Below are 130,961 nucleotides of genomic sequence, written 5' to 3'. Positions count from 1 at the left end.
TGCAGAGGACCGCCTTCGGGTGAATTTCGTTCACAACACCCTCACCTTTAGCACCCCGAACCGGGACCGCGCCATCACTTACACGAAGCTACAGGAAATCATCCTGGGTCCGACAAGCTACCCAGTTGCCACCTATTTGGCCCCACCAGGCGCGTACGTCCGAGGTATCATTCACCACCAATACGTGGATGAGACCCAGGAGGAAATTATGGAGTACTTGATACCCCAGAATCCAGAACACTGCATTCTCTACGCCCGCCGTTTAGGCAAGACCCAATCTATTGTCATCACTTTCCCAGGTACAAAGGTCCCCCGCCAAGTCTCCTACGCAGGCAGTGCTGTGCGCTGCTACATCTTCAAGAACAAAGTGGAAGCCTGCCTTAACTGTCGCAAAACGGGACACCGAGAGGACGTTTGCCCGTCTCCCAAGCTCTCCAAGTGTCCTCACTGCGGAGTTTACGACCCTGACGAGGCCCATGAATGCACCCCCACTTGTGTAGTTTGTTCTGGTCCTCATCAGACTGGTTTCTCCAAGTGTAAACGCCGCTACAAAATGCCTGCTGCCGTACTGAAACGCCAGCTACAAGCTGACTCAGACAGTGCCTCCACCTCCCATCGTTCCCGATCGCGGACCCGTCGCCAAGGGGCTGAGAACACCTCGACCAAAATGGACTCCAACCGCTCCTCCTCCTCTTACCGGCGCTCCAGCCGGAATCGCTCCCGCTCCTTCCCACCCCTGGACTCCAAGTCGACTCCTCACCGAGAGCCCTCCACGAAAAACCAGGTGAGCTGGGCAGATGCGGCTTCTCACACTCAGCAATCTCAGTCTCGTGATTCAGAGCTGCAAGCTCTGCGCGACGAGATAACAACCCTTAAAGCTGGCAATCATAGACTCCAACAAGAGAACGCTTCTTTAAAGCGTCCATCCTTTACACCCGATCCACCACCTCAAACAAATGCCACTCTACCACTTCAACCTGTTCCTACCATCTCACCTCAGGCGCCATCATCTAAACCCCCGCAACCCAAAGATACTACCTCTAGCCCTCCCTCTAAGCGGAAAGCTACCTCCCGCTCAGAACGCTACGTTAATTTTGCCGACCTCGAGGAATTTGAGGCTCGCCTAGAGGAAAAATTACAGGCTAAAATTGATGCTAAGCTCGAAGCGAAATTTGCTGAGTTCTCCCAACAAATCCAACAGCAAATGCTCCAGTTCCAACAACAAATGCAGCAGCAAATTCAACAACTTAACACCCTCATGCAACATATACAAACACGCGTCACAGGCCTTGAAGCTAGGGGAGACGCAGCGGCCGCCCTCCACAAGACGCGCGTTAAACCATACGGTCGCTTGCCGCACGCTCCCGCCACCCAACCCATCTTAGCTTCACCCACACTTCACCATGGCGCCCCGCCACCTACTTAATGTGTGGCAATGGAACTGCAGGGGGTTTCGCCGCAAGCGAGGCAACCTGCAGCTGTATGTCCAAAATTCTGACATCCCCCCTGATATCATCGCCCTTCAGAAAACTCATGGCCCAGTGAAACTACCTGGCTATAAACCATACTCCCCCCTAGATGCATGTCACCACTCCCGACACCGCTATTTTGGTTCAACTTAACCTGACGGCCGTCCAACACTCCTTAGACGACGTGTGCGTAGACTGCGTCTTGCTCGAACTCCTCCCTCGTAAAAGGGGCGACCAAAGCCGCTTCATTCTTACCCTTTATAGCTCTCCAAAAGACAGAAGACGCGACTTCACCACCCTTCTTTCCCGGGTCAACAGGCTCGCGCACCATTCCGGTCTCCTCATTGTAGGAGATTTCAATGCCCACCACCCCGCTTGAGGTTACCGCACCGCCAACCGAAAGGGTAACGCTCTGTGGTTGCGAGCACAGGAACTGGGCTTCACCCTGGTTACTGACCCTCCCACTCCCACCCGCGTAGGAAACAGCGTGTCTGTTTACACTTCACCTGATCTTACATTCTGCAAAAACGTACGGTTCGATCAGTGGCTCAACACTGGGAATACCCTCGGCAGCGACCACTGTCTCCTCGCGACCACCCTCAGCATGTCCCCGTTCCGCCGGAGAGGTCGCCCGACCCTAATCACGAATTGGGACAAGTTTCGTTCCCTACGTGCTCAGAACGTCCCTACCCGGATTAATAACCTGGACGAGTGGATATCTAAACTGCAGGCAGATGTCTCTGCTACTACTCAAGAATCACCTATCACGGCTGATCAATCCAATACAGACAGCCGTCTCCTCCACCTATGGCAGGCCCGCGAAAGCCTGCAAAACCGTTGGAAAAAACAGCGCCACAATAGAACGCTTCGGCGTAGAGTAGCTCAGATAGACAAACAGATTGAGGCTCACACTATCGCACTGACTACCCAGCAATGGGGTCAAGTTTGTGACAACATGCGTGGACAGCTCGGGCTAACTCGCACCTGGCACCTTCTCCGTTACCTTTTAGACCCAGACGGTTGCAAAACGTCCCAACGAGACAGCATTTCCCGCATAGTCCATCAACACCCCGGCTCAGACCAGGATCTTCTCGATGAACTTCGTGTACGCTATCTCAATACTACTTCCCCGGACCCTCTCCCCCCCTACATGGGCGGTGCCAACCCTGCCCTCGATCAGGAGATTTCGGAAGCTGAGGTAAGATTCGCTCTCACTCAGCTCCGTCCTAACTCTGCCCCGGGACCGGACGGCATTTCCAACAAAACTCTCCGTAATTTAGATGACCCGTCTATTGAGGCCCTCACTGGCTTTATGAATGATTGCTGGAGAGAGGGTAAAATCCCCACAGCATGGAAACATGCACGCGTGACTTTCATACCGAAGCCAGGCAAACAACTAGCTCTCGAAAACCTCCGCCCTATCTCCCTCACTTCCTGTGCTGGGAAACTGATGGAGCACGTCATTATCAACCGTCTCAATAATTACGTTGAAGATAACCATCTCCTACCTCGCACCATGATTGGCTTCCGCTCAAATCTCTCTACGCAAGACATTATGCTCCAGCTCTCACGAGAGATACTGTGCCCCTCAGCCAGAGCGGGCACAAAGGCTATTCTAGGGCTTGATTTAACTAAAGCATTTGACAGCGTCTCGCACGGAGCTATTCTCACTAACCTCTCCCTACTAAATCCTGGTCACCGTACCTACCAGTGTATACGTACTTTCCTCTCTAGTCGTACAGCTGAACTTAGCTTTGGCTCTCTCCTCTCAAACCCTATAAACCTCGGTAGCAATGGCACTCCCCAGGGATCCGTTCTGTCCCCCTTTCTTTTCAATGTCGCCTTGCTCACGCTACCTTCTAAATTAGACTCTATCCCCCGGCTATCCCATACCTTATACGCAGACGAAATTACCCTCTGGGTTTCAACAGGCAACGATGCTGAGGTTGAATCCGCACTTCAACAAGCGGTCGATGTCATAGAGCGCCATGTAGCCGCAGCCGACCTCTCGTGCTCCCCTCAGAAGTCCGAGCTGCTGCTCATTCGAGGTCAACCCGGCCTCCACGGCCATCCTCCCATCTGCATTACTGCTAGTGGTCAGCCCATACGCGAAGTATCCACCATTAGGCTATTGGGGCTCCTCATCCAGAGCATGCGGAAAAACACCGACACTCTAGCTAGACTTACAGTCTCTGTATCGCAGACCATTCGTCTAATTCGTCGCATTGCTAATAAACATAGAGGTATGCGAGAGGCTGACCTCCGACGTCTTGTTCAGGCGTTTGTTATCAGTCGCCTCACATATACCCTCCCCTACCTCTACCTTAGCTGCCAGGAACAGGACCGCGTTGACTGCCTTATTCGACAGGCATACAAGGCGGCTCTTCATCTCCCCCACCGGACCCCCACGTATAAACTACTGGCATTAGGGGTCTACAACACTGTGGCGGAGCTCTCGGAAGCTCATCTCACTTCTCAGTACGAGCGTCTCACTCACACCTCCACGGGACGTCACATACTCGACAAGCTTGGAATGCGCTTCGAAACAACCACACCCGACAGGGTCAAGCTTCCACACCATATCCGCAGTAACCATATCGTTACCCCTCTTCCTAAAAATATGCACCCAGAGTATCATGTCGCTCGCCGCAAGCACAGGGCTAAGTCTCTGCACAAAAAGTAATTAACAGATCGGACAGCATTCTATGTCGACGCCGCCGAATACCCCGACCGCGAAGCTTTTTCGCTCGCGGTTGTAAACCACTGCGGACGGCCGCTAGTTGCGTGCTCCATTCCCGTCAGATCGCCTGAGGAGGCCGAGGAGGCGGCCATAGCCTTGGCGATGGTCTCCACCTCTGCAGAGACCATCTTCAGCGACTCTAAATCTGCGATTCGTAATTTCGCCAAAGGCCGGGTCTCCCCTGTTACCCTCTCTCTCCTCCACTCCACCAAACTTCAATTCCCCCCGATCCAATTGATCTGGGTCCCTGCGCACTCATCGCATCCAGGGAACGAGGCGGCGCACAATTATGCCCGAGGATTCGACGACCGGGATGTGGTGTCGCCCGTCCTGCGGACGGCGAGGGATCGTATGGTTACATTTAATGACATAACCATGCACTACCGCTTAGGTAGACTTCTATATCCACCCGCACACAGTTCTCTCACCAAACCCCAAGAAGTTGCATGGAGGCAACTCCAAACGAATACCTTCCCCAACCCCGCGATATATGCCCGCATATACCCTGGGGTCTACTCCCCTTCCTGTCAACTGTGTGGCCAACATGCCACTCTATTCCACATACTCTGGGCTTGCCCTCGGGACTCCCCCCCTCGAGGCTTGCAGCTCTCGAATCCAGACCAGTGGGAGGCCGCATTCCTCAGTTCCGACTCGGACACACAGATACGGGTTGTGACAAGAGCCCTAGAAGTCGCCGAACGCCACAGGCTCATGGCCACTTGATGGGGCTGTATGTAACCCCACACTGTCAGATACATTTGTCGACGGACATAAAGTTTATCCTCCTCCTCCAGTTTTTGTACGCCTCCAGGGACGCCTGGACTGGAGTGCTGTTTACGTGCCTCGTCACGGCCTGTTGAACCGCCTCTACCGATCCTTGATGTTCCCCTTGAGCGTCGATTTGATTCTCAGGAATAGAAAAAAGTCTGGCGGGGCCAAGTCGGGGCTGTAGGGGGCCTGAGGCAGTTTTGCCGCCTTGTGCTGGGCAAAAAATCAGGGTCCTCTTTCACATGATCAAGAAGGTCTTGGAAGATCACTTTCCGGTTGGCCTTTTGCTCCTCTGACAACACAGCCCGGCAAAAACTTCGCGCACACTGTCCTCGTGGCTAAGTTTTCGGTCACGATCTCAAAAAACTTGAGTTTGAGGAAAGCTCAAGTCATCAGCAATCATTCTGATACTGATCCTACAATCACTGTTTAGCAAATGTATCACTCGGTACACATTTTCGTTGCTCTTGCTGGCCGTAGGGCATCCAGAGAGGTCGTCGTCTTACAATCTTTACTGACCTTCTCGGAACCGCTTGTCCACTCAAAAAACACCTCATCTACCCATGGCAGCGTCACCGTAGGCCTCCTTAATAATGTCGCCAGTCTCTTTGCCCGTTTTACTAAGATTTACACAAAATTTGATCGCGTATCGCTGACCCAGTAAACGCTCCATGAGTCTGCGTGACGAGGCGTTTCGACAGGGGTTCACAGTACAAGCGACCTGCTCTCTTCAGCCGCCGACAGCCGACTGCCGATTTTCCCCAGCATTCCCAATATCCCCCTTCAACGATCCTGTACGCACAGACCGCCTCTTGTCCGCCCGTTCGCTCAGGAAAAAACCAGTCCTACTACCTTCAGAACAGACCCTGTACAACTATCCAAACATAACATAAACGCTTTGGATGCCTTGATTCGCAATGCATTCAAGGTAGGACTTAATCTTCCCCTCAACACACCCACAGACAGATTACTAGGCCTGGGCCTCCACAACACGATCGGGGAACTGGTGGAGGCCCACCGACAGGCCCAATACATCAGGCTCACACAAACCTCCACAGGTCGGTATATCCTGGACTCCCTCGGAATCAGAATACCGGCCAACGACCCAACCCACCTCGCCATCCCACGACCCCTTCACCGGGAGCTCCTCATCGGGCCGGCACCGAGGAATATGCACCCGTCCCACCATGAGCAGCGCCGCAGAGCCCGTGCGAAGGCACTCCATCGAGCGTACGGCTCCGAGCCGGACGCCGTATGGGCGGACGCTGCCTGCACGGGTGATGAAGCAACAGGAGTTGTGGTAGACTCCTCTTCATCCACCCTCCTCACACTACCTCTCCCTCGAGACACGTGCCCAGAGGCTGCAGAGGAAGCCGCCATTGCACTTGCCATCACTCGCACGGAAGCCCGGTATATTTTAAGTGACTCTAAATCTGCGATTTTAAATTTTGCTCGAGGCCAAGTACATGTCCCTGCTTTTGACATACTGGACTCGCCCGTTGCACACCCGCCCCGCCAAGTGGAGCTGATGTGGCTGCCTGCGCACTTCGGGAATCCCGGAAACGAGGCTGCCAACCTTTTAACCCGAGGTTCTTTAAACAGGGCTCAGGTGGCCTCGGATCGGGGGTTCACGAAGGAGCGCATGCACTTATTCAGCGAGCTGACGCAGGCATACAGAGCCGCACGCCAGCTCTACCCCCCGCCCCACTCCTCCCTAGATAACAAACACGCAACACTCTGGCGCAGACTACAGACACACTCTCTCCTCACCCCTTAACCTAGCCCACTATAATCCCTCCTTCCGCACTCCGGCATGCGCCCTATGTCCAGAACCCTTCGCCTCTTCCCTCCACATCCTTTCCCTCTGCCCGGCGGGCCCTTTTCCGCGGGACCTAGAGAGCCTCAAGACCTGGGAGGACTGGGAGACCCTGCTGCGCTCGGAGGACCCGGCCGTGTAGCCATCGCCACCGGCCGTGCTGCCAGTTTTATGGACCTTAGGAACATAAACACTTGAGTGCATTGGGGTCGTGCGGGGACCCTGGGGCGTGCCCAGAATTATTCTTGAAATAAAGTTTTCTCTCTCCTCTATCAAATGTTGTTCTTTTCTTCCCTGAGTCAAGCACCACAGATGACAGGAGCTTGCATATCTCAGCGCAAGAGCTGTCTTTTTTAAGTTTCGCGCCCCCCTGCTGGAACAACTGCATCCAGTGCCGCCTTTATTCTTGTCGCACGAGGACTGGAGTGGCCTTCCCCGAAACATCACAGCTACGACAAGCCAATCTTAGTTTTTACCGCTTTCAAGTGAGAATTTTGTTCTACTATTACTTATCAAGAGATTTTTTTGTTGCGGAAGGAACACAACGCTAGAATTGAATTCGTTTGTGAGGAAAGGAAATGGCGCAGTATCTGTCTCACATATCTCAGCGGACACCTGAACCGCGCTGTAAGGGAAGGGAGGAAGGTGGGAGTGAAAGAAGAAAGAGACAAAGAGGTGCCGTAGTGGAGGTCTCCGGAATAATTTCGACCACCTGGGGATCTTTATCGTGCACTGACATCGCACAGCACACGGGCGCCTCTTGCGTTTCGCCTCCATCGAAACACGGCCGCCGCGGTTTGCGGAGCCCCGGAGAGCCCCAACAGCGCATGCACGAGGAGCGAGTGTGAGACAGTTACTGCGTAATTTCCGTTCCTCAATTACAATTTTCATTTTCTTCATTACGGCCCCTCTTTCTCTTTCGTCTTTCAGTCCCACTTCCTCCCTTCCTTTACATACGAATGACGGGTGTCCATCGTGATATCTGAGACAGTTACTGCGTAATGTCCTTTCTTCAAATACAATTTTCATTTGCTTCATTACGGCCACTCTTTATCTTTCTTCTTGCACTGCCCCTTCCTGTACGGTGCGGTTCAGGTGTCCACCGAGATGACAGAGAATTGGTGCACCATTTCCTTTCCTCAAAAAGTGTTGCGTTCAAAGGGCAAGGCATAGCATTACTTAGTAATTAGTACTTAAATACGTGTATCGTCATGCAGTGGTGACGCCACCAGTGGCACAGAGGCATCAAAGTGGTGCGGAAAACGCCTTCGCCTCTACGCACTTTAGGCAGTCAAAATGTCCCCTGACATTCCGCTGCCACTGCGATTGCCGCATCGTTGCTTCCGCAATTCTACTTGGGATGGCCATTTGTCAAACCACAGCCAATTTTTTGTTCGCTTTGTAAAACACATCCCTTATGTAGTGCCCCATAATGGGGGAGGATTAAGGTAATAAGCAGCACTAAACTGCACTTTGCAGAATCGTGGCTTAATTTACACAATTTTTTACACCGCACTTTTCTTTCGCTTCAGAAAGGAGGAAATAAAATTGGCGGGGCTTAGCTTTGGTTAAGCCTGGCAGGTTGTGAAATCAAAAGCGCAGCGCCTGCAACCGAAGGAACGCAGTGCGCCGCGTCTACAGGTCACGCGTGGCTACCTGCCGCCGCTGCGCGATGAAAGCGTCTTGGAACGCAATGCGCCGCGTTTACAGGTCACGCGTGGCTACCGGCCGCCGCTGCGCGGCGACTCATAGCGTCTTCGGTAATTTTTTTATATTTTGTTTTTGTGGTTGTTGCGACTGAGAGAGACAAATCGTTGCAGCCTTGTATGTGCATGTCGGACGACATGGCTTGGCAGAAACGCGCAGCGTGGTTACGCCGGGACGACTGTGACGTGTTGTTGTTGTTGTGACTGAGAGAAGAATGGAAAGGAAATTGCACGGGCCTGCCAACTGGCTCCAGCCGAGCCACCACCGCTGCCACGTGCAGATAGAGGAGAGTTAAAAGATCAGAGGAAAGAGAAAAAGGAAAGAAAAGATTGGTTTGGTTTATTCGGGTTTAACGTCCCAAAGCGACTCAGGCTATGAGAGACGCCGTAGTGAAGGGCTCCGGAAATTTCGACCACCTGGGGTTCTTTAACGTGCACTGACATCGCACAGAGCACAAGCCTCTAGAATTTCGCCTCCATCGAAATTCAGCCGCTGCGGCCGAGTTCGATCAACAACGCGCGTCGCATCAACAGCTGCGTCCGCTGGAGCGGACGCTGCTGATAAAAACAGATAAGCGGCCGAAGCCGCGCTCGCCGAAGCGAGGACAGATACCAGCCGGGTCGGAGCCCGATATATCTCTGTCTGGCGTGACGTAATCATAGCGAGCGCCTCCTCGCGGCAGCGGCGCGCAGCTGCTGCTCGACGCACCGTGGTTACGCTGGGACGACCGAGACGAGACGAGTTGGGGCTCTGTCTCTCTCCGTCTGGCTTCACGTCACAGCGGAGGTCATGCTAAAGGTCAAACGTGGTTACACCGCCGGGTCGACGCTGAACGGCTCAAGCTGCGAGCAGTATTGCTTTCGCAATAATAGTGCGCCGGTCCGACGCGCTGATCAGACACGTGAGACAGACAGAAGCAGGCTGAGTGGATGCGTTTATTGTCGGCGACACCCGCAAAAAAGCACATACTATGACATTTCTTTCAGCCAGTCATCAAGTTCTTGGCGTAATCGACGGTTTTAATCAGGTAACGGACGTCCTTGGGCAGGTCATCGGCGGCACATTTCTGTAGAGACAAGAGCGGCAAATACGAAGAGGACTGGTATGAGTCAGGAGTCATCATACATGCCGCGCTTCCGGCTTTTCGGCCTTGGCTATACAAGTTAGAGCGAGTATTAAACTTCGAAATGTAGAGAAATATTTTGCTTTCTGGCGGCTGCCTGGCTTTGCAAAACAACCACTAGCGCTGCAAGCTGCTGTGGCAAGTAGCAATATTAGACAGCACCAGCTCTGTAAGATATTTTTCTTACTTTCGAGGACAATACATTACACATGTACCCTTAAATAAAAAGAGCAAAGACTCTCTATGCATGCACGCGCTCTCTATCTCCGCCTTTCTCCCCGCAACGTTATCGCTGCGCTGTGCTTTCTCGTAACCAAGTGAACAACCTGGCGATTGATCTCTGTCAGGTAAGATGGCCTCTACCTTCTTTTTCGCCATCATCTCTGAAGCAAATGCGAAAGCTACGGAGGTTTAGACGCAAGCGCATCGTTTTCTTAGGTTTCAATAGCCAAGGCCACGCAAGGTCTGCACACCGTCTGAAGAATTCCAATGGGGAATGGGACACGGTTATCATATCAGCCGATGGGAGGCGGCGGAGCAGGAATGAAGAAAGATGCAGGACAAGGCAGAATAGCGCGAGATACACAGGGACAAGAAAGTGGACGAGACACACACAGCGCTGTGTGTGTCTCGTACACTTTCTTGTCTCTGTGTAGCTCGCGCTGTTCTGCCTTGTGATCACCAACTAGCCCGCAATGTGTTATTTAAGGCTGTATGTGACAGACGGTAACGACTCGACCCGTCTAGAGCACGTCAGTGCTGTCACAACCACGACGTTCGGAGTCCTAAGCAGATCAATCAGCTGCCCTCGTTGCTAGTCACTGAACGGTACAAAACAACACATCAATCATTCATCAAAAAATATTCTTTCTAAAAGCATCCGTCTCAACTGCAGCTCAGTATCGGCTCTGAAATTCTTCTATGCAAACCACAACCCAGAAACACACCACAAGCAGTTCTTCCAACAGCGCATCTATAAACTATACGTCACAGCATACCGCTTTCATTAAGAAAATAATTAGGGCAACTCTCCTGTGCAAATTTTTAACAAACCGCTCGAGCTCATATTGGTGATCCGCCAAATCGTACATAATTAACAACCTACGATTTGCATCAACTTTAAAAGCACACAGTGTACTCCCTTTAAGGACAGTGCTGTATTATCCACTGTCAAGTGACTTGACCAAGCCTGTGTTCCAGGCCGCCAGGTTTAGAGGAAAATGAAGTAGGCATCATGCAAATCCAAGTCAATGTGTTCTTCACTCGGTACACAGAGGCGCCAGCACAGGGTGCAATGTAACCCTCCGAGGCGCTAATAGCATTTAAGAAGGGCACTCGGCTCCTTGCCCGATTTTCACAGAAGTCAGGAAATAAGCGACAGCGCTGCTTCCCGCTCCCAGCTTTGTCGGTGGCCTGCAGTTCTTCTCAGCGCTTATGTTCAAAGCAGTTAACCAACCAGCCCCAGCTTTATCTTCAGTCCTTACTCTCCCGAAGGGGCCATACAATACGGTAACACGAGTACGGTCGCAGAAAGATAATCATTCGGACCAACAGCGGCTTTTCCCGGCATAATGACAGCAGATGCAGTCTATCGCAATGTCACGTTAGGTATCTCCGCTGGGCCGCAGCGTTACATCTTGAGCGAATTCGGTCCCGGGAAGTATCTTCCGAGTTTGAACCTCAAGGGGATGGAACCCAGGTAATCCAGCCAGTATAAACCACTCAAGCAATAAAGCAAGCAATCATGCAAGCAGTCTGCGGCCAATATAATGGTGAGAAGAAGCTTGAATATCAGGATCGCTCCTCACGCGCGTTGACGCCCTCAAAACGACTAAATCCTCCAGTGGTAAAGGGTGTTATATCGATGACATTTGTTCATTCAAGCTTAACGTGTTGAATGCGAAACGTACGCCAGCAGTGCGTCATCATCATCAACGCCATCAGCGGGACTAGGCCTACTGCAGCGCAAATGCCTCTCCTATATCTCTACAATTAAACCTGTCCTTCCCTAGCTGCGGCCACCGTAAACCCACAATCTCATTCGACCCCCTAACTTGCTATCGCCCACTGCTGCGCTTGCCTTCTCTTAGAATCCAGTCAGTTATGCTTGAGGACCATCGCCTCTCTTCCCCTCACATTACATGCCCTGCCCAAGCCCATTTCTTCCTCTTGATTTCGACTAGGATGTCATTAACCCGCATTCATATACTTATCCACGCAATGTCAGCGAATCGCAGATTACTAAGGCATTCTCTATAATCTCTAATCCCCGACTGTTCCCAATCCAGGCCTTAGAATACCTCTGTAAGGAGGCGGTGTATAGCATTGGCAAGACAGTGTCTCCCTGCCTGACACCCTTCCTAATTTAGAATTTTATGGCTGACTTTATAGAGGACTATGGTGGCTCTGGCGCCGTTGTCACCCAGGATACAAAATGCAGTGTTAGAAGCCGAGGAATGTACGTTTTCTCCGCCGACTAGTGCTATGTGTATCTTTAGTTCACGTTCGGCCTAGGCATTCAGATGGCGCCCGGGCCGATACGCGCGGCTTCTTTTCTCTAAGAAGCGTGCAGAAGGACTGTCTTCGGAATTTGTTTCAAAAGCTCTCTTAACATATTTCTCGGTTGCTAACACAGGACAAATATTGCTCTTCGCTCCTAAAGTGCTCACTTCCATTCATGCATCTTATGCCTGCTTCTTCAAATTGCAGCAGCTGCGATGTTCTGGATTTTTACGTAATGTTATTTGTGCATAGCAATGTGGTGAGAGCCATATGTTTGCCGTCAGGAAATGTTGCTTGGCTTTAATGGGCTCCAATGCACTTGTTTGACTGTTGTCTCAATTCAAGGGGAGCACACACTGGCACTTGTAGAGAAAATCACTGCCTCCACTTTCTGAGGAATGGCATCCTCCCATGGAGACATTAGTTTTTTCAGCTCTTAATATGACTGTTGAAACATTGCGCAAGCGTTCACGTTACGGAATAGCCACCGTCTTCATGCTGAGTGTCAAAACAAAGGATGTCTCCCGAAATGATCCCAGTAAGGTTTTAAGCATGCAATTTCGTCCTACCAAGTGGCTTAATTTAGAAAAAACTTCTAGCAAGGCCATGTGGGAAAACACTTTTACTCGAAATGATGTAGATCCGGTCCCGAACTACGCGGACCATTTATTCACGGTGGTCAGTAAAGGTGTGAAGCCAGTTTGTGAGAAACCCATTTAATTGCAGACACAAACAGTAATTTAGCAATTTATTGCTGTCCTTATTACCGTATTGGTTATTCTGATCAATGTGTTAAACCAGGTACAAAAAATATTTATACTTTTATTTTCAAAAATGTATTAAGTGTGCATTTGACACTAGCTGCCGTAATTTTGAGTTTATTCACCGTAAGACAAACGGCTTTTCCAGTTATTTACCGAAGCACTTGATCTCTGCGGTGCACTGAATATTAACGAGACTATGAATATTAACGAGACTATGAGTATAATAGTGCAGTGACAAAAAAAACAATTGCGTACATAAAGGCATCTTTTGTGGAGTGTGAGGTTTGAACGGCCCGAAGTGACAGAGACTATGAAGGGCGACTTAGTAGAGAGCTCTAGCTAAATTTAGACCACCTGGGGTTTTTTAGTAAAATTGCGCTGACACCACACAGCGCAAGGGCGTTTTTTGTATTTTGCCTCATTGAAATACATGCGCAGTGGCCGGGATCAAACCCGTGACCATGCGGTCGGCAGCCGAACGCCGTAGCCACTTATGCACCACGGAACCTGTACGTATACGCATTATTTGCGACGAAAATAGCAATACGAAAAACTACTGTGCGATTGTAATTACCTTGGTTCATTGCAAAGCTACATATTTAAGAAATTAGTCACGAAGTTTCAATAAAAACTGTAGTTCAGCTAAGAGGACAATTTCGTTCGGTTTATGTGGCTTAACGTCCCAAAGAGACTTAGGCTACGAAGGATGCTGTAGCGGAAGTCCCCGAATAACTTTTAGCACGTGGGGCTCTTTAACGTGCATTGACATCGGACAGTGCACGGGCATCTCGTATTTCGCATGCATCGAAGAGCGACCGCCGCGGGGGCTAAATTCGCAATTGTAAGACAAAACAGAAAAAAGTGAGTTTTGAACAAACGCCAAAAAACATTGGGAGCAAATACGGATGTCATAAAGCCATATCACAAAGGGCTGAAATCCACCACATTTTAATGTGAGCTAATTCTTAGTGGCGCCTGTCGTAGTTTGAGCTCTTGCGGTAGCTAGCTTTTTCTTGACGAGTTTTTTGCAGCGTTGGTAGATTGATGCTGAGAGTTTTTTTCTAAATGTTCAATATTAAGATGAGAAAAGGCGACGATGATGATGATAAGATGATATTTCAATGCGCTACAGGTGCCATGTCAGACAGGCTTTAAATGAGTAAAGACCAGATTTGATTCCATTGCGCTTGAGGACGTCTACCGTGCGTTTATTACCATTGTTGAAATTACACATGCCACCATACAAACCAAACTTCAGTGTTGGTAGCATTCATAACCTTCAAAACGTCTACAGTCGCGTTTGTGCGCCTTTTATACATTAAATACAAGCAAGAATAGAGATAGATGATAATAAGAAATTTTTATTGACAAAGTGAACAACGAGCAAAAAGTACTTATTGATACCGAGAAAATTTATAATTATTTTTCTGTAAAACTTATACCTTTTGGTTTCGCTAGGTGAGCAGGTGGTTAGAAGTTTGGTTGCACCTTTTGAACGGTTTAAACTAAACACATAATCTGTGTGCAAAGTGACCTCAAACATTCATTCCTTTGTGGCAAAAGTGCGTTTCTGGTTCATCAAGTCAGTGTGTGTATATCATAATGATGACGAGAAAACGGCGGGACTAGAATAACTGCGTTGTTTATGTGGTAGTTTTGCGAATTCTGAAGCCCTCCCAGCTGTTTTTTGACACAATCGCACAATATTTTGAAGCTACAGATATCGCCAAAGATGCAGTGAAAAAGGGCAAATGTGCGCTTAAAATTTCGGTGGAAGCATGCGGTGCAAACCTACTTCTTTATGGATTGTTTCTCGCTTGTTCACTCAACTCGATTGTTCATTCGATGGTTACTAGATTGTTAGCTCTAAACGCAGCTGATATCTCACTTGGGGTATGATAATCATCAACCTGATTACGGCTACTGAAAGACAATATCCTTGCAATTAACCCAATGTTGTGCCATCTTATTCTCGCAGCATTACCATTCGCGACCACCCGGTTTACATTGTACCACTCCTTGCTACAATTCCCGTCGTTTCTTATCTGTTTGGATCTTTGTTTCAACTAGGAAATCATTAACTAGTGTTTGTTCCCTGCATCACTCTGATCTCCGCTTTTTCATACATTGCAGTGCTGTCGAGCGTTCTATTAGTTACCAATTTTCTACCCCTCATATGAGTAGCGGCACGATAGAACTCTTATATTCCTTCCTGGAGTAATACTGCAAATGTGCTAGTCATAACCTGACAGTGCCTGCAAAATGCACCTCACCCTATTCTGACTCCCGTAGTTGTTAGTCGATAGCGTAAAGGTCCCGTTTCGCACAAAACGCGGCGTATTCGGCGTGAGCTAAAATCTTCTTTGCTTTACGAGATATTGTGGCCGGGAAGCCCCCGCGGTGTGATCTACAAAGCTGTTTCAACAGATGGCACGAGAGCAGTATAAAGTCTTCGTTTGATTTCTTAGTGCGGAAGCTGCAAAGTGTAGTTACTTTTTTGGGAAAAAATTGTGTCATTCTGAACAAAGGACAGTGTACATGTCTGTGATAATAATGAAGCTAATAACCCGTGTTGGCACAGCTTAAGTGTCCTCATTTTTTTTCATTCTCTTGGTCTGGGTCAGAGGTTACCATCTGCACCACGTAGATGTTTTCGGTAACAGTGTCCTACTGCCTAGCGTAAACGTTGGTGCCCCTCCTAGACTAATGAATATTACTTTATTCATAACATTTTCGTCCCGCCTGTCTGGTTTGCCTGTGTAGATTCTTGATAATATGTTGCAGTTCACCCAAAGAAATACTTGCAAGATGATTTCATCAGGGAATTGGACAATAATAAAATTATTGTCAACAAATTTTTATCCCGAACTTTCACCAATTCACTTCTCTATACACGTCATGTAAGCACGCGCTGAGTAATACTGCACAAATTGTGCCGACCTGCCTGAAATCCTCCCTTTTTGGGATTTTATAGTATTGCCTTACAAAAGAATATGTGCAGCCGCTGTAAGCATTTTCGCTGCGTATATATAAATGTCTCTTTTGGATCCTAATTCCGCAGTGCTTGCATGACTTTCCAGCTTTCGACTGAGTAAGACACTTTCCCATACACATGAAGGCTAGTTGTATCATTGGTATACTCTTCACATTTCTCTGCGACCTGAAGGATGGTTTAAGAATGGTCGCTCGTATAGTAGAGATTTCAAAAGTGGGCCTGCTCTTTTGGCTAAAGTCTAAAGGTCGTCTAATTCTGCTATCAATTATTTTAGTAAACAGCTTTTAGGCAACGGCCAGTAACCTGATCAGCCTGTGGTTTCCCAAGTCCTTGGAGTCCCGCATTTTATGGATTAAGGGGATTGTACCATTCCTCAAAAATTCGGGAATGCTCGAGTTTGCTAAGCATTGCTTATACAGAGTGGCAATTTCTCTAGCTGTATCTCCCCGCCGTCCTACGACAGATCTGCATTTGCTTGATGCTCATCAGCCACTTTCCCTCTTTGCAGTAATTAAGAGGTTGTTTTTCCTTTCTCTTAAGCTGCCGGCGGGATGTACATTCATCCAGGTCAGTGCCTGCTTGACTATCGCTATGATTATTTCTGCTGTTGTATAAATTTATGCAGAATTCGCAGCTAGTCTAATTCTCATGTTATTATTAGTATTGACATTCCCATTCTTATTTCAATGTGTATATTAAATTTTTGTCTATTCCTTGTTTCCCTCCAACCCGCGTCTTTCGGGCTGCTGACCCGAAAGACGCGGGTTCGATCCCGGCCGCGGCGGTTGAATTTCTTCGGAGGAGAAATGCTAGAGGCCCGTGTACTGTGCGATGTCAGTGCACGTTAAAGAACCTCAGGTGGTTGAAATTTCCGGAGCCCTTCACTACGGCGTCTCTCATAGCCTTAGTCGCTTTGGGACGTTAAACGCCATAAACCATAAACCAACCTGTTCCTTGTTTCCTATCGACCCCATTTAGGCCTCCTTGGTTCTGCAGAGGATACTCAATTCGGTTCGTAATATTCTTGGTTATGTCGGCTACCTAACTATCAGTATGACTGATTACCTTTGACAATTTTCTCTGTTTTAATTTCGAGGTATTATAGAATTTTGCCTTCGCATTTCTTATGCACGTCTTTCGCCTCCAGAAGGAGCTGCTTGTATCCCGTCTAACCCTCCTACCACCTACTTCTACTGTGCGCTTCATAATGATAGCTGTGAGATTATCGTTAATTCCTGAGAAATTAACGCCGTCGTCGTCGGTTAAAGTTGAATATTTGTTCTGCAGGGGACTTCTGAATTCCTGTACATTTCCTCATATGGCTAACACGCTGGTCGGCTTGTTGATCCCTAGTTACTTCTGTCAACTACTTAGGCCTGGGACGTCTACATGCTGGACTACGCAAGTGTGGGAGCACAGTATTAAGTAGATTTTTATTTTAGTGTCGCCATTGGGGCTCTTCAAGTCCACTTCCTATTCTTTGCCTACCTTAGCACAGAATTCGCCGATTAGTGCAATTGACTACGCTTTTAAATTCCTATGATTCAAGATCTTCAAAGAGCGTTACCACTACCACGCCTTTATGATTGGATGTACTTGTTGTGGCTTCCACAACCTTCAACTTGTACCCCTCATTCAGCTTATATCTGATAACTGCGAATTTATTTTTAGTGCCGTAGAATTCTCCTATGTTGCCAGCTAAATCCTTATGGCTAGGAATCTCAGATCTCGCTCTCGGCGACATGCTGCACCACGATAACGCTGCACGAGCCCGTTCATTAACGTTTTATATGCTTCCTCTCTCATTCTGACTTCACTGAGTCCTGCAACATCCTAATCTGTGCCCTTTAATTCATAGGACCGCAAGTAAAGAAAGTCTTAGGAGCAATGCAGCGGGGGTAAGCGGCCGGTGTAGATAACTAACAGCAGATCTCTTAGAGGATGGGGGGGGGGGGGGAGATTGTGCTAGAAAAATTAGCCACTGTGTACATGCAATGTCTTGAGGCCTCGAGCGTACCACAAGCTCGGAAAAACGCTAACACTATCTAAATTCATAAGAAAGGAGACGAAAAAAGCTTGAAAAATTACAGATTGTAAAGGTTACTGTCAGCTGCCTAAAAGGTATTTACTAAGGTAATCACTAACAGGGTCACAACCACCTTAGACTTCAATCAAGCGAATGATCAGGCATGCTTCCGTAGAAGAGACCATATTCACGATAGCAATCAGGTTAAATAGAAATGCACAGAATGTAACGAACCCCTATATATAGCGTTCACTGATTAGGAGAAAGAATTTGCGCCAGTGGAAACCTCTAGTCATGCAGGTATTGCGCAGTCAAGGTGTAAAAGAATCGTGTGAAAATAGTAGAATATATCTATAAGGACTGCACAGTTACCATATTCCTTCACAAAGTCAGCAATAAAGTACCAGTAAGGAAGGATATCAAGCAGGGACGCACGATGTCGCCAATTCTATTCACCACTTTTTTACGGGACATGTTGCGAAGCCTGGATTGGAAACAGGTGAGGATAAGACTTAATGAAGAATACCTAAGTAATCTGCGATTTGCTGATGACTCTTCCTGACTAAGTCATTCAGGCGATGAGCTGCAAAGCTTGATGGGGAGTTAGACAGGCACAGCAGAAGGGTACGTCTTGAAATTCACATGTAGGGACCAAAAGTAATGTCCAACAGTCTTGCAAGGGAACAACAGTTCGCAATTAGTATTGAGGTGCTGGAAGTAGTAAAAAAAATGTCTACTTAGGGAAGGTAGTTCCCGCTGATCCAGACAGTCAGAAGGAAATAACTAGAAGGATCAGAATGGGGTTGAGCGCATATGGGAAGTTCTCTCAGATCATGAATGACAGTTTACCAATATCCCTCAAGAGAAAAGTATACTATACAACAGCTGTATCTAACCGGTACTCAGCTGTGGGGCAGAAACGTGGAGGCCAACGAAAAGGGTTCACCTTAAGTTAAAGAAACGCAGTGAGCTATGTAAACAAAAATCATGGGTGTAACGTTAAGGGAGCGCAAGTAGGAAGAGTGGGTAAAGAAACAAAAGCCGGTTAATGACATGCTAGCGAAAATAAAGAGGAAGAAATGGGGTTGGGCAAGGCATATTGGCAAGATAACTGCTGGTCATTAAGGGTAATGGAGTGGATTCCTAGGGAAGGCAAGCGTAGTAGGGGGCGGCAGAAAGTTAGGTGGATGGTTGAGATTAAGAAGTTTGCTGGGATACGGTGGCTGTAGGTCGCAAAGGACAGGGTTGATTGTACAGACATGCGAGAGGCCTTAGCTCTTCATTGGGCTTAGTAATGCTGATGATGATGCTGACGATGCTAGGCTGCGTTCACTGCATTAGGCAGTGGTCTTAATCATCACCATGCTCAGTTTCCATTTACTGCCTGTCCAGAGTCAGGGATTCTTAGCATCATGCGCTACATCACAGGTGTAATCGCCGCCCTGGTTAGTTGCTCGGCAGCCGCAGGGGAATGAGAGAAGAGTTTAATTTGCAGAAGAGGCTAAGCCAAGTACTAGAGCAGGGTGTGACCAAATCCTGTTGTGATGCGAGAGCGTGCTGTTAGTTCCGGTCGCCGAGATGAGGCCACACCTCTGGCTTAATTATTCAGTTCTCGCGAAAGACATACATTCTCTAAGATGAGAGCTAGAGAGGTACCTCCCACGGCCACACTTCTGTATCAATGTTATAATTTTTTTTGATCAGGTGGAAAATTCAGCCACACCGGAATCGCTAACAACGTGAGGCTTCGCTCTACATGTACAACATCGCTGGACCTGTTATCTTTTTTTTATCAAGTATTCATTAATATTTTATTCTTCATCAATTTTTACACAATATCTATTCCCTTTTTCTTATTTTATACATTTGTACTTCATATGTGGAATATTGTTTAACAAACAAAGTTTTGTTACAAGCTGTGCACTCTCCGAAAGAGATGGAAGTTTGTGTTTACAAACAACAAAACGCATTCCAAAGGCAGAACCGTTGCGCCCGCGTCGCTTGCAGACAAAGCAACTGTCACGGACAATTCGCGGACCTTTCACTTATTCGCGGAGCTGTGTTGCAAATTTGAGAAATATGTGCTTTAACAGACATCGAATTGCGGTGAACAGAAGAAGCTTTAAAGCCTTATTTCCTGCGGTGGCCAGTATTCATATAAATGAGCAAGAAAACATAACTAACCAGCTTGCAGTTTACGTACAGGAAAACGCGAACGACATATGCAGAAGGCTAGAGGTACAGGTGTATACGCTCGTGAACATTACCGAAAGCTCATTCACTTTCGAAACCAGTGAGAAACATATACTCACCATAGCCAAGTCAACGACCTTATCCCAGGACGAAGCTAAGTCTTCATTCTGTTAAGGAGATGGATCAGCAGTTGTAACGAACTTAGAAGCCGACTATCGAATCGGGCGTCTCCATAGGCAGTATGCAAAGAGCAAAGGAGTGAACACAGTTCGGGGATGGAACGCAGAGTTTGCGAAGCTGCGTGCGCAGCCGCAGTGGATGGAATGAAATATAAGAGCGGAATAATTTCGCCCGTTTTATCGACCAATGGCTCAAGTTTACATGTGCAACATAAAAAAGCCTACAGTTATAGTATATTAAGCAACTAAAACTGTCGTACGGCCACGTTTCAAATTTACTGCCTTCGCTCAGTTTTGTCCGTACGACAAATCAGGTGAACAGGTCCCCACTTACACAAAGTTGAATCTGCGACAGCTGTTCGGATCCTGTCCGGCGGTGAATTTGCGCAATTGAGCGGATTCCGACCGTAGTGAGAGGGGCCAACGTGCCCTACACAGCTCGGCTGTGATGCAAAGGCTTCAGAAGAACTCACATCACGAATGCAGCTTGAAGATCATTTGGTACCTAGTACGTGTACGCAAGTATTTAAAAGTACGGACGTCATCTTCAAAATCTATTAGGCCACTACAGGAGCTCCTAGTAGAAACCCTATGAGATTGAAACAACTGGGGATCGAATAGGCCGCTACAATATTCTGGGCTGAACTTATTAACGTACAAGTTTTCTATTCTTACTCAAGAGTTCCCTCTCAGGCAATCTCCATTCTCTTCCTGTTCGGTATTCGTAATAAAGAAGCGAAATGCCCCCCACAGCAGTGAAACCATAAGGGAATATAAGTGTTTACGGATTTCCTGTGCTGCAAAGATTTTCGCTTCCAAGCCTAGTTGAACGACCAGCTCATCTTTTTTTGTTTTTTTTTACTGTATTGGTGCTAGTATGCCTATTAGTAAAAACATCAGCGTATTTTAATCTGCCGCTTAAAGTAATGATCTCTCGGAAGCGTCGTAGCTTTTAGACGCAGAATATTTGTTAGAATCCCGTTCCTCGATGTTCGTGGAAAACACATTGGATCTCAGGGCTCGCAGGTGATTTTTACGTATGTTTCGCAGAGAGCGCTTGGCTATAAGATGAAATGGGCTGAACAAAGCTGAAACGCACATTTACTCCTGCCTATTAAAGTGCCTATATTTGCAGTTTGTGCAATAGCTGTCAGTAAGCGCTAAAGGAACGTGCGCGATTGAGGTACTTCACTCCGCGGGGATCACGGATTCGCCTCTCTCTGGCGCTAAAAGCGAGAACCCCTGGTATCCATTGGCTTTTCACGCCACCGTCGAACGCAGCTATCTACTAGAATCACACACTGTCTTCACTATGACAATATTAGACAAATACTCCCCCTTTCCCGTCCTGTTCCTGACAAATCTCTCACGGCACACGTCCAGCGAGTTCTTCGCCGCATCGGCGTACATAAACTCCTCAGCCTTGCTCCTTCATTTGTAGACCACCACCGTCCATTTTCTTTATTACCGTACAGACTCAAGCCGGATGCTAATTTGGAACATTACTTTTTCTTTTCATTCAACAGCTGCCATTCAGCCCCGAAATTAGCTATACCGCCATTCCTCAACCTACCGGAAAAGGATAGGTCTAGCAGGCGGGCCAGCTTGCTTTAATGAGGCTGGCACAGGATATCCTGGACACTTTGCGCTAGGTTGTGGAAAAGTTGTTTGTCTCAGTCGCGTCACTGTGGAGGTTGCTTTTGTGCACCATCTTTTTGGGCCATAGTTAATTCACATCAGAGGAGGTTTCAGTTAACCGACTCCCAGGAGTGGCTACTTTCCGAATGAATAAACCAACATTATGTGGCAGGGCGCGTGTACACAGGCTTGAGACAGTGCACGTGCGGTGCGATTCAGTTTGGGTTTGTGCTGCTATTCGCTCTGGATAAAGGTTTCCGGAGAAGGGGGAGCAACATAAAAGTCACGGGAGCGCGCACCTGCAATAGAATTGCGCTGCAAGCGCTATATCGAAAATAAATAACGAAGATAAGAATTGAGAATGTTGAAATTAGAAAAAAGGTGTGAAGTGACAGACATTATATATGTCTATGGGCGCTAAAAGTGGACGTTTTAAAAGGCCTTAGAGATTATCATAAACACAGGGAGCTGTATTGGCTGCCTCAATCAGCGAGGTAAGAAAAATTATTCATGAGAGAGCGTGACGTCACGCGGCCAGCCTTCGCAAGGCAAGTGCTCATGAAGACGTTCCCTCCCTCAGTTCTTCGCTCTCCGAGTGGTTCGCTAATGTTTTGATGGTCGGTATGTTTTAGCGCGCGCTTCTGCGCGGACCACGGCATTTGTGTCTACAGCAAGGAGGTTTATCTGCAGTCAGGTTCCATACGCGCCGGGGAGCGGTCATAGGTATCCCGACACGCCATTGCGTGGCGTGGTAAACTGGGAGACCGACTCTCTCCTTTTTGCTTTTACGGCTAGGCTTTAATGTTGTCTGCGGACGAGTCTTTCTGAGTTTTTCTGTACTCCATGGTTCTATAGTGTTTACGTGGAGGGCTCTACTGTTTTCACACAACAAGCTGTATTGAAACGTTTGGCGAAATTTTGCTAGTGTCGTTGCTATTGGCCGCGCTATCTTCCTACTTCTTTTCCTTGCAGTCCCTGTCACGGCAGGCGAGCTTTGTCAGAAAGGCCGAGCAACCAAGCATGGCGCATGCTTAAGCTCCGACAGCATTCCCCGCCCCACTTTCATAACCTCCTCCCCATACCTCAAGACAGGTTTCTGCGCCCTGCAACTCTGACATTATCAACAGAAGGCTTTCAGCCAACACTGGACTGGCCTGTGGTGCGCAGGGTAGAGTACTGGCATACAGGGAACAGGCATTCCAGGCCACATCCAGAGTTACAGAACACTCCGTCCCCCGTCAACACTTCGCATCACTGCACCTTGTGCTGAAATTTGTGCGTACACAACCGTAAACAGACGGCAAACTTCTCTTTCTTGAGGCACTTGAAAACCTTACCTTCAAAGTATAAGATTTTATTTTTGGGGAACCATCTGCGTTTCTTTTTGCTTTCTTTCAGGAGTCGCCGCAGGCACTAAAAAAGCAGTCCTGAGAAGTTCTGTGCGTGATCAAATTTTTCACTGCTGACAGTGTTTCGGGCTGCGGGTGAGGATGCAGGCAGCGGTCACGAGGTGGATGAACTGTGCACAAAAACAGTTCAGTGCTCTCAGACCAACGATCTCCGGGGTGGAGCTGTTTGTGCGTCTTCTTCAGAGCTGGGAGGGGTGTTGAACGAACGCTTGGGATCCTCGCAATGAGTAAGGATATATTTATGGCGTATAGATATGACTACTTAGTCTTATCATCGGCTTCGAAGTTCAGCTTACTATAATGTACTTAAGGTGGGCCCTTCTGCCGACGAATGGTTGAACGAGATGGTCTGCGCAACAGATTGCACAGTTAACCTCGTTACCAGATATAGGAATTAGAGTGTTTTTTTCTATCACCGCCGGAGATTAGATATGAACTCTTTATTGCAATTGAGCGATTGTGTGTGCCTGCAATATCCCGCCACTGCTGTTCTACTCTCCTTTTCTTACGAAGTTCACACCGCAGGCATCAGCAAGAGCAGTAAGTTGCCTTTTTTAACGCCGTGAAGATACGGCTTTGACCTAATTTGTAGATATTGGCAGATTTAACAAGATAACGCGCTATGGCAAGTTGCGTCAAACTGCGTGCGCATCCCCGAGGAGGCCGTCTTATAAAGATGCGGCACTGAGGCGTGGAAACGCTAGGCCGCTGATTAGTGGGAACGCCGAACTGGAGGAGTCAGTCGAACCCCGTTTATGACTGGCCTGCGTTAGAGCGGGTGTTCGGAGAAAAATTCGTGCGTGTTGTCATTCTAATTCAGGGTTGGTAGAGGACATAGTGAAGTCACACGTTGAGCTGCGGAATAAGCATTAGTTAAACTTGAGTTAAGTTTTTACTACGAGGTTTTAGGACGACTGAGATGGGATTACAACATATAAGGATGTAATGTAAATTTTTTGGTTTGGTTTGGTTTATAGAGGTTTAAAGTCCCAAAGCAACTCAAGCTAAGAGGGACGCCGTAGTGAAGGGCTCCGAAAATTTTGACCACCTGGGGTTCTTTAATGTGCCCTGACATCGCACAGTGCACGCTGAAATCAAGATTGGGGTAATTAGTTGGGAATCGAACCAATTACTGTTGGGTTGTGAGTGGGGCAGGCTACTACTAGGTCAATGAGGATTATTCGTTAGACGCGGTTAAAAAATATATTCTGCCCTGTGGTGTATCGCGTGATTTAGTGTGTCTATTGATGTTTTCTAGTGAGTGCGTGCAACAAGAAAGATGTTCTATTCGAAAAAAATAGGAAATAACCATTAACGCTTTCGTGTTAATGGCTACATCATAACCCTAAGGAGCAGCATAATATAGCACAAATTTTTCTTTATCGAATTGAGAGTCGTTAAACTGGTATTATCAAACTTTCAGATATTCAATAAGATAAAGAAACATTTCATAAAGTATTGGCTTAGCGTCTAACGTACAAGTAAATAAAGCACTGCGGCGCTGGTTAGTTAAAACCATCAGAGTATACATACTATACAAGGTGTTTCAGAGAAGACCAAGTATTTCTGAAAAATAGCTTTTTGGAGGAAAAATATAGCTTCTTCCGTAAAGTATTTCTGAAAAATAGGTTTTTGGGGTAAAAATGCAGCTTCTTCGGCAAAGTATTGCTAGTGTTGAAGGGCACCGGAAAGCCGGTGATATGTCTTAAGTGCTAAGCTGGTTAGCTAATTTCTGATAAATTTTTATCTATCGCAGCTGGGCAGCTGGTTGCAATTAGAGATTTCCAGCAGGTCGTTAGTAATAGCCATATCAGTTTTTACAATTCCCAAAACGCGATTGCCCTCAGCGCCGTGGACCGATAAAATTTGGCTAGATTATGCCAAAATATGCGCACTCTCGAAAAGCATGCAAGCAAAGGAACCTTTCTAGTGCGCATGGCTAGTCAAAGAAAGAAATTTGTTGAATCACAATGCCAAGGATAACACTGCTTTAGAAATTCTACAAGCTGATAGAGCTATTACTGAGGACCGGCTACAAATCTGTTTGCCACTAGAGGCCTAACTCTAATGCTTAAACAGTTAATTGCTAAAGCTACTCAGCTTACTACCAATGAACTGATTTTCTGCTGCCCGGCAACACTGGTAATACTATGTGAAAAAAAAACGATATTTGGAAGCGAAAGCTCGAATTCTCGCGTACACACCTGGAAAAGGATGTTACCTTCCAGATAAGACCTTGAAGCGGCCTCAATTAATAACAAGAACTCATCAAAATTGTGATGTAGGTGAGAATCCTACCCAGGCCACTGGCAAGCAAGACGGGGACGCTCACATTCCGCCATGACTGTTGTTTTCTTTTTTAGCAACATGATATTTACCATACTAGGTTATACATGCTCAAAAAGAGCTATATAGAGATTATGTAAAGATACTTATCTAGGGCTGCACTTCACCAGCTTGAGAGAAAACAACACAATTAATATGGCGGCAACGATAAACACAGTATCAACAACGGAAAGCAGTGCGGTAAAAAGTCTCATTCATCATAAATGTCCTCGAGTTAGTGCATCATTCGGCTCCAATGCCTTATGGGTGAAAAAAAGAGATTCAGCGTTGGGATCTACCATGGACGATTCCGCAGCTCGTAATATTCAATGATAAAAAAATGTCACTTGGTTCGTGAACAGGTTGACTGGCCATAAGGTAACGTACACTGCAGGAGTTTAAAACAAAGTACTTCTTTTGCGCCCTTTGCGGCACATCCCAAAACAAATTGGCATCGTTGCAGTTCATAAAACAGTGCTCAATCGTTTCAGGTGCATCGCACAGACGACAGTTAAGAGAAGATATAAATGTGTTCTTCTTACAGAGCCATGTTTTAACATGGAGAGCTGCGGTGTGTAATTTATAGAAAAATGTTATTTGTGCAAGGTGCAAGCGGCATTTTGCACACATAATTTAACACATCATGACCCATCAGGCCAAAATGCATAGACCGATACAACAGCGGCGGAAAGAGCGTCCCTATCATAACCTGTACAGACTCTTAGGCGAAACAAAAAATAAGTACTTGTTAGAAAATCGAACTGCCAAAAACCGCAGAGGTGCGCAAACTTCCTGCATAAAATCTAATAAACAGGGACGCTCCGTAAAAGTATAAAGAAACCACTAAGTTTGCAAACAGGGCCATGAAATCAAAGTGTAAGTGTATTTTAATAATTGGATGGGGAAAATTGCGAAAAGAAGATGGAACGGGCAACTAACTGTCACAAATATAGATGAACTAAGCAGAATCGTCCTGTGCAAAAAGGCCTGAAAAGATATTCGCGTCGCATCGGCTAGAAAGTGGATGCTAAAATAAAAGTCGCACATGATTCGATGAAAACGTTGGATGCAATGTCTAGCGCAGTGCAAGACCTGGTGTACTCTGCCAAAACGGTTCGTCTCTTGGAAGTGAATGAAGACGCGTCTAGTGAATAAACAGATATCTAAGAAATGTTTCTTAAAGATTTTTACAGATGTGTGCGTGAATAAATTAATTTGCGCGTTTATATTGCAGACATCCCAATTAAGCGCTTAACGACGTAAGTTTCCGATGAATTTCCTTCGTGCATGGCGTTTAGACGTAGCGCCATCATGCGGCACCCACTAAAAACCCCACCACGAAATGTACGATAGTCCAGCAGATAGCGCGCGTCTAGTGAATGCACGATGCTTTAGAAACTTATCTTAGAGTTATCTACTAAGCAAACAAGGGAAGGGAATGAGGGGCTCGTTATAAATATGACAGAAGCCAACAGCCACAGAAACCAAGATGCACAGGGGATTTTTTTTAATTTATTTATTTAATTTGTGGTGTTGATCAATTTAGAATATTACTGAATATGTTATCGCTTAATGCTAATTGATTGGAAAAGCAGAAGAAAAAAAGTTATCTACTAACGCTTTCAAGAATAACTTAATTATGAGTGTTTAAATTACAGACGTTCCAATTAAGCGAGTAGCGCAGTTGTCCAGAACGCACTCCAAGTTGCAGACACCAAGCCGCGTCTAATTCCTCTCTATAACCACGTTCCTATAACCACGTTTTCCTCTATAACCACGTTCAACAGTAGCTAGGCCTCCGCTAAGTTTTTTTGCCTCAGAAAATCAATTTCTGAAATTTCCTTAAATCCTTCGCTGAAACGTGGTATATGTCGGGTCTATAAGACAAGTGGAGTGATGCCGGAGGTGCAGCTGGTCGACACTGCATTGAAAAGCAGCGTGCCGCTAGTGTTAAAGATGCTGAAAACTTAATTAGCATGCAGTGTATTGCGATGTGTTGTTTTATAGAAATTGTGTTACAGCCAGGGAGGCATAAGTTCACCCCTCGATCAAAGCGGGGATGCGGACTTACGTTGGTCATTGTAAACGTAACATGTCCGAGCTTTCTAATGTTCGAGAGAACTTGGTGTGCAAAACGGACCTGCGAGAGATGGGCATCAAGAGCAATGAGCTCAGGGTAGTGCTACACCGACAGAGCGATTCCGTCTACATGAGGAGAAACACATTGCTTAGCACTTCCATATTTACAGGCTGTAAGGACGGAAACAGAAGTGTGGGATAACACTGCCGTTTTGGGTTGTCGTTCGTGACGAAAACAAGCAATATTACGGAGCGACGAAGAGACAGCCAATAGTAAGAAAAGAATACAGAGAGCACTTAAGAGTATTCATGGGCTGCAAAGTCGAAAGCATGAATGTTTCATCCCGAGTATATGTCGCAGGTTGGACTCCCTGTTGCTAGCTAACCTTTAACTTGACTTGCAGCCGTGTGCTGTGTGCAACAAGAAATCGTATGACACTACCCGGAACGCTGTGCCACCATTTTGATAGGAGAGTTAGTTTTCCTGGAATGTAAATGGCGCAGAAACTGTCTCACAACTCGACGGCTCAGTGGTAAAGGCGCTTGCCTACAGAGCCAGAGTACCCGGGCTCCAACCCGACCGTGGCGGCCGGCGCCCGTTGGCTACGCGATGTCAGTGCATGTTAAAAAAAAAAAAAAACATGTGGTCGAAATTATTCCGACCTCTACTACAGCACCTCTTTCTCTATTTCTTCTTACAATCCCACCTTCGTCTCTTCCCTTACGGCAGTGTTTGGGTGAGACAGTTACTGCGAGATATGTGAAACAGTTACTGCTTCATTTCCTTTCCTGAAAAACTAATTTTGAATCCCATTTTTATGGACATTTCAACATCGCCTTGAGGGAAGTGGTAAGGAGTCTATAAAAGCATATAATTGAGGGCGCATATGTCGTCGCTTGAAATAGCTGCAACAAGCTAGCCTCCAACTAGCAGAAGTATGCTATATGCAACCAGAAATCGTATGACATCTCCCGGAACACTGTAAGACGAACGGTGATGTCACAATTTTAATACCAAAGTCGCGAAAACTCTCTATTCTGGGAATTACTAAGAAATCTGGTTTATCATTGCCTGCTCTCAAGCAAATGACACTGCATCACATCCATTTTAACCATAAACACCGCGTACATGTCTACACAGATGGCCCAGTGACTTCAACAAATTTTGCTGTGTCTGTGGCGATGCTGGCCAGGTATATTTTAATGAAGGCGACGACTACCTATCTCGCCTCTTAAACTGGGGCAGAACTAGCTGCCCTACAGGCTGCAGTTAAGTTCATCAGTCAGAAATCCGCACATGACTGGACACTTTTCACCGACTCTAAAGCAGCCCTTCAAGGCCTGAAAGCTGCACTACGCCGCGGGTCACACGAACAACTATTTGCAGAAATCAGCAAGCTGTACCACGACGTCACATTGAAAGGACATGACATAATTTTCCAGTGGCTGCAGGCCACTGCGGTATTCATGGAAATCACCGGGACGACGAAACTGCCAGTTCTACCCACAATGACGGAATCCCTGCCAATATCCCTGTAACGCGAGCTGACGCAGCGTGTGGGCTTCGTTCCTTGAGGCTGGAGCCCACACTTTCAGCGTGGAACACGGGAGAGTTCTGCAACCGTCGCCTCAGGGCATTGAACCCTGGACTGCGCCTCCGTCTTCCAGGTGATATCGCGCGTCGTGAAGCAACATTATTTGGCCGTCCATGGCTCGGCGTTACCTTAACAAAGCAGTATGCTTTCCGGATCGCGATGGCCTACAGCCTACAAGATCCGGGGCAGTATCACAAACTTTTCTTTGTTAACTTTGTATATGACGATCTTTCGCGTGTTTACCTTGGATATAACGCACTAGTGTGCTGACCCCAGACATAACGACCTTAAGTGCGTAAACTTCGGATATAACCACAGTAAACTTCGGATATAAACAGGAATTTTTCTCTTCTATGCCATTATACCTGTCATCACGAGTAGAACATCCGCATAAAATTTGCATCCTAACTTCTAAAACGAACGTACTTTTTAATTCTTTCATACCGAAGACTAGCACTGAGTGGAACCACCTTCCACCCCATATCGCCTGCATTGAAGACGCGTCAGATTTCAAGCCACTTATCACCAAGCATATCATCGAACAAGCGTATCACCAAGCATATCATCGAATCATCGAATTTGCCTTTTGCCTGTACCTTTTACTATGTTTTTGTTTTCTTTTTCACCCACCCCTCTATAACGCCCTGCGGGCCCTGAGGGTATTGTAATAAATAAATAAATAAATGCCTTAAAACCATCCACCGAGGATCGCCTAAGAGTGTTTTTCACCAACGATAGCTGAAGCAATGAATCTTTTTAAGAAATGGCTTCAATATTGTAGTATTTCGATACTGAATAATTGCGTGGTTTCCGCAATACTCAATAAAATTATCTGCCATGCAAGCGTGCGGGGGAGGGGAGTTAGCTGTGCTTCACATAGCGTGTCCCGTATGGTCATGGTGTTCATGATAGTCCGGTGGTTACGATCATTGAAGTTTAGGACTTTACGGAATACTGTGGCTATGCGAAAGGCCTGTTTTTCTAGGGGGAGTACTGAAATTGTGGAACACTTTTTGTCTCTCACTTTCACTGGACACGAACGCAAAGCGTTGATGTACGCCTCTTTTTCATGTCTGTCCGTGTTGGACGAGCTGATTCTTTTGCCACGCAGTACTAGCTAGCCCGACAGCTAGCTCTTCGCCGTTCCTAGCGTACAGCCCATTTCTGCGCTAATCTTCTTTTTTGAGTTTGCCTGCGAACTAAAAGCAAGCTGCACTTGTGTTAGTTGTGTCTGAACTATCATGACTGAAGTTTTGTTTTAAAGAGGTATCAGGTTACATATTGCACGCCGCGCTATAAGTTACAGGTATTTTCTTTGAACGCATGACTGTGCATGCCTTACTTACATAGATGGCCTTCGGCTTTAGATTCAATTGTAGTAAGTGCTGTTTTGAAGTGTTTAAATATTATGCTTATCAGCAAAGAAAATACAACAAAGCCATTTTGTCGCTAGGCTACAAATCGTTTGAAAAACAAAAAATTTTGCTCTCTGCTCATTAGGCTTCAATTTTATTTTACTCCTGTTTTAGCAATCATTGGGGCAATTGCAGGTAAGTATGATTTGATGTGTTCATTTGTGTAAACTTTTTTAAGATGCCTCAGGCTTTTTAGTTGTGGGCTCAAATTCTGGCTCGTTAGGACGCCTAAGTATTGCTACAGCAACTTTATATAAGTCAGCAGGATGAACAGTTCGCATCGTTCTGGATTGGACGCATAACACGCACAGATATGAAGTGGCTTGTCGTGGTAGCAATCCGAAGCAAAACTAAACAAGGAAGTTGGTGGTGGTGGTGGTGGTGGTGGTGGTGGTGGTGGTGGTGGTGAAAAAATTTATCCAGAACGGACAGGAGGTATGTTTGGACCAGCCCGTAAGGGACCGATCCTTACAAACACTAGGTGGAGATCCCTAGTTTCAGACCCCAGTGGCGGTAGCCGCCGTCCGGACGCGCCCGACTAAGGATTGTTGGGCCTGTAAGTCGTGGCAGCCGAGAAGGGTCGCCTCCCAGTCCTCCCGGGTTGGGTTGGAGATGAGGGGAATAGCGGGGTGGAGGGGCAGGCCCACACCATGTGACAGGTATCCGAAGACAACGCACTACAGTGCGGGCATTGCCGCTAAAGGAGTGGTCGAAATGTTTTAGGCCTGCCGGGCACAGAAATGTATTGCTGAAGAGGCGGAGAAGGAGCCGCTCATCCGCCTTCTTGAGGCCTTTACATGGGCTAGGGTAAAGGCGATGGCTATCTTGATGGTAGGTTGCGATATTTTTGAACGTATAGACCAATTTCCAATCTTTGGGAGAGTCACAGCATCTCGTACTGGACAGACACGTGAGAAGTGCATCAGTAATCAAAATTGCTCCTATGTTACAAATGATAACGAGGGCGCTCGACTTTTTCCGCTTTTTGCTGCGCCAAACAATTCCGGCAAGAAATCTCAAACCCACTGTTTTGACAACTCATTTGTTAAAACATCGTAAGAATTAGGAAGTGCACTTACGGTTTTGTTAGGCACGACATTAGAGTAGGCGAGCCTGGTAAAAGCACAAAACTTGGGCATAGCCTGCACAGTGCAAACACAGATTTATCATTCATATGAACCGCTCAGATAAAAACATGCCCTTTGCAAAAACGACTGTCGCTGCCAGCCTCCATTCGTCTCAGAAAGGCAACGGAAAATGTTGCGCGCCAATTTTCGTTCGATTCACGCCTGCAGTTGAATATCATTTAGTGGGAGTGATTTAGGAATGCTTCTCGCAGGCGGCCCCACTTGGAAAAGTAGACAGCTGGGATTGGTTCTCCTCCGCTAGAAAGCAAGCCCCAAGAAGAGTTGCTTAGTGATGATTGCTGACATACGCCATAGAATTTTGTTGCGTTACGGGCCAACAAGCCGAAAGAACTAAGAACACGGTGGACGATCAATCAAATTTTAATTGGGCCTTGCTGGCCTAGAGCGATCCCCCAACCCAGGTCCACTTCCCGCTTCGTCGTCTTGTCCCACGACACTTTTGTTAATGATCATAGGGTTTTAGTTGCGATTGTCGATAAATTTTGGTAAATATTCTGCAAACTCTTTAAACAACTCGAAACTTAAATTACTTCTTCATTACCGAAACAATGGCAAGTATATTTGTAAGACATATCAAATTTTGACTACTTCCCTGTGTCTTTTTGAAATCTTTGTCAGATGACACATGGTTTACTTATTTGAAGTATAAGCCAAGACCCCTTCATTACGGGACGCTCGTCTCAACCCAAAAACGTGGTTTGAATGTTGATAACGTTTGGTTGACGCAGCCCAAGTGAAAGTGGTGAGTTATTGCCAACGATCGTAACTCGCAGTTTTTGCAAAAGATAGCGATATGTGACGAGCACAGCTAAACTTTTACAAGATCCTTATGAAGCATGGTCTGGCTCTAATACCCAATGAATTTCCAGAAAATGGTGTACTTTAGCGCCTGCATAATTAGTGGCGCTTCTTTTGATTTTCTTGCAAATTTCATTGCTGAATTTTCTATTTATCGCCTATATTCCTATGTTTTGCAGAATTTTAATAACTGCTGGGACCCACAGCCGCTATGTGGTTCAGAGTCAAGGACAGGAAAGTATACGCTGGTCACAGTATTTCAAATCATTTGAAAATTATGAAGCATTGTTGCTATATATAAAGCAAAGTAACTAACCCTGTTCGGAAAATAGAAAAATACATTTTTATGATATATATTACAAAGGAACATGGGTCAAAAAGATGACAGAGGGATCACTACTATGCTTATTTGGCGAATATTTAAGTAATATTGATAACTCTGACAATAGATAAGAGCTATTATGCCATATTAATAAATCAGTACAGGAATGCAACATGTCACACAAGTGAATATAATATTGCAATAACATACTATAAAGCGTGAAATCCTTTATAGCTTTAGTTTTCGTAAAAAAAAAGAGATATTCGAGGATTTAATAAAAGCGAATTTCGAATCTCATCACAAACAACATTAATACAGGGCAGAATGGCATTTTTGCAATACAGGATTCAAGTGTCACGAAAGGATCAGGAAAACAGAGTTTCACTGAATGGAAATAAAGCTTCAGTATATCGTTAAAAGGTAAAATCATTTTTATCCTGGAGCAGAACTGGAAGGTCAATGTATGTAATTTTAGAGCAGCTACTGATCGGATTGATTGAAGTTTCAGCTCATTAAAATTGCCGCCGCATGTTTTAGTAATTGTTGAGGAGGATAGAGGTAGGCACTCTACTCTGAGCCCAATACTCAATGGGATAAAAAAAGTTTGTATGAATGACCATGAAATGATTTGTTATAAATTGCTGTCCAGGCTTTCCAGTGCCAACAAAAAAGCAAAGCAGCACTAGGATATCTCACGTGTGCCTCAAGCAGCATCAAAGAGTATCATTGTTATCACTGAAGTGAAATTACTTATGGAACCTGTGGTCCATCCCATAGCCCTATCATTCACCTTCACATTAGTAGTTCACCCTAACGTGAATTTTCATGTTGTCATGTGCATAAAATGCATGCTGGCAGTTTTCATTCTTGCGCGCATTTTCTAGGATGCGTGTTTCTATATCTAGGACAGCTTGCCCTTGGGCAACGAGGCGTCCACGAAGGCCTTGGGGAGCTCTCAGATGGTGGCTCGTAGGAGCCCAGGATCGGGACGGCGGGTGAAGCGAGCGAAGAAAAGTGACATCAGTAGTTTATCCTAGAAGCGGGAGGCTGTCACCAATTTTTGGGCAGCCACAAAAGCTTAATATTCTAGAAGGAAAGTGTCATCCACTGAAATGCAGAAATTTTCGTCCCACGTGGGCTATTTAAATAAAATGGGCAATTGGATTTTATACTGCCTGTGTCAGTGCTTGCTATCGATAGAAGGTTGGATATTGATTCATGTCCACGTAATGAGAAAGCGGTGGCATAATGAGAGGGCTCCTACAGTGGAGATGTTTAGTTTAATCAAGTCGTACATAAATTTCTTCTTAATTTTAAGTGAGAAATTCGTCAATTATACGTGTGTCATGCTACAAATCCTAATTAGCCTCCATTTTTAAGTAAGAGCTATGCTTCTAACACTTTTTCTGCAATAACAATTTCTTAGGGCCATGCATGTGTGAAGGGCAGCCAAGGATAGGCAACGTTGGCGATGGGTTGGCAGTACCCGTTGGCCCAAGGGTGATTTCCGAAGATTCTAAGGCGATTGCCCTTCTCTGAGCTCGGGCCAAGCTAGGCAGCCGAGCTTGGCGCAGTCGGCCAGATTGCTTAGGCCAGTCTTCGACCGACCACAGTTTTGCCGCTTGTGGCGATCATCTTCATCCTGTGGCGGTGCACGAGGCCTCTGATAGGAAATCGGCGTCATAGTGCTTGTGTCCGTACTTGGAAACGACGACGACGTCAAACTCTTGGAGTCGTCCGCTGCATCTCGCGAGGTGGCCAGACAGGCCCTTCAAGTTGGATAGCCAGCACAGCTCGTGATGGTCATTCAGAACTTTGAAAGCCCTGCCCTACATGTATTGGCAGAATTCCGACGTGGGCCATACAATCACAAGGCACTCCCTCTTCCTATGAAAAAGTTCGTCTGGCGTGCGCTATTGATCTCTCGCGGGCTTGCAGTTTATGTAAGGGTCGGCGCCTAGCCCCAGGATGCTTGCGTTTATATGAATTTTCGCTTCGGCGCTTTCGTTGGTGTGTACAAGCACGGGCGGCGACTGTAAGCAAGGGTTAAGATCTTGGAATCCTTCTTCACCCTGCAGGAGCTTGCCACTTGAATTACGCATCTCATTTGCCTAGCTGAGTCACGGGTATGGCGATGCGCGAGAGGTTCTTTATAACTCCTCGGTAATAATGCGCACTGCCCCATAAATCAACGCAACGCTTTCTTGTTGGTCGATTTTGGAAACTGTACCAGAGTTGCTTCGGGTCGGCTTGTATTCCATCATTCCTTACAATGTAGCCTAGAGGCATCTGCACCTCGTAAGCGAAATGCCACTTCTCTGGGTGGGCTCTGACGACTTATTGATTCCAGCAACTTTTTAACTCTCTTTAGATGATCGTCAAATGTCGAGGAGAAAGCGACGGTGTCACCTATGTTCAGTTGAGTAATCTTTATTGAGTGGAGGTGTCACAAAGGCCTATTCACGTGAGAGGGGAGTAGGGACAACAAGATTACTTTTGGAGGTCAATTTCTGCCTGATGCAATACGAACTCCAAAGCGTCGTTGCTGGCCCTAGTAAAAACATTGAATGTGGTGATATGTCTTTTGAGGTGTTTCTTCCTGATGTCACAGTAGCCAGGCTATTTCCACATGCGCTGCAGCGTACCCCAGGCGTCCATGTCACACTTTCTGCACGTTATTCTCGCCGCATGTTCGTCCGCGTATTCTTTCACGTCTTCAGTGTTCTGCTTGTCGTCTGGCTCGGCCGCTGGAAGTTCATGGCTAATGCGATGGCCATTAAAGGGACAGTGAGGAGAGCACTATTAATATTTTTTTAAAGCCAAATCTGGTAGTTCGGCATTTCGTGGCTTTGTTGCCACTTGGCCGGCAGCGAAAGATGCATTTATTTCTAAGAAATTTGGATTCAGAGTTGAAAAAGTTTTTCCCGCCGCTCTGATTCAAACTTGGGATTCTCTTATGACGACACAGGACTAAGTGGCGTGAAACATGACGTGAACATGACGTAACGCAGACTCCGTGACGTAACGCAGACTCCGTGAGAGGCCGAGGAGCAGCCGAAGAGAAAGCTACCACAGGCCGCAGGTTGAAGGCATCTATCGGCTATTTGCGGCCGTCGCTACAGTCGCTTCGCTTACGTTTGCATCGGCGTTTAGCCAGCGTTACGATGGATCCCGTTCCCGAAGTCGTCAACGAAGTTCTCGCAAATAGACACCTTTAGCATACCGTGTGCCTTGTTACCCTTAGCGGAGTACCGGAAGCCCACCTACCGCCGCTGAGCAGGCGCTGATTCGTCCCGATGCTGCAGGCGCGCGCGTAGCTGCCGGGCATCTGGCGCCATCTGGCGACGTCAAGGAGATTTGTGCATGCATTGGCTGCGCCTCAGTGATTTGTGACTTCTCGGGTCATAGTGTTATGGTTCTAGCAACACTGTTTTGTCCTATGACGTCATTACGCTTGTACTTGCGAGTTTGGCCTCTGGCGGCGATACCTGTATTTTGGTTCTTGCTCTTTTCTACGTTACAAGAGCTTTGTTGTCAGTATGAGTGGCGTTTTTGTAATCAGGAGCTGGTATTCTGTCGATACAAGCCAACTTCAATTTCTCCTCAGTGTCCCTTTAAGAGATCACATCTGGCGGTGAATGCGCATACCGTTTGAATATGTCACAAACGATGTCTGGGCTGCAACCTACAATCGCCAGAAACATTCATCTGTATTTGAAAACGCTTTGTGCTTTACTTACAAAGCGCAGGTAACAATTTTGCCGTACAGCTCCTCCTGTGAGTAAGACAAGTAGCGCACATTTCGTCATCGGGATCTTTTGTTGCTGTTTCTGAGCAGCTGTTCTCATAAAACTACTCAACCAAAGTTAGCTGCGAATTCTCTTGGGGAACTGATTATGAGACCTTTACATTAAAAGAATCGGCTTCCTGAACAGAGAAGGCTAATTGAAACGCTTACCTTCAGTAGGCGGTTTGCTGGTATGTTAAAAGTAATGTATTCGTCTGTGCAAGCTATGACCATCTTCGTGGCAATCTGTAGAGCTTTTCCGTTATCCCATGGATCTAAAAGAAGCAGATAAATATCAATAGTGGGATGGAATGCATTTTAAGGTTTACAAAAAAAAACACACTTCGCACTATTCAAAAGACCACCTGAGGCCGCACATGTATGCGGCCCCCAATAAAACCAGTATCTGAATAAGCAACACAAAAGATGCTGCCGACTGTACCCTTTGGCGATGAATGCTGGACGAAAGAACGTGAACGTGTACACAACAGGCAATGGTTATACTAATATGATTGTTGGATTAAGCCGCCGCGGTGGCGCACTGGTCATGGCGCTCGGCTGCTGACCCGAAAGACAAGGGTTCGATCCCGGCCACGACAGTGGAATTTCTGTGAAAGCGAAATTCTAGAGGCCCGTGTACCGTGCGGTTTAGTGCACGTTAAAGAAACCGGTGTTGTCGAAATTTTCGGAGCCCTTCACTACGGCGTGCCTCATTGCCGGAACCCCTTCCGGACCTAAAACCCACCTAGACAAACCACAATTTTTGGATTAGGCAAAAGCACTGCAATTTTCACGCAGCCTACGTTACCTAGAGTCCCTTTGTGAAAAATAGTATTCTCCGCTTCAGAAGTAAATGGGCAGCAGGACAGCACGGCCCATATTCCTACCCTGCTGAAGACCACAATTAAGTGAAGAAATATTCCCAATTCTTTTCTTGGCTTCAATGGCAGTTGCTTGTTTCATGCATGTATCTTATTGAGCCCCTTTTTTGGCTACCCTTATGTCATGGTGGTCAAGTATGTAGTACTAGCACTGAGATCATGACGTTACTGGGCGCACATCTTATTGTATTTTTTCTAAAGTGAAATGAGAATTAGAATAAATAAATTCTGTTTAAGGTCAGAGGCATTGCGTGCGACTAGTGGCTGATTACTGACTACCATCAAGCTTAGCTTTCATCGAGTTCATAGTCGCACACAGATGATAGTTTCGTTAAAAACGCAGCACTTATATGCGAAACATCCCGGGACGATTCATAAGCGTCGCCATCAGCGGCCGCTTTAGGAGGCAAACTGCAGTGCGACAGTTTCTGTCGCTTATCCCTGATGCTGGGTTGCTCCGCAGTCGACTTTGTGGGGTCTACAGCACCTCTTTAGCCATTTAAATTACGCCCTTTTTTTCCGGTCATCTAGGTGCGTGTATACAGCGTAGCTGCTCTTCACGGAACTGTTGCTCTCGTGATGTGACATGTTATCGCTAGGGCGATGACTTAATAAGGGCGGCGAAAGCAGCATGCGGGAAATTCGAGCGGTAGCGCTGCAAGGACGCAGTCACGCTATGAACGGCTAATACAAGCCGTCCGGAGGCACACAGCCGACGGAGCGGCAGCTTACCATAATTTAGGCAGAAAAAAAAACGGCATCGGCCAAGATGGATAAATGATTTTCGTGAGCGGATGCTGAGGGAGCAGCATAGCTTTGTTATGCTGTTTCCTGCCCTTCGTCCCATCCGCGTCTCAGTGTGTTTTGTTCTGTCGCGCTCAGGTGTTAGCGGCCTTTCTGTTGTAGCATGTTCTGTTGTATGTTCCATTTTCGCATGTTCCTGTTCCTGACATTGCGATCACTAGAGCTTTTATTGCATGCTCAGCAGCGCGACTCCGTTTCATGTTGCGCCTCTTTGAAAGCGACGGAATAAACCGATATCTTTCATGTTTACTTTGGGTGTGTCACTCGCCAGCCGAGACTATGGCTTGCGAGCCCTGTTCCCTACAAGGCGAGGCCTTCATATGGCGCCCAACGTAAACATTTACTTGAGAATTGCATGGCTCGCCTCGCGAGCGTCGCAAATTGGTATTGGCCTTCCAGGTTGGCTTCTTTCGTGCCTAACCATGTCGGACATTTCAAGGTTACCTTCCGCTACCTCGCAGTCGGCAGTGAAATACCAACCGTCCCTGCCAAAACAATCTGCGGAGACGCATTTAAAAGAATGTGGCAGGAGCTTTCGATTCCATAAGCCGAAAGGACGAAGCGCTTACTGGCAACCGAGTGCTTATTGTCTTTCCGAGGCATACATATATACGATGCGCAACAAGTAAGAAAGATGAGAAAAGAACCAACGAAACTATATAACGTAAAGCGATAGCATTCATTCACGCGCATGACGCGGCAGCTCTCTACGATGGAGTGTGATAGATAGAGCCTACGCATCGTTCGCCTTTTCCTTTGATCACATGCGCCTGAAAAATTTCTCTCTCCCTTAGGTCAGAATCTGGCTTATCTGTTGAAACAACCACGGCATATACTAAAGAAATGTCGGGATTGAAGTAAGAGGAAAATTTCAAAAAGAAAAATCAAAAAGAAAGCGAACGATGCAAAGCTCCATCTATCACATTCCATCTAAGCGAGCTGGCGTTGAAAGTTATGGCGCGCCTGATATTGACGTCGAGAGCTTGTTCGTCGTACTGTGCCTAGTCTGACGCAGAAGCGCGCGCCATATTGGCCGTCGAGCGCTCGCGTCGTCTGCTATTCGATAGTTGCCTTCCGAAACGTGTTACGAAATGGCGGGCAGGTCTATAGGAACAGTTAGCGTTACTCCTTGTTCTTTCAAGTGCTTCTCAACTATCCGGCAATGTCGTTTTCGAGTGGGAGCACCTCTTCCGTCGTGAAGTGTATATGTATCTGTGCACGTAAGTGTCTATACCGGACAAAGCATTTGTCTGTGCTCCACTGAAGTTCGAACGATTGCGTACCAAAAATTGAAACACCATGATTTTTTAAAACCTATTCGGTGTCCTAATCAGGTAATCAGGTGCAAATGCGGGTGAGTTGGAGCTTGCCTTTTTAAGCTCTCGCTTATTTGGCCGTTGGGTCACTGGCCGTAGACTGGTCCTAAGCGGCAGGGGGGGGGGGGGGGGTTAGGGGGCGGGTAACAGTTCCCCACGTCTGATGAATAAGCCGTGGCTCAATTAAGGGCCCTCTGTGCAAGCGCGGCTGGTTATGTAACACAATGGTCAACCTTGGGGTCACATGCCTTGCAGTTCTGCACCACCGCGCTTCTAACTCTGTTCATCGAATGTTATTGTTAAAAAAAGTATTCCTACTTCAGAAATATTATAATACGGAGCAAAAATCTTGTCCCTCATTGTTTAGTTGTTCGAGCTCCTATTTCCGCTCTTATAGAATTAGATAATTACCTGTTCCACATAATTTTCTCGACAGGTCGGCGGTAATCGCCTTTATACAAAGTGACATAGAAGAAGGCAGTCAAACTAAGAAATAAACAAGAACCGCTGTTTATTGCTGAAAGCCGTGAAGCATAGCCAGGCCATCAAAATTATGCAGGTTTTTGGAATTGCGGCCACTGTGTTTGGTAATTCGCGATCTCAATGTAGGGCGGACTGCTCACTGAACCAGGAAGGCCACAGATCTTGCCGAAAGTAATTTTTTTTAGTTTGTACTCCAGCGGCATGCGAAAATTGAAGTCAGGTAGATGAAAAGAAGATAAGGAGGGCCATCTGGATTAAGATTCTTTAAGCCCCGTGCAGTTTTTTGCGCGGATAAGCCGATTCAAAGCGACAGAAAATGTCGCCATGGAGCTAAAATCGAAATTAATAAAAAGTCCTGAGTACGAACACTAACCATACCCACAGTTTAGTTTGTGAATAGTCTTATTCTAGCTGTGTCATAAAACTTGGTTCACAGATAACCTCCCAATCTTATGAGCGCAGGGCAACAGGAGAAATGATTTTATTGTTTCAGAGTGCATAGGATAGAATCAAGTGGTTTTTGTAGCGAATGAATGTAGAGAGGAGTCGACAGGAGTTGTTTTCAGCGCTGGAAGCTAAGATTCCCTAAGTTAAACTAATATCTTTTCATTTCAGATCATTTTATCCCTCCAGTAGATTGAAAGCACCGTAAGGTTCGAAAAAATGAAGCAATGTCGGTTTCGAAATTTCTCTGGAACTGCGTAAAATTGCTATGCTACTAATTTTGTCCATCAATCGCTGCAGAAAGGAAAATTTCCCCAATGGGGTATGATTGATCGTTTTGAGAAAGCAGCTAATGTGTATATTTATAATTTAGGATAAAGCCTGAGAGGAAGCCAGAATGGAGGTAATTTGCTGACAGTGGGAAGTTAATGCTACTCTAGTGCATGCTGTTCTTTTTAAGCTGAGCCATGACAGCAGCTGTCTCTCTTATTATTTTATTTATTTCCATCGCCAATGGCAAAGGCGAGGCAAATAGGTGCTTCAGCATCTTGACTTGCCTTAATACTGTGCAATGGGAGGAGGACTTCATAAATGTTTTTTTTTTATGGGAAGAAAACAATAATGTGAGCTATTTGCGTACTAAGCATTGTGGAGCAAAGTTGCACATTTCGGAATGCGAACGCTAAGTGTGTAAGCTTAAGTGAAGCAAAAAGACGAAGAAATCTTTCAGTGAAGGGTTGCGTTTCCTGCTGTGGTCTTGACAAAGCGCGAAGTTGTGTGCGCCTTCCCTTTTCCCCCTTAAGTTGCGCCTTCGAGTAAGGGTAGTTTCTAATTCCAACATACAGAGACTTGCAGGTGCTTATACTCCGTTTCATACATAGCAGACAACTTAGCCGAAGCTAGCCCGCCTGTATGCGCAGGCTAAGCCCGCGCCCAAAAAAGCAGTTCGCCAAATAACCACAGTGAGCACAGACACCGTTCGATGCGGCAAATCTCAAATAACGTGAATGTCAACCTCCTGCACTTCGTTTTACCTCTTGCCACATATTCGTCCTGTGCCTTATCGAGACTTCGAGAAGCAAGAATTACATGCGGCGGTTTGATACTCGGCTGGTAGGGCGAATCGCTCTTCCTCAATCCGTGCCTAAGAAGCAGTCCACACTCGGTGAAAATTATAGCCCGAGGGTGCGAGTTCTGAGCGCCTCCCAGCTTTGAACGTGGTTTTCCACGCTACCACTTAGTTTTAGACTGTTCTTTGCTTTCGTTCAAACAATCACCGAGGCTACAAGAAGAATAAATGATGTGTGGCGGAGTGATATGGCTTCGCGGACGCACTACATCCGCAGCCTCCACGGCGTTGCCTACTATGTATGAAACGGAGTATAGTTGGCATAGCTGGAACCTGGTCGCTAGAATAAGTGTTCGCTTTTTCACATTCTCCTTCAGTTCTTCAGCTAGTTCCGGGTGACCAACTGCATTTGTCACGCGCCGTGTTGCCATAAAGCCCAATATAAAAATAACCGAATAAGGAAGGTAACTCAGCGTTAGAAAGCGTGAGCTCTCCTTTTCCTCTTTCGAACAGCACTTCGAGCTTAATGGTGCAGCTGTATGAGCAGACGGTTTCGATATCTGCTAGCTTAGGGGGAAATAAGTCGGCGCGATGGCAAACACACTTGCGCCGTATTTCCTCTGCATAATACTCATCATAATGACTGAATCCATAATTTTTAGAGGTATGGAATGAATTTTTGACCTAAAAATCTGTCTCAATGCCATAAAACTGTGCAAATTTCGCTATTTGAGTATTCCCGTGCGCTAGATGATTCTGATATTTCGCTACATCGCCACTTCAAGCACCTGCTCGCTCTAAGTTCCTCACTCACCTTTCCTACTAAGGCGAACTCTACCATTTTTTGCGCCCCTGTACAATAGATCTTACTCTGGGGGCTCTAGAGCAATATAACTTAAATTCTTCTCAGGTATCTGGCAAACAAAACATTGCGATTCAGTCGCCTAAAATGTCGGTTTCGAACAGCGAATATGTGGTTATGTGCTATGCGCGTGCAAGTAATTTTGTTCCAGATGGCTTGTTAAAGCAACAGCAATGAGCGACAGAATTGTTCCCTCAGTATACTATAGGCTCGATGGACACGAGATAAGGACACCTCAGCAACGACGTTTCTATTATTCGATGAAACAAATCTCAGATGGTCACTGTGCCTACGGTGACAAGAATTAGAACCAGCTGTTCTGCTTCGACTTTCCCCCAGTAGCACAAGGTGGCGGGCCCATGCGGGTCCGGCATGGGCAATGAGGGCAGGTGGCTGTATGCAGTAGGCTGCCCACTTCATGCCTGAGGAGGACCCGAGGTCCCACTGCAGATGCAGGCAAAGATGTGCGCTCTATTATAGTGAAGTGCGGGTAACCTCAAAAGGGGCTGCCCGTGCATCACGCTGAGGGAGCCACGGTGGTTTTGTGTGGGCAAAATGCTAGTATTCCCGCCTTCAGCCTACATGGATCCCGCATAGAAAATACAGGTGCTAAACTTTGGGCTTCACTGTGGAGAAGCACTACAGGCACGCAGTTTGGGCTGTATGAGCAACACCTGCTACGTTCCCGCATGGGCTGGGCATGGGCACATTTGCCATTCCCAAGTCTTCTCTGCCAGTATCTTAAATTGGGTATGAAGGCACTAAGCAGGGGCTACATGAAGTTAGTGTGCATAAAAGATGGGGCTATATGATGGTGAAGTGCGGGCACCCCCAGTGGAGCCTGCCCGCGCTGAAGCCTGACGGAGCTAGTCAGGCTATGTGTGGGCTAACACCAGTATTCCCGCCTGTAGCCTACATGGGCCCTGCATAGAAAGTACATGCGCTGGACATGGGCACATTGCGCTTCCCGCATCTTCCCGGCCTATATCCGTCATACCTGGTAGAGAAGGGCTAAGCGTGATCTGCGATGTGGCGAAATATGCAGTGTGAGCATGAAAGACGCCGGATACAAAACGGTGAATCGCGGGCAACCGCAATAGGGGCTTTCCAAGCAGCACTCAGACAAAGCAAAGGCGGCTGTGTGTGGGCTAACTGCTAGCAGATTTACGCCTGCAGCCTTCGTAATTCCTGCGCAGGTCACTCTGGATTTCACAATGCAGAAACGTCATGCGCCACACCGAGTTTCCGGGTAACACATATCAATAGTCCCACATACATTAGTTATACACGGGCCGCCGCGGTGGCTCAGTGGTTATGGTGCTCGGCTGCTGACCCAAAAGACGCGGGTTCGATCCCGGCCGCGGCGGCAGAATTTCTTTGGAGGAGAAATTCTAGAGGCCCGTGTACTGTGCGATGTCAGTGCACGTTAAAGAACCCCAGGTGGTCGAAATTTCCGGAGCCCTTCACTACGGCGTCTCTCATAGCCTGAGTCGCTTTGGGACGTTAAACCCCATTAACCAAACCAAACCATTAGTTATACACGGCAAGATCTGGCATTCTCACGTTCAGCCTGCCTGCATATCCTCTATAGAACGCAAAATGGCTAATTGCGCCCAAATAGCAAGACCTTGCATGTTTCACGCCTGTGAAGAACTGCTGTTTGAATGTCCTAATAACAATAAGAAACTACCTTCTTCACCTAAATTTTTTTGTGCTTCTTTTGCGCATATCACACTATTTTGTCTGCTGTTCTACGGTCAACGCGGAGAAAGCTGCCAGCATAAAGTTTCTTGCTTGTTTCAATGCACTTCACTTACGGCAGCACTACAAGCGCTTTCTCCGTCTTATTGAAGCATATTGCCACGTATCATTGTAGTGTCCGTTCGTTCGCGCAAGGCCGCAGGAAATGGGGTGTTATCATTTTTGTTCCTGACGCCAGAAGCGACGGGACTAATCTAGATTGATTACAGCCATGAAGAGCTGCATCTACGTGTTTCGAGATAACTCTAGATGATCTCGACCTGTTATCTCGAAGTTTCCTTGCCGGCTTTAAATTGAACGATGCCGCGAGCAGCGGGCATTCGTAGTTCGACGACTGACGAGCACGTTTGTTGCTTACGCCGCCGCCGAGTGATTCAGTTCTTTTGCGGGCGCAAGTCAGCCCAAATAAAGAGCTGCGGTTCCAAGACTGGTTGTCGTCTTCTTGACCGCTGAACTGCCGTCACTACAACGTGAGATCTGGTGGAGGTGCCGGGTGGCCTTCCATGTTCCGGACACCCCCTACAAGTCGTGACGCCAGCCCTCTGAGTCATTCACCTCAGGACCTGAGTCCAGTCCACCGCGCAAGCCGTCGTCTGCTAGGGCAAGCCGCCGTCTGCTCATCATGCGCAAGGCCTTCACAACTAGCCGCCGCGGTGGCTCAGTGGTTATGGTGCTCGGCTGCTGACCTAAAAGACGCGGGTTCGATCCCGGCCGCGGCGGCTGGAATTTCTTTGGAGGAAAAATTCTAGAGGCCCGTGTGCTGTGCGATGTCAGTGCGCGTTAAAGAACCCCAGGTGTTCGAAATTTCCAGAGCCCTTCACTACGGCGTCTCTCATAGCCTGAGTCGCTTTGGGACGTTAAACCCCATAAACCAACCAACCAAAAGACACGGGTTCGATCCCAGCTGCGGCAGTCGAATTTCTGTGGAGGCGTTATTCTAGAGGCTCGTGTACTGTCCGATGTTAGTGCACGTTAATGAACTCCTGCTCATGGAAATTTCTGGAGCCCTTCACTGCGGCGCTCTCAAAGCCTGAGTCGCTTTGGGACGTTAACCACCTCCCCCCCTCCCCCCCCCCCCCACACACACCATAAATCATAAGCTTTCACAACTGGTCGATGAGCCTGCGGTGACTGCGCTAGCTGCTGCAGAAGCCTTGTTAGCATTGTCGTCCACTGCAGCAGCTTTCGTGACGTGCGCTAGTCGCCATCTGTAGCGGCGCGTAGATGAAGACAAAGCAAATTCTTCACTTTCGTGCAGGCATCCTCTGCACTTCTTCGCCATTTGATCGTCCATATAATAACGCATCTTGTCCAAGTGCAGATAACACGCACCAACGGAAGCGGCCCCGCCCTTCACCTAAAGGAGGGATACTAATCATAAATCGCTCTGAACCTTTCTGTCGATGAATTGGAACAGGCTAACTCAACGGAGCGGGCAGCTTAAGCGTTGCCTAAAGGCTGCCCCTTCGGGTTAGTGAAGAGATACAGTGCTCGAGAGAACAAAACAAAAGCAAAACACATGTGCAGTAACGTCACACGAGTGGCGCCTCTTTACGCAAACTGTTTTTCAAGCTTTTTTCTTTCGCCACACCACCACCTTTCCTGCTTTTCCTGTGTCTGTTCGCAACGAGAAGCCCGCTTATCCTCGGTTTTGTTTTTGCCGGCCTTTGTTCCTCCCTCGATGGCTCCTTCGTGTCTCTGAATGTTCCGCCCATGGCTTCTAGCCCAAAATGGCGAGGAGGTGCTCATTCTACAATACATTACCGAACATTTGAAGCCGGCCCCGCCGCGGTGGCTCAGTGGCTACGGCGCTCGGCTGCTGACCCCAAAGACGCGGGTTCGATCCCGGCCGCGGCGGCTGAATTTCTTGAAGGCGAAATTCTAGAGGCCCGTGTGCTGTGCGATGTCAGTGCACGTTAAAGAACCCCAGGTGGTCGAAATTTCCGGAGCCCTTCACTACGGCGTCTCTCATAGCCTCAGTCGCTTTGGGACGTTAAACCCCAATAAACCAACCAACCAAACCATTTGAAGCCGCCCTCCAGCCCACCCTCCAAAAGGACGCTTCCAGGAAGTGGCGAGGGGTCACTGGTCCCGCTTGTCATTGAGTCCGATCACTGCGGCTTGACGCCACGCAGAAGAACTCCTCTTCCTTTCCCGTGTTGCTTTGGGACAGATTTTTCTTCTCTCTTGGTGTTTGGTTGAGTGTGAGGCGACGACGGGAGCCACGAAAACACGCGCCGACACTCGCTCGTCCTCGATCGAAGATGACAACGCCACCCTACGCGTACGTCGAATGCAAGGATGGTGGAACCCTACCGCCTCTGTCACAGTGATGAATGACTTCACTCCCAAAGACGTGAGTGGAGAACAATAACATTTAGTGATGTTTGAGGGGTGAAGGCAACGATGGGGAAGAAGATATTAATGACGGTGACGTCTTGGTGCTATTACGTATGTACGCACTTAAAATCATTCTGTTGTCTAACTACCCTCTCGCCTGGGTTATATGCTTGGCGTCAACAGAAACTTTCGAACAGTTCAGTGTGTTTTTTTTAACCAGCCATTTATAGATTGCACAGCGTAGAGAGACAAAATAGCGCAAAATTTTTAGTTGCATATTGATATTTCTTGTCCTTCACGGTAACATGATTGGAATTAGTTGAATGGTTTGTGTTATTTCTTTACAGTGGCATATGGCGTATACGTGCGACAGCAACAGCGGGAAGCATCCTAAAGGGGAGCGGCTCAAGGTCCTGAACAAACATCTCGCATCGATGCTGCGTAATGTGCCGTAAATTTTTTTTTTTTTTTTATTCGAGCTGTTTGCCATCAGGCATAATGAAAAAGGAAAGAAAGTTATAAAAAGGAGTGCAAACAAACCTCGCTTAAAAAGCGGCACAAGTTCGTGATATAGCGATTATCTAGAGTCCACTTTGTATAGTCGTCTGCAACGTCCCATCGCAGGCCAACCTTTCTTAATAAACGTCGTCTCACGGAAGCTGTAGCCGGGCAAGTCCACAGCAAGTGTTTTTCATCACACAGGTCGGGCGCAGCACCACAATGGGGACACTTGTCTGTCACTTCGTAACGTTTGTCACGCCACCGATGACGCACACAAGGAGTCAGAGCCGCTCCTGCCCGAATCCGGCGCACAGATACCTCCTCCTCCCGAGTGAGACTCCGGGGGAGAGGGTACGAACACGGAGGAATTAGAGCGCGTGTTCGCTGACGCAAAGACTGTTTCTCGGAAACATGGGACAGGAACGGATCTGAGGGAAGAGGGGAAGGTGGCGGGATATCGGATGTGTCAAGGTGTGTCATTGCATCCACATGAATATTATGCGGATCCTGGGCATACCCGCGAATCCAGTGTATACGCACAGGACAGGGGTATTTTGTGCAAAGTTGGTGAATGGATTGTGTAACTTGGAATGTGCGCCGGACAGCCTTAAGCTGTTTAAGGGCGGCAAGGGAGTCGGTGTAAATGTGTACAATATTGAAAGTAGGTACGAGTGAAAGGGATGCAATGGCATTGTGTATCGCCTGAAGCTCCAAGGCCAGGGGGGAGCAAGTATCCGAGCTATATGTAGCGCGGGAGTTGAGTTGAGGATGTGAGGGACTGTAAACTGCAGTAACTCCCAGCACTGCTGTGTGTGATGCATCGGTGTATATTATGCACCCTGAAGGAAGATGGGCGGCTGATATCGGCGTCGAAGCAGAGGGGCGATTGTCTGTGAGCTGACAGTATGACCATGGGGGAAGAGTCTGTAAACGATGAAGCTGAAGCGACATCTTGCGTGCTCTGTTTGCCTCACGCTGGTCGATAAGTTCACTCAATGTATTAAGTTGAGCGTACTCTTGGAGAATGGGTATGGGTGTGATACGCGGAAGATAAGTTATGGCGCGCATAGCCTCCCGATTGATTGATTCAAGGGAGTCCCACTGTCGTCGGGTGAGGCGATGAAATTGCGCTTGGTACACAATCCGCGGCTGAAGGATGGAGCGGACGAGCTGACGGGCAGTATCATAACGCGCTCCGCCAGAGCGCATAGCTATGCGTCGAATCAGACCGAGAGTAGCGTGAGCCGATTTACGGGTCGCGTTTAGCCACGGAGTCCCAGTCCCAGATGTATGAAGTAGAAGACCTAGAACACGCACACTTTCAACTTGAGGAATTGGAGAATTGTCTACCGTAAAGGTAAAAGGTGCTGCTTTCCGTAAGCCACTTCTGTTGCCAATGCGAATGAAACAAGATTTATTACACGAGAGGGTCAGACCCAAAGGGGGTAGTCGTGATGTTAAGGCATCCAGCGCTTGCTGAAGCGCCGACTGTTGCACAGACGCATCTGGATTACAGGACCACAAGGTTATGTCGTCGGCGTACGCAAGGACGCGCACAGAAGGAATTTTCTCTAGGGCTCGGACAAGAGGTATAAAAGTTACATTAAATAATGTGGGGGCGAGGACGGAGCCCTGGGGTACACCGCGGTTGGAGGTAAAGTGACCAAAAGGCTTCCCATGGATACGTACACTGAAGGTTCTGTTTGTTAAAAATGAGTGAATTGAAAGGAAAAAGCGATGCGGGAGACCGAGATCTTGAAGGGTGCCAAGAATAGAAGAGTGTAGGACGTTGTCATATGCCTTTGTGATGTCAGTCGCGATCACCGTGCGAACAAGATGACTATGGGGAGAATGGTTTAGTACGTCCGCAGCCAAAACAGCCAGACCGTCTTCTGTTCCAATGTGAGGGCGGAACCCAATTTGAGATTCTGGATAACAATCATTCGATTCCAGCCACCACGACAAGCGAGCTGCTAGAATGTGTTCATAAAGCTTGCAGATAGTAGGCGTAAGTGAAATAGGGCGGAGGGCCGAAAGAGAAACCGGCGGCTGGCCTGATTTGGGGATTGGGACAACGATTGAATGTTTCCACTCTGCAGGAATAACTCCAGAATGCCACACCTCATTGAATGTATCAAGGAGGGAATGTAGAGCAGGTCCTTCCAAGTTGCGAAACAACGAGTTAGGTACACCGTCATGCCCGGGAGCAGTGCTTGTTTTGAGGCGATCTATGGAGGCCAGCAATTCTGCCATGGTAAAATCTGAAGTAACCTCATCAGGGGGCTCAGAAATCGATAATATGGGAGAAGGGGTAGGGAGGCAGTCATGATGTGGGAAAAACTGACGGGCTGCTTGTTGTGCAAATGAAGTTTCATCCACATTCAGAGCCAAGCGAATGCTCTCGGTATAATCAGCTACTTGAGAAGTGCGTTCCATGGCGTGAAATACCCGCCAAAGATGTCTATTACCCTGTGTAGAGGAGAGGCGGGCACACCATGCAGCCCAGCGTTGTCTGCTAAGTCGCTTTGAGTAGCGCCGCGCACGTGCAGTAGCCCGATGAAGAGCTGGAAGAGCTGAAGGGTCGTCGGGATTACGAGAAGCATAATGATCCGCCCTGCGACGAAGAGCCCAGAGATTAAGGAGATGCATGTCCGGGTTCGGATCATCCTCATTTACAGTAGTGGCGAATGTATGAGTGGACAAAACAGCTGAGAGGGTAGACAGAACAGTAGATGGGTTCAGCGTGGACAACCTATTATCTGCGCGCACGGAATCCCATGATGTAAAGCGCACGCTGCGGCGTATTTTCCGTAGACGCGAAGTTGTGATGGAGATTAAAATAGGGCTGTGATCACTGCCCCAAGTGTCTGGTTCAACATTCCAACGAGGGTAGCCGGGCCCTAACCACCAAGACAAATCAGGCGAATACGGACCACCCCGAGGGCGCGTTGAAGTTTGCGGTTGATTTAGTAGTTGAAATGAATGATCTAGAAAGGTGCCATGAATGTGAGCACCCCGGGAGGAATCCAAAGGGTAGCCCCACGATGTGTGAGCGCCGTTGAAATCTCCGCCAACTAAAATAGGGGTGCCCGAGTAGTTATTACGGAGAAAACGAATCCAACCTAGGTTGGGAGACACTGTTCCCGGACGACCATAGAAAGATACAAGTATCAGTGGTGTATGTGCAGGTTTTACGAGAAGGCCAACGACCTCCTGGCGAGTGTTGCACCACCGTGAAAGATCGATCGGTGTATGGGGAACCGAACGATGAACATAAATTGCAGATTTACCGGGATGGAGGGAGGAAGCGATGCAGCGGCGATCAGGGATGGAAGGAGAATGGTACGCGCAGAAACCAGAGAGGCGAGGAAGGGAATTGTGCTCTTGAAGAAGGAAGGCCCAGGCCTTGAGTTTGCCGTCACGCAGGCGGATGTTCACTTCAGATGACTTATTGGCAAAGCCACGGCAGTTCCATTGCACCACCAGAGATGATGCCCTAGCCATGGCGAGGCCGAAGAGCTTCAACGATCAGGGTGGTCAACTGCTGCATGAGTGCCATTATTTTCTCCACTGCCGGGGAGTGCACATTAGATGGGACCTCGGCGCCGTTATGTGGCTCAGTGCTGTTTGGAGATGAGTCGTGAGGAGGTAGCTCGTTCGCTATGTTTCTTCGAGATGGCTGTGAGCGCCGCTGTTCTCGACGCTTAGTGAGATCCTCTAAGTGGCGACGAGCCTCTGCGATGGCATTGTCGAGAGCGGTGTCTTCATCTGTGGTGTCCGTGGCTTTACGTGTTGATGTGGGCTTCCTTCCTCGACGGTGAACAGCTTGTGCGTAGGAAAGTGGCTGAGCAGGCACGTTGATAGTCGGGGAGTCAGGTGTAGGAAGTGCAGGGAAGTCGTCTTCTGCACACGCAAGAGCAGCGAAGCGATTGCTTGTGCTGATGCCAGTGCTCTCGGACGGCTTGTTCGACTTCTTTGCCTTCTTCTTTGGACAATTAGGAGAACGAATGTCGTGGCCTGGTAATTTGCACAGGGCACAAAGGCCTGCTGTCTGGTCCATATCGGCCACTGCTGCAGGATTGGGGCAGGTAGTCTGCATATGCCCTTCTTTATGACAGTGGTAGCAAAAGATACGGCGTGGACGGAAGGGCTGCGGCTTGACAATGGCGCCGTAATAGGTCATGTAGTCTGGTAGATTGGACGGGCCTTGAAGGGTGAGGAGGTACGTGCCCCGGCGCCCCATAGGCCGGGCATGGAGTACTGTGTGTGTAGAACAACGGATATTTATTTGTTCTCACTTCCTGGGGAGGGCTAGTGCTGTCGAGGTGGTAGACGATGCATCGGAGGGTGTCAGGCCCGGATGCATAATAGACTTGTACGGGGACATGTTTGCTTGAGTCCAGGGGGACCTGCGTCACACTGCACATTTTCTCAGCGGCCGCTAAGGTTGGTAAGTTCACTGTGATAGTGTTGGAAGAACGATGCACAACAAATCCACAATAGTTAGACGAGCCGAGAACGTGATCAATAGTGGCCTGAACATAACGGGGAGGGATGGCAGTAATGTCAAACCGCAATGTAGGCTTGATGGTGACGCGGAACAGTTTTGGGGTCGGTAGAAGCGCACCTGAGGCGCTACTCACCGGTGGTGTCAGTTGAGGTGGCAGGGGCTCAGTCGGTTCAATCTGTACGGGTGGCCTTGGTAAGGAAGACGCAACTGGTTCTACAGGCGCAGTTCCTTGCGGTAGCTGACGAGGTGTCACGGGCTCAACCGGTACAGTTGACCTTGGAAGGGAAGACGAAACTGCAGCCACGGGAGCAGTTCCTTGTGGCAATGCGAGAGACACGGGGGCGGTGGTGCAGTCCATGTCGCAAGTCGCAGAATCGGAAGACGCTCCAGCGGGCAAGTCTGTAGCCGCCGAGTCATGCACTGACGTGGAGGCAGCAGGCGGCCGCGAGGCCACCACCAATGACGCCGAATCCATGCCACAGGCGCGCAGCGCGGCCTCGCTCAGCAGCGCCGAGCTAAGCCTAGCTTGCGCCTGGGGTTGTCGGTTATGTTTTCGTACTTGAGATGTCGCCCACCTTGCCGGAAATCTGTCCAGAGGGGTGTCCTTGACCTCCGGTGGTACAGACGGCAGGTCGTAGCCTCTAGAAGATGTCCGTGCACAAGAGAAACGAGAATGAAACACGGAGCTCAGAACAAACACGTCTCAGCTCGGGCTTCTTCTTCTTCCTCTCCAATGTGCCGTAAATGGCGGAGGATGACCAAGCAAGCATTGGAATCGTCGGAGTTCAAATTTATAGCAGCAACCTCTTTACACACCAGTGGTGAAACAAAGTTGCCATGCAGATTTGCAAAACAAGAATGATTCAGACACCAAAGGGGTGAGGCACATCTAAAATAGTGAGTATTGCCCATGCACAAGGCAAGGCGTCATGTCACGACTGGCGCCTCCGTGTCTTCTCGTTCGTCTTTGCTTTTGTGCGCAGTTTCTCTTTTGAAGTCATGTGACATGCAACTACCGCTCCGTGAGATTCTCGGTAGCGGCTTCTCCTTCCTTTCCTTTTTTTCTTTTCTTTCTTGTTTCTTAGTAATTACCAATCAACAATCACATTACCGATCAGAATCGCCGATTACAGTCACAATTATCGATTACCCATCATCAGTCACTATCTAGGTTACAGTGCCCGGCATTCTACGCCCCTTCATACACATACACACCATTTATTTCAGTACAATAAAGCACTCTAGCACCGCATTTTCATTCCGTGCAATTCATGACGCGTGTTAGCGCATATATTTTTTCCCACTCAGAGCTACTTGACGTTCCGGAGTCGTAGTTGGAGGCGTAGTCTTATCCATCCGAAATGAGAGGGCTTCATAAAGGGCACTGACCAGTAAGCGCTCCGTCCTATAGGCCACATGCGAGATGTGCATTGACAACAGTGCTGCAGGGCTACAAAGAGCGCTGGGTAAGTTGTCCGTTGCCTAATACTACTTCTGCTAAGCATGTCTACGTAGTGAAGCATGATTGCCTGCAGCGGCACGGATTTGTGGACCGTACCAAGTGGTAGGAAATTTATTGTGCTGAGCCACAAACTTGATTACTATCTCAACCAAGGCAGTTACCAGGCGACCGTCGATAACTACTTCAACGGGTGTTTTTCATGGCCTGGTATTTCACGCTGGTCTCGGTTTCTCGTCTCTGCTTCGTCGTGCACTATGATCGCTGCTAGGGCATGCGTCTGTCATTTCGCAGGACGACGCCATTCTGAGGCCGAGGCGCGTGGCCGTACAGCTTGCCGTCGTGTCCGACGTTGGCGAAGTGTGTGCGGCGTCTTCATGCGACGTGATCGAGGAGCATAATCATCGTTCAGCTGGCAAGCAACGTCACATCTAAAGGTTCCTGTCTCCAGTTTTCTCTATGTGGGCCGTGGAACGTTCTTGAATAGCCGCTGCGTAAATATAACCTGCGACGCAAAGCGCTGTATAGACGGCTAGGCTGCGCCGGACAGACGGCCCCATAATACGTACTCCACCCGACGCTTTCCCGAGATCGTTGGCAGCGGCGTGGTCATGGAGAACTAGTCAAGAAGCCACTGTGGCTCATTCTTCTGTTGAGGCAGTCCCCAGGAATATGGACCGGGAATCCCGCAATAAAAACAGAGCGGGCACTGTTCATCGAGGATTCTCCGGAAGTTTTTTTTACTGGGACGCGTTGCTTGCTGCAAGTGCTGTCAGAAGACCCCGATACATGGTCATTATCCTTAGTCCGGTACACCGCACGACGAGGCCCCATCTCGCGCCCGCTTTACTAGAGCCCTTTGGGACGCCAGTGTGGAGCAGTTAAAGAGGGCAGTCTCCCATGCCTCTCGGGTGGGATTTGGCGGGAGCACATCGGAGGCCACAGTCGGCAGCATGTGCATCGGCTATGGAGACGGCCGGCTGAAGGTGGTCCTCCTTCTCCCCAAGGCTCCCCTCGGTGGTCCAGATTGCAATATCGTTTGCGTAGAGCGCGTGTTTCACGCCCTCCGCATGAGCCAGTTGGCCAGGCAGTTGCATCATAGCGATGTTGAAAAGGAGTGGTGATAACACCGCCCCCTGGAGTGTACCCCGTGTACCCATAGATAACGGGCCGTATTCCTCGTCCTCAATCCGGAGGAGTGCCTGGCGCGCAGACAGAAAGTCTCGGACTTATGCGAAGAGCATCGCACCGCCGTTAGTGGTGTTCAAGTTAGACAGTATGGTACTATGTTTAACAGTGTCAAACGCCCTTTAAAATTGAGGGCGAGAATGGCCTTCTCGTTTCGTTGCATAGCTGTGGGTCCTATTATGTCCCTGTGTAGTTGGAGTAGGACATCCTGTGCAGACATGAGCGGGCGGAACCCGAACATAGTGCCTGCAAAGAGGTCCTTACCCTCAATGTATGGAGAGAGGCGATGTCGCACCATCGTCTCCTTGAGCTCTCGCATACACGAGGTCAGTGAGATGGGTCTGTAGTTGCACGTAGTCACGCCTTTACCTGCTTTGGGGATGAAAGTTGCAAGCGATGTTTTCCATTCGAGAGCGAGTGGACTCCCATTCCAGATTTGATTTATGTATTTTAGCAGTTGGAGGTAGGCCGAGTCCGAGAGGTTCGCCAACAGTTTCGCTGTCATGCGATCCCGACCCGGTGCTCCACCTCGGTGCATTTTAGCCAGGGCTGTCTTAAGGTCATGCAACGCAAAATGGGCATCTAAATCCTCATTTGGGTTGCCCGAGAACTCTTACTCGGGCCCAACGGCGTCATTTGTGCGGCAGAGATATCTTTCGCACAAAGTGTCCGCAAGTTGCGCTGTCGTACCTTGGTATCCGTGCAGAGCCCGCCGAAGCTGTTTTTGCGCCTCCCATTTCATTTGAGAGGGGTCGATGAGGCCGCGTAAGAGAGGCCAAGTCCTCTTCGAGCTCATCTTACAAGTTGCCGAGTTGCAACGTTCTATCCAATTGGAGTCTGTGAGCTGTGCGGCATATGCCGCCGCCTGCTGTGTAAGTTGTGCAATGCAAGCTCCAAGCTTGATTTCTCCTTTGACTCTTCCACCGTCTTGTTAAGCTCCCGCGCGCCTCCAACAGATGCAGGAGGTGATTGTCCACTGCGGTGTCCTGCGTTTGTGACCTGAGTTTCCCACTCAGCATAGCCGTAGGAGAATAGTACGGGAGGGATGTCATGAGTTCGAAATTGCTGCCAGTTGGTTAATTTTGCCTGTCCCCAGTTTTTGTGGGCTGCCTTCATCAAAAGCGAGATACGGAGAAGGGAGTGGTCGCTGCCCAGGGAACCCCCATGTTTTCCTAGTGGCGTTTCCAGTGTTCCTAACCAGAGACAAGTCAGGACACATCTGACGGGTCACCGAGTTGCCCACACGTGTGGGGCAAGCCGGAGCCGTGAGCAACGCAAGATAAAGGGTAGAGAGGAGCTCCGCTAGCTTGTGTCCAATGGCTTTCTCGAAGTAAAAGCCCCAGTGAAGGCTGGGGGCGTTTAAATCCCCAGCAGTCAACAGGGGTTACCGTTAGGCTGCAGGATGAGGGTTGACTCACTGTGCTCTTCGTGCTGGTTTTGGTGTCTTTAATTCTAGACTACTGCAGAGTAAGTCATGGCGGCCGGCTCTGATGTAGTGGTCGTCGTTCTTAAAATGACTACGCGCTTGGTGCTCTTCCTCGCGCCTGGTATATTCGATTGCCGGTTTATGAGACTTGCTGGCGATGTGCCCATTCGGCGCACAACTTCGTGGATAATTACGCGGACAATTTCAGGCAAACTGCTGTTACACATCATCGTGGTTGGTCTCTGGGTTGCTCACTGAGCAGACATGCATGCAGGTACTCGCCCCACGAGCAAGTTCGGGTCTCCAATGTCTTTGCGATGGTTGATAAGTCAGTGGTGAATTCGGTAACCGTCTTCCTGTACTCTATAACACGGTGGCAAAATGCTGCTGCGTTCAATCACGCATCAAGCATATGACTTTGTTTCTTCAATATCGACACTGTCACGCCGGAACAAGTGTTTGATTTCCCTACCAGATGCAATGGCGGCCTTATTCGAGAGTTGTACACTACTCTGAGGTATCAACTGTGCACTTTCCTTGCTGACAATGTTAGCGAACATTTTCACCAGCTATTTCCTAAACTCGGGCCAAGATGGCGTAGGAGTCCGATTGTTCTCATAAAAGGTGTTATCGCTATGCCGACTGCGCAGTCCGGACAATGCCCATAGCACGTAGCTTACGCGTTCTGGGCGAGTGTATTGCCCTCTATAATCATTTTACGAGAACACCAAGGCATTTGCTACCCACTGCAGTATACTATGCATGAAACCACGCGTGGACTTGAACGCACATACTCCAGGTGCGAATTCCAGGCGAAGTCACTGTATTCCCAGGTACTTAACCAAATAAACACATAGAAAGGGTGAACACATGCATCGTCAATATGATAACGCGTGCATGACATGGTGAGGAGTTAGAACAACTTTCTTGAAGGCATTGTAAAAAGTGTACCGCAGCGTGCATGTCTTTTTTCCCTTAGCCGTTTATATACGAACTTAATAGGAGGCAAGAAAACCAACAACTAAACGGCAAATATTTCTGATAATTTCAATTTCAATGAAGGCTTTGTAAACTCTCTAAATTACCCAAGTTTTTGGAATTGTGACTCCAATCGTCATCCACATGTGGAAGCATTTCTCAGCGCATCGAGCATTTGAGTTGCCATAGCTGCCACATTTCGCACAAAATATATTTATTTGATCATACATGCTCCCGACTTGCCCAAATAGAGCAAGAGAATTAAAAGATTACCGCATAAAGACCTGAGATGCGTTGATATTTTTTTGGACGGGGCATGTTTAGACGCGTTCTAACTGAAGAGAAATGTCGGTCCGGCCATGAAAGCGAACTGATAAAAAAAGTAATGAACTGGAACATGTTTCCCAATGGCAACGGTTCGGGATCCTGTTGTTAACTGAGTTACGCCAGCTGCGCCTTAAGTGGTGCATCAACAGAGAACGCAGCGTTAAGAGCGGAGGGGAAAGGCAGCAAAGATGTTCTTGTTTAAGCAGGTATAGGGAAAAACCAAACTGGCACTGAAACGAAACAACGTAGGAAGCGACGGTGACGGCTATATGTGCTCTAGACAATAAACCACGTAGTGTCACGTAGTGGTAACTGCAGTCCGGCGAACAGGAAAACAACTAGGATGTCTCCCAAACGGAACTCTTTATTCGGGCTGACTTGCGCCCGCAAAGAACTGAATCACTCGGCGGCGGCGTAGCAACAAGCGTGCTCGGCGGTCGTCGGACGGAATGACCGCCGCTGTCGGCCGTGCTCTTTTTAACCCATTAGGGACCAAGAAAAATCTAGCAAAGGGATTTTCTTCATTTTTAGCCCATAATACTCTCATATAAAGAAAAAGAGATTGCTTAAATTTCGTGACGATTGCTTTATTCCTTCCAGAGGTCACACAGGTGTACTTTTTATAGTACACTGGGTCTTCCCCATAGCACATATGGCTACTTCACTGCATTCCTATTGGTGGCGTGAATTTTGTTATTATGGCTGCGATTTTTACGCAGGGTGATATAACACTTCTTGCAGGCCCCCATGAATATTTTCTGGCTATACTGGCACCGCAGTTATCCTACTTTGCACGGAAAGCTTTCTCCTTTTCAAAGAAGCATCAGATACGATTGAGCCAGAGTGTCTGCGAACCGCTGGTTACTGCATGTCAAGGTGTAGATAATAATGAGTCACGTTCTTACCAAAGCAAAAATAGTCAGCAGGCTCGTCTCTAGCAATTTGGCAGATTGTTCAGGCTTTCATAATTGCAAAGTTGAGCTTTGGTGTCAACAACCACTATCTCTTTTTGTCCCTGATGCTGATATACTGGCAGTAGATGGCTTGATGCGAAAGGTCAACACCTGCCATACCGCTGTTGTAAAAGGAAATGTGTTTTGGCTCTGTTTTTCTTGTGCTATAGACAACCACCACTCTATACAAAACACGTAGGCTCACTGCTGTTATAGTTACAACCCATAGTTACTATACTGTTGATCGTAGACTTCAATAAAAGCATGTAACCTATACTACTGAAGCAAGAATCGATGTTTCATGGCTGCTTCTATTTCATCGCTTTCTTTGACCCGAGTGGACACTTCCTAAACCCGTTTTGGCGAACGGTTCCTCTAGCCCTAAATTCCTCCCAGTGGAGCGTTACAAGAATGTCTTGAGAGGTAAAAAAATTACAAAAAAAGATGAAATGGTCACTAAGCGTTGAAATCACCTCAGGTGACGACAAGACCACACGCGCTTCCAACAGTTTCATTTCTGAACTCAAGTACTTTCCGCAGACGGTGTGAATGGCATAACAGTAACTGTCTGCTCTGCAGAACCTTCAGTTCTTATAACCAAACTTTATTACAACCAATTAAAATCATACCATCATCATACTCAAGACCGCTAGCGGCAAGTACAGCAGCCTCCGAGGCCTTGCTGAGCAGACAAAGTGATTTTTTCCGAAAAATTGGAAGAAACCATAATATCTATGAACTGGAATAAATAGGCGCCGTTCTGCACACAGGAAGACCCAGTGTACTATAGAAAGTACAGCAGTATATAAATCATCACAGAGCAAAAAACGCCAAAGGTGCGGGACATTCAAAGCATCCGTTGTTTACTTTCGTCTTTCGTGCTGTTCTATACTTGAAACTAGCGTAATATGTACATAAATACGGCCGTGAGCAAATCATAAGGAAGCAACTACCGGTGCAGTTCGTGGGAAACAAACATGCTGAAGTTTCACCACGGAAAGCTGACATACTGAGCAGAGGAAGTGCGCCAAATTGGTTAAGGGGGGTTGGCCAATCCCCTGTTGACAAAAGCATGCCCTACTTGAAAAGAAAATTTCAGTCTTTGGTGGTGAAATTATAAAAAAAATTAACTGTACTTTTAAAAGTACGCTGGGCGCTAATGGGTTAAAGCTGATAGCGAACCTTCGAGATAAAGCTTTAGAAGTTACTAGAACATACTGGCGCAACCTAGATTCGGCTTCGTCCGGACGCGATCAATCGAGATAATAATTCTAGGCGCTTCTTGCGTCACAAACGAAGTGATAAAGCGGCGTGCCGGCAGCCTTGAAGCATGAACAAATAAACACAACAAACAAACGCTACAAAATTCGCGGCACTGATGTGAACTGAGTTAGGCCAGCTGCGCCTGAAGTGGTGCCTCAACAGAGAACGCAGCGTTATGAGCGGAGGGGAAAGGCAGCAATGATTTTCTTGTTTAAGTAGGTATAGGAAAAAACCAAACTGGCACTGAAACGAAAGAACGTAGGAAACGACGGTGACGGCTGTATGTGCTCTAGACTATAAACCAGTTTTTAGAAAATAATTAAAATGTTAACTTTGGACTTACTGAGCTTTGTAGCGCAGTGTTCAAACTGTTGGAACTCGACGGCAAAATGCGTCAGCGTGGCAAAAGCGAGAAGGCCAAGAAGAAACCTTTGTGCGAAGCACTCCATTTCCGAACGTGGTCTCGACAAGTGGGCAGCTATGGGTCCCTTTAAATACGTGCTCCGAGAGGAAGACCGGCTGCGCATCTGAGCAGAAGTTAAATGCAACTATTAGGGAGCTGCTCCGCTGTTATGGAGCTGAGCAGCTGAATAGTGCCAAATCACGAGATCTAGTCGCAAAAAGAGCTGTTTGCTTTGCCATATCCCATTTCTGTTCTTCGCCAATTTCTGGGTAGCCTAATCCATTTGCGTAGCAGTATGCTATCTGCAGGCTGAAAAAACAAATACAGGAATAAAACGGGAGCTCAACGTTAGAAAGTCGGAGCTTCCTTTTTCCTCTATCTAACAAATGCTCGTCGCGCTTAATGGTACAGCTGCTGCAGGCGATTTCGATGTCAGGCGCCACACGGGCGGCACTGCGCGACGCGAGGACAGCCACAAGAGTGCCGCATTTCCTTCTAATAGTTGTAATCGCTAAGTGGCCGAATCCATAGTTTCAGTGGCGAGAAATTCTTTTTGACGCGAAAAGCAATCTCACGTGCAATCACAAGCTTCATCAGCGTGAACACGGGAACACGTATCGAGCTGCACAGACAGCCTCAGCCTAGAGTGCTCTTCGAATGGAGTCCCTGGTGCAGATGATCGCGTTTATGGTTCTTACGAGGTAAACTGAAATACGTCACACATGTGGGCATCGAATGCGCTGGAGTTCCGCCGAGGCAGCAGTAGGGAGCGACGTGTGATCGATGGGCTCCGTCGACCACGGCCACTTCGTACGAAAATCTTGCGGTGCGGAAACCAGAAGCCTTCCGAATCGACAGAAGACAACGAGCGAACAGTGGGGATGCCAAATTTTCCTAGGTGGGATCCTTTTTTTCTGTCATTTGTGGGACTTTTCCGCAGAGAGCGTCCGAGCCTAACGCTAGGCCTAGTCAGGTGCAGCCACCGATAGCGGCCCAGGCCCGCCGAACGGCTGAGACACGATAATGGAAACCGCCGAAGGGACGGACGTTGATCCGAGGAAGCTATATGTGCCTGGGCAGTAGTACGCTAGCAAGAAAAAAGGCAAAGCGGCACCGAAAGAGGCTAATCCTAACCTTAGCCCCAACCAAGGAGCGCGCATCGTGGAACGGTGGCGGGCTACCGAGAAGCTCGCGAGAAGGAAAATGGCGGTGAAGTCGGTGGAAAGGCAAACCATCAGGGGGAGATCGTGGTCCAGGGACCCGGCGAACACATCTATGAAGGGGAGCACAAGCGGGGACCGTAAAAGGGTAAGCTTTGACAGGGGCGCTTCCCAGGCTAAAGACACGGACCAGGAGATCGATAAGTTAATGAAAGAGGTTGGGGAGCTTAAAGAGATCATTAATAAACTCAGTTAGGAATCGAATAAACCAAAATTGCAGGCGCGTACGGAGTCCCCCTCCCCCCACAGAGCGCCACCAAAATTGGTATCGAGATGAACACTTCCGGCGCCTAAGGCTGCGACTCCCACACAGCCTGCGGCACCGGAGGAGGAAAAAATGATTGTAGAAACGGCTAGGCGGCCTCCTACTAAACGCAAAAGGGAGGAGGCTGATCCGTTGGTGGCACTAGAGAAAAGATTAGAAGCCGAAATTGGAGCTAAATTTGATTTGTTCATGGCCCAAATTATGGGAGCAATAAGGCCAGATACAAGCTCTTTCGGTTGAAGTGCAAAGGCAAAAGGCAGAATTAGTTGCCGTCGGACAATGGCAACAAAAAGTGGAGGAAAAATTTAACGAGCTCCAAAATCGCCAGAGGCGCAACAACTGAGCCTAATCTGGCCGTGGAACTGCCGCGGATGCAAGCCGACGTTAGTGCAACAATATCTGACGCTATTAGATGAGAAACCGCTAGCTATAGCCCTGCGGGAGACGGGCAAAACTCTCGAGATACCAAGCTTCCTCAAGTAACATAAGTGAGAAATCTCGCGTCATAACGTTTGTTAAGAGGAACATATCGGCAATCGAGCACGAAGGCAACTCGAGCGAAATTGAAGCAGTGCTATTGGAAGTTCTTACGGGACGGAAAGAGAAGCCGAGCGTGTTCCTCGTAAATATGCACAGTACTCTACAGCAGAGAAGGGGAGATTCAGTGCCCTCTTTCACAAAGCGATTAAGGTAGCCGGGACTACCCCTTGCTAATAGTCGGTGACTTTAATGCCGTGCACCCGGAATTGGGTTACGCTAAACAAGATCCGAAAGGCAGGCAGCTGTGGGAGGACGCGCATGAGCTGGGACTAACCCTACACCCCTGACCTGAGCTTCTCTAAAAATGTGGCAGATCCGAAATTGCCCAACCCTGAGCAAAATTTCGGCAGCAATGAATTCATTCTGGACTCAATCCTTAAAAAAGGAGTTAAGACGCGTAGTGCGCGTCAACGGAGAGTAACGGAATGGGAATTATTTAGGAAGAAGCGAGAGAAAGCAGCCACTGGGAAGATCATTAAAATAGAGGAATAGACGGAGTCTCTCATGCGTCCCGTTGGAGATGCAACAAAGACGCTTGAAGGGGACGATGCCCCGGAGATATTCACGAAGAAGTTAGCGCCAAAAACGAGGACTAAAGTAGGAGAGAAGGCACAACACGAGCGCTTTTTCGCAACTAAAACTTTAATGGAAAAACACATGACATATATACCCATCTCGTGAAGTAAATCAAAAAGAAAAATACATGATAACGTCAAGATAAACCTTAGACGGCGATACATCTGAAGAGTGCTGAGGGTGCAAAAGGTACATAAAAAGAGCAAAAACAGGAAACTTCATGGTCACAATCACGAAGGGCAAACCAAAATACAAAAAGAACCCAAAAAAGGAGGGAAAAGAAAATGATATTAATTCCACGTGTGATCCAGGTATGCCAGCTCCTTTGCTGTTAAAGAAATGGTTGGTTGGTTTATGGGGTTTAATGTCCCAAAGCGACTAAGGCTATGAGAGACGCTGTAGTGGAGGAAATTTCGACCACCTGGGGTTTTTTAACGTGTTAAAGAAATGGACGGTGCGCTTATGCATGAATTTCCCTGTCGCGAAATATAAAAAGCCTTGGTAATTTCGCGCTGGAGGCGTTCTTTATGATGTGACAGAATTTCAGCCTGCGCATAAAGTGGATTGCATTTTTTCTTGCACACGGGCCCACATTCCGGCACACAATCCGGCTTACACTCTTTACATCCTTGGCAATGGTCAACCAAATGCGAGAACTTCGACCCAGAGAGCGATTTCTCGTGTTCTTTTAGCCGCACGTTTACACAACGCCCTGTCTGATCTATGTAGGTCTTGCCACAGGAAACGGGCAGTTCATGGGTTTTTCATGGGTTCAGTGGTTTTTTTTTGGGTATTTTGGTGTGCCCTTCGTGATTGTGACCATGAAGTTTCCTGTTTTTGCACCTTTTATGTACCTTTTGCACCCTCAGCACTCTTCAGATGTATCGCCGTCTAAGGTTTATCTTGACGATATCATGTACGTTTCTTTTTGATCTACTTCACGAGATGGGTATATATGTCATGTGTTCTTCCATTAAAGTTCTAGTTGCGAAAAAGCGCTCGTGTTGTGTCTTCTCTCCTACTTTAGTCCTCGTTTTTGGCGCCAACTTCATCATGAATAAGATTTCACTCGCCCAACTTTCCACCTTACTACCCCCGGAGATAGTTTATAGCAAACTGCTTCACATGTGGGAGGCAAAACATGGCATGAGGCGCAGACTTAAGATGCGAAAATGGAACCGTAATCTTAGAGGGAGAGTCACTGGACATAACAAGGAAATTGAAAAGTATGCGATAAAACTACGAGAACAAAACTGGTGTAGCAGATGTGACGAGATGGAAAGGAGCATGAGCTTTTCCAAAACGTGGGTTCTGTTGAGACACCTGTTAGATCCGACCAATTCAAACACCCAATCGGGATTTAGCTTATCAAAAGCTAGGGACGAATTTTAGGGAACAGATGCGGAATTTATGGACAAACTAATCAACATGTACATTGGCGATAGCCATAGTACCACCCTCCCAGAATACGACGGAGCTCCCATCGGGGAGCTCGACGTACCCAACACGGAGGCGGAGGTCAGGGCAGAAATATTGGGACTAAAAACGAAATCGGCCCCGGGCCCTGACGTGATAACTTAAAAAAGTTTAAGAAACATAAGACGACGACTCCATCAGCGCTTTGACGGAGTACATGCTAGAAATTTGGACTAAAAGCCACCTGCCTCGACAGCGGAAGTCGCCAAACGTAATTCTAATCGGAAAGCCGGGTAAACACCCGAAACTAGAAAATTTAAGAACTATTTCTCTATCCTCTTGCATGGGGAAATTGATGGAGCGCGTAGTCCAGACCAGACTGACGCGCTTTAAGGAGCAAAACGATCTGTGGCCGCACGAGATCGTCGGCTACCGACCGGGCATGTGCACGCAGGACGTTATGTTCCAACTGAAACATGACATGTTGTCTTTATTGGAAGTTATTAACACTTTTCTGTAACTGTTTTTTTCTGTTTTATTCTTTTTTACTGTATTGAATTTTACTGTTAATGTACTTAACCCCCCCCCCCTTACAATAATGCCTCTCAAGGCGCTGTAGGTACCTTCAATAAGTAAACAAATAAATAATCGACTCGCGTTCTAGACGCCAAAGTAATTCTCGGCCTATACTTGACGAAGACATTTGATAAGGTTGAATACGAAGCAATCCTGCGTGGTCTTCATGAAATTGGGATACGCGCGCGAACATACGATTACACCAAGGACTTTCTGTCAGGCATAACTGCCTGCATATGGTTTCAAGACATCGAGTCTCGCACACTGAAGTTAGGGAGCAGGGGCACACCGCAAAGCTCGGTTCTCTCCCCATTCCTCATCAACGTGGCCATGAAGGCCCTCCCCGAAGCTCTGTGGAGCATAGAGGGGCTAAATTTCAGTTTGTATGCGGATGAAATCAACCTCTGGATTAACCAGGGGAGTGATGCGAGTATCGAGGAGCTCCTGCAGGCTGCGGCGGACACTGTCGTCGACTGTGCTGCCAGTAGGGGCCTCCCATGCTCTCCGCAAAAGTCAGAATTACTCGTCTAAGTCACTCCGATGCAAGCAAAACTGGAAATTTGACATTAAAGTACGGGGTAAACCAGTTGCAAAGGTAGATCAAATCAGAATATTAGGGCTATTTATTCAGGATAACGGATATAACGATGGGGCAGCCAAAAGGCTCGAGGGATTTGCCACGCAAGCCCTTGGCATATCTAGAAGGGTCACGCTTAAAGGACGAGGCCTGAAGGAAAGAAGCTTGCTTAAACTAACCCAAGCATACCTAATAAGCCGCGTGAGTTATGCCACACCTTTATTAAACATTTGGTCTGAGGAGCAGAACGAACTAGACTCGCTCATTCGACGGTGCATAAAGAGGGCCCTGGGCTTACCGATTAGCACCTCCAAAGATAAACTCCTCTCTGTGGGAGGGAGAGGAGGGAGAACAGTGCAGAAGCACTAATCAGGCGCTTCGATCCGATGGACAGCAAGTCAGTTGCGTACGTGGACGCAGCAAGCGGCAAGTCGGGTGCGGCGGTCGCCTCGGTGGTCGACGGCCGCGGTGCCCTGTATCGGCAGCCCCCATTGGAAGCCGCAACGCGGAAACAGCTGAAAAAGTTGCGATAGCGCTCGCTTGCGTTGCAACGGAAGCCAATTTTTGAATTAGTGATTGCAAAACGCCCATCTATAATTTTGGAAAGGGCAGGATCTCGCCGGAAGCGGCGAGGATTCTCGCCAGTAGACAGCTAAACAGAAAAGTTAGCCTAATTTGGATTCCCGCACACGCGTTCGTTCCTGGCAACGACGCGGCCCACGAGTTAGCCCGAGCTCTCTACTTCCGGGTAGCTGTGGAGCCGCCCGGCTGCCGTAACAAGGACGAGAGTCTGGAAAATTATACGGAGATTGTTGAAAATTATCGGTTACAGAGGAGACTAGTGCCACCTTCGGATAAAAGTCTAAACAATAGGAAGGCAATCGCATGGAGCCGCCTCTAAGCTGGGAACTTTGTAAACCCGGTATGGAAAATCATGTTCACAGAAATAACAAATAAAACGATAACTGCACTGTGGGGCGTTAGGGACCCTCGACCGTATTATCTGGGAATGCGCTAGCTCCCCAGGGGCTAATGAAAACATAAATGGCAGAGAAACCTGAGAAGCCCTCCTGCGGAGCGAGGCCCCTGCTTCACAGCAACAAGCCATCCGCCTGGCAGAAGAAGCCGCGAGGAATCAGGACCTCTTTGCCTGCTTCTAATTGCGAAGGTCCCGGCCCCCGTCACCATGGCCTGGGTGCCGGGGACGGGGAGTAGGGGGCTTCTTTATCTGGCGGAAAATAAAGCTGATATCATCATCGTCATCACCGAATGCGTTCTAGAACCAAGTGGCAGCGACATCAATTAGTGCAGTGGATTTGAATTACGAAAATGAGATGGGTGGAGAACGAAAATAAGAATAAATTATTTCTTTATATATTGGCGCTTTCAACCTCTGAAAACACTTTAATAACTGGTTTCACACGCGTTTTATCAGCCTGCATTTTGTTCAAAGTACAGCTCAATCTTAATAAAAAAAATAATGATGCCGTTCTCTCCAAACAGCACACCGCGGCGGTTAAGCCATCCTGTGCTGGCAGCCGGACTTAGTCGGCCGGTGTAGGTCTCGTCATCTCGTGTCTTCGTTGCGTGAGGCTGCTCGCTATTTTGAGCGCCAGTTCAAGTGTTCTGTGGAACACTGCATGAATTTGTTCCAAAAAGCCCTTGCACCAGCCTATACTGCAGTCGGCGCGGACCGAATCAGCACCGGCCTCGGCCACCGTGACAACTGTGGGCCTACATGCCTGCCGATTGCCTAGAGCAACGTGCACATGATTTTATTGTTTTTATTATTTTTTTAGTCATCAAAGGTCCCTTGCGGAACATAACATGAGGGGTGGGCATAATACTGCAAAGATCAGTGTACATGATTTAAAATGGAGGGCAATGTTTACATTGATGAATGAACATCCTCGTTTGGTGGACTTGAATAGTTGATAGTTCGCCACTGCAGTCGGGAGGTCACTACAGTCTCGGGCAGCCTATAGGACGTTATGGTCTGTGCATGTACAGGGTGTACAGCGTTCGGGTGGTTACGGCGGAAATTGCGATGCGAGTGTGGGACGATCTGATTGGCTACTGGAACGCTGTGAAGGAGTTTATGAAACAAACATAGGCGAGGTGCGTAACGACGGGTGACTAGTGCTGGTAACTGTAATTGTGTCTTTATTCCTGAGAGAACCTATATAAAACTCGTCGCAGAGGACATTAAAGCGCCCCTCGCATCAAGTAGCTTCCTCCCATCGAGTATTCAACGGAGAACCACTGTGAGCTCTGTATGTGTACATAATGTAAATTGTTGTATAAAGTTTTGCTTGCCTTCCTCGCAACCCGTCTCTGATCATAATCGTCCCATCAGCGATCCGGTCATGCTACCCGAGTCGCAACAACCCCGTTGGCAGATGTGCGATCGTCTCCGTGGTGTCCTGGCGCCGGTTTTGGTCAGTACATCGCCTTCGCTCCTTGAGTATTGCCAGGCTTAGCATTTATGCTGCTCTTCCTGGTAGTGTACATTGGTTGTAGTAGCCTGTTCGGATTTGAACCTTGCTTTGCACTAACATGCTTGGGAGGCTAGTGACCACACTACTACCGAGCACTCAAGGGCAGTCATGGACTAGTGAAGCTATGTTAAGATGGAACTTTTCTTATATGTGGAGAATTAGGGATTGATTGAGGGAAAACAGTGAAGAAACACGAGGTTGTCAGTGCGATAGAAGACCTCAGTTTTGAGGACGAGGAGATAGTGGAGGTAATAAAAAGAAAAGATTGAATGGAGGAACGAAAATGAGAAAAGCAGTGGGAGTAACAAAAGGCGAAAGATGAAGTGGAGTTAGGAAGGAAGCGACTGGAGGAGAAGCTAGCTGAAGCTCAGGAAGGAGTTGCAAAAGCGGGCATGGCCTCTGTCGTGAGGAGTCAGTCATCGAAGCCGCCCAAAATGAAAGACTTTCTGTCACCGATAAAAATGGACGATTATATCGGGTTGTTCATTGGGAACTTTGAGTGCGCGTACCCTAACCTTAACTTTCTTCGCACAACGTGGCCTCAGCACCTCGTGACGATTGTGTCATCCGAGGCTGCCGACGTGCTTGCTCGGCTAACAAAGGCGGAGGCGGATGATTACTATAAAGTGAATGACACTTTGCTTAAAAAGTACCGCCTGTCGGCCGACGCCTTCCGTCGACGATTCAGGACTAAGGGGAAGCGGCCTTCTGAGTCATTTCCAGATTTCACCTACTATCTTAAGGAAAATCTGATCGAATGGTTCAAGGTTCTGGTGGTTTATGATCACCGTGAAAATGTAGAGCCAATTTGTTTACAACAGTCTTGCAACTCTCTAAATGAGGAAACGCGGCTCCAGATGCAAGACAGGCCCGAAACGAAAAGCTTAGAGCGGCCCGCCGAGCTCATAGAAGAGTTCCAGGTCAGGTGCGAAACAGGAAAAGAAAGCTTGGGGAAGCAGCAAAGTCCTACAGGTTGGGGAAGCGTCCATTGCACAATGAGAATAGAGCAGCCCCTTAAAGGTGAAGAAAGGTGCAAATGAGGGGGACCGCGAAGAAGGCTTTGTCCGTAGAAATGACGCAGACAAAAAAAAGAGGCGGCCCTGCTAAAGCCTTCAAGGCGTGAAAACCGGCAGTTTGTTTCCGCTGTAACGAGCCCGGGCACATGCGACTCCGCCACCACAAAGAATGTAATCCATCCTGCGCTCGTTTCACGGCAACATTTCACTGGCGAGTGCGCATTGATGAGGTAGGTGGCGCAGGAGGACAGTATCTGTCTACCTGTCGCGCGCGTCACCATTGATGGCCCGTTTGAGGGGATGCATACCGAAGCTGCAGTGTCAGTCACCGCGATTATCTTAGGTCATTCACTAAGACTGACATCGCCTTTCCAGGGTTGGCTGGCTATTATCAGCACCATATTCCTGGCTGTTCGGAGATGGCGAGTCAGCTCACGGACCGCTTGAGGAAAACAGAGCCGATTAAAATAAACTGGAAAAACAAGAAGGAACAAGACAACACTGATCAGCCGGCCCGTACTGGAGGCTCCATCCTACAACAGCGCCTTCATTATTTAGTGCGATGCGATTGAACGGGCTATGGGGGCGGTTCTGAGCCAGCAGGATGAGAACGAAGAAGCCCCCTTCTCTTCGTGAGCAGGAAACTCACGACCCGAGAAGAAGCATACAGTTCCTCGCAGAAGGAGTGCACATGTTTGTGTCGGCTGCTCAAAAACTGCAGTGCTGCTTGGCAGGCTAACGACTCGGGATTGAGACCGATGACTGCCCACTGACATTGCTTCACAACATATCTACAAAAATATGAACATTTGAGAAGGTAAAGGCTCGCCCTACAGGAGCATAATTTTGAAGTGCGCTACAAAGGGAAAGGAAAATGGGAAGACTGATTATATCAGCTGATGTTTTGCCCGCTAGATAGCGTGAATTTTCAGACGCTCTCTAGACGTAACTCCCATTCTCAAGGTAGTTAATTCTCTGTGAAAAGAACTTTTTTAATGAAAGCATTTGAGTGTTTGAGGTTTTGTAAGGATTAGTTGCAGTATGTGGGTTTTGTATTATGTACAGTCGAGCGTTTTAGGTTATGATACTTGCAGTAGTCGTACTATCCTCGCAACTCATCTACTAGCCGTCATATTGTGGATCGCAACGACAGCTGTAGTTTCTTACAATCCCAAACCTGATTCAGATATGAAAGAAGAGCTCGCAATTAATTGCCTGCATAGGTCACGTCCGCAGCTCACCCTACCAGGCCGTATGAGGGGGGAGCCAAACAGCGGAGATATTCTAGCAGCGCAGTTTAAGGCCTTGTTTATTTGCCTGGCATGACTCGGGAGTGGGCTGTGCTCTCGCCTTGCCGGGGCGGGGGCATTGTGCAGACTTAATCACTAATGTTCGAGGCCCTTCAACTCGAGACATCAGCCCATGGATCATCCAGAAAAGATGGGACCTGTCCAGCTGATGCGGTCTCTTTAGAGGAGAGCGAGGAGCTGTAATCCCTCTCTAAACCACTACCTGGCGGCGAACGAGCTGTTATGATCGCACTTCTGGCCACGCGGGCCGGAGCAAGCAACAACTGAGAACTGTCAACAAAGCCGACGACCTCGAGACGGCTGAAGACCGGATACCCTTTCTCTCAAAAAAAAAGAGTTCCCTCTACCGCATATGTTGACCGCATCGACGGGGCACTTGAAGACAGCTCTGCGCGACGGCAGCGGACTCTCCCCAGGACTACCAAAGAGTACAAGGAAGGGCTGGGGGGTCCAGTCATCATGTTTTCGCATCGGCATTCGTTTCCAAAGGGGACGCTGACACTGCGTATCCTTCCGTGTAGCCTTGCCTGTGCACTGATGCGAAACACGTGCGACCACTCGCAAACCGTGGGAACATCATTCGGGGAGATTCCTTTGTCTGGGCGACGTAGATGGTAACCTCCTCTCAAGCTCAACACGTGATGGGGGCGTGCTTTTTGGGGACAGAGTGCGTGATGATTTCCCACAGTGAACTTGAACACGCCTTTCTCGGGCAACCCGTCCTCAATCTAAAGATTTTAGGGAAGAAGACTCCTATCAAACTCGGTACATAGCATAGTCAAGAGCCCCTCACATCAAGTAGCTCCCTGTCATCTAGACTCTTCCACTGAGAAGCACTCTCAGTTTCTGTGCGTATACATAATGTAAATAGTTGTATAATGAGTTCTGTGCCCTCCTCGTAACCCAGTCTCCGATCATCCCCGTACCATCACCGGTCTGGCCATACTGCCCGAGTCGCAACACCGTGTGCTGTGCGATGTCAGTGCACGTTAAAGATCCCAAGGTTAATGCAGTCACTAAGGCGAAAGCCCTATGGGACATTCTTGACCTTCAATTACGAAAAAACACCATACATTTCTCCGTTAGCCTCCGGACGACCTTGAAACGACCTCGAAATAATGGTTCCATATCTGCCTTGCCTTGAAGAGAAGTTTATTGGACTGATTATTCATACAAAGGGACCATAGTCCCTCACAAAGACAAATACAACACGGCAGCGACTAGTGTCGCTCGGTACAAACAAACTATGAAACAAGAACACGACGGCGACTGCTGTCGCCGTTCACACACAATCATTCAAAGCACAGAATGTTCAAAGGGTCCATATCTGCCTTGCCATGTGAGGCCTACCTTGCTGATCCACCACTTGTGCTTGATGATGGCCTTTGACATTTCAAGTCGTAGGTTGAGGGCGCTAAGAAGGTGAGGGAGAGAGTGAGAGAAAAACTTTATTTCAACAGGAATTCGGGGCACGCCCCTGGGGCCCCGCACGACCACACTGCACTCAAGTGTTTATGTTCCTAAGGTCCATAACACTGGCAGCACGGCCGGTGGCGATGGTCTGCCCGGCCGGGTCCTCCGAGCGCAGCAGGGTCTTCCAGTCCTCCCAGGTCTTGAGGTTCTCTAGGTCGCGCGGCGGAGGGTCCGCCGGGCAGAGCGAAAGGATGTGGAAGGAAGAAGCGAAGGGTTCAGGGCATAGGGCGCTCGTGGGTGGTCACGAGATTTTACTCACAGTTTTAACATGAGGGTGCGGGTACATATACCGTAGCTGTGCAATCTGCTTTCGCTACGTGAAAACTCGGTTCAGCGGAATTGAACCTCGTGTATCTTTCCGCCCTCCCTGGAAGCACCATTCAGCATGAACAAACAAACAGGACCTAAGCTTGCGGCAGTACAATTTACCAGAATGTACTTGTCATGTGGGTATAATGCTATTCAGTCCCGGTATGCTTTTTCCTGCCAGCAGGACTTTCCGTTCAGCTTGCAACGATGGTCTGGTTTAAAGCATAACATTTGACCCATGAATCAATTATTTTATAAATTTCGATAGTGATCTGCTGCAGCTATATTACGTTTCACAACGCGCAAGAGTTTACAGTTTTGTCATGAAACTTAAAAGTGCGTAAGGACATCGCACTACTCATAATGTACTAGCTCTGGTGTGCGATACACTTGCACAAATTTACGGTGTAATTAGTCGCTAGTGTTTTTTGGTGGAAAGGGGCTATATATCTCACTACTAGGTGGACACCTTGCCAACGCTGTTAGGAAAGGAACATAGGTGCGAGGGAACGAAGAAAGGAAGAAGTTCCATGGTAGAAGGTTTCCGAGTAATTCTTACCACGCGAGGTATGGGTGGATGGAAACAACTTTATTACAAAAAAAAATCTTCCAGCACGCGCTCTATGCCGACGACATCACCATCTGGGCTGGTGGTGGTGAAAACTTTTATTTTGTGAAAAAGGGTTTGGGAGCCACAGAGTGGCCCCGCTACATGGTCGGCGTCCCTAGTCCGGGACACCGCATGACGAGGCCCTGTCTCTCGCCCGTTTCACCAGAGCCCTTTGGGACTCAAGCGAGGAGCAGTTGAGGAGGGCAGTCTCCCATGCCTCTCTGGAAGGGGTAGGGGAAGGGGGGAGGTGGGGATTTTGAGTACATGCCCACACCATGCGGAAGATATCACAGGTCTCCCCACAGTGTGGGCATCGCCCGTGTTAGGATCGTAATGTTTTATTATTGCAGGACAGAGTAGAGTACCTGTCTGCAGGCGCCTTAAAGTTCGCTCCTCCGTCTTACTCAGCCCTTTGGTAGGGGCCGGGAAAAGGCGGTGGTTGTCGCTATAATGTGTTAATATTTCCCTGAATCGCAGCAGCGGCTGGTTAGTCTCCGAGCCAGAAGAGCTGGGATGAGGAGCCCGGTGAGTAAGCGCTCGGGCAGCCGCGTCAGCGGCGTCAGCGGCGTCATTACCTCGTAAGCCCTGGTGGCCAGGAGCCCAAATGATTCGTTTGGGTGTTGGCTCAGTGGCAGTCCGTCGTAGAATACAAGCAGCTAAGGGGGAGATCTCCCCTGCCAAGTAATCTTCACATGCTTTTCGGGAGTCCGTGATGATTATTCTAGAATTGGCGTGGGCGGCAGCAAGCGCTATCGCTACTTCTTCGGCCCGCATTGAATTCGGGGCTCGAAAGGAGAGTCCATCAATGTGCATTTCCTGGTGAACGACAGCCATCGGCCATACCATGCTGAATACGCCGGTTCTCGTCCCATCTGGGCTAAGCACGGATCGGTAGGAGACATTGAAGCCAACCTGCAGCAAGCGGCGGTTATTGTGGACGCCTACGCCCGCCGCTGCGGCCTTGAATGCTCCCCAGCCAAATCGGAATTTGTGCACCTTCGACCCTCGTCGAAGTGCACTACCAAAATCGAACTGTCCTTAGCGAGCGGACCCATCCCAGAACACGCTGAGATCAGAGTACTGGGTCTCTTTATCAATCAACACCGCCGTGTCGACACAACACTGGCCAAATTGCGCAAGGTGGGGGACCAGGTGGGCCGCATGATCCGCCGGGTTTCCAATAACCGCGGGGGGTTACGGTGCAAAGATGCCTTGCGGCTAACGCACGCATTCGTAACCAGCCGAGTCTTGTACTCGACTCCTTACCTCCACCTTCGCAAACGTGACGAGAAAGCCCTTGAGGTGGTTCTCCGTAAGATTTACAAGTGCGCCCTCGACCTCCCGGTCACCACGTCCAACCAGCGCCTCCTGGGTCAGGGGATGGTCAACACCTTCGTGGAGCTCCGAGAAGCACACTTGAAAAACCACTACACAACACTCTCAAAGACGCCATCGGGTCGCCGTCTGCTTTCCCGACTTCACATCCAACACCCAACACTGACGGAAGAGCGCGTGCGCATTCCCGAAATCTGGAGATACGCCCTGCACGTACGCCCTCTTCCGGCCAACATGACACGAGATGACCATAGTGGCCGGCGCCTCGCGCGGGCGGGAGCCTTGGCAAGCTACTATGGAAACAAACGCGGAGTATTTTACGCGGACGCCACCGGCCCACACCATAGGGGTTAGTACACGGCCGCAATCGTCCACTAAAACACCGCAGAGAACAGTCTTACGTTCGAAGCACAGGACATTACTCATGCGGAAGAGGTGGCATTCGCGCTCGCCGCCGCCGATCAGGACTCGCGGGTCATCATTACCGGATCGCGAGGGGCCTGCAGGAACATCGAAAAGGGCTTTATTCCCTACTTGGCATACCGAATACTTCAGAACAGCAATTATCTCGGGGCTCCCGCGTCCCGCACAATAGTATGGACTCCCGCGCACACGGGTCTCGAGGGCAACGAAGCGGCCGGCGCCGTTGCCCGCGAGCTCACCCTCCGGGCATCAGCCTCGCCTCCCCCGATGCGGACTTCGACCGAAATCCGGTTTTTACCTTCAAGGAAATCATCAAATATTACCAATTCGCGCATGCAATCTTCCCTAAGCCCTGCAACGGCCTCATGAAGGTGGAGGAACGCTTACTTCTTCGCCTTTATACTAAAACACTGCTGTGCCCGGCAGTCATCAAACATTTCGACCCTGCGTGCACAGGGGAGTGCCCGCACTGTAGGGAAAAGTCTTCGTACCTTTACCATGTGGTGTGGGCATGTCAATCAACCCCGCACCTTCCCCCTATCCCCAACCCTACCCGGGAGGACTGGGAGGCGGCCCTGCTCGGCTGCTCTGTCCTGGCGAGCCAAAAGGCCCTGGTCGGGCGAGCCCAAGCAGCAGCTACAGCCAATGGGCTCCTGTAATGAGCAGACCACCTAGCGTTTGTTATGGACGGCCCCTTAAGGACAGATCCCCTCACTCCCTGCACATATTTTATATATTGTCAGGGCTATACAGTCGGGACAGCCAGGTCACGTTTTAAAGAGCAGCACCAGGCAGCAGCGAACTCCCGAGCGGAACCCGAAGAAGAGACGACGAAGAAGCACTGCCCACCACCATGGCTAAGGCTAGCCAGGATAGCGGTTAAGGCAGTTCGGCCAGGAGACTGCGGCACGAGAACGTCCAGGAATGTGGCATTGCTCCCCCCCTCTGGAAAGCGCCGCCCTCGGCGCACCAGGGCGTGTGGACCGCCAGCCGCTTCCCCGGGCACAGGCTTTTGGGGCACGAACAACCGCTGATCACGGAGTTCCCTTGCAGAGGCGCAGTAGTTCGGGTGCATATAGTAGTTATCGGCGACGGGTGCGGAATCCGCTCTCTCGGCCGTCTTGATCTCGTACGCGAGGAGGGAGAGGCAATAAGACAATCATCATAGATGCGGATAGCTGGAGCATATGGGCGTTCAGGATGGAGAACGCCATGACCTTTGCGCTCTCAATCATCTGGACATTGGCTACTTCCAGTAGGAGCAGCACGCGGTCGTTCAGCGTTCCCGACACTGAAGCGTGGGTAATACGTCAGACGAAATATTCAAGCCGCTGCGTGTTGTGGTGGAACAGCACGGCAAGTGTAGGATGGACGTTGACGATGCCGAATTCCATGAGGCGGTTCTGGCCGATCACCATCTCGACGGGTGCGCACGGTGAGGAGCTTAGCGAAGAGAGAGAGGGTAGAGACGAGTGAGCTTCTAGCGGGCGTGGTAAGGCTTCATTCGGGCGACATGCAGAACTTCGGACGTTGGTCGCTAGAGGAACGAACAGTTTCTTGAGGCAGACCTTCATAGTTTACTTCGCCGAGTTGGCGTAACACTTTATAGGGGCCAAAGTACCGCCGAAGAAGCTTTTCAGAGCGCTCTTGTTGACGGACTGGGCTCCACACCCAAACATGCTCGCCGGGCTGGTAAGTGACATCCCTGTGGCGATGGTTGTAACGGGGAGCGTCTTTTTCTTGTTGATGCCGTATATGCTGCCGAGCAAGTTGGCAGGCGGCCTCGGCTTCGTGAACAAAGTGGTCGGCCCCCACGACAGTAGAGTTTTCACTACCAGGAAGCAGCATTGTCTCGAGCATTGTCATGGCCTCGCGACCATGGACTAAGCGAAACGGTGTGAAGTGAGTAGTCTCTTGCAGCGAGGTGTTATATGCGAATGTAATGTGAGGGAGTACTGCATCCCAGTTGCAGTGGTCGTCGTCGACATACATGGAAATCATGTCGGCGATCGTCTTTTTTAGGCGCTCAGTGAGTCCATTAGTTTGTGGGTGATAAGCTGTTGTTCGTCGGTGACTCGTGCCGCTGAGTCGCATAACTTCCTGTGTCAGCGCCGAGGTAAAGGCCGTTCCTCTGTCAGTTATAACGACCGTGGGTGCGCCATAACGAAGCACGATGTTGTGCATGAAGAAGGTGGCAATTTCCGAAGCTGTTCCACGGGGAACAGCTTTCGTCTCACAGTATCGACTGAGGGAGTCGGTGGCGACCACAATGTAGCGGTTACTTAGCGAAGACTCCGGAAAGGGGCGAGTAAATCCATGCCGACTTGGTAGAAAGGAACTTGTGGTGGATCAATAGGCTGCAATAGTCCGGCCGGCTTAATCGACGACGTCTTGCGACGTTGACACTCGCGGCAAGTTCGGACGTAGCGTTTCACAACCTGCGCGAACTTGGGCCAGTAATACTTTTGCTGTATGCGTGCCAACGTTCGGGAGAAACCAAGGTAACCAGAGGAAGGATCATCGTGGTACGCCTGCAAGACTTCATCGCGAAAGGCATTAGGGATAACGAGCAGGTAGGCAGCCTCCGTCGACCTATAGTTCTTTTTGTACAGGATGCACTCCCGTAAACAGAATGATGACAGGCCACGTTAAAAAATGCGGGACCGAGTCTGAGCGCTTCCTTCGAGACAGTCAATCAGGGACCGTAATTCAATGTCGTCTCGTTGGCGGTGAGCCAGGGCGGACGCGGAGATGACCCCAAGGAAAAGGGAATCGTCGTCGAGGTCCGCCGTGCTGGCTGGAAGTGGGGCACGGGACAAACAATCTGCATCACTGTGCTGTTTCCCTGATTTATAGACGATGGTGACGTCAAATTCTTGCAGTCGGAGGCTCCAGCGTGCGAGTCGCCCTGAGGGATCCTTGAGATTTGCCAACCAACACAGCGAGTGGTGGTCGCTCACCACTCGGAAAGGGCGGCCATACAAATAGGGTCGAAATTTCGTTACTGCCACACAATAGCTAGACATTCTTTTTCGGTGGTGGAATAGTTCACCTCATACCGTGATAACGTGCGGCTTGCGTAAGCAATTACGCGTTCGACACCATCCTGCCACTGCACAAGTACCGCACCAAGGCCAACATTACTCGCGTCTGTGTGCAGTTCTGTGTCAGCTGCCTCATCGAAGTGCCCAAGTATGGGTGTACTTTGAAGACGCGTGCGTAGCTCTTCGAATGCATGTTGTTGCTCCCGACCCCAGAAGAACGGTTCGTTATCTTTGGTGAGGCGGGTAAGGGGCTCAGCTATTCGGGAGAAGCTCTTCACAAAGCGCCGATAGTAGGCGCAGAGACCCAGAAAACGGCGCACACTTCGCTTGTCAGCAGGATCGGGAAAAGAAGCGACGGCGGCAGTCTTGTCGGGGTCTGGGCTAACGCCCTTGGCGCTCACAATGTGGCCCAAAAACTTCAGATCCTGGAAAGCGAAATGACATTTTTCGGGCTTAAGGGAGAGACCAGCTGAACGGATAGCTTCGAAAACAGCGCGTAAGCGGCTGAGGTGTTCTTCGAAAGTGTCGGAGAAGATGACAACATCATCCAAGTACACGAGGCAGGACTGCCATTTGAGGTCTGAAAGCACAGTGTCCATCATTCGTTAGAAAGTTGCCGGAGCTGAGCATAGACCGAAGGGGAGCACCCAGAATTCGTACAAGCCGTCCGGGGTAATAAATGCGGTCTTCTCCTGGTCACTTTAGTCCACCTCTATTTTCCAGTAGCCGCTGCGTAAATCGAGTGATGAAAAGTATTTGGCGTGGCGCAGACGGTCTAGGGAGTCATCAATGCGGGGCAAAGGAGAAACGTCTTTCTTGGTTACTTTGTTCAGACGTCGGTAATCAACACAAAACCGTAGGGTCCCATCTTTCTTTGCAACTAGGACCACAGGCGACACCCACGGGCTCTTCGATGGCTGGATCACGTCGTCGCGGAGCATTTCTTGAACTTGCCTTCGAATTGCATCCCGTTCCTTTGAAGACACCCGGTACGGCGACTGGCGTAATGGTCTCTGGCTTTCATCAACTATAATTCGACGTTTTGTTATCGGCGTTTGTCTAACTCTGGAGGTTGACGCAAAACAGTCCCGGAAAGAGTCAATGACAGTCTGCAGGTTGCATTTTTGACTAGGCAGGAGATTCGGGTTCACGTCGAGTTTAACCGGAGCATTCGTTGATTCTACTGACGTCTTAGTCCCCGTCGACGCGTACTCTCCGGCGCATTCCCCGAGTTCTTCAAAATAAGAAATCGTTGTGTTGGCCGCTAAACGTTGGGGTTCTCAACCGAAATTTGTTATCAGTAGTTCGGCTCGCTTATTATTCAGTTCTATAAGCCGGCGAGCTACACACACTTGCTGACCCAGGAGCAGTGACATGTTGGCTTCAGCGATGCCATGAGCTCCGGCGCTGTCATCGCACTCCACAGTTACTATCATGGTGGTTCTCGACGGAATCACCACGTCATCATCGCAGACCCGCAACTAAGTCCTGCGTTGCAGGGGTTCGTCGCCAACAGTACGGTGTGCGGCAAACGAGACGATCAGCTCCTTAAAGTCGATGACAGCCCCATATTCCTGTAGAAAATCCAGACCGAGAATCAAGTCTTTAGAGCACTCAGGAAGCACAGCAAAGCAGCCGGGGAAAGTGACGCCGCGGATCTGAATTCGAAGGTGCAAACGCCGGTCGGCGTCACAACATGGCCGCCGGCTGTGCGGATCTGCGGCCCAGTCCAAGGTGTCAGAACCTTTTTGAGGGTCGTGGCTAGTCGGCTGCTTATCACAGAGAAATCAGCGCCGGTATCTACCAGTGCGGTTACTTCACAGTTATCGGCGCTTGCTGGTATTTCCGTAGAAGCCAACTGCTGGATCTTCGTCGGCGGGCTCGTCGTGTCAGGTGGTCATTGGTCTCGTCTTCGCTGCAAATCGTCGAGTGGAGGCTCTTGTCTCTTCTTAGCTGCGGCGGCCCTACCCCTAGAGGACGCTGTCTTCAGTTTTCCCGCCGTGGGGATCTGCCTCTGAATACGCCAGAGGTCGACGGGCGGCTGGGAGAAGAGAATCTCTTTGGCGATGGGGATCGAGATTGGCGTCGCGGCACGGTGTGAGCCTGCAGGTTGGATGTCAGGTACTGTTGAATCTCCTGGGGTCGCTCGCCGTAGCGTAGTCGAGGAGCGTCTGAAGCAAAACCCCTTAAACCCATCCGACGGTAGGGACAGTGGCGCAGGATGTGGCCGGGCTGACCGCAGTGGTAGCAGAGTGGCCGGTTCCTCGGCGTTCGCCACATGTCCGCTTTACGCATGGCGGGCAGGAATCGTGCGGCACGGTGCTGGGCACAGTTGGACGTGGGTACTGCACATCCGGCACAGGTGAAAAAGCTTATGCCACTGCCGCAGGCCGTCGCAGTGCCTCGCTGTAGGTCCTGACGTAGGGTTGCGGCTCCGGAACAACTGTTGCTGGCTGCACCACTCGACGGATTTCATCCCGTACCACGTCCGACAGTGCGGCGACGCTCGCCTGTGGAGCTTTGAAGCGGAGTTTCGCGAGTTCTTCGCGAACGATGCTCCTTACAAGCTCTCGAAGATCTCCAGGAGGCAGCGTCGTAGGCGTGCAGATTTGAGCAGCAGCCATACTAGCCTGCCGGCCGTACTGCGCACCGCGTTCGTGCAACGAGCGTTCCATCCTCACTGCCTCCTTCTTAAAATCGGCCACTGTCCTTGGAGGGTCGCGGACAAGTCCAGCAAACAGCTGCTCCTTAACGCCCCGCACCAGGTACCGCACTTTCTTTGCCTCGGCCATAGCAGGGTCGGCTCGACTGAAGAGGCGCATCATGTCCTCAGCGAAGATGGTGACGCTCGAATTTGGCTGCTGCGACCTCGAGTGCAGAGCGACTTCCGCCTTCTCTTTTCGTTCACTGGTGCCGAATGTCACCAGCAGTTCGCGACGAAAAACCTCCCAGGTGGCAAAAGAAGTCTCGTGGTTCTCGAACCAGATCTTTGCCGAGTCCTCTAGTGTGAAGTAAACGCTCCTCAACTTGCGCTCACCGTCCCACTGGTTGAAGGCTGCAACACGGTCGAAACTGGCCAACCAATCTTCAACGTCTTCAAACCTGTCTCCGTGGAACGTCGGCGGTGACCGCGGCGCGTGGAGTACGAACGGAGTGTCAGCTCCAAAACGTTGAGTGGTCTGGCTACCAGTGGCTGATGTCATATCTCTTGCCGGTTTTGTCAGGCCGCTGAACTCTGACTGTAGGCCTCGCAGGCGGCAACTCGCTTTGTGGACGGGGGTTGTGCCCGCGCACTGAGAGCTGGCTTCAAATGTGTCCTCACAGTCAGTGTACATGCGACGTTACCCAGCCGGCTCTACCAAATAAGTCACGGCTATACAGTCGGGACAGCCAGGTCACCTTTTACAGAGCAGCGCCAGGCAGCAGCGAACTCCCGAGCGGAACCCGAAGAGACGACGAAGAAGCACTGCCCGCCACCATGGCTAAGGCTAGCCAGGATAGCGGTTAAGGCAGTTCGGCCAGGAGACGGCGCCACGAGAACGTCCAGAAATTTGGCAATATAAAGTTTTTCAGTCAGTCAGTCAGTCAGGCAGTCAGTCCAGGGTGGTCCCTTACTGGTCCGGGCGTCGACGGGCTTGTGCTTCACGTAATGCCCGATCCACCAGCCATTTCTGGCCATTGGGCTGAGCGGTCCGTAAAGCAGCCTCCCAGGAAGAATGTGTGGCATGTGGGATGGGGGTTCTGGCTTTGGCGAAGGACATTCCCAAATGTAGTGGAAAAATGTGGATCTGGGCACGCCACAGGTGTTACAATGAGGAGGAAAGGTGGGGTGGAAGCATGAGAGACGGTGGGGTTAAATAAAACAGCCTCTCGCCATGTGGCGCTGGATAAGGGTGACAAGGTACTGTGGGGTGGTGGCAGTGTCATGGGGCTGAAATTGTAAAATGTGGTGATTTGATGATATTGTCACAGAAGCAGGTAGGCAGGTTTGTATTTGCCACAACGTCCAAGCGCCAGCGGAAACGGCCCAGCCGGCTATCCAACTGGCGAGCGAGCTCACGGGCGAAGAAGAGCGCGCGACAGCCTCCTGAGCGCGACTACTAGGCAGCGCCAGTAATGCGCTGCGGCATTGTCCCTCCCGGTCGAAAAAGCATCGTCCCGATGCTGCGTGGCGAGGTCAAGCAGAGCCGTAGGCTTGACCTAGCGGGCGTGGAAGGGCTTCATCCGGACAACGTGTACGACTTCCGACTGTGTTTGCCGTCGGGACGTACGAAGAGTTCCTTGCGGAATCACTTCGTAGGTGATGTCGCTGAGTTTGCGCAGCACTTCGTACGGGCCGAAGTAGCTGCGCAGAAGCTTCTCGGAGCGACCCCGCTGGCGAACAGGAACCCACACCCAGACTTTATCGCCAGGGTTGTAAATAACCTCCCTGTGACGAAGATTATACCGTTGAGAGTCTTTAACCTGCTGCGTCCGGAGTCTCGTTCGAGCAAGCTGACGGGCGGCCTCAGCGTGCTGGACGAATTGGTCAGCGCCGGCAACTGATGGAAGGGCGACATCGGGCAGTAACATTGCATCCAGCATGGTAACGGCTTCGCGACCGTACACCAAACGAAACGGGGTGAAGCGGGTCGTTTCCTGGACTGCGGTATTATACGCAAATGTTGCATACGGTAGTACCTGGTCCCAGTTCTTATGGTCTTCGTCGACGTACATTGAAAGCATATCGGCGATGGTCTTATTGAGTTGCTCAGTAAGGCCATTCGTCTGAGGATGGTAAGCTGTTGTTCTGCGATGACAAGTGCCACTGAGCCGCATAACTTCCTGGGTGAGAGCTGAAGTAAATGCAGTGCCTCTGTCAGTTAAAACGACCGCAGGGGCACCATGACGGAGGACTAGGTTAAAGATGAAAAAGTTCGCAATATCAGTAGAAGTGCCGCTGGGAAGAGCTTTGGTTTCACAATAACGGGTGAGGTAATCAGTGGCGACTATAATGTAGCGGTTGCCCAAAGATGACGTAAGAAACGGCCCGAGCAAGTCCATACCGACTTGGTAAAAGGGTAGTCGAGGAGGACCAATAGGCTGCAGCAGACCGGCCGGCTTGACAGGCGGCGTCTTCCGACGTTGGCAATCACGGCACGTCTTAACATAGCGCTGGACTATAGCAGCAAGCTTGGGCCAGTAGTATTTTTGTCGTACGCGAGCCAAGGTCCGTGAGAAACCGAGATGGCCGGCAGAAAGCTCGTCGTGGAATGCCTGCAAAACGTCGGGACGGAGCGGCGTTGGGATCACCAGCAGGTACTGAATGTCTGTGGAAGCGTAGTTTTTCTTGTAAAGGACGCCGTCCCGCAAGCAGAACGACAAAAGGCCACGCGTAAAAAGGCGAGGTGGCGATGAGGCGGCTCCATCGAGGTAATCGATGAGGGGCCGCAGTTCGGTATCATCTCGCTGTTGTTGAGCGAGATCAGGCGTCGTGAGAGCGCCGAGAAAAACGGAGTCATCTGTTTCAGGTGAAGAACACGGAATAGGGGCTCGGGATAGACAGTCAGCGTCACTGTGTTTCTTGCCGGACTTGTACACAATAGTGACGTCGAACTCCTGCAAGCGGAGACTCCAGCGGGCTAAGCGGCCAGAAGGATCCTTAAGGTTGGCTAGCCAGAAGAGAGAGTGGTGATCACTGACCACTCTAAACGGCCGACCATACAAATACGGCCGAAATTTTGTCACCGCCCAGACAATTGCAAGGCACTCTTTTCGGTAGTAGAATAATTCGCTTCGGCACGAGAGAGGGTGCGACTGGCGTAAGCAATGACCCGCTCAGCACCATCTTGCCACTGAACGAGAACAGCGCCGAGGCCAACGTTACTGACGTCGGTATCCAATGTTGTATCCGCCTCCTCGTCGAAGTGGCCAAGTATGGGCGTTGTTTGAAGGCGTGTGCGAAGCTCCTCGAAAGCCCTTTGCTGCTCGTCGGCCCAGATGAAAGGTTGGTCGTCCTTTGTTAGACGAGTCAGTGGTTCGGCTATCCGGGAGAAGTCATGGACAAAGCGTCTGTAATATGCACAGAGGCCCAAAAACCGGCGAACAGAACTTTTATCAGTAGGAGTCGGGAAAGCAGCTACGGCAGCCGTCTTCTCTGGATCAGGGCTAATACCCTCAGCGCTGACGACATGGCCCAGAAACTTCAGCTGTTGGAATGCAAAGTGGCATTTTTCCGGTTTTAGTGACAGGCCGGCCGCGCGGATGGCATTTAGGAGGGCCGTCAAGCGCTTGAGATGCTCGTCGTAAGTCGCAGAGAAAATGATGACGCCGTCAAGGTAGACGAGGCACATCTGCCATTTGAGGCCGGCTAGGACAGTGTCCATCATTCTTTGGAAGGTCGCAGGGGCGGAGCACAAACCAAAGGGAAGCACCTTAAATTCGTAGAGGCCGTCAGGAGTAATGAACGCCGTCTTTTCACGATCACGTTCATCGACTTCGATCTGCCAATAGCCACTGCGTAGATCGAGCGATGAAAAGTATCGGGCATGGCGGAGTCGGTCGAACGAGTCGTCGATTCGAGGCAGTGGGTAGACGTCTTTTTTTGTAATTTTGTTGAGCCTCCTGTAGTCGACGCAGAATCTGAGTGTTCCATCCTTTTTACCGACCAGCACAACAGGTGAGGCCCATGGGCTTGTGGACGCTTGGATCACATCATCGCGAAGCATTTCATCAACCTGCGCCCGAATAGCCTCGCGTTCCTTAGTCGACAGTCGGTAGAGGTGTTGGCGGTTAGGGCGTTCGGTGGGGTCAACTATAATGCGATGCTTTGCTACTGACGTCTGTCCCACCTTGGACGTGACAGCAAAGCGGTCATGGTAAGAGTCAAGAATTGCTTGAAGGCGGCGTTTCCGGTCAAAAGGCAAAGCAGGATCCACGTCAGTTCGAACTGTATGGGCAGTGCTCTTGGGAGGGTACTTGGTGAGCAACGATAGGGCGCAGTGGGCTGAGGGCTCGACGACTTCATCAAAGTAGGCGATGGCTGCCCCTTGCGGTAAATGGCGGTATTCGGCGCTAAAGTTCGTTAAAAGCAGTTCAGTTCGGTTATTACTCAAGGAAAAGACCCCACGAGCGATGCAGACTTGTAGGCTCAACAATAAATTCACATTCATTTCCGCGAGGCCTTGAAGGGCGGGACGGTTGTCGCAGTGCACTGTAACAAACATGCTGGAGCGTGGAGGTAGTGTGACATGATCATCGCATACCCGGAAAACTGGCCTGTCTGCTGTGTAGTCGTCGGAACTGCGCGCTGGGTCGAAAAAGTAACCATGAGGTCACGGAGGTCGATGATTGCGCCGTTTTCTCGAAGAAAATCAAGACCGAGGATCAGGTCCTTGGAGCACTCCACCAGCACAGCAAAGCAACAAGAGAAAGTTACGTGGCGAATCTCGACTCGGGCGGAGCACACTCCTAGCGGCGTCAGCACATGCCCTCCGGCTGTCCTTATCGGCGCGCCGTGCCAAGGCGTCAGGACTTTGCGTAGGATTGTAGCAAGACCACGACTCATAACGCAAAAATCAGCGCCGGTATCTACAACGGCAGTCAAGGGTGGTTGTCAACGGCGATCGGTATCTCAGCGGAAAGAAGCTCAATTGTCGACGAAGGGCGCCGTATCACGGATCGTCGGACTGACGGGTCGTTCAGTGCGTCGAAGTGCGGCGTCGAAGGTAAGCTTCTGTGATTGTCGGTAGGTCGTCGCACTCGTTGGTCGTTCGGTGCGTCGATTGGGTGCGTCGGAGGAAAACTGGCGATCGTCGGAAAGTGGTCGGACTGCTGGTCGGTGCGGGGGGTCGGAGGTCGCAATGTTTGATAGAATCGGCGAATGGAGGATCTTGGTCGTAGTGTTCATCGACGGCGGCTCTACCTCCGAGAGTCGCCGTCCTCAGTTTTCCCGGCGCGGGCTTGGGGACTGCCTGAAGGAAGTACGCCGGTTGGGGAAAAACTGTCGCGGCGATGGCGACCTGGACTGGCGTCGCGGTGGGGACGCAGGTGGGACGTTGGCGCTGAGGTACTGGTCGATGTCCCGAGGTCGTGCACCATAGCGCGGCCGAGGGGCATCCGGTGAGAATCCGCGCAAGCCCATCTGACGGTATGGACAGTGGCGCAGTACGTGTCCGGCTTCGCCGCAGTGGAAGCACAGCGGTAGATTGTTCGGCGTACGCCACACGTGTGCTTTGCGAACGGGCGGTCGAGTGTCGGGCGCATCAGCCGGAGCTGGATGTCGGGGTGCAGGACGGACGAGAGGAGCGGGCCTGTAGGGTGCCGGCGGTGCTGGCGCAGGGGTACGCAACGCGTCGCTGTAGGACATGACGTGCGGCGCAGGCGGCTGGGGGGATGGCATTGATGGCACTGCTTGCCGGAGCTCTTCACGTATAACATCCGAGATGCCTCCAACACGCGGGTGTTGCTCGAGAAAGGGCAGCTTTTGCAGTTCTTCACGTACGATGCTTCCGACAACCTCGCGAAGGGCGCCACTCTCGTTGCCGTTCATCGGCAAGCGGAAGTCCACAGCAGTGATGTTCGCAGAACGATCAAATTGCACCAATCGCTGTTGTTGGGCACGCTCCATACTTGTTGCCTCCTTCTTAAAATCAGCCATAGTACATGGAGGGTCACGTACAAGGCCGACAAAGATCTGTTCTTTAACGCCACGCATAAGATGGCGCACCTTCTTTGCCTCCGACATGGACGGACCCGCGCGGTTGAAAAGCCGAGTCATTTCTTCTACAAACATGGCGACGCTCTCATTGGGCCGCTGCGCTCGGGACTGTAGAGCCAGTTCAGCCATCTCTTTTCTTGCGTCGTTGCCGAATGTGCTGAGCAGCTTTTGCCGGCAATCTTGCCAGGTGGTGATGGTAGCCTCGTGGTTTTCGAACCACATCTTGGCGCCATCTTCAAGTGAAAAATAAATGTTCCGCAACTTTCGCTCCTCGTCCCACGCATTAAACGCAGCGACCCGGTCGTAGTTGGTCAACCAGTCCTCAACATCCTCAAATTTGTCGCCATGGAACGGCGTGGGCATACGCGGAGCATGGAAGAACAGCGGCTGGGCACTTACTGGAAGGTGAACGGGCTGGCTTGCCTCTGTAGTCGTCATGGTTCGCGGTAAGGAAAGAAGGGGAATACCCTCGGGAGCTAAGCCTCTCAAGCGGCGGCAGGCCTTGTGCACAGGTGTGTCCACGGTGTGTAGCGGGGCTTCGGAGGCACCCAAAAGCTCTTCGGACATGGGATGTACCCAGCAAGCTCCACCAAAATGTCACAGAAGCAGGTAGGCAGGTTTGTATTTGCCATAACGTCCAAGCGCCAGCGGAAACGCCCCGGCCGGCTAACCAACTGGCGAGCGAGCTCACGGGCGAAGAAGAGCGCGCGCCAGCCTCCTGAGCGCGACTACTAGGCGGCGCCAGTAATGCGTTGCGGCAATATGTACAGAGGACCGATGGGGCCTCTTGCGCAGGGTTGGGTGCCTGATCATCCGGGGTCCGGGAGGAGAGTTCTCGCGCAAGCGCATGAACGCGCTCATTACCGGCGATCGAGGCATGCCCAGGGACCCACGAAAGAGTAACTGTTCGGTCGAGAGAGGTGACTGTGATAAGAATACGATGTGTTGCCGGCGTCGCCACGCCCTTTAGGTAGTGGCGGTACGCGGCCTGAGAATATGTCCAAATTTCGGTTATGTTTTTGTCAATGGTGGAGTGTGCCAGAGCAAGTGCGATGGCGGCTCCTTCCGCCTCTGCAGGCGAATTAGTTTGGATAGTGGCGGCGGTCCCAACTGTGCCGTCTTCATAGGCTGCGGATGCCGTGAAATATCCTCCTTTAGAATTTTGTGCCGCGTCGACATAAAGGGTATTGGAGCGGTTGCTGTATGTTTTGGTGTAATAGCTCGCTCGTGCCTGCCGCCTACCGTGGAGGAGACTAGCACTCATGTTGCGCGGTAGGGGCTTCTGATATATGCGATCCTGCGTTCAAAGAGAAATCATGTAAGGTGTAGGACTGGTTGCGGTGGGAATCGGTGGATTGAGACGTAGCTGTCGCAGCAGGCATTGTCCTGTTTCCGTGCGCCTCGGGCGGCACATAGGTGTGATCTTGATTAAAGAGCGAAATATTAAGCTACTGCCTGGTGGCTCAGTGGTTTGAGCGATCGGCTACTGAGCTGCAGTACACATGTTCGAACCCGACCCTTACTGCGGTGTTGCGATGGAGGTGAAAGGGTGCCTAAGTGGTGCGCCTATCACTGCACATAGAAATCAGTGCATGTCTCTGTTTTCCTTCTAAAGCTACCATATTTCTGATTTGATATCGGCGCGGTTGAGGGGTCCGCTGGAAAGTAGGACAACTACTGCACCTTTTCCTTCCCTCAAAACCACTAATAGCTCGACAGAGGTGGAACAAAAAAGGCGCCCGTGTGTTGCGCGATGTCCGTTCGCGTTAAAGATCCCCAGGGGGCGAACTTATTCTGGAGACCTCCACGACGCCACCTCTTCCTCTCTCTCTTCTTTCACTCCCATTTTCCTCCCTTCCGGTGCGGTCCAGGTTTCCACTGAGATATGTGAGACGGATACTCCGTGATGTCCTTTCCTCAAAAAACCAATTTATTATTACCGGAGCTGAGAGAGAGATAGAGACAAAAACTTTTATTTCAACAGGAATTCGGGGCACGCCCCAGGGTCCCCGCACGACCCCACTGCACTCAAGTGTTTATGTTCCTAAGGTCCATAACACTGGTAGCCCGTCCGGCGGCGATGGTCTGCACGGCCGGGTCCTCCGTGCGCAGGTGGGTCTCCCAGTTCTCCCAGGTCTTGAGGCTCTCTAGGTCCCACGGGGGAGGGTCCGCCGGGCAGAGGGAAAGTATGTGGAGGGAAGAGGTGAAGGGTACTGGGCATAGAGCGCATGCCAGAGTGGCGATGGAGGGATGATAGTGGGCTAGGGTAAGGGGTGAGGGGAGAGAGTGTGTCTGTAGTCTGCGCCATAGTGCTGCTTGTTTGTTATCTAGGGAGGGGTGGGGCGGGGGGTAGAGATGGCGTGAGGCTCTGTAGGCCAGCGTCAGCTCGCTGAGTAGTAGTAGTAGTGAAAACATTTATTTATTATTTTTTTTTTCAAAAGGAAGAGTTAGGGAGTAGGGGATGGGGATAGATAGATGTGGAGCTACAGTGGTCGGTCTTCCCTAGTCCAGGATACCGTTGGCCTCCGCCGCCGCCTTGGCCCTCGTCACCAGCATAAGCTGAGTGCTCGGGTCGGAGTCAGCCAGGAGGGCCTCCCACTGCTCTAGACTAGGGCTATTTACCTTTGGTAGTAAAGGGCTTTTTTCGCAGCCCCAGGTGGCGTGGTACGTTGTGGCGTAGTCCCCACACCACACGCACTCTTTCGCGTATCTGTTCGGCCACATTTTGTGATACATGAGTGCATGCGCTCCTTCGTGAATCCCCGATCCGAGGCCACCTGAGCCCGGTTTAAAGAACCTCGGGCTGAAAGGTTGGCGGCCTCGTTTCCGGGATTCCCGGATTGCGCGGGCACCCATATCAGCTCCACTTGGCGGGGCGGGGGTGCATCGGGCGAGTCCAGTAGACCAAAAGCAGGGATATGGACCCGGCCTCGAGCAAAATTTAGAATCGCAGTTTTAGAATCACTTAAAATGTACCGGGCTTCCGTGCGGGTAATAGCAACTGCAATGGCGGCTTCCTCTGCAGCCTCTGGGGAGGTGTCTGGAGGGAGAGGTACTGTGAGGAGGGCGGATAAAGAGGAGTCCACCACAGCTGCTGTCGCTTCATCACCCGTGCAGGCAGCGTCCACCCATACGGCGTCCGACTCGGGGTCGTATGCTCGACGGAGTGCCTTCGCACAGGCTCTGCGGCGCTGCTCATGGTGGGACGGGTCCATATTCCTCGGGAGCGGCCTGATGAGGAGCTCCCAGTGTAGGGGTCGTGGGAAGGCGAGGAAGGTTGGTTCGTTGGCCTTTATTTTGATTCCGAGGGAGTCCAGGATATACCTACCTCTAAAGGTGTGTGTGAGCCTGATGTATTGGGCCTGTCGGTGGGCCTCCACAAGTTCCCCGACCGTGTTGTGGAGGCCCAGGCCTAGCAATCTGTCTGTGGTGTTGCTGTGGGGAAGGTGAAGTGCTGCCTTGAATGCCTTGCGAATCAAAGCATCCATAGCGTTTATGTCATGTTTTAGTAGTTGTAAGTATGGGGTAGTGTACAAGACACGAATGAGGACAAAGGCATGAATGAGGCGACATAGGTCGCGCTCCTTCATGCCTCTATGACGTCCCGAAACACTGCGGATCAGGTGCGATATCTTGCCTACAACCTGCTTGAGTTTCTTGGGGGTGGTGATGTTTTTGCCATCGTTCTGGATGTGCACGCCCAATACACGGAGGGTGCCAAACTCAGGTACCGGGTCACCATTCGGTTCAATGGCAATGGGGGAGCGTGGGCAGCGGTGGTTCTTAGACCGGATGAGGAAGAGTTAGAACTTCTCAGGGAAGCAAGACAGCACGATGTGCCGTGCGTAATATTGTGTGAGTAAGTTGTAAGCTGTATGTTGTGCGTGAGTAAGCTGTAAGTTGTGCTCTATGCCGCCGTCACTGCCGTGGGTGGTCCACAGGGTGATATCATCGGCATAAAGAATGTGTTCCAGGTGGGGAATAGTTGCCAGTTTTCGGGCGAGGGGGATAAGGGTAATGTTAAAGAAAAAGGGGGAGAGTACGGACCATTAAGGGGTGCCGATGCTCTGAAGCGTGTAGTCAGGCGTCCGTTGACCAGGGGAGTCATTATGGACACTTCCTTTCTTTAAAATGATCGGAGTATACAACGTGGTCAATGCCAACGAACACAACGAACGCCGACGGCCTATGGCTGCAGCGCCTTGTTTCTGGCACAACGAGGAAGCCGCCATTGTACTTGCTGTCACCTGCACGGAAGCTCGGTAAATTTTAAGTGATTCTAGAACTGCGATTCCAAATTTTGCTCGAGGCACCCCCGCCCCGCCAAGTGGAGCTGATATGGGTGTCTGCGCACTCCGGGAATCCCGGAAACAAGGCCGCCAACCTTTTAGCCCGAGGTTCTTTAAAGCGGGCTCAGGGGGCCTCTGGTCGGGGATTCACGAAAGAGCGCGTGCACTCATTCAGCGAGCTGACGCAGGCCTACAGAGCCTCATGCCAACTCTACCCCCCGCCCCACTCCTTCCTAGATAACAAACAAGCAACACTCTGGGGCAGACTACTCCTCCCTAGATAACAAACAACCAACACTCTGGCACAGACTACAGACACACTCTCACCTTAACCCTTTCCCTAGCCCCCTATCATCCCTCCTTCCCCACTCCGGCATAGTAGTGAACGGCAAGGAAATTCTAAGAAAAGGGCAAACTGCAAGAGGCTATTGTGCGCGATAGAGAACTTCAAAGTGAAAGAACTCATCGAAATTTGTGAAGAGTTGGGCATTGATTTGGGCCCCTAAAAACGAAAGCATGCGATTCTTGAGATAATGCGGAAGGAGAATGTAACGGCTGAGGAAGCCAATGAGGCCTGGGAAGAGATCACTGAACGCCGTGATCGCGAAGAGGAGATAAAACGGCGTGCTAGGAAACTGACGGGCCTTGAGCTTGAAGCGCATGAGATCGAATATGATAGATATAGAACATTGTCCGCTCTGCATGAGACGAACAGTCGGCAGCCGAGAGAGAGGCCACGGCCCTTCGTGATCGCCGAGGATATGGCGAAATATCTGGCAGATTTCGAGAGCGTCTGCGAGAGAAAGCGCGTTGAGCGGAATGGTTGGACACAGAAGTTGGTAGCCCTGCTTTCCAGCGAAGCGTATGACGTTGTCAAGCGCCTGTTGGAGCGGACTACGATGAGCTGAAAAGCTTTTTACTGATGAGATATAACGTGTCACCGCTGGACCTTCGCCAAAGGTACCTGCGAGAGAATAACACCCCATCGTTTTACGATTTTCCCTACCAGTTTAAAGCCGACATTTTAGAGTGGCTCGAAAATGCTGAAGGGTCTGAAGATCGTGACACAGAGGTAGAGTGCGTCGCTGTAGAGCAGCCCTGCCAGTGCGGCACAGAGGAAGGTAGTCCGTACGTGGCAGATGTAACTGCTGCTATAACAGTGGAAGTTGCCCCGCATTCGTCACCTGAGGAAACTTCACTACCTTCGGATAAGGTAGCCATAGCATAGGACGGCGAAATCACAGAGGTCTCGCCCGTTGAGATTGTGGCGGAGTTACCGGAAAGCGGATCTCCTAGCGAGTCAAAAGCAGGAGAAGTTGCAGAGCAGGGCAGAGAGGATGTCCGTCTGGACCTTAATGAAAGCGCCAGTGCCAACGCTAGCGAAGTAAACGAGGATGACACACCGCGTTGTGCATCGCATTGAACAGAAATGCAGAAACCTGAGACTTCCGATCAACGGATGCGGACGCATATATAGTTTGCGGACGCGGAGTTGTGCGCTAGTGTTTGCAGCGAGCGATGCGAAACGAGTCCCGTGCTTTCGCACTGCTCTGAGCTCGGCGACATTCCAGAAAACAGCTGCAGTAGCGGGAACACCGCGACTGAGTGCACAGCCGACCCTCATCCGAAATTGGCTGAAACGCGTAAGGAGCATGACGAGAGCTGCGTGTCAGCAGTAAGGTCAGTAGAAAACACTGGTTCGTCTGCGCCTGAAGAAACTAAGGGGCTGGACGACAGTGGAGAACAGAACGTTCCAGACGACATAGGGGCGGTAGACGTCATTCCGTCCAAGAAAGATGAGGACGAATGTGCACTCGTAGAGGCTGACGAGGAAGAACGCAGTTTGGAGGACGCTAGTAAAGGCGCTAAAGACAGGTCTGATCTAGGTAGCGCACTTGAATCGGCTGAGAATCATAGTTACATTGTCAGAGAGCAGAAACCTAGGCGACGGAAGCAGCATGTGCTTCCTCAGGAGAAAATGAAAGGAAAGCACAAGAAAGAAAGCTGCAACCGGAAGGAAAGTAACAGCCAGTTCCGAAAAGTGAGCTATCACCACAAGGTGATAGACAAGCAGTGCTGCCGCCGAAAGGACAGTAAAGGCAAGCTCAAGAGAGAGAGCTGTCGCCGAAAGACGGGGAAAGGCAGGCAAAAGAAAGAGTGGTGCCGCCGAGAGATGAAATGCAGGCATAAGAAAGACGGGCGCTGCCGAAAAGAGAGAAAGGGCAAGCGCGCGGAGACGGGTTGCCACCATCGGAAGCGCCAACGTCGCCGGCAAAATGACTCTAGTAAAGTCAGTCACGTGGTTAGCCCTGAAACTAACGTCAGAACCAGAGCTAGAGAAATGTGCGAGGCATCACTATCGCGTAAAGCGAAGCGCATAAGTGGTTCGAGGCACATAGATCTTGGCAGTAATATAAACTGCAAAAAGAAATCATACAAGCATTCACGCGAGAAAGAGTATCAAGGCAGGAAACTGAGATACAAGAGAGCGCTGCTCAAGAAGCTCGAAATGAAGGAGCGAGGCAGGGGTGAATCTTGCCGCGAGCACAGAGAGCAAGACGCGCAAAGGCACGTGCTCTCATGCGGACTCTCGCTTTCCGCTGCAGTCACGGGAGAAACCGCGCTCCCACAGAAAGCGGCACGCGCGCGCAAGGAAAACGCGGGTACGGCTCAAAAAGTGCAAGATTTTACAGGGCCGTAGTGGTAGACGCAAGAAGAAATCGCCTAAGCTCTCTACCAAGCTTAGGTATCGCGATGGAAAGCCGCGAGTGGAAATAACGCCATTTAGTAGGCGCAAATTCAAAAGGCCGGGTAGATGCGGACCTCGCATCGACCGAAAAGGACGGGTGCGCGAGGAATCGAGGACTCGTGGATCTCACTTGCCACCACGAGCAAAGAGAAAGAAAGAACGGTCCCATCGGAAGCGTTGCGCACTCGCTATGGAACGTCGCGAATGGCGCGCGAAGCGCGAAGAAAGGGACAAGTTGCCAGTCTATGAAAACGAATCGCTCTCGTACTGTAGCTCCCGTAGAAACTGGAACGACAAGTACAGAGAGAAATAAAAGCGCGCCTACCGCGAAAGAGGCAGATACATTAGCTACCGCGGTAGTAGAGAGAGAGAGAAAAGCGCGTATACCTCGAAAGAGGCAGAGACGTTAGCTACCACGGTAGTAGAGAGAGAGAGAAAAGCGCAGCACAGCGAAAGAGGCAGAGTCATTAGTTTCCGCTGTAGTGGGTGTCGTTTACCGTCCGTTAGAAGCAAGGGAAACGCGAACGTAGACGCACTAAGCTGTGTGTTCTAAGCAAGACTGCCTTCGCCTCCTCGTGGCTTACATTTTGTCACTTCGCGTGCAGTTATCAAGTTCGCTCGTAAATTGCGGCAAATTCATGTCCTCATTTGTGGCCTCAGCTGAGTGTTCTTCTGGCCGAGTGACCTCAAGAGAGCGAATTTATTTTGCATTCATTTCATTCCAAGTGTTGCATGTGTTTGACGCTTTGTTTGAGTTAATTACTTTGAAGTCCATGTATCCCACATGTGTCTCTTGTAGAAGAGGGAACAAAAAGGGGACAGAAATGTAGCCAACAGAGTTTTGTGACTTTTAAGTCTGGTGTATTGACGGGTGACAGAGGGCACTTGCTCGTGTTGGGTGTTGCCTGTTGTCGGTCGGTTCTTGGCAACATGCAGAACGATCCACGACCGATGCTGAGAAGCAAGCTCTTCCGAAGGACCGAGTGAAGCTGGTCCCGGCACCTGGACGACAAAGCTGCGGAGCAGTGATCCTGTCCTGACGAGCGGGACCTGTTCATGAAAAGGAGCCTGGAGCTACCTGCGGCTGAACACCGGAAGAGAACTTGGAGGAGCCTGGCGTACGAGCGCGCCCCGCATCCGAGCCACGCGGAAGTAGCTCGTCTTCGTGGCGCATTGTCTGGCGGCGGTGGTGCTCTAGTGCCGGAGCCCACATTTCGCTGGCTAGGCTCTCTGGAAACAAGCGCTGCGCGCCCGCCGTCGCTCACAGCAGGCCCAGACTCTCTCGGACATGTCGCGACGTGCTGCGTAACTCATCCAGCCACGCCAGCGCCGACACGGACCCTTCCTCCTTTCCTCCTCTCCGTCAGTGCGAACTCCTCCGACGCTCGCCGGCTCTCGACCATTGGTCTAATTTGAACGGCGGCCAGTGATTGGAGGATTTGAACGGCTGGCTGCCGTAACCGTTACCAGCGGCTTTAAAAGCGGAGCCGCGCTGAACCCGAGCAGCAGACGGGCAGCAGAAGAGCCACCGCGCCGGAGCTCCGCTCGCCGCCGGGGCCGCCTTCGTCTTTGTGCTAGCCCGTGGTGCTCTTGACCCTTGTATCATGTAAAAGCCCTTGTACATACTGTACATAAAAGTTATTTGTCTCACCGTCGCCTCGACCGTTTCCTGGCTCGGATGCCACAGTCCCAACAGCCCCAATAAACCAAACCAAACCTTCGCCTCTTCCCTCCACATATTTTCCCTCTGCCCGGCTTACCCCCGCCGGACCTAGAGAACCTCAAGACCTGGGAGGATTGGGAGACCCTGCTGCGCTCGGAGGACCCGGCCGTGCAGACCATCGCCACCGGCTGGGCTGCCAGTGTCATGGACCTTAGGAACTTTAACACTTGAGTGCAGTGGGGTCGTGCGGGAACCCTGGGGTGTGCCCCGAATTCCTGCTGTAATAAAGTTTTTTTCTCTCTCTTGTCAATGCCAACGCTAGCAGCGCACACCTGTCACTACCGCCACTCCGCCATACTCCGCCCGCGTCCATACTCCGCCCGCGTCGAGCGACGAGGCAGAAAACATAACAGACAGGGAGATCCCTCCTCCTGTGGAGAGTCGCGCCGCGGCCATGGAGACCCAGGTGACCGCAATTGAAACACAATTGGCTGACCTCCCCAAAATTATCCATGATACCATCGCGCGTCAGGTGGAGAGTGTCATCGCACAGGTGACACAAGCCGTAACGCACATTATCCAAAAATGGATAAAAGACAATCCGCGCGTCCTTAAACGCGTAGGCCCCATCAGGGATGCTAACCGCCCCTCAAAATTCAATAGAGCTATTCCCGATGAGTTCGACTTTTCGGAAGACTCCTGCACGTCTGCGCCGGGCACTAGCGGACTGGGGAGTCTTAACAACGTGACCCCACCCTCCGCCTCCGACCATGGCCCCCAACCCTAAGTCGCGAGCAAGAATAACTCAGCCGCTTACACTAACGCAGTGGAACTGCCGGGGTCTCAAGAACCACAAGAAGCGGACTCATCTCCGCCTCTTTCTTGAGAACCTTGAGTTCCTCGTCGCCGTGGTTGCCCTTCAGGAACCCGGCGCCGGTACCAAACTCACAAACTACACTACATTTCAACACAACCCGCAGACATGTATACTTCACAAGCGATACACTGCGCAGGAGGTCACACTTCCCACAACACCGTCTTTCCCATACACGATGGTTTCAGTGCTGCCCCTAAAGCGGTCTGACCCACCTGTACACATTCTAAATATTTACTGCCCACCGAAACCTCACGTTCAATGAAATTTTCACTCAAGCTATGCAGGTGGCGGGTAGGGATCCCCTCCTAATCGTCGGCGATTTCAACGCCCCGAGCAGGCTATGGGGATACCCCCGGGAGGACAGGCGTGGGAGGAAGCTTGCGGAACTTCTTTCCACACTTGGACTCACCCTGCACACTGACCCCGCCAACCCAACACGTGTCGGCAATTCCATTCAACGAGATACTTGCCCGGACCTCACATTTACACGCAACATACGCCATGCCGACTGGCTGAATACAGAGGACACTCTAGGTAGTGATCACTGTATAATCAACACAACCATTTACATGCGTCCCCTGAAACGCCCACTAAAACAAGCTCGTATCCCTGACTGGACGACTTTCCGCACCTCTCTACCTATCGTAGACCCCCTCCAATCGGGATACGACGCCTGGTCCAGATCGCTCACGTCTACACTCACACAACACGAAAAGCAGATACAGCTCACAGAAACACAAACAGACGTGGACAACCACCTTCTCCACCTTTGGGAGGCCCGTCGCAGCCTCACGAAGCGATGGAAGAAACAGAAACATAACAGACGCCTAAAGAACCGCATCCTTGAAATCACACAACAGGCAGCGGAATATGCTACTCAGCTAGCCGACACTAACTGGGTGGACCGGTGCAACGCGGCTGCTCGCCAGATGTCTGGCCGCAACACGTGGCGCCTGTTCCGCGCTCTCATCGATCTAACACAAACACGCACGGAAACCCAACGCCAATTACATAGGGCCTTGCACAACTTTACAGGAACGACAAAACAGCTAGCGCACACGCTCAGGGATCGATACCTGTGCACCACTAAGGACCCCCGGCAGGCGGCGTTCTCGTATGCAGGCGAAGAGAACACTGAGCTGGACAAGCCTTTCCAACTCCATGACCTCCGGGCAGCCTTAAGCAAAATGAAGCGAGGCACTGCACCCGGGCGCGACAAGGTTACGGTCAAGCTCTTGGCCAACCTTCCCGACGCAGCCTACGCCGCGCTCCTCAAATACATCAATAGCATTTGGGACGGAGAGACTCCTCTCCCTCTCGATTGGAAATCGGCTCTCGTGACATTCATTCCGAAGGCCGGCAAACCTATTGATGTGGAGAACCTTCGCCCCATCTCCCTCACGTCTTGTGTCGGCAAGCTGATGGAGACGATGGTACGCGACAGACTCTCCGATTTTCTCGAAACACAGCACACTTTCGCGGACACCATGTTCGGTTTTCGCCCTCACAAGTCAGCACAGGATATACTTCTGCAACTTCACCACGACATCTTAGATCCTGTCGAATGTCCCCACAACGACAAGGTGGTCCTGGCCTTGGATCTTAAAGGCGCATTCGACAACGTCAAACACGAAGTAATCCTGGACCACCTCAGTAACACCAACTGTGGCCACAAAACATTCAACTACATAAAACAATTTCTTACAGACCGTCAAGCCTACATACGCATACAAGATGCGGAACACGGGCCATACACCATCGGCTCGAGGGGAACACCTCAAGGTGCGGTCCTGTCTCCCCTCCTCTTCAATTTGGCAATGCTTCATCTTCCCTCCAAATTGTCTTCTCTGCCCGGGATACATCACGCTCTTTATGCGGATGACATTACAATCTGGGCCACGCAAGGTAACCTGGGCCACATGGAGTCCTGCCTGCAAGCAGCGGCGACCGTAGTCGACGACTACGCGGCCTACTGCGGACTCCAGTGCGCCCCAGCTAAATCAGAATTTGTGCACTTACGTCCCTCCCCTCGGGACACAACACCGCTTCGCATCAGTCTCCCCTCGGGACCGATTCGGGAGGCCAAGGAGATCCGCGTCCTTGGCCTCTTCATACACCACCAACGCAGAGTCGACACCACCCTAGCCAAACTTCGCACGGTGGGAGACCAGGTGGGCCGAATGGTCCGCCGGGTGTCCAACAAGCGGGGCAGATTACGAAGCAAGGATGCACTGCGGCTTGCCCATGCTTTCGTAACGAGTAGAATCCTCTACTCAACTCCCTACTTGCACCTGCGCAAACACGATGATGACCAACTGGAGGTCATCCTGCGGAAAGTCATCAAGCGGGCTCTCGATCTCCCGGTCACCACGTCCAACCAGAGACTTCTGGCCTTGGGCGTGGTGAACACATTCCGGGAGCTTCGAGAAGCCCACTTAGTCAACCAATACACGCGTCTTGCACAGACCACGTCCGGTCGCCGCCTCTTGGACCGGCTACACATCAAACACGACTGCCACATTGAGGAAAGGGAGAGAGTGCCAGAACCCTGGAGACGCGCCCTCCGGGTCCGACCCCTTCCCCGCAACATGTCCAAAGAAGACCATAGCGGTCGTCGCCAGGCGCGCGCGGAAGCGTTGGCGCGATACTATGGTAACCAAGAACATGTGTATTACGTAGACGTTGCCGGCCCACACCACGGGGGGTGGTACACGGCCGCAGTCGTACACAACACAAACACAGTTAACGGGCTCACTTTCAAAGCCTACAGCGCAACACACGCGGAGGAGATTGCCATTGCTCTGGCTCTCACGAATCCCAATTCAAAACACATCATCACCGACTCGCGAGGGGCCTGTCGGAACTACGAGTTGGGCTGGGCTCCCCCGCTTGCCTGGCGCATACTGGAATATAGCTGTCGATCTGAAGATCCAACTCCACGCAACCTGATTTGGGCCCCCGGTCACCAGGGACTGCAGGGAAACGAACAGGCCGATCAGGCCGCCCGCGCACTCTCTCCCCGGGCTATCTCCCTGTCCTTGGAAGGGTACTCCCAATCAGACAATCTGGCCATTACATTCAAACAAATCACCGATTACTGCAAGGAGGAGCACCGGCGCTACCCGGCCCCTTGTAAGGGTCTGGATCGCGCTGACGAGCGCCTCCTCATCAAAATTTTCACTAACACTGTACTGTGCCCGGCGGTGCTTAAACATTTCAATACATCCTTTGATGGCATGTGCCAGTTCTGTGGGGAGGTGTCTGACACCTTCCACATGGTTTGGGCGTGTCAATCTAACCCATCTATCCCCCTCAACCCCAACCCCACCAGAGAGGACTGGGAGGCGGCCCTGCTCGGCTGTCAAGATCTAAAGAGCCAAAAGGGCTTGGTTCAACGGACGCGGGCGGCGTTGCTTGCCAATGGGGCCCCGGAATAGGGGCTCCACCTAGTACTGTGAGGGGAAAGGGCCAATAGGGCCTACCCCAATCACCTCTCTGTAAAATATTTAATTGCCCATAAATGTTTTTCACCACCACCACCGCCACTTAGCTTAAAGCAGGGTTGAGGTGTCCACTAATTCAAGAGTGCAGTGTGTACCTTCCCTCTGGTTCAGGCGTCCACCCAGACGGGGACACCTCGCCCTCACCTCACGATACAATATCCCAGCATTGCAGAGGCCACTGCCAGTTTTATACAGGGTGTCCACGCTAACTTTAGCCAAGGGTTAAAAATTAAAATATTTGAGGTAGGCCAGGGAAACCACTTACATACATCTACCAACCGGCTTGCGCATAATAGGCAATTTTTGTTTTGCAGTTAATTAATTAGCATTTAGGATAATTTTTCTAAATTCGCAAGTATGGACTTTAGGAAGAAAATGTGAATAACAAAGATGAAGAGCACCTTGAGAAACCCCCATTCCATTTGTTTGCGGTAAAGAAAACGTCACGTCTATCATTTTTCCGAGCTCCAAAGAAAGCGCGCGAAATACAAAAAATCACGTGACTAGCGCATTCGCGCGCCACGATTGTGCGGCTCTCAACCGTGGCTTGAGTGTACGAAATCAGCTGCTGGCAAGACGCGATGACCTCAGTGCGCCGGCAGGCCGATATTTCAACGGTGGTTGCGGCGCCCGCGCGAGCCAGTCTACAAGCATGATGGTGCAAGTTGTGAGCTATGGAATGGCCAAAGGTGACAATCACAAATGCGACCAGTTTTATTCGTTAGTCAGAGGCAAAAGAAGATAGGCAAGTATTTTACTTATCTTCTTTTGCCTCTAAGTGGCGAATAAAGCTGGTCGAATTTCTGTTTGTCACCTTCGGCCATCCATGTCATAGCTCATAATGCCCGGCGCGTTCGCTACCGTCACGCCTGCAGACTGGCTCGCGCGGGCGCCGCAACCACCGTTGACATATCGTCCTGCCGGCGCACTGAGGTCGTCGCGCTTTGCCAGCAGCTGATTTCGGGCAACTTCCTCGCTGGCGTCCCAGAACCCTCCTCGCAGCGCCGCCCCTCCTCCTCCTGTTTTTCTCCCTTCTCCTCTTTTTTTCTTTCACGGCTCTTGCTCTCTTCGGTCTATTCCTCCGGCGAGTCTGCCTCCGCGCACCGCCGCCGCGAATCTGCGCGTCTTCTGGACCACGCGGTCTGTGTTCTTTAATACTTTTCATGCTTTATAGTTTGATTTCTTTGTTATTTTGTCTCTTTTCATATTCGCATTTTTTTATTTGTTTTATTTCACTCACGAAACCCGTGCGTTCACTAGATGTGCCTTTTCTCTAATATTTTTCGTTTTTTTATGATCTAATTTCTTATATTTTTCTTTCTTTTCATACTCGCAATTTTTTCATTCGTTTTATTTCACTCACGAAACCCGCGCGTTCACTAGATCTGCCTTTATTCTTGCTCAAACCGTGTTCGTGGCGGAATGGCAGCGACTATACCCTTGAAGTGCCAAACGCCCTGGTTCGATTCCCAGTCTCAATAAAGTTTTTTTTTCTTCGCCGGAACTCGAACACACTTGCTAGCATTCCCTGCTCACGAGAGTATGAGGCATTAAAGGCTTTCGCCTTAATAAAGCGATTCTGCTCGTATTTTCTTTCACAGCTGTTCTGCTCCTGGCGAGCTTCTAGGGCGGCCGGCTCGCGATTTTCGCGTTGCACTTCGAGCAATTCGTGTGGCCGGCACGTTCCTCGCGCAAAGAAGGCGACTGCGTACGTACTTAAAATGGCGTTAAAGGGCGATTCACACGACGGTCCGTTCGCCCGCGGCCCACGCACTACCTGGTCTCCTTCCGTGATATTCTCTCGTATTACCGAGACAAACGAAGGGAATACGCACCCCCCGCTCCGTCCCTCACCATAGCGCAGGCTGCACATTGGCGACAACTACAAACCCGGACTGCTCAATACCCAATACTGCTGCATGACCGATACCCAGACCAATACTCGTCATCATGCAAACTTTTGCGGCAAACCAGGCGCCCCTACGATTTACTTCATTGGCAATGAACGTTTCCACCACCACCTACGTGTTCATGCGTCAGCACATTGAGAGGCGCGCTGACCAGGCCGCGGTCCGTGGCCGCGGTCCAGAAGACGCCCAGATTCGCGGCGGCGGTGCGCGGAGGCAGACTCGCCGGAGGAATAGACCGAAGAGAGCAACAGCCGTGAAAAAAAAGAGGAGAATGGAGAAAAACAGGAAGAGGAGGGGCGGCGCTGCGAGGAGGGTTCTGGGACGCCAGCGAGGAAATTGCCTGATTTCGTTCACTCAAGCCACGGTTGAGAGCAGCACAATCGTGGCGCGCGAATGCGCTAGTCACGTGATTTTTTTTTGTATTTGGCGCGCTTTCTTTGGAATTCTTTGGAGCTCGGAAAAAAGGATAGACGTGGGGTTTTCTTTACCGCAAACAAATGGAATGGGGGTTTCTCAAGGTGCTCTCCAACTTTGCTATTCACATTTTCTGCCTAAAGACAATCTTTACGAATTTAGAAAAATTATCTTAATTGCTAATAAATTAATTTCAAAACAAAAAATTGCCTATGATGCGCAAGCCGGTTGATAGATGTATGTAATTGGTTTCCCTGGCCTACCTCAAATATTTTTTTTTAACCCTTGGCTAAAGTTAGCGTGGACACCCTGTATACACCACAAACCACGCAGATGGCGATGCGCAATCGCTACTGCGCATCAGAGAGGGACGGAGAGAGAGGGAGACTGTCGGCGAGGCGATGGTGTGCGCGGCGGCGAATCCGGCAGCCACCCGGTGCGCCAGCTGTGCGCCGTGTGACGTCACCCGCTCCTCGCGCATGCGCGGCTTGGACTTTCCAGAGCTCCGCGAAATGGCTCGGTGACTAACGTAGTGTTGCTTTCGCAGCAAAAAAAACCAATGCTCGAATCCCCACGGCTACTAAAGCAGCGCTAAACCTGTCAACCAACACCAGCATGGATAGGCCCTTAAAATTAGGAATGTACAAAACTATACAGGAACGCAATAGATGTACATCGCCACACACAGTATCTTCATCTGGTTGGCAAAGAAACAGGATGGCTAATGCTGGATCCTCTCGGAATTCGCGTACTCACATACGCTAAGTCTTAATCTCTTAAACCCTGGCTAAAAAGGAACTTTCAGTTCTTGTACGTATAAATAATGTAAATAGTTGTCAAAGCTTGCGTTTGCCACTTCGTAACCCGGTTTGCGATCATCCCCGTCCCATCACCGGTTTGGCCGTCCTGCCTGAGTCGCAACACTGTGCTGTGCGATGTCAGTGTGCGTTAAAGATCCCGATGTGGATGAAATCATTAAGGCGAAAGCATTAGTAGACACCTTTGAACTTCAACTGTGTTAAAACGACACACGTTTTTCTGTAAGCCTCCGAATGATCTTGAAACGACCTCGAGAAATTGGTTCCATATCTTTCTTACCATGTGTGGTCTTGTCTACCTTGGTGCTCCACGATTTGACCTTGATCATTCGACCTTTCATGTCGTCGGTAGGATGAATGGAAACAACTTTATTAGAAAAAAAACTTTTCCACGGTGCTGCCGTACTGGTCCAGGAGTCCACGGGCTTGTGCTTCACGTAAAGCCCGATCCACCACCCATTTCTGGCCGGCGGGCTGAGCGGTCCGTAAAGCAGCCTCCCAGGAAGAATGAGTTGTATTAGGGAAGGAGGGTCCTGCCTTTGGGCAAGGACATTCTCAAAGGTAGTGGAAAAGTGTGATCTCGGCACGCCACAGGTGTTACAATCAGGAGGAAAAGTGGAGTGAAAGCATGAGAGGGGGTAGGGTGAAATAAAGCAGCCAGTCTGTAATTGACACCATGTGGGCTCTATAAGGGCGACAAGGTACTGTAGCGGGGGTAGGGGTCATGCGGCTGACTTTGTAGAATGTGGTGATTTGAGGATATGGCACCCCGCGTGATCAGGCACCCAACCCTGTGCAAGAGGCCCCTTGCACAGGGTTGGGTGCCTGATGATCCGTGGTCCGGGAGGAGAGTTCTCGGGCAAGCGCATGAACACGCTCATTACCGAGGATCCAGCATGCCCAGGGAAAATAACCGTTCGGTCGAGATAGGTGGCCGTGGCAGGAATACCGTGGGTTGCCGGCGTCGCCGCACTCTTTAGGTAGAGGTGGTACAAGGCCTGGGAATCTGATCAAATTTTGGTTACGTTTTTGTCAATGGTGGAGTGGGCCAGGGAAAGTGCGATGGCGGCTCCTTCCGCCTCTGTAGGCGAATTAGTTCGGATAGTGGCGGCGGCCCCCACAGTGCCGTCTTCATAGAGAGCGACTGCCGTGAAATATCCTGCTTTAGAATTTTCTGCCGCGTCGGCATAAAGGATATCGGAGCGGTTGCTGTATGTTTTGTTGTAATAGCTCGCTTGCCACCTGCCCTGATCGAGACTGGCGCTCTTATTACGTGGTAGGGATTTCTTATACATGTCATCCTGCGTGCGCAGAGAAATTATGTGAGGTGTAGGACTTGTTGGGGTGGGAATGGATGGATTGAGACGTAGCTGTCGCATTAGGCGTTGCACTGTTTCGGTGCGACTAAGATGGACTAATTTGTTGGTGCGTTGAGCCTCTATTAATTAGACCACTGTAATTTGGGTACCAGTGGCCAGGTGACGTTTTTTGCTAACCGTCGGTGGAAGGCATAGGATGGAGGTGACCGCCGTGCGTACTAGGATATCTGCATGTTGTGTTTGGCGCTGAGTGAGTATGAGGTATTGCAGGGGTATGCAATGCAGCTAATGATTAGTCCATTTGTCATATTGAGGGTCTCGCTTTCAAACAGCCCATGATTGCGTGCTGCCACCCGCCTGATTAGTGCAGCGACCTGTTTGGTCTTTCTTTGCAAGAGCTGAATGGTGGCGTTGCTACGAGTGTCTTGTTGATGAGAAAGCTGAGAATCTTCCCCTGAGGCACAACGGGCACTGGTTTGAAGTACATGTGCCGTTCACTCGGGGGGTCACTGGGGGGGGGATTTCAGCTGCGGCAGTTTCGATTTATTTGGAGAGCAACGGAGGACTCCCAAGCAGCACATGACAGTGGTTCAATGTAGGAATTGAGTTGGCAAACAACGGTCCTATGAAGGCCCCGCGTTGCCAATGTTCTCCCCGCCTTGGCTCAGCCATTTTCAAAAGTTGGCAGTATTGGACCAGTTTCTCGGGCGTTTTCCCCGCCTTGGCTCAGCCATTTTTAGAAACTGGCAGTATTGGACCAGTTTATCGGGCGTTTTCCCTCTCTTGGCTCAGCCATTTTTATAAGTTGGCAGTATTGGACCAGTTTCTCGGGCGTTTTCCCCGCCTTGGCTAAGCCATTTCTAGAAGTTGGCAGTATTGGACCAGTTTCTCGGACGTTTTCCCTGCGTTGGCTCAGCCGTATTTCGAAGCTGGCAGTATCTCACCAGTTCTACAATCGCTTCCTGCAATAGGCAGCTCGACCTCGTGTCGTAGGCAGCGCGACGCTGCCTACGACATTGAGAGCAGTATAGGAGCGGAAAAAAGGGTGGGTTAGATAAACAAAAATGAAAAGTCTTGATCCCCGTTACCAAGTTGCGAAGCTATGTTGGAAAGCCTTTTCTGAAATATGGAGATTAATCGGGCATTATCCCTCCTGTAGCTTGAAGAAGAATTAGTTGGGCGAGAACGAAGGCTCTCTAAGAAGAGCTCCGCGTTTACATAAATACCGCAGTAGCGCATCGTAATTCCCAGTGGCGGGGCTAGTTGGTGATTTTCTTTTCCCGAAATTTCCTCGCGGAGGGGAGACGCCATGCTCGCATGTAAGAATACGCCACGCGGAAGTAGGGGGGGGGCGGCCGGTCACAACTTGCGCGTGGTCTGCTTTGTTTTCCTTCCGAGAGGGTATTGTGTAGGCGCCCAGGGCGGAAGAGGGGGCCCCGAAACTAGGGTGTCGATGTGTGGGAGGGGAGAGCGCAGAGAAGCGCACGCACATCTAGGCGCCCTACGAGCACCTGTTTCTATTCACCCCAGCACAGGACTTGCACTTGCCGATCTGCGCCCTGCCTGTGGGATTAATGCATTTTCCTGGCGCATTTTCCCTGTTTACATGAGTGGGATGCACGAGAAAGTTGACATGATGCGCTGCTCTCTCGTTTATGTAAACGGAGTTTATCAGACGTCCTAGTGTTATGCGCTTTTCTTACAGTTGCACTGTAAAAACTAGCCGTCACTTTGACGGTCACCCTTTGGTCAATTTCGACGGGTCCTCGGTGTATTCCGAAAAGACTGTTCCTTCGGCGTGAATCAGGGGGAGAGGGCAGAGCAACGAGGAGCACAAAAAAATAAACAAAATTTTCGGCCTTCTGATTAGCTCTTCTTCGTAAACGTCATACGACCGATGACCTATCGCGATGCGGTCGCGTTTGGCGCCGCACGGATTGCGCGTGCGATTTTCCAGTCTTCCCGGAGCCTTCAAAGGGAGCGGACCTGCGTCGCTCGCTTCTCTGTTCCTTGCTGCCTCGTTTTCGCTGCCAGTCTCGCCCTAGCAGTCAACGCGGTCGGTCGCGCGCGGCGCTCGCTCCGTCGAGTTCGTGCGCGCCTCGAGGCCGCGGCGTGTGCCGCTGGCCCTTGCGGCCCTCCGCCATCCTGTGCCTACCGTGATCGTGTGTGCCCTGTGCGCTGGAGCCCTGTGTTTTGGATTACCGCTCCTAACCAAGTGTTCCTCGGCCCTTCCACCATACCAACTACCTGGTGTGGTTATCCTCGTGCCTTTTCAGGAGCCTGGACCGACGGCCGCAAAAGTAAGTTTTTGCCACTTTTCTTAGGCCTTTCGCCGCCCGCCCACGTGGTTCGCGTCTCCTGATTTCGCCTTTTTCCGATCTCACTCACTTTAAATCTAGTTCAATAATGGCTGAGTTTGGGCGAGTTGGTTAGACATGTTAAACCTGGAAAGCGTAATAAAAACAACGGACAACAGAAAGAGACAGACACACGAGCGCTTACTTCCAACTGATTTTTATTTTCATGCGAGAGCAGAATATATGTACACTTCAGATCACCTGCGCATGCGAAGAAAACTCAAACAAGATAAAATATTATCTGGCTGCACATGTAAAAGAAGAAAGATATGCAATCTCTTTCTCAGACAGCAAAATCGACGCACCACTTACACATTCATCGCCAGATCGTGCTATCTCGCTTGCCTCAACAATTTCACGCGTTGTTTTACACTTACTTTTATACAGAACTTTACATTGATGAAAGAGAGGACGACAATTCCTGCTTTTGCACTTGAGGCAATGAATGCTCAAATGCGCACCTTTTCTGTTTTCGACAACGTAATTGTGTTCACCTAATCTCTCATTCAGGCATCTACCATTTGAGCATTCATTGCCTCAAGTGCAAAAGCAGGAATTGTCGTCCTCTCTTTCATCAATGTAAAGTTCTGTATAAAAGTAAGTGTAAAACAACGCGTGAAATTGTTGAGGCAAGTGAGATAGCACGATCTGGCGATGAATGTGTAAGTGGTGCGTCGATTTTGCTGTCTGAGAAAGAGATTGCATATCTTTCTTCTTTTGCATGTGCAGCCAGATAATATTTTATCTTGTTTGAGTTTTCTTCGCATGCGCAGGTGATCTGAAGTGTACATATATTCTGCTCTCGCATGAAAATAAAAATCAGTTGGAAGTAAGCGCTCGTGTGTCTGTCTCTTTCTGTTGTCCGTTGTTTTTATTGCGCTTTCCAGGTTTAACATTAAATCTAGTCTTGCCTCACTATTTTCTCTTTTCCTTCCAAATCTTCCTACTCTTCGCGTGTTCACTGTGTTTTCTAGCGCTCGCATTTCTTCTCATCTTTCTTCTCTTTTCCACTATCCCTTTGTCCGACCAGTAGCCCTATTCCTTCCACCCTCGTGTCCTAAGCCTTTTTTTCCTTGCCATTCCGCGTGGGACTCACCACGTCACTTAAACTTTCTTAAGTCATTTACTTCAACACCAGTCTTTTCTATTTATTTCCACTCTTCCTTCCAAGCCTTTCTACTCTTCTTCCCGTGTTCACTTGTTTTTTACTCGTGTTCCCTGACCACCTCCCTCGTGTCCTAAGCCTTTTCTCGCCCACCCAAGTGGGACTCACCTGTCCCTTGAGCTTTCCTAACTCACTTACTTCAACACTAGTCATTTTCTCCTTATTTTCTCTTTTCCTTCCAAATCTTTCTACTCTTTCTCGCGTATTCGGTCGTGTCTTTTACACCCGAGGGCAAACATTTCCTCGTTCTTCTGCCTATCCTTGACCATCCCTTTGTCCCACCCCTAGCCCTATTTCTTCTACAAGCCTGATGCAATAAGGGAACAAGACAGTACACCTTTTGAACTAAAGTGTAAAATTTTTCCGCAAGGTGCGATATATCACAGCGGTGGACTGTCGTCGCAACTTGACAAAGCCCATGCCTTGCAAGCGACATTAAAGAGTTAGAGTCAGGTTAAAATTCATTGTTGTGCATGACAGTTGAAGCGCAACACAGTTCATAAATGGAAGTTGGACAGATGCGTTATCTCCCTTTTATAGAAAAGAGAACTATGTTTTGATTTCATTTACAAGTATTTAATGATGGCAACAAATTCTAGCTTTAGTAAATAGTTTTTCATGTTCCCTTTATTTAACATGCTTTCACAGTATTATTTTAATTGTTTGGAAAGCTTATTGGAGCTGAAAATGCCCTTCGAACCTGCGGTGTGTAATAGAAGCTGCAGTCACTTGCCTTCTATTTATGGGCATCTATGATGCCACTTAGCAGGCGCAAGGTGGTCAATCGCAACGACAAGTCAGTGTCAATGGATTGAGGCCCCTCTAGTGATTCTTTACTTCATTGTTTAGTTGTGTCCACGCTTTGTATGTTGCCTTGATTATGAGGCACGTAATAATATATCTGTTTACTATATTTTTTACCTGATGTCCTTCCTGACTCAGGTGCTCAGCTACTGATTCCAAGTGAAGGATCAAACACCATCCATGGTAGCTGCATTGCTCTGGAGGCTAAATGTAAAGAAGCACGTGTGCTAAGCGATGTCGGTGCATCTTAAATTAAGAACTCTAGGTGGCCAAAATTAATCAGGAGCCCTTCAGTACAGCCTTTCTCATTGCCCATATCCTTGAATTTATTTTCTTACAATTTTCTAAAATGATGGACATGATTTTTGTGTGCTTGGAAATAATGTCTATTTTCTTTGTTCACTTTTCCTGTGCAGATGCCATTTGCGACAAACTGCATTTGACGCATCACAGGCACAAGGTTTTATTTGCAGCTGGCTGCCCGGTTCATGTGATGGAAGGAAGAGACGCCTTGCCGAAGTCTTCTCCCCCCTCCAACCAAGCACGCCGCCTGCGAGTGCGGGGACAGCCCCCTGCACTGTGCCCGCAAGTGTGCCTCCCAATCCCCTGGCCTCTTCCACTTCCTGAGGGCCCTCCCTCCATACAGCCCCTGCCACCACCCATCCCACAGCCCCTGGCACCACCCTTCCCGGCCCCTAACGATTAATTCTATTTGGACTTTTTCATAAAATAAATGTTTTCATGAATACTTTGGTTGTCTCATTTTAAGAATATTTGCATGGTTGCTTACGAGTGAACATTTGCATTAATGTTGGCCACTGAAGATAAAAATTAACATAGGCTTTACTGGCGAGTCATAAATAGAAAAGGGCAGTGGCATGCCAATCTTTAAGCCACTGATGTGACAGGTTGTATGCACTGTCATGAATGGAAAAGCCTGTGCTTAGTCTGCATTGACAGTGCCAAATGGCTGAACATATCAATCTTGGCATCAACAGTGAGATATGAATGGAGTATATGAAAGGAGTAGCCGGTTTTCAGTACATATTGGTATGGCCAGAATGGCTATCCATGGGACTAATATTGGCATCAACAATGGGACAGCAATGGAATAGCTGATATTCAGTACGAATTGGTAGCACCAGCATGGCTGAACATTGGACCGATACTTGCAGGACCAATGAAGTATGAGTGGATAGGCCAGGGATATGCCCATACTGGCAGTGCCAGAATGGCTGAACAATGGGACAATCTTGGTATGAAGTATGGGCCAAGGTTGGAAAATGTAGTAATGTGCTCCTATGCCAATGCCAGCCCAATATTGATGCCAATGTATTCCAACAATGAGCCATTGTTGGTACAATGCTGGCGTGCTGCCTGGGCTGTGTTTGCTAGATATTTGGTGGTGATGTCTATGCCAGATTGCAGGATATTATAGGCTGTCCCAAGGAATTCTCCCTTTGTCCAGAGGGTTATATCATCTGCGTATATGGCTGTGTGGAGCCCTGCGATAGCAGCAAGGGCCTTTGCCAGTGGCACTGGGGCAATATTAAAAAGTGAAGGTGATAGAACCGCTTTTGTGGGGTACCCCGGTGAGGCAGGGGGAAAGGCCGGGAGCCAATATCCCCAAGATGGAGTTCTCCTGTGCGTCCCTGAAGGAATGCCTGGATATACTGCCATATGTCGTGAGCATATATGTGGTCATGGCTTATTGTGTCGAAAGCCTTATAAATATCCAGGGCCAGTATGGCTCGCGTAGCGGCGGTACGGCGCTTAGTGTAAAAGAGGGAGTCATTAAGGGCGAGAAGTACGTCTTGCACCGAGATTTTTGTGCGGAAGCCGAATTGAGCGTTGGAGAGAAAGCCTCTTGTTTCTAGGAACGGTTGCCGGTGACTGAGAATGACATGCTCGAAGAGCTTGCCGACACAGCTCGTTAAGGAGATGGGGAGGACATTTTGAAGGGTGAGGAGTTTGCCTGGTTTTGGTATAAATCGCATGCTCGCATGTGTCCAGGCTGATGGGAGTGTCCGAGCTTGCCAGTGGTTATTAAAGAGCTCCGTGAGTTCCTGGAAGGAAACTTCGTCGAGATTGAGTACTCCTTGTACGTTATGCCATCCGGGCCCGGTGCCGTAGAGCTGTGAATAATAGTGTTCGGCGCACTTCGTTTAAGGTGATGTCGGCATCAAGTTCTGGGTTAGGTAGAGGTAGATTGAGTGGATCTGCTGACTGAAGGGAAGTGGGTATATAAGTGTCCTGTAGGGTGCCAATCACGTCGCTGCCCTTTTGGAGCTCTAGTTCTATTAGACGTTTTGTGTTTACTATATCTGAGATTTAGGGGTTGTTGGATATAAGAGAGCACGCAAGGGGGTGCACGTGCGTTTCGTGCTTAGTGTACCCTTGAGGTCGTTACAAAAGGTTGCCCAGTTAGCGCGGGCTAGCGTGTTCGCGTATTCTTCTGCCTCGCGAGTGAGAGCGGCTATGTGGAGTCTCTATTTACAATTGTGTCGCTGGTGACGCCAGCACTTGAGGAGACCCTATCGGGCCACCCAGAGATAAGCCAGATGCGGATCAACTGCGGTGCCGTAGGGGTATTTTTAATGCGTTTGCTGTTCGCCTGGATGACATCCACCAGACAGTCCGTCGAATCAGCTGTTCGAATCGAGGTTCGGTAGAATCAGCTGCCAAGTATGAGCGCAATTTATCCCAGTCAGTGAGAAGCTGTGAGGAAGTGATTAAAATTTTGGAATCGTAAGCAATAATATTGGAGACTGGAAAGTAGTCACTCCCAAGGCTGTCTTGGAGCACCGTGTGAGAATTAACGATTATGTTCCGTGTGGCCAATGGAGATCGGGTGTGGTGTCGCTGGTGACACTTATGCCAATGCGATTGGGTGCGGTGGGGTTTGTGATCAGAGCAAGGTTGTAATCAGCCATTGCAATAGAAATAACGGTTACCTCTCGGGGTAATTGAGATGTATCCCCAGTGCTTGTCACGTGCATCAAAATTGCCCACCACAAGGAGATTTGAGCAACGAAAGCAGCCCAGCATTCCAGAAATAACTCCATCTTTATCTTTGGGATTGCTGTATATGTTAAGAATAGTGAGGCTATATGTGTGTCCGGGTGAGCTGACCTCTATCGCGGTGTATTGAGCGCCCTTGCCGTCGGGTGTGTTTATCGGTGTGCGGTCGAGCACCGGCATGGATCCGAGCGTCAGGATTGTTGTGTGTAGCGTAAGTTCTGCCGTGCGATAACCGCGGATACGAATGCGATTTGTTTCCGCCTCTCGCAGAGCGATATCATGGTGAGATTAGGGTTGTTTACGATTTATGCTGCTAGTTCTGCTTGTGTTCGGCGTATGCTGCGTCAGTTTTATTGCCACATAATTGTTCCTGTTGGTGTAGTTGACCGGCGTCGCCGCCGACGTTTCGCGTGCTACTGATGTGTGCCATGTTGCTTGTCCGGAGATACTGGAGGAGGGCAGGCAGCGGGTTGATCTGCGCGCTGCTTGCGCGGCAATTCCTGATGAGGTACAAGTTCGAAAAGCTTGTTGGTGCAACCTACATGTTTTTCCAAGCATGTGTTTATCGTAGCTTCTATCCTCTCAGCCATGGACTGTATCAACTGTGCCTGGACTGCATCGGTCCGAGTTGTTCAGCAGCTGTAGTGTTTATTATGCTAGTGATTTCTGAGCGAAATTCCGCGGAACGTATGTATTGCTGTGCCGCCTGTTGAGGTGTAATGGGGGGGGGGGGGGTCGGGTATGCATAGGGGAAGGAGTGGAGGCTGCTTAGTCGGACAACTCATCCTTTTTAGCAGTGCCGGCTCTTTTCACGGGTGTAGTGCTCTGGATTGACTGCGTCTCCAGAGTCTCCTGGATGTAGGCTGCGCAATCACTGGGTTTCGAGGTAGAGGCCGTGGCTCGGTGGCGTCTATCTTGGTGCCACTGGACTAGAGATGTGAAGGCCTGAAAAAAACACTGCAATTTTGAAAAAAAAACGTTTTTTTTTCGTTTTTTTTTAGACGACAAAAATTGGAAAGAAACATCGAAAATTTCACAATGTAATTTCAAGGTTTTCTGATTTCTTGCTTTAAGTTTAGTTTTTTGTTTTGCTTTGAAAACCATAAGAGTGTGCATCGTTGAACGATTGGAGAGCAGTCGTCATGGCCGGTGCCAGGTAGTGCTTTTAAAACGTTCGTGCTGCGAGTACGCGGGTTGGAGGCCAGGTCAAACATAAGAACCAGGCTTGACTTAAAAACACACTAATACTTGAACTCACGGCTGAAGTAGAACAAAATGGGTGCAAATTCTACAGCGCGACACACACGGCATAAATAACATAGTCTGCTGTGCACGTAAGCAGTTTTAGCCAAATACAAGCCTAGCTTCTTGATTTCCAACGTAGCAGAGTACAGGGCATCCGCAGGAATTTGATCCAGGACCGGGGTATGGGACTCAGCGAAGCACGTGGCCCCATCTACCTGGTGGCAAAGCCTTTGCACCAACCAGCTGCTAACTCCTCTGGCTTGCCGACTGCTGCAGATACCACAATCAACTGCCAGCTGCGAACGAAACTGATCACGTTTCGGAAACGTGCGAACAAGGATTCGCAACAGGCTTTCAGGGGAATGAGTTCGAAAGTTCGTGTGTGTGCAGTCGAACCTAGCTGTGGACACAACTTTAATCCATGCTGCTGCGCGTAGTGCCGCATCCAGTGACAGTGACTCTGAATCCGATATGGAGTGACTTATAGATCAGTTTTCATGTTCCCTTTGTCGGTGCAATAGAAGAAGAAGTTCGTTCCACAAATACGATATTTATATCTCCATATTCGCCTGAAGAGCAAATAATTAACTATCTTCTCGGTGCAATAGAACAAGAAGTTCGTTTCACAATATGACATCTATAACTGCATATTCGACTGAACTTCGGAGCATTATTATTGATCGTTGTGCTGTTGCAAATAAAACTGTTTTAACACGTTTTGCAAAATTTCCAATTTTTTCATGAAAAAAACCTGAAAACAATGGTTTTTTTCATGCCATTCAAAATTTCTTGAAATTTTACATCTCTACACTGGACCCCTCAAGGGGTTGAAGTTGTGCAAAATTGCGTTGCAAAGTTCTATGTCCGGTGTTCACGGTGTCCACACTGTGCTTTTCCGTGTGACGTTTGTTATCTTGTTTGTCCGACGGTTCAGGGCTGTCGGTCTCGTCTCCAGGGCCTGCCACAAAGGAAGCTGGGGTGCCGTGGCGATCACTGGGTTTTATTTGCTCAGTGGTGGGGAAGGTGGCCATTCTGCTGTGTCTCGGCTCCAAGGTTTGTTTGGATGGACGGTGAATGAATTTCTTGGACTGTTGTTCTGATTCCCCGTCGTGGGCAGTGTTGTGCTCTTGCTTTATCCTTGTAGTTTCCCCAGCCGGTCGACTTGGGTTTGGTTCAATTTTGCCCGATGCTCATTCCTGGGTCGACGCTCAGTTTTGTGCTCCTGCTCCGTCTTGTGCTTCCGCGCCGTCTTTTGCATCTGCTCAGTCTTTTGGTTCTTCTGCATATGTAGAAGAGTGCTCTGTGCAGCAATGTCTCCATAATGATGGCAACGGGCTAAGGCTTCATCAGCTTTGCTCGTCTTTTTCCCTGCTTTGGCGTAGTTCTTGTCTTGCCTGACATCTCGTGGCAATGGTGGAGTGGTTAGATGTGCCGCAGATGATACAGTACTTTTTGCAATCGACATGTCCTCGTGGAGGATTGAGTATTCCGCAATTTTAGGACCTTTTTTCCTGCACAGTGGGGCAAATGTCAGCACGGTGTCTTATTTTCAGGCAGCATCGGCAAACTTGCATCATTGGTCGGAATGGTTTGCACCTGTATTCCATGCCACTGAAGTAGACAAACCGTGGTACTCCTTTGCTTTCAAGTGTATGTATACATGCCCCCTTTGTGCCGAATGGCCTCGCTTTAATGAAGCCTATTTGGTGGGGATACGTTTCGGTGCAGTTTAGCAATTCCTCTTCTGATGGTATCGGTAAGGCGCGAGAGAGACGGAGAGAGAATAAACTTTATTAATGTAGAGTAATTACCCCGGTCGGTTCGCCCAGGTCCGGGAAACCATTGGTAAATACGGCCCTCCAGGCCTGACCAATTACCTGGCGCTGAAAGGGGAGCTCTGAGTGAGCCAGCTTTGCCTCCCACTGATCATGGCTGAGTTCCTGTAAGCGGTACACTTTTCGTTCCTCGGGGCAGTTCGAAACCAAGTGGAGGATGTCTGAAATCTCTCCGCAGGCCTGGCATTGCGCGGGCCAAATCTTTTTGTGCCGGCTTGCATGTTTCGCCATACAGTGGCTTCCTGAACAATGAGGTGTTTGTGAGGGGCTGCGTATTTTCTGCGAATAAGGCGGAGGTAGTCTATAATTTCACCGTATGTTAGTGGAGACGAAGGTTCAGTGGAGAATGTCGACGAGGCTCGGATAGTATGGCCTCGAGGAGTCCTGTCAGCCGCCTGATTGCTCCCTATGCCTTCGTAAGCAGCGATGCACAGAATACTGTGACGGTGTGTGTACCGGGAGGGCTATTCCTCATGATGCGGGCGACCACTTTGGAGCGTTCCCCATTGAGGTACGCCTTGCAGGCCTGCTGCGGGTCGCTCATGATTGTAGTCACTTGCTCGGTGGTGTGAGCGTGCTTGATGGCAACAGCGATTGCGACTCCCTCACACTGTAAAAAATTTCACACCTTTAAAGGGAACATACTGACTAACACACCCTCGCACCCGATAAAATAGGAGTTTCTGTTACTCGTGCACCCGTCCTGCACCCGTCCTGCAAGTTAGCATTTTAGGGGCGGGTGCATTTGGCCAAAATACCCCACAGTGCAGGCAAGGGTGTTCCTTTAAAAACTGTAAAGCTGGCTTCACCTCAGTTATGCATGCCGGACTAATTGGGGAAGGGAAATGTAAAAAAAACATAAAATATAGCTGTAGCTCGTGTGTTTTATGGGACAAAATATGTTGGCGTGGTTCCTGTGACAACAACACGTGCACGTGTGAAGCAGTAACATGCGTTTTCGGCATTTTATCCACGTTTCACTGATGCATCGACGCGATTGTTAAGGCAACATTCCACATGGCGATCCCAACTTAACTAATTTTAAAGGCTGTACAAACGCTCTGACGGGGGCGATAGTATGCGCTTTTGAGGATTGCACTTTGAGGCATGGTTTACATCTTTCGCACCCGAGAACATACATGCAGCGGCGAGAAAAATATTGGTTCACTCGCAGCTGAAAAAAAGGGGTTATTGATTTTATTACAAATGCGAATAAAAATTGCTAGAATAATACCTATGCCACGAATGTGGGTGCTAATTGCTTGTTTTGATAATAACGTGCTCCTGTACTGAATCCATATCAAGGTGAAGCAGTTACGACTGCATCGCAGTGAATAGAGGAATCATTACGTTAAAGTGTTGCGATAATACGGGGTGTTTCACGTAACTTGAACCAAGTATTTAGAAAAAGCGGTTAACCGAGCGCCACAAGGAGCGCCACATGATGGCGAACAATGCATCGTTGGATTCAGCTGGCTGCGGTGTACCGCTTTTTTAAAATCCTTGGTTCAAGTTACGTGAAACACCCTGCATATTTTTCAAACAGAGTACTGTCAGCGCGAAATCATTCTACTTTACGCACGAAACTACGCGCAAAAAACAAGACCAAAATTAGCAATTTCTTGAAGCAACCTCTGTGTCAACTGGAAGAAAGGTAACGATGGAGACCTGAAGTTAATGAGGGTCCCAGAAGCACTTGAGAAGCTCAAAGAGCAAAGGGAAGAAAACAAAAATTTTATTTTGCCCCGACCTACGTAGCTCTCCAAAACTGAGCGAGTAGCAGAAGGTACCTGTGCAAACTCATTATAAAAAAAGTTTAATGTCTTAAAGCTAAACCTGAGCTATCGGAGACACCGTAGTGGAGGACTCCATACCATTTTAGGCAATCGTGGTTCCTTTAACGTGCACTGACGTTCGCAATATACACGGACAATTTAGGCATTTAGTGCTTCCAGTTTCCGTTCTGGACAAACTAGCGAACATCGTCTACGCACAGCAGCGCACAGGACAGAGAACATGAGCTAGAACTTTTAGAACCTTAAGCGAACATTTCCATCCTCCCGCTGATCCCGTAACAGGCGCGCTGCGAGTGGAAGCACGCTGTGCGGGCCCATGAGAGCGCCAAGGGAGCCGAAGGTCTACTGGACCGGAGAAAAATCTGTCGCGATCAGACCTTGCAGTCCGCATTCGGCCTTATGCGTTGCTCTCAATCACCGCTGCGTTTTGTTGATTAATTTAAGTTTATGAAGAGCAATGCCACAGGCCTAGGGGAATTATGCCTATCCATCATAGCATAGCACCCTCCCGCCCATCTTCTACCTCTGAGCCACCTCACCACGAATGCCGTGGCACCGTCCCTGTGCGGCCCTTCGAAGGTGTCGCTTGACGGTGGGGGTGCCGTCCTAAAATGTGCTACGCCGTGACTGCCATACATTTCATGCTCCCTCCACTTTCGACGACGATATAGGCTACACTTTTTTATATATATATTTCGCCACCATCGAAATGCAGCCGCTGGAGTGAACGTAAAAAGAAAAAAACGGCAAGGGGGCCAATTCATGGTAACTTTTGAATCCGAAGAAATATATCTAATTTAATCACTTCGCATTTTCCGTAACTGGTAACGGTTGGAAATCGTTGCGTATGCTGTTCCAATGCTGCAAATACATTCTAGCTTCCGTACGCACTGTAAAAAGCCCAATAAACTGAATTCAAAACTGAAAGTGAAACTACATTTCCGCCGCTAGGCGGCCACAGGTACCGTCGGGCCTTTGTTGATTTTTTCCCGCCTGTTATGTGTGGTATGGCGTCGCGTCGTGGTGTGCGGTTTTCAGCGGTTGACGTGAACTGCGTTTTCGACCGCATTTTTCGAGGTACCGCGTTGAACTGAAGTGTTTTTGTGCATATATAACTGGAGTAGTGCGTAGGTTCGTTCACTGCTGTCCAACTACGCGTATCTCACGTATCGGAACAGAAGCACCCTTTGGAGGCTCTGCCGAATGCGTTTCTTTGTTGTAGATTGGCAGAAAGGCCGGCGCTCGCTCACGTTTTAAAGGTTTGATATCAGAAATCACGGGCGAAGTTATAATGTGCGCGTGTTTATCACCAGAATGCATTTTGTAGTGTAGAAACGTCCTGAAGTCGGCGTTAATGAAAAACGAGCGTTGCCGTGATTTGGAGACGTACTTCATCAGCTCGGCACGACTACGCACCTGCCTCGCATAGTAAGCAATACTATGTCTTCATGCATGCTGGCTTGCATTATTCATAGCATATTTTATGGAAGAGCGGCCTCAAGGCTTGTCGCTTCTAGTACCAAAGTGCCAAGATCTGCAGACAGGCAGCTCTTTCCGTGTATCCAAGAAGAGAAGCAGCACTAAACAGAGTTCGCCGAGAATGATTCTACTCAGAGCTGTTTTTGTTTTGACGAAACGAATGTTGCAGAGTACTGCCTCATGTTACTTAAGAGCTCTAGTATGTGTGTTCTGTCAAATTTAAAGCCGTTTAACGCTATTTCGTCAAATTCCTTGTCCTACGGTTTATCTGCACGTGGTAATTTTTCCTCCTGTGCGTAAGGTCTATTCCGTATTTCTGCGTAAAATGCGTTGCGTCAGCGTGACGTCTGAGATAAGCTTTCAGTTTTGTGTGCTGCAGGCGCTGACCGCTGGTCGTTTTTGCATCAGGCCAGGTTTTTGCAAAAATTTGTTGACGCTGCTATCTATTTTGGTTCTTTAATTGCTTTTAGAACGGCATCCAGATTAAAGAATCCTGTGCTGTGCCAGCTAGATATATTTAGCTTGCTTTTTCAAGTTTTTAAAAGCTTCATTGTTTGGCCATGGTGACCTAATTTCTGAATTTTGGCGGTCTGTAATCGTGATGGTATTAAATGGATGTCTGCAGGGGGAAACATCTACATCCACATGGGAGTCCACAGCGACAGCTTGCACCTTGTTGCCACTGGGCAATATTCATGAGCAGTATGGAAGCAAAGGTGCGTTTTAGTTCTTGCTGTCAGCTTCTTTTTATTTTGTATGCTTGGTTCTCTTTTGGGCCATTTTCCCTTCTTTCCTTGATCAAGCTGCTTCATGAAACAGGATACATAGCCTAACCATGCCCTCATTTATTTGTACATCCTTGCTAGTTCGTTGTCAGCATAAGGTTATTGCTAACCAGTTTGAGTGTTGTTGAACGCAGTTTTCTCGTCATCATCATCATCCTGATTACACCCACTGCAGGGCAAATGACTGCCTTTGCCAGCTGCGGCTACCATATCCCTGCGAACTTGGTACTAGCATTTGGTGATAAAAAGTGTGCTACCGCATAATGTCTTTACCTCATCCACCCGCCTAACTTCCTGCCGCCCACTGCTACGTTTGCCTTCTCTTGGAATCCACTCCGTTACACTTGAGCCCGTGTACTGTGCGATGCCAATGCACGTTAAAGAACCCCAGGTGGTCGAAATTTCCGGAGCCCTTCACTACGGCGTCTCTCATAGCCTTAATCGCTTTGGGACGTTAAACCTCATAAGCCAACCAACCAACACTTGAGGACCAACGGAGTGGATTCCAAGAGAAGGCAAACGAAGTGCCAAATGTGTGGATGGGTTTGTTTTGTATGATGTGAATGGGATTAGGACAAAAGCTAGAGCTTTTTGGTGCATCTTTATTTGTGTGTCACGAAGTTGGGAATTTCTAAACATTGTCGTTATCAGTTTTTGGTAATGGAAAATGGGTTGTTACAAAAAGTGCTGCAAAAAAAAATCCTGTGCAAAAACAGAACCTCTACTCGCTGGGTGCTCACTCTAAGACCTGCTTTTGTAACTAAATATATGTGGGCATATGTAAGGGTCTCAGTATGACAAATATAATGCAGGTACACTCATTTAAATAAGCCAGTCAGAAGCCCAATGCAGAAGCAGGTATGAATACTTAGACAATGAAGAGTGATAATTAAAAAAAAAACCTAGACCCTTACTGTAGCATCAGCATTCAAGTTAGTTAGCTGCAGCTAGAATCAACTAAAAGCCATTGATAACGGTGGCATAGAAAGCCTAGAGGGTTAGTTTGTGGGACATCTGGCACCAAGAGCACACTTGCAGATGTAGGCAAGAGCAAGCTGAATGGCTTTTTGGCTTTAATACATCTCCCATTTCCTGTACAGTCACTTATGCCAGTCCGGTCTATGTTAAAGCAGAATAGCCAACTGTGTGACTCATAACCCCACTGTTCTTTTTTTTTTGAGGTAGCAGTAGCTGGCATCACAATTATTTCAACTGCGCAGAGCATGGGCCGCAGCGTAATCAGTAGCAATTACCTGCTGCTCCTAATCCAGCATGTCTGTGACTTGCAAGCAGAGTAGTATATTTCACCTCACCACTTCTTGCAGTGCATTAGAAGTTGTTAGTGAAAGGCAACGTCTTCCACCTAACATGGCCAGTCACAGTTTCGGAAGCTGCTGCCTCACTAGCATAGGTTCGCCTCCATTTTACTAAGGTGTGAAATGGAACATACTAGAAGTGTAGCTAAAATGTCACTCTGGTTGTTTAAAATAAGTGTTTTCTCTCGGGTATAAGCATGCATTTGGGAGGTAGCTGCCTATCTGACTAGTGTAATGGTAGCCACTGTGTAGATTGTTTTGTTTTTTTCAATTAATGCTGTTGTTTGTCGCTTTTGTTTCTTGTGTGTGTGTACAAAGCCTGCAGTATGATAGTGGATATAGCACTTGTGTTCATATTGCCTTGTGATTACACCCATTGTCAGTAAAGTACGTGGAGCACATGTGATCATTCCCAAGGAACAGGTGGAAGTCAACAAACGGTCTCTGATCACTTTTGGGGAGCTCATGGTTAATCTTTAAGGTTTCTTTAAGCTTTGCCTTTGGTATGCAATGAATTTTCATGCTGCTGTGAGGTGCCTGCAGAACTGCATTATTTTACATTCTAGTACACTCTCGTTTGTGATTCCTTAACTATTATTGATGTCTGTTTTGACTGAAGTAGTACCAAAAATGTTTCATTACATTGTGAAGCTATCACTTAAAGGTACAGTGCTGACTCACTACTGATCTTTATTGCTGTTAAGCAATAAATCGATGAAAAACGAGCACTACCGACACGTGGCACTGCATCAAAGATTGACTACATAAAGCAAAACAAACATTGGCGAATAAAAACAAAAAGAATAAAAAATGTTGAAAAAAATCACTATTCTGCCTTCTAAGCTGCCTATAGGCTACCTTGCCTATAGTCGGGGACAGCTTTCTGTGGCTATGCAGTGGAAGGTACGAGCACGCACCTCCAGCTTAACCACCTATCTCTGTCCCTCGTGACGGTGTGATAAGAGGCACGCTTGTAAAAGCCTTGCCCTCATAGCTTCCACTGCATAGCCACAGAAAGCTGACCCCAAGTAAAGTTCTTTTCGTGTGAGCACAACAGAATGTTTGCTGACACACTTGTCTTGCTCCTGACGGGTCAAACGCATCAACAACAATCTCGTCTCACACGTGTCTCACAACTTGAAAAGAATAGGAGCTAGGGCCGGTGTGCGAGTAGTATTCTCTGCTCCAAGCAAATTGCAACGTCTCTGCAAGAGTGTCAACTGTGAAGGGTAATTGCCACCCGCAGAATGCGAAAAGAACCAAGAATTCTCTTATGTACAAGTGCCCTAAAAATGTGGCGCACAGAAGTGAGCTATCCCGCGGAATGGGCTGTATCAGTCAAACAGGAGATGCCTAAACGACTTTATGAGCGAACACAAGAGCTCCTTAAAACCACCTCCCGAAAGCAATATGGTTATATATTGGCTGGCGTGTGAAAACTGCGCCTCTGCTTTCAGCCAACCATACTGTGCACTTACATAAGGACCAGCACCCGCGGGAGATTGTTGTTGATGCGTTTGATGTGTCAGGAGCAAGACAAATGCATCAGCAAACCTACTGTTGTGCTCACATGCAAAGAACTAGGCTACCTCAGCAGTTAAGACGGCAGAGTAATGGTTTTTTCTACATTTTTAACACTTTTTTTGTTTTTATTCGCCAGGGTGTTTGCCCTTCGCAGACAATCGTTAATGCAGTGCCACATGTTTTGCAAGCAGGCCAACTGTTTCAAAAAAAATGTTGGTTGTGCCCTTTTTTCACTTGTTTATTGTGTGGCAGCAATAAATATCATCAGTCAGCGCCGAGTCTGTCTAGTTCTTTCATCCCATTACTGTCATGGTGTGCCCTTCATGCTGACGAACATGTACCGACTAGTTCAAGAAAGTAACTTTTTACATTGTGAAGCCATTTTACCAATTGCATTCGCATGGTTTGAATGAATGACCATTCAGATTGCTATTGCATCTTTTTGGAAACGAACAAGCTTAAATTTTGCAAGCTTACCAAACTCTTAGGATGCTTATATTTGTTGTTAGCAGCATTAAGTCTCCTTTGCTGCTCACGTCTACAGAAGGCAAAATGCTCGACTCATTATGATATTGCGGGGACCATATTTGGTAGACTGGCAGGAACAATGCCACCATCCAAGTAGGGGAGTGGGAGTTCTCATTGTCAGGGTTATACATCTGTACAATGTAAAGATTCAGATTGGTGTCCTCTTTGTAACTTGCAATTGTAATTTTTTCTAGTGTTACAGAAGCCTCTTAAAGTCCAGCCAATATATTGACCTATACGGAAGCTGCTATATGCCTGTGTATTTTGTTCCTGTGCAATACTGAATAAGGTGATTCCAAGCCACCTTATCCAGACTTTTGCACTCAACTCCACTTGATTTCTTAAAGAAACAAAAAAATCATGGCTTATTTTATTACCATGACAAAGATTTTTCCATCATGTTCTTGGCAGAGAAAAAGAAGTTTCATGTCGTGGCCACCGTCCTATGTTTACAAGCAAAGCTAAGTCTTGCAAAAGAACATGTTAAAAATAAATGCTTTACGCATGACTGAAACTTTTTCGTATAAATGAAGGATGTGCTTTCATATCCAATAAATTGGACTCATGTATAAAACATGAAAGAAGGTGCAAAAATATTGGAAATTGATATATGTTATCCAATTTATGTTCTCATAACCGTCATTTAAACCATTTTTCTGGGTTATCCAAAAGGAAAAGGATGGAATAAAAGTGTTTCAGAGATGAAAAAAACGCAAGGCATGTCAGTCAGCTAAAAAAAATTATATTTTTGAGGCATATTCAGCCACCAGTTGCACAGTGAGGTTGGCCTCATTTATTTTCTAATGGCTGTGACATTTCTAAAATTTTAATTGGAGCAATTTTCATTTTAGGCGAGAAAATAATTTTGCAATTTGAGTCTACCTTCAACCGCAGCATTGCTGGCTGCTTGCTCGACACTGCGGTGCATGCTAGAGCCGGCATGAAGGAGACAAAGCTTTGCTGCATGGTACTCCAAGTGGATGCTCCTCATATTTTGGTTTTGAGAAGTCTGCTGGCATATTCGCTCAAATTTTGTCAGTTTAAACTCAAGCATGACTTAAGTCCAGCGTGCACCATTGAGAGAGATAAAAAAGGCTTGATGTGGTGAAAAATGGGTATTCGTTGTAATGGTAGCACTCTTGTAAACCGCCTAGTGAGTTCACCTTTGTTTTCTTGAATATTTTGTTGGAGCACCCAGAGGGCTACGACAATCTTAATGGTTGTCTCCGCCCATGTAAATAGCTTATACAAGAACAGTATTTTACATTTCTATGGCCTCTGAGTGCTTGCTGTTGCTGCAGGGGGCCTCACACTCCCACCAATGCTGTCACAAGCAATCCTCCCATGTGATGTGGTGAAAAAGTCCATTCCACTGAAAAGTTTAAATAGTTTTCATGGTAGTGGAGGTTTTAACTCTGATTGGTCAGACCGCAAGAGTGCTTCCCGGCTGAGTACTGTTTGTGCCGAAGAACGAGAGTCGTTCTGCCATGTGGCCACTTCAGTTTTACTTCTTGTAAATCTATCGTTCAGCAGATTTCTTTATTGCCGAAGCTGGTGCCATCGAAGACCAGCACACCATTGTATTCGTGCAGCGGAGTGCTGGTTTTGTGTAATTTACAGCCGGTGGCAAAGTGTGCTGGAGTGAAAAGGAAGCGCTGTGCAGTGTCAATGTTGAACGCTGGGACTCAACTTGCAAGATTGTTTTCTCGCTTAAAACAAAAAAAAGAGCTCCAATTGAACTAAAAATAAATGCCATTAAATGGTGCTGTTTAACTTTCTATCTTTCATAATTTAATTAAGATCACCTCATTATGTAGTAGACTACTGAATATGTCACATAAAGCAAATTTTCTCGACTTTAGAATCCTTTCGCTGACTTGCCTTACTTGTTTTGCTCTCTGAAACATTTTTATCACCTTTGCCTTCTCGACAGCTTAGAAAATAGAATAATACTGTGAGAACATAAAATTTGATAAAAGATCTCAAATTTTCATATTTTGTACTTCTTACATGTTTTATTTAAAACAAAATAAGTTCAATTTACTGCATTGGATATAGAATACCTTTAATTTATATAACAAAAACTTCATAGTCCTGCTTAAGAATGTTTCTTTTCACAAATTTTTTTGCAAGGTTAGGTCTGGCTAGCGCTTACAAACGTGAGATGGTGGCCACGATGGGAAAAAATTATTCCGCCTAAAACAAGCTGGGATAATGTTTGCCTAAGTAATGCAATAAGGCATGAATTTTTTTAAAGAAATCGAAGATTCAGTGGTAAGCCTGGAACAGTTGGCATGGAATGATCCAATGACATATAAATGCCAACTGTGTGCTGGTTTGAAAAAGCCTTTATGATATTTTTGTAACTCGATTAATATTGGAGTGTAGGTTGAATGCAATTTTTTCTGCTGGCATAATTGGAATGGTTCCATATCATACATTTTATTTCGCATCTTGTATGCGAACTTATATTGCATTGCCAATATTTTTTCCTGCAAGCATTCACCCCATATGGATATTGCTGCTCCTGAGCAGCATACTCAACTGATCCACTGGAATGGTATCACTGTGTGTACCTTTGGTAAATTTCTGGGAAAAATGTATACATTCACCTGGGTGCTTGGAATTTTCATGTTTCATTTGTAATGGCAGATGAAATGCAAATCTGTCCTAAGGATGAATGTGGCCATTTGTTAACACCATTTTACAGTAGTGATATTTGCCAAATGATTTATTCTATTTATCTACTTTTTACTTTTATCTACTTTCACTACATGGTGCATGTATGCCTCAAAGAAAGGGAACGCAAACCAGAAAGGAAACAGCTTGGAACCCCTTGTGGTCTTTTTCCAGATTTAGATAGTCTATTAGTCTAGGCAAAGCAGCGTGCAGGGTAACAGGACACTGACAGGAAGACGCAGATACTGTGCTGACTAACAATTGAGGAATTTATTGCTTTGCTCACTACAGATAGAGGAAATATCATCCAAGATACAAAAGAAGAAAGTCGTGGAATCATCATTTGGTCACATCTGTCGTGATTATTAATCCAGATAGTCAATTTATTTTTTCGTTGGCGTTAGTGATGATGTGCTTGCGTAGGTTGAACAATTCTTATGTGTCATGCATGTCTCATATGTCTCGGCATGAGCTGTTCATTATATTTCCTAAGAATTTTACATTGTCGAAAGTGTGGGGTGCACTCACTGTTCGACACGTGTCTTGCTAGTTTGCTACTATATCCTGTCTCAGTGTTGCTGACTTGTTCTATTAGACAAATGTTGACACGCTCACCTTATTTCCCAACATACGACGCTTTGCATGAGAGACGGATCTTGTAAACTAAGCCACAGTCGCATGCTGTGAATTTGTTTCAGTGCTTCATCTTGTGCTGGGCTGTTTTTAAAGGTGCTTTTGCTGGGTGCGTTGCATACTACGTTCAGCTACTTTCTGCAAAACAGCAAATGAAGCCATCGCAAAGAACTTCCGCAAGCTGCAAAAGAAGGTCAAGCGCCATACAGTGAAGAACGAAACCTAAAAAATTGTGTCAAGCCAGCAACTTGACCAAATTAGTGCTGGCTATGAAGAAAAGTGATGGCCTGTGCCTGAATGCATTCTCTATTGCAAAAACACTCAGCAATAACTGGCCTTTCAGAGTAATTGTCGCTGAACAAGGATCAAGGCACCAACCCTCAGGGCAGTATCTGCAAGAATTGCTCTCCTTGTTCACCGTGGGAGACCCCTTCCTGGTAAAGAAGCCAGAAGTGTCCGCATTCCTCTCTAACAGCTGTACAGAAGAACTGTCTTCTCATTCTGATCAATGACTTATATTGCACGCTGCTAAATGCCGCCTTGTTTGAGACGATAAGAGAAGGCATTAATTCAATGGGAGCAGTACGATTCCAGAACCTGTGCAGAATTAATGCGGATAGATTCCTCGAGTTGCTAACCATCTACTTCCGTTCTACCTATGTAAAGTTTAATGATGTGTGCATACAGTGGCAGGGAGTATGCCCAGTTCCGGCGTAGCACTAATTCTCATTGTGCTGCTAGCCTGTCAAGATAGCCAACTATTAAAAATCTTTGCATGGCACCAGTTTGATAATGACCTTCCGATTTGTGGACGACTTCTTAGTAATCACAAGCTTCATTACCAATGGTAACACAAAGTCATTGTTGCCATCTTCATTACCTTCTCCAAAGTTCTTGCCAACTTTGAGCTGACCAAAGAAATGCCACTGGAGGTACAGCTTCCCGATCTATGGCTGTACTTTGTAGAGACCCATATGTGCTGGCGTTTCTTCCCAGGGTCGAAAAAAAAGGCTGTTGCTACTGGCGCACTGAAAAATATCCTAAATAGGTCGTGTATTGACCGTCAGCAGGAATGCCTTGAGGACCACCTGACATGGCTACCTGAAGCTGATTTCCCAGATGACCTCATCTGCAGCCTTGGCTTCAGGATAAAGAAATTTGCCTATCTACCTCTAAAAGGCTTCAGAAAGAACGGACCATAGCTGTCGTAGAATATTATTATGGGGTTTAGCTCAGCAGCAGGCGCGACAGGTCGCACTCAGAAGGCACACCAAACCAAGTCACCCCAAGCACTAGCTGCAGCGTCCCCATTGTCGACTGTCCAGCGTCAAAACGTCCTCTTCACCTTGCAACTTGCACTGTGGCACTACCCCCTCCGTCTCGCGGAAGGAAGCACAGTCCCTGGGTGCCCTAAGGTGGTGTGAATGGTAGGGCTTAAGATGGGTGACGTGCGCGAGCTTTGTGGGGAGGCCGTGGGAGGAGTGTGGTAGTCCAGGGACGTGATTTCATAGGTCACATTGCTCAGTTGCCTTAAGAGAAGATGCGGTAAGGACCCACGCAATGAGGCAGCAGCTTCTCACCTAGGCCCACATGGTGCGCAGGGAGCCAGAGGAGTACGTGGAAGCCGGGAGGGTAGTGGGCAACATGGTGATTAAGGTCATAGGTGCATGGTATCAGCCACGCGCGAAAGAAAGTGGTCAGGCAGGCTGGTGTGAACTTAGTATGCAACACGCCCAGCAAGGGTGCTTCAAAGACAGCCTGGTATAGAAGGCAGTCAAATTCACAGCATGCGACAGTTACTTAGGCGCCTTGTTTACTAAGTTCATACCAGCTTGCCTGACCACTTTCTCTAGCGCGTGGCTGATACCATGCACATACGCCGTCACAGCTAACTTCCATTCTTCTTTCTGAAGCCTCGTTAGGGTGGATCAGAAAATTTCTTTCATTATCTTCAAGCCTAGGCTGCAGACCAGGTCATCGGGTAAACCAGCTTCAGGTAACTATGTTAATTGGGCCTCAATACTTTCCTGCTGACGGTCAGTACACAATCTGTTTGAGGCATTTTTTTAGTGTGCCAGTAGCAACAGTCTTTTTTTCAACTGTGGGACGTAACACCAACACATATGGGCCTCTCTGATGTGCAGCCATAGCTCGAGAAGCTGTACCTCCAGCAAGAACTTCGGAGAAGGTCTTGAATATGTGAACAATGCCGTTGTATTGCCCTTTCTTATGAAGCTTGTGGATTACTAGGAAGTCGTCCAAGAATTGGAAGGTCATTATTAAATTGGTGTCATGCAAAGCTTTTTAATAGTTGGCTATCTTGACAGGCTAGCAGGACAATGAGAATCAGTGCAACACAGGAACTGGTGCATACTCCTTGCCACTGTATGTGCAGGTCATGAAACTAAAATAATAGATGGTTAGCAACTCGAGGAATCTATGAGCTTTAATTCTGCATTGGATCTGGAATCATGCTGCTCCCATTGAATCAATGCCTTCTCTTACAGTCTCAAACAAGGTGGTATGTGGCAGCGTGTAATCTTAGTCCTTGATGACAATGAGAATACACTCCTTCTAGACCGCTGTTCAAGAGGAATGCGGACACATCTGGCTTTTTTACCAGGAAAAGGTCTTCCACGGTGAGCAAGGAGAGCAATTCTTGAAGATACTGCCCTAAGGATTGTTGCCACGATCCTTGTTCAGAGACAATTACTCTGAAAGGCCAGTTATCATTGCGTTTTTGCCATAAAGAAGGCATTCAGGCATAGGCCCTCACTCTTTTTCACAACCAGCCCTAGTTTGGTCAAGTTGTTGGCATGACTTTCTTTTGCAGCTTGTGGAAGCTCTTTGCAGTGGCTTCATTTGCTTTTTCACAGAAAGTAGCTGAATGTAGTATGCAATGCTCCTAGCAAAGGTGCTTCACAAACAGCCCAGCGTAAGACGCACAGAGACAAATTCATGGCATGCGACAGTGGCTTAGTTTACAAGAACCCTCCGTCACGCGGAGCGTCCTGTGTTGGGAAATAAGGTCAGCATGTTAACATTTATCTAATGCAACATGTCGGAATACTGAGAAAGGATATGGTAGCAAGCTACCAAGACACGTATCGGACTGTGAGTGTATATCACACTTTCGACAATGTAAAATTCTGAGGAAATGTAAGAGACGTGCATGGTACATAAGAATTGTTCAACCTGTTTAAGCACATCATCACTAACTCTAACGAAAAAGAAATCAACTACCTGGATAAATAATCACGACAGATTTGACAAAATGACGATTCCATGACTTCCCTTCTCTGTATTTTGGATGATGCTTCCTGTATTCATTGCAAACTAAACAATAAATTTCGCAGTTGTTATCGCTACACCTGTCTTGTCTGTGTCCTGTTATCCTGCGTGGTTTTGCAAAGATTCATGCACCAACTGGCCGAGCTCCTTTTCTTGTAGTAGTTTAGTGGCCTTGTGCAAATTTTTCTTGATGGATTTTTGAGGTTACTGGCTGCAGACATGGGAGATATGTTAACTTAGCACTGTTGCCTGCCTTTCAAGATGTCACTTGCTTGGTATAATAATGAATGCATGCTTTGCGTTAGTTGCAGCCGACCACTCCCATGGAAGGGGTCGTATTGCTGACTTTGATCAGATACTGTGCTTTCTGTTACAGCGAATGTTGCACATTACTTGTCGTTCGGTTTATTGTAAATCATTTTGAAGTGCTCTATTTTCGCCTTTGTTGTCATGGTGTTTTGTGCCTTTTATAGTCAGTTTACCCGCCAGGCAGGCCAGTGGTTTGCACTAGCTTTTAGCAGTTCGTGCAGAATTAATTGCATGGCCTGACCACCTTCATTCCATTTCATAACATCTAGCTTTTTAGCTAAAACATTGTTTATATAATGCCGCTTAGAGCTATTTTTTCTAAACCACGGTGGCCTCTTTGGAATGGTTCAAAAGATAACAGCTGGCACTTGCTTGCAACTTGGGCAGATTTTCTTTCTGTTAGTGTTAGCGTGCATTATAAAACACATTGTTAATGAGCAATATGTTGGCGTTTATAAGGACCATTGAGCAGTGTAAACTGATGTGATATATTTTACTGTTTTTGTCTGAAATGCAGACTCACACCATGTATGCTGTTCACCGAAGACAATCCTGAGGTGGCTGAGAACCTGTTCGTCGAGGGAGGATGACTACTCAGCAGGCTTACTACTGCGGCTCACTCCACAACTGCCATAATGTCAGGAATATGCGTGTTCAGCATAAACTGCCTTAAGTTTGCTTTTTTGCTTATTCCTGGGAGTTAGCGTCACAGTCCAAGCCTTCTTCAGGCTGGTATAGAAGGCTGCACAGGCATGAATTTTTCATTTTGTTTGCTCTGAAAGGCTGCACAAGCATGAATTTTTCATTGTTTGCTCTGGAAAATTAGGAGGTAGAGTAAGTGCAATGGAACCTTATTCTTGCAGCACCATAAACCCAATAACGGCAGGTATGGTGCTGTTGTACCTTACAATTTTAAGTTCCTTGGATGGCAGTGAGGAATTCATTGGAGAAGCTTCTTGTGCATTGTTTTATGGATGTTTTGTTCTAATAAAAATTTTCAACATTTCTGCAGTTTTGTGAGTTTTGTCAATAAACGTTTTTCTTAGGTGCATACAGCCTGTTTACTGCTATGAAGAGCTCCAGTAACACAGGTATATTGCAATACATAGGCATTATAATGGTAAATTTAAAGAACGCTTAAGAAAAGTAATAAAAAGTGGGGACAAATTATGAACCCATTGCATGCTTTTTCCTGAAGGGTGTAGGGGTGTAAGAAGCATAAAACTCCTTTGGCTCGGTGGTAAAGTGTGTGATACACCTCAACACCTTTGGGTCAAGTTATATCATTTTCGGGTTGGTTTTTTCATGAAACACCCCATGTGAAAGGTGTATTGAAATCACAAAACACCCTTCTGGGCCGGGTGCAAGGGTGCGAGTTATAGACACCTGGAAACTCCTTTAAGGGTGTTTTATTTTTTACAGTGCAGCGTCTACTACGCTGTTTCCGTTTTGAACCGTGGCGCTGGCAATCTCCCATCGAGGTGAGGCTGCATAAGCATGCATTGAATATTGCTTTCCTTCTAGATTTATTGCCTGGACGTTGCGTATATCTTCAGTGAGGTCCGGATCCGGGGTGCTCATAATAGCGATGTTTTGCTCCGGCTTGACTCTAACCCTGGCCTCGTGGTTTAATTGGCGGCTCAGCTTGAAGTGCAAAGCAGCAAGTAGTGACCTACCTCTGTGGTTATGCAGCGTCACCACTCCACGTAGACGGATTGCCACATTGTAGTCATCATGCGGCAGCCACAGTAACTTGAAGGGGCGTGCTGGTCGTGATCTTTCCGCAGGTGTGTGTCCTTCTGCCTCCGTTGCAGGTTTGAATCCTTTTTGCATGCCTCGACCATCCTGAACCATGGCGTAGCTTTCGGGTAGGGTTCAGTTGTCTCGTGTCCTCCAGTTGTTATACGAGTAGGAGTACGGGTCCTCCTGAGGCGTCCCGTGCGGTAGGCCCCCTTTCGGTGTGTCGGTGGTAGAAACTCCGGGCGTGGCTTCCTGGGTTTCTATGTCGGCATGTTCGTGGACTCCCCCCGGTCCGTGGGCAGCGAGCACGACCGGCTGTGGCTGGGTGAGAATGCAGCGGCGTCGGCCATATGGTGCGCTGACGTGGAATGCCGCTCCGCAGTGCACCGCTTAAGGCCCAACAACATCGGCGCTTTTCGGTGTCCGCGCGGAGCGCTTGCGCGACCAGCACGCGCCGCGACGAGCGTCGCAAAGGGGCATGCATCTCCATGCTGCTGGTGCTGGCTCGCTCCGCCTCGCGAGACGACTAAAAAAATGTCAAGCCATGAAGAAAAGATGGTTAGGGAGCTGGAAGGATTCTGAGAAAATTTTGGTTAACCTGAAAAAGCTTTCAACCGTGAAGAAAACGCTCCCCGAGAGCCCCGCGGTTGTCCCATTCTTGAAAACCGGACCCCGCTTCCGCCGCGCGCGCTAGCGCCCGTGCGCAGGCGCCGATATCTGGCACTAGACAGCTTTAGCTGTGCGTCCGCAAGGGCTTAGCGTACGCAAGGAGCTTGCGGGGACCGTAGTGCGCATGCGCAGAATGCAAGCGCTATCCATGCGTCTTGCGTTCTTGTCTTGCAGGACAGTTCGTGTCAATGGTGGAGTGGTTAGCTGCGTCGCAGATGATACCGTGCTTTTTGCAATCGACATGTCCTGGTGGAGGATTGAGTATTTTGCAATTGCAGCGTCGTTTTCCCTGCGGAGTGGGGCAAATTTCAGCACGATGTCCTGTTTTCAGGCCGCATCCGCAAACTTGCACCACTGGTCGGAATGATTTGCACCTGTACTCTGTGCCGCTGAGGTAGACTAACCGTAGTACTGCTTTGCCTTCAAAGGTATATAGACATGTCGTACGGAGGACCCGCCTGGGCCTGATTACATGTGCTCTGGCAGGCCTAATGAAACATTTGATGCCCCTTTTGAGTTTCACGACCTTAAGGCGGCCTTAGCAAAAATGCGCCGGGGTACGGCTCCGGGACGGAATCACATAACAGTGAA

The 130,961-nt window shown here is 48.9% G+C and overlaps 1 protein-coding gene and 1 pseudogene across 1 annotated transcript; one reads left to right on the top strand and one right to left on the bottom strand.

Annotated features, from left to right (window-relative positions):
- Window positions 1-9,449: 9,449 nt before the first annotated feature.
- Window positions 9,450-59,825, bottom strand: LOC149370298 (uncharacterized). The gene is made up of 6 exons (XM_089583012.1): window positions 59,707-59,825; window positions 36,970-37,073; window positions 31,823-31,885; window positions 27,726-27,794; window positions 20,223-20,270; window positions 9,450-9,566 (listed from the first exon to the last, which is right to left on the bottom strand). Exons 1-6 carry the CDS (start codon window positions 59,810-59,812, stop codon window positions 9,483-9,485), a joined length of 474 nt encoding a protein of 157 aa, XP_089439138.1. The 5' UTR covers window positions 59,813-59,825; the 3' UTR covers window positions 9,450-9,482.
- Window positions 59,826-64,689: 4,864 nt separating this feature from the next.
- Window positions 64,690-74,569, top strand: LOC149370297 (uncharacterized; annotated as a pseudogene).
- Window positions 74,570-130,961: the final 56,392 nt, after the last annotated feature.

The sequence above is a fragment of the Amblyomma mixtum genome, chromosome 1 (assembly GCF_055824585.1).
Source record: "Amblyomma mixtum isolate Tamu chromosome 1, ASM5582458v1, whole genome shotgun sequence".
Classification (NCBI taxonomy): domain Eukaryota; kingdom Metazoa; phylum Arthropoda; class Arachnida; order Ixodida; family Ixodidae; genus Amblyomma; species Amblyomma mixtum.
Note: the sequence above shows the minus strand (reverse complement) of the source record. Positions and strands in the feature narration are given on the sequence as shown.

Bases quoted from the DNA above. Each gene is read 5' to 3' on its own strand.
- LOC149370298 (XM_089583012.1), bottom strand. From the start codon at position 59,812: ATGGAGTGCTTCGCACAAAGGTTTCTTCTTGGCCTTCTCGCTTTTGCC. The intron at 27,795-31,822 runs GTAAGTGCACTT...CATCTCTCGCAG, and splicing joins ATGTCGTGCCTAACAAAACC to GTCCGTTTTGCACACCAAGT. The intron at 20,271-27,725 runs GTAAGTCCGCAT...TCTCCTTAACAG, and splicing joins TTACGTTTACAATGACCAAC to AATGAAGACTTAGCTTCGTC.